Source organism: Caretta caretta, chromosome 18 (genome assembly GCF_965140235.1).
Source record: "Caretta caretta isolate rCarCar2 chromosome 18, rCarCar1.hap1, whole genome shotgun sequence".
Taxonomy (NCBI): Eukaryota; Metazoa; Chordata; order Testudines; family Cheloniidae; genus Caretta; species Caretta caretta.
In genome coordinates, this window is record NC_134223.1 from 679105 (window position 1) to 822329 (window position 143225).

General features: G+C 49.9%; 1 protein-coding gene across 7 annotated transcripts; it reads right to left on the reverse strand.

Moving 5' to 3' along the window:
* Positions 1-4801: 4801 nt before the first annotated feature.
* ECE1 (endothelin converting enzyme 1) lies at positions 4802-119062 on the reverse strand. Of its 7 annotated transcripts, none has more exons than XR_007353344.2 (19): positions 71380-71922; positions 49715-49856; positions 48661-48873; positions 36553-36677; positions 33950-34096; positions 33688-33753; positions 32540-32731; positions 28194-28336; positions 25797-25911; positions 23544-23654; positions 22266-22364; positions 20885-20962; positions 16921-17024; positions 14621-14731; positions 13151-13218; positions 11814-12004; positions 10482-10577; positions 8387-8713; positions 4802-5468 (listed from the first exon to the last, which is right to left on the reverse strand). XR_007353344.2 is itself a non-coding variant. In XM_048825435.2 (19 exons), the coding sequence occupies exons 1-19, from the start codon at positions 118892-118894 to the stop codon at positions 8537-8539; spliced, it is 2268 nt and encodes a 755-aa protein (XP_048681392.1). In that variant the 5' UTR covers positions 118895-119062; the 3' UTR covers positions 4802-8536. The 7 variants fall into 7 exon arrangements, 5 of the variants coding, with proteins under 5 accessions (XP_048681392.1, XP_048681393.1, XP_048681391.1 ...); XR_007353343.2 differs by having other exon boundaries at positions 7633-8713; XM_048825435.2 differs by adding an exon at positions 118892-119062 and having other exon boundaries at positions 4802-8713; positions 71380-71466.
* Between the last annotated feature and the right edge of the window lie 24163 nt (positions 119063-143225).

Genomic DNA, 143225 nt, shown 5'->3' on the forward strand with positions numbered 1-143225 from the left:
TTCTTTTTGCGAATACAGACTAACACGGCTGTTACTCTGAAACATGTAAATCACAGGCAGTGACTCATTCCTCTATAGAAAGAAGGGCTCCATCTGGCAGCAAATTTACGTACAATGAATAATTTGAGCAACTATGCAGGTAGGCGTAGCTATTCCTGAAAGAGTCCACGTGCGGACAAGCCCTCTTACTGATGTTGCTTATTCCTGTATGGGAAGGAGAATAAGTTGTACTGGTATAAGGCAGCTTTATACCAGTATAACTGTATCCACACATGGGATTGTACTGGTATAACTATATGAAATCGCTTCCCTAGCCAACATAGTTATACTAGTACAAAATCTGTCTGGGCCAGCCTAAGACAATCTCTTTGAAGTCATGCAGGAGGGTTTAACCCTATATCTTCTCTTATTTTTCATTGGCAGCAATGGATCTACAGTATTTTACACTAGCTGAGGATCTGGCCCACTGTGTGTAGCAACTATGGCTAGGATACGAAGTCTGAGGAACTTATTTTGAAAGCCATTTAGTTCGACCTTTTAGAAAGGTCGTGTGTGAAAGAGGGTTGTAGTTCTAGGTCCCTGGCTCCTGGTATTGACTTACCGCAGGACTTCCTTCACCAATAGCTAGAGTTAACAAAAGGACTCCAGCCTCTCTCCCTACAGGCTAATGGTACCCTACATTATTCCTTCAGCAGTGAGCTATTTCTACCCACAGTGCCAGGGTAAAAAGAATGGCATTTGGGGAGAAAATTAGGGTCAGGCTTTCCAATGTCACTGAAGGTTAGAGCAGGTGATCACGATGGATAGGTTAAACAAGGCTTTCATGAAGTAGTAGATGGTCAGTTTATTGTCCTTGGAAACTTCTGTTACCGATGGACTATAGCAAAAAAGAGGTGTCTGGGAAAAGAACTAAGTTCTAATAAGGGGCATGGGAGTGTCTATTTGCTTTGAAATAAAAAAACAGTAAGAAAGTAAAGAACCCAAATAGCACTCACTAGTGCAGAACAGCCAGCACGTGTTCATCACTAACAGCCCTGGCCATGTTTGGGCAGCTCAGGAGATGCCGCACTAAGAGCAGCTTTCCCTCTGCCTTACCTGAGGCCCAGCATGAGTTCTGTCTACCATCGACTTGGGGCAGCGAGCCCTTGGCTCCAGAATTCACTTCCATCGGTTGAAGAGAGACCACATTTGTTGATTAGTAATGCTCCTCTTTTCTGAGCCAATCCATGGACAAATGATTGGAGGGGGAGAACTGGGTGCATGTAAAGGAGACAGGGATGATGTTTGTTACATTCCTTAGCTGTGTTACCCAGGGTTTTCAGAACCCAAAGCAGTGGTAACTTAACTGTTTCACTCCAGGCAGTGTCAGGAATAAATCAGTGGGAACACAGCGCTTCTGGCTGATGAAAAATTGTTACAAGTAAGCAAGCTCTTACCTAAAAACTACAATTTATTAGATTTAAGCACACTAGAACATAAGCAATAGGTTCAGAACACCCCAAATCATTACCTAGAATTTGAGATGGTGTTGAGTAGTTCACAGCAGGGCCGCGATGGCCGGTCACTTCCCTGCTGGGGAGTATGGTTTCAGAAAAGTCTCTCAGGATCCTTTCAGAGAACTGCTCCAAAGTACACTCTATTGTCTAGCCTTTTTATAATTAATTTTTACAAAACATACAGCTCATAAGGACACATCATAATGTCATCACCTCTCCTGACTTCAATAAACTACTTATCAACAAACATTCCTAACAATAAGAACGGGGAGTACTTGTGGCACCTTAGAGACTAACAAATTTATTTGGGCATAAGCTTTCGTGGGCGAAAACCCACTTCATCAGATGCATGGAGTGGAAAATAAAGTAGGAAGATTTTTTATATATATACACACACACACACAGAACATGAAAAGATGGGGGTTGCCATACCAACTCTAATGAGACAAATCCATTAAGGTGGTCTATTATCAGCAGGAGAAAAAAACTTTTGTCGTGATAATCAGGGTGGCCCATTTCAAACAGTTGACAGGAAGGTGTGAGTAACAGTAGAGGAAAAAATTAGCACAGGGAAATAGTTCACAAAACTATTTCCCCATGGTTCCCCCTCTACTGTTACACCTTCTTTTAACATCACTGTTAAAAACCTGTGCCTTATTTCTAAGTGTTTCCTAAGCTAGATCAGAAAGCAGCTCTTTCAGAAAGGCCAGTCTGGATTTGAAGACATCAAGAGATGGCAAATCCATCATTTACCTTTGGCATTGGTTCCAATCACCATCACTGTTAAAAACCCGTGACTTATTTCTAAGTGTTTCCAAAGCTAGACCAAACCAAGATCAAGCCTGTCTTGTGCCATAATAAGGCCTGTTCCCTAAACATTCCCTGTGCAGGAATTTGCACACTTAAGTTTATTGTCTTAAAGGAGCCCTGCAAAAGATTTTTAAAAAGCTGGGTTTGTGCCTCTTTAATGGATAAAGGGGTGGTGTCAAATAAAAGATAAGGGATGTGTAGGTGAGGGCTTTGCTTGTTTTTTGTTATGTTAGAAATACCACCTTTGGACTGCACTTTGCTGAAGGGGTCTCTGAGGGTGTGTCTGGCAAACCCTGATACCTCAGGCCATGTCTACATTGGGGTTTAGCACTGGTCTAGAAATAGACTGTAGCATACCCCCCTTTCCCCGCAACACTGGTGCAAGTTACTATTCATACTAGTGCAGCACATTTATGCTAGGGATTAGCAACATCCTGGAGTCTGCCTGCACCCTGCCAGTTAAGAGAAAATGGTTAAGGAATGCTTTAGAGGGGGATTTTTTAAAAAAAGTGTTATTGGGACTATTTTTGTATCCTTCCACCAAGGGCCATATTTACATGATTTACAACTGTTAGGAAAATCTGCAGGAGCTACAGGGTGGAGGCTCAGCTCCCAGAATATTGGACTACAGAAAGGCGCTGGTACTGTGCTGAGAGGGATCCATAAAAGCCTGCTAATGAAAGCCAGTAACAAAAGCTTGAAGGCCCTTCTGGGGCTAGAAATGTGCTGGGTCCCCAGCAGGACACTGAGGACCTCCCCTTTCTGGAGCTAAGAAGATCTCAGTTCCTAGTTCTGTGAGGTCACCAGGTAACAGAGTCCAAAAGCCATGACAGTCTGGTTTCTATACAAGCCATTACTGGCCTGGGGTTGTTTGGCCTGACCTGGCTTTTGAGCAGGGGGGATTTGTGCGGGGGGGGGGGGCAGGAGGGAGGAGAAGAGGGAATTCCACGTAAGGAAAGTGGAACATTTTCGCAGGCAGGTCTTCAAGCAGCAGCAGCGGTTTTGCAGCTGCTCAGAGGTTTGGAATCTTCCAAGCATGAAAAATAAATGTGTTACTTGGCGAAAAACAAAAAAACTTCAAATCCAGACTCCAGCGAGAGACTGTTGAATTGGAATTCATTTGCAAATTGGTTACAATTAACTTAGGCTTGAATAGAGACTGGGAGTGGCTAAGTCATTATGCAAGGTAACCTATTTCCCCTTGTTTTTTCCTACCCCCCCCCCCCAGAAGTTCTCGTTAAACCCTGGATTTGTGCTGGAAATGGCCCACCTTGATTATCATACACATTGTAAGGAGAGTGATCACTTTAGATAAGCTAAAAGAAAAGGAGTACTTGTGGCACCTTAGAGACTAACCAATTTATTTGAGCATAAGCTTTCGTGAGCTACAGCTCACTTCATCGGATGCCTTTAGATAAGCTATTACCAGCAGGAGAGTGGGTTTGTGTGTGTTGGGGGGGGGAGAAAACCTGGATTTGTGCTGGTAATGTCCCAAGTTGATTATCATACACATTGTAAGGAAAGTGATCACTTTAGATAAGTTTCAAAGTAACAGCCCTGTTAGTCTGTATTCGCAAAAAGAAAAGGAGTACTTGTGGCACCTTAGAGACTAACCAATTTATTTGAGCATAAGCTTTCGTGAGCTACAGCTCACTTCATCGGATGCATACTGTGGAAAGTGTAGAAGATCTTTTTATACACACAAAGCATGAAAAAATACCTCCCCCCACCCCACTCTCCTGCTGGTAATAGCTTATCTAAAGTAATCACTCTCCTTACAATGTGTATGATAATCAACTTGGGACATTTCCAGCACAAATCCAGGTTCCCCCCCCCAAACCCACTCTCCTGTTGGTAATAGCTTATCTAAAGTGACCACTCTCCTTACAATGTGATAAGCTATTACCAGCAGGAGAGTGGGGTGGAGGGAGGTATTTTTTCATGCTTTGTGTGTATAAAAAGATCTTCTGCACTTTCCACAGTATGCATCCAATGAAGTGAGCTGTAGCTCACGAAAGCTCATGCTCAAATAAATTGGTTAGTCTCTAAGGTGCCACAAGTACTCCTTTTCTTTTTGCGAATACAGACTAACACGGCTGTTACTCTGAAACCATCATCATTGCTGTGTACCAGTATTAAATTGTTTGTTTAAAACTTATACTGTGTGTGTATATATACACAGCCTTTGTCTGGTGAAAAAAATTTCACTGGAACCTAACCTCCCCCCCATTTACATTAATTCTTATGGGGAAATTGGATTCACTTAACATCGTTTTGCTTAAAGTTGCATTTTTCAGGAACATAACTACAATGTTAAGCGAGGAATTACTGTATAAACCCATCTGCATGTTAGGCATGGGATCCCACTGATGTCCCATACAATACAAACCACACTGTCAATGCTTAGAACTGACTCACCTTGACCAACCAGGTGAGAAGGCCCTGGGGCCTGCAGGAATCAGAGCAGCAATAAAAGAGACAGACAAAGCCTCAAACCCAATAACAAGTATTTTATTTCAATTACAATAAGCGCCACAATGAATGTTGAAAAAACAGTTACAAAAAAATCCCTCCTTTAACATATAAATAGTAAAAATCCCTAAAAGTCCTTCCCTTTGTCTAAAGTAAGATGGTGCCCCTTGTTGGAGGAAAACAGACTGGAACCCGTTACTGTCAGCAGTTTCCTGTTAAAATCTAGGAGAGAATATTGAGCAGCCCACAGTCTCTATAGGCTCTTTCCAGGCCAGCTCCCTTGATGTCTTGGAAGCACAGACTGAAGGGACTGGCTTCCTTTGCTCAAATGGAGGCTGTGCTCTGAAAGCTCACAGTCCTGACCTCCCTGTTCCCTTTCAGCTCTTTGAGTTGACAGCACATCTTGAAGCGATCATCGGGTTCCTATACTCCAGTAACCCATCCCAGATTGGTTTAACTGTGAGACTAGACTGCCTGGGAGGAGCACACAGGGTTACATGACAGACAGCAGAAGAAATCATCCCAAGGCTGGCACTGGGTGAGATGCTAGGACTCTGCCTAACAAATCTGCTGTGTGAAAGGCCTCAAGCCACCTAGTGAGCCACAGAGCTCTCCCAGCACTGAGCCCCGCTCCGTGGGCTCACCTTGAGTAGTTTGCTTCGGAAAATCCTCCCTGCTCTGCACTGGAAGCTGTGAGGAAAGAAAGGGGCAGACATGGAAAAAAATTCCCCTAGCAATGCAGAAGAGCCACATGCAATGCTGGACAACTTATCTGGCCACGGTGCCCAAGCCCACAGGCTCACATGCAGAGAGCAGGTAGTGTTGTGGCAATCCTGTGGCTAGGAGACTGCCAGACAGGAATTTAACAGAAGCCCATGGGGTGGGCCTGAAACGAGGCCATGGCTTTTAGGGAAGAGACAGGAACACAGCAGGAGTTACTCTGCATTCATGATCTGAAATCTGGACAAATGCATTGCCTAGGAGCAGACGAGGCTCTTCATAGCTAAGCCTACTCTTGGTCGCTCATGGCCTATTTTCAGCACTGTGAAGCACCTGCCCCTCATGCTGAACGAAATGGGTACGGTGGGTTCTTGGTTCCTCTAACTATCAGGCCACAGGCTTCTAGGCTCATTAGGCATACTTGAAAGAAAACCTGCCCCACTTGCCCCAGCAAGACCATCAGATCTGTGCCTCTGCCCATCCAGAATGACTCTTCCAGCCCCTGCCAGATCTCCATTTAGAAGGGGGTGGGGACTAGCTCTTCCATCTCCCAGACAGCTGAGAGACATCCAGCCTCTACAGTCCTACAATGTGCTTAACCTTTCCCAGCTTGCAGGGCACTGGGGTTCTCTTGCATGTAGCAATGACTATGGCGAGCCTGGCTAATACCTGCAACACAGTAAGTAGGCCAACCTGTGACCCAGCCTTCTCAGTATCAGAATCAATTGAGGACTCCAGCTCCACAGTGCTCACACCAATGGCTACTTTCCAACGTCTTGCTTATGGGAAAGGAGGCATTTCAACTTGGAAGAATCCAAGGAAGCGGCAATGAATGGGACTGGATGGAAATAAGAAGAAAGGGAGCGAGATGAAGTAAGTCAGAGAGACTTGAACAAACTGTTTTCCCTGGGGGCCATGGCACCAAGAGCTCCCCCATCACCTTCCTTCCATAGCTCTTGGAGGTTTAATGCTTTTTGGATTCCCTTTTTCCCATTCAAGATTGGGATTTGTGCAGACTCTGAGCCCGGAAATGTGGGCTGAACTCCATGCTGGAGCAAACGTGCATATACTCAGGCTGTTGTGCCAGTCCAGAGGGACGAGGCTGCTTTCACAGCTGAAACTGAACATTTGTAAGGCCCTGGAAGGGCTCTAGGCTGGATTTGTCATTGGGCACTACCCAGGGTGGTGCATAGCCAACATCCACCCCTCTCTGAGGTTACTGATTCCCACCCTTTTTTCCTATGGATTGCCACTGTGCACAGAAGAGGTAAGACTGGCAGTCCACCAGGCAGTCGAGGGATGCGGGGGGAGAGGGGGGATTTTGTGGCTGGGATGGTAGAGGAATGCCCAAGGAACCACCACATTCCACATGATCTCCACCAGCCCAGGGACCATGGGGTCCTGTGGTTACAACTATGCCCTTATGGAGCTGCTCAGAGGGGATGCTAGCAGTATTGTTAAATAACTGGCCAGCTGTTTACACAGGAGAGAGGCCTCAGCTGTCATAGGACCGTGAGCTGTCTGAACAGAGCCGTTTCCCCAGCCTGCCAGCCAAACAGCAAAACCCAAGGAGACTTACATCTGTACCTGACCAAAGCTACACTGTGCAAGGCGGGTTTCAGCAGTAATAATGATGACATGCAGAAGGTTGGTCTATGCTTGGGCTGTTCTAAAGCAGTAAGACAAAGAGAGAGCTCATAATTTAATAATCTAGTGCAGCCGGCTGCCTTCCTCTCCCTTTGTATCCAGAAGTTAAAGATGGCCCAAGAAGGTTTAAAGTTACAATGCAGCTTTTACTATACCCAAGTACAGCTGCCTGGAGACAAGTTAGGTGGTGGTTGGGATCCCAGTGTATCCAAGTCACAGCGTGCTGCTCTTAGCTTGCTGCAGGGGGCAGGAGAAGAGAGAGGAAACACCTTGTCACCAACTCAAGACAGATGGAAAGTTTATAGAATGAATGAATCTCTCTTTGGTTTCCTGTTCTGAGAGACTTTTTGTAATGGACCTTGTACATCAGCAGAGCTTAATATTGCTTCCAAGACCTGCAAGCATTTGCCTGCAAATAAAGCTCTAGAGATATGTTCAGGGCCTGTCACCCAACGATAAGTGCATGCACCTCTTTCATGGCACTTACCCTCACCGTCTTCCACTGCTGCTCAATTCCAGCTAGCTACAGCTGGCTATTGCCGTCCTGGCTCTGAACAGACTCTTCCAACTGTGCACTGGACCAGTGTCCACAACGGACTAGAAGGGCAGTTCTTCAATCTTGTTAGCGACCCCAGGGGTTCAATAAGAATCCTGGTCTCCAGGGCTGCAAAGTTAATTTGTTGCCTCAGTGACACCCTTCGGTCTCCTGTGTTTCAGTGGAATGGTCTCTGCTGAAATTCTCATATCTAGTTGCACTACTTTTTAAAAAAAGTAATAAATATACTAATCCTTTTGCTTAAGAAAAAAAGGCTTTTAAATGCATTTTCCCTGAACTTTTCCAGTGTATTTCATAATGTTCAAAAATATTTTCCCAAAAATATATTTTAAAATATTTTACACACACACACACATATATATATATGTATATATATATATATATATATATATATATATATATATGCACATGTGTCTCTGGAGAGATTAGCGTATGTTGGACATATTTCGATACACAGTCAAACCAGTTATCACTTTCATCAGTGGGTCTCCCTTTATCAATTAGAAAAAGTCTTCAAGCCTGTGACAGGACAGGGGCTTAACTGTGTATGTGTAAATATGGGTCAAGGCATACAGACACATGCATATATACACACACCCTATGCAAGGTTTTAAAAAAAAAAGACATTTCACAAGTGAGTGAGATTAAGAAAGGTTTTCACAGTAGATAGAATCGCAGATGATACCTAGAGCTCAGGGATCCATTCCTGCTGAGAGTTTGACAGTTCGTTGAAAGAAGAAACTGCCCTTTGAGCAGAAAGCCTGGGAAATTCAATTCTTGATGAAGGAACAATAAACCAAAAGTTGGTTTCCACTATTTCCTGGTCCTTTTCTTTTCACCATACTTCACACTTCTTCTGGGGGTTCATAGGGGAGCCGGGAGGACAGTGGAAGTGCTCAGAGAACTCTTTGGAGTTGGAGATGGTACCAATGACGCGGAAACGTGATGGACTGTGGGGGTCAGTGATGAGTCCTTCGTGGGAGCTCTCCGGGGTGCGAACCGAACACCAGACCTGCAAATGCAAGGGAATAGGAGTTAGCTCAAGGGCTTCATTATAGCTGAAAAGTGTCTCTGTCCCAGCTATCATGACATATGGAAATCACAGATCTTCTTAAATAGGAGGAGTTTATTATAGGAAACAACAACTATTGATACAAACAAGTTTCCATGAAGCTTGAGTCCCAACTTGGTCTCCCTTGTTTACAAGCAACCACACACTGGATCCACACATTGCACACACATCTGGAGGATGAATAGTATATTGTAAGTAACCTTATCATTACACCAGCAAAGGGGCTTCACCCAGAGACTTCAGCAACCTGAAGTTGTTCTATCTGCAGGAGTGTATATCTTACTTTGCTGCAAAATGAGCATTATACTTGTCAAAATGCATCAAACAGCTGGCTTGTCGAGTCTGTTATCTTGCCTTTTACCAGATGCTTTATAGCAGGGGTGGCCAATCTGTGGCTCCGGAGCCACATGTGGCTCTTCAGAAGTTAATATGCGGCTCCTTGTCTAGGCATCGACTCCGGGGCTGGAGCTACCAGCGCCAACTTTCCATTGTGCCAAGGGGTGCTCACTGCTCAACCCCTGGCTCTGCCACGGGCCCTGCCCCCACTCCACCCCTTCCTACCCCCTCCTTTGTGCCTGCCATACCCTCACTCTTTCCCCTCTCCCCCGAGCCTCCTGCATGCCATGAAACAGCTGATTGGGAGGTGCGGGGAGGTAGGGGGAGGCACTGATCGGTGGGGCTGCCAGTGGGTGGGAGGCGCTGGGAGTGGGTGTGGGGGGAGTTGATGGGGGGCTGCTGATGTATTACTGTGGCTCTTTGGCAATGTACACTGGTAAATTCTGGCTTGTTTTCAGGCTCAGGTTGGCCACCCCTACTTTATAGGAAGGCAGGCTTTCCACACTGACTGTAATGCATCTCTCTCTTCACAATACATCAAGACTAATATTTGCTGCACTCCTCTGCCATTTGAGGGGTCAGGAATCAGGGCCTGCAGCACAGCCGTCTCTGGGCAACCTAATGAGTGCAGCTGACCTGTAGGAAATTGCTTAATTGGCTATGCCACCTGATTGACTGGAGAAGTCAGCAGATTGGCTCGTAAGCCTAACAGCAGCAGCAGTTCAGTGGTTGCTCAAAGCACTGGCCCATGACTGAGATAGCTCCTGCCTTCCCTGACTCCAGGTAATCCAGTTTTGACCCTCAGCTTTGGTTCCTGACTCCTGCTCTGACACTAAGCTCTGACCTCTGGTTCATGATTCCTACTGTGACCCTCGGTCTGATTGCGCACATCTCAGTCACTCATGTGGGGACTCAGTTCAGGAAAAGGAATGCCCTAGACCTTTGAAGGGGGTTTGGGAGGAGGTGAAGATGGGAGGGGCACTGCCACCCTACAATCATAGAATCATAGAATATAAGGGTTGGAAGGGACCCCAGAAGGTCATCTAGTCCAACCCCCTGCTCGAAGCAGGACCAATTCCCAGTTAAATCATCCCAGCCAGGGCTTTGTCAAGCCTGACCTTAAAAACCTCTAAGGAAGGAGATTCTACCACCTCCCTAGGTAACGCATTCCAGTGTTTCACCACCCTCTTAGTGAAAAAGTTTTTCCTAATATCCAATCTAAACCTCCCCCACTGCAGCTTGAGACCATACAAAGTGGAGTCTGCTGTAAATTGCATTCCTGCTAACCCAGCAGCTGGAGCCACTGCTATTCCCCAGCTCACACAGTGCACCTGGAGACAGAACAAAGGGTTGTGGGATGGCAGAGACTCACCTGGGCGAATCCCACAAAGAAGAGCTGGTTGTTGGAGAGGCCAAGTGTTGGCAAAGCCTCCTCATTCCCATTCTTCTTCACCCAATTTTGATAAGCCTGTAGGCAGGAGAGAACAGAGGCTAACCTGCATCAGTAGAAGTACATAGTGGATGGAGTTAGAGGATGAGAGACACTCCCACTGCCTTGTGGGGGTACAAAATGCTGGTCCAGCTAGCCATGGGGGCATTAACCCTTAATGGACTAAACCAGTCCAGTCTCCATGGCACATGCTGGCAGGGAGGGAAATGTCAGCATTGCAGGAGTCTCCCCTGTGCCCATTTTCCATTTGGTCACAGAAAGCCAGAGACAAATCTAAGACAGCCTTAGGGGCTGTGAAGGGAAGAGAAAGCACAAAATAAACCCACCACTAGAGCTGAGTAAATAATTGACTTTTGGTTCAGGGGCTGACATGAAAAATCTAAAACAAAAATCTTTTCGGGTTGAATGAAATGTATCATTGAACTCTAAAGAATTTCCCCCCTAAATTTTTTGTTGTGGCTAGTTTTTGGGGATTATTTACCTTTAAAAAAAATCTAGCTAAATTTCAACATGAAGCATCAGTCAAACTGCTTTGTTTAGAAAACGCTGAAATGAACCGATTTGACTCTTTCATTTGTTTTCAGCTGAAACTATTTGCCAAATCTGAACCAAATCTGTGAATAATTTTGGTTGACCCAAAACTGTATTTTTTGGCAAATAAATGATTAATCCAAAAAGTTTTTCCTAGCTGTACCCGTGACACCCAGGATTATGTCTGGCCTACAGGAAACAAATCAGAATGGGGATCCATTGAGGTAGTGTGACATGTCAGAGTTGCACAGGGAGAAACTTGTATCCAGTCAAGGCAGACTCATCACCTCCTACCACATTTGCTACATTTGCCATTGCCAATGGGAGGATCTGGAGAGGAGTTAAAGCCTCTTCCAGTTAAAATGGTCAGGTTCTTTCTTCCCCTGAATCTCCTTCAAAAGCCCTCTCCTGCACATCCACCCTCTATGGGCTGTAGATTGTCAGGTCTACAATTTCCTGGTCCAAGGACAGCAGATCCCAAATCCAAGAGTCACCTGAAGACTTATATATGGTCATGGCCCACCCCCTTCCACAGATAGGACAGTGCCTAGAAAAGGAGCTCAGAATTTTACACTTTCTTAGAGCAATTCACCTTGCCATCACTGTACTACCAGGAATCTCTCTCCAGCTATAGCATCAGGGGAAAGTCTAGGACTACAAAAGGATCCACACAGCCATGGCTACAAAGAGAGATATCAGACTGTGCCTGTACTAGACTCCTACCCGATACGCAGCTTTGAGGCCCCCATTGTCAGCAATGTTCTCTCCCAGCGTGTGTTTGCCATTCACTGCCTCGCCGTTCACAGTGTAGCTGCTGTACTGTTCCACCATGCACTCAGTCTGCTGCTTGAAGGCCTCCACAGAGGAGTTCTTCCACCAAGGCCGCAGATTTCCATCTTTATCATACTCCCGCCCTGCAGAGGAGCAGACCAAGTGAAACACTGGAACTAGAAGATACTTCATCTGAGACGGCCTTTGGCAGAACCAAGCCTGTGTGTGTGGTGGGGGTGTTGTTTGAGATTAGAGCACACAATCTGGGGGCTTGGAGATGCGGTGAGTATACTAGCAATAGCATGGCCTCTTCAGAGAGGAGAAGCGAGTTCTGAGACCTCCTGAACTTATTGATCGTTATTTTATTGCACCACCATAAATCCCACAGGAAGAGATTGCGAACAGCTCTCTGTCCAGTGCAACAGATCATCACAAAATGCTTTTGGCGTTAGTAAGACACGCTCTTGTACAGAGCGCAGGGTGCAAACAGCTGAGCCTGCATTCTGATCACTTGAATAATAATTAGTTCCCCAGTAGGAAGCTGATGGGGTAATTACGCAACCAGGCTGCCTGGCTGAACCAATTACCCTATCAGCCCTGGGCGATAAGTGGCGGTACAGCAAGGGGAAGGAAGGGGAGAGGGAGGAACAGGGCTAGTTGAGTCTTGCCAGACAGAGGTTCGGAACAAGGAGTCCTTGGTGACCCTCAGGCCCTGGTGAGAGGGCCAAAAGCCAGTTGAATATTGAAAACAGGCTGTTGCACAAGGACTGTTGTGAAATTGGTGCAGGAACACAAAATAAAAAGGCATGGTGAAGGCACAATCAAAGGAGTCAGTGTAGTTTCTGTGGGGAGAAGCTAGGAGAAGGGTCACACCCCATGACAGCCTGACTGTCCCATTTTAAGGCTTTCACCATTAATGAGCCACATGTAGGTTTCCTCATTCTGGCAGAAAAGCAGCAAAGAAAAATTCCTCTTGCCTTCTTTCAGCTAGTTAGATTTTTCCACCTCAGAGACTGGGCAGAGTCTCAGATGTCAAACATATTTAGTCATTCTGGGCCAGATCTGTACCTGGTGTAGCTCCATGCAGGTCACTGGAGTTACACGAGGGATGGCTCTGGCCCATTCTCACAAGATCCGCTTTGAGAAGGCTCTTTGATACAGGGGCCACCTGAGTTTAGTTTTGACTCCTGGCACTGGAAGCCTTTCAACAAAGAGGAGAACAGAGCTCCATCAGGAAGAGGAAGAGGGAGAGAAAGCAACAGGAAATAAGGTGTCTTCAGGTTGCCCACCTTGGTCATCAAAGGCATGAGTCAGCTCGTGGCCCACAACGACGCCAATGCCACCAAAGTTCAGTGCCCTGTGTGAGAAGGACAAAGAGCATTAGGATTCGTGCTTCACTAAGGCCATTGCCTACTAATGTCTGCACATAGGCCCTGTGACTCTACCCACCGGAGCATTAGGGTAGGGGAATTGGACTAGGAGGCGGCTTTCACTTGGACGATGAGCTGCTCCTCATTACCCCACTTTTTTGCTCTTCTTGCCTTGGTTTCCCCCGCGGACAGAAAGAGTCCTAAGGAGACACCGAGCCCCAGGCATGTTGAAATTGTTACATCTTTCTATTAACGCCAATTGCAAAATGAATCTGCTGCACTGCCAACCTCCATTAAACAGCTCTATGGTGTTTTCTGTAAATGACTGAAGTGCAGAGGGAAATCTGAACCTATTTTTAAAAAGTCCCCTTCATGTTCCACTGGGGGCAGCAGACAGTTCCAGCAATGGGACCTAGGAGAAGCTATGAAATCCGACGAAGTGGGTATGCATCCGACGAAGTGGTTATTCACCCATGAAAGCTTATGCTCTAATACGTCTGTTAGTCTATAAGGTGCCACAGGACTCTTTGCCACTTTTATGAAATATAGAGTTGATCACAGAGCCCCTCAGGCCGTTGGACACCCAGACACAAGGATAAATGTTCTGTGGCTTCTCTAGGCCCCAAATGAGCCACTTTGCAGCTAGCCAGGCATGTTTATTTCCATGATACCATTAGACACAAGACTGTATGAGCCCATAATGTTGCATGTCTAGCAGGTGCCAGCATAGAAGAACTAAGAAAGTGAAGGTGTGGCCTCATCCAGACTGGGAATCTCTGGGGATGGTGCCTTTCCTCAATTTTGCTGGGTTTCCCTCCATCTTGCACAGACCTGTCACTAGGCCACCTTCTATTGGTCTGTCCTACTGTTCTATTGGACCTGGCCAGAGAGATGCCTTACCTGTTAATGGGGAGGGCGGCACAAGACGGGGAGGGGTCAAAAATGGTTGCGAATCCCTCACTGTCTCCTTAGGCAAGAGGCCTGACAAAAGGGGGAACCTTAGACTAACTCGGGGGGAAAGATCCAGATCCTGTGCTGAAAGAGCACACATCCACCAATGTCCCTGGCAAAGCTGGCAGCTCTTTGTGCACTGGCATCAAGATCCACGGAGTCTCCTAGCACAAGTCTGGCAGAGCCAGTGCAATCTCTCTGAGCCCCAGCATTCCTCCCCTGGCTGTTTTCTAGCCCCCAGCTCAGGAAAGGACTCTCTTTAGCTACTGATGATTGCAGACCAGGATACAGAGGTGTGTGAGGCACCCACCACCTTCCAACTGGGCTGCTGCCAACAGAGTCCCCACTCCCCATCCCCCTCCAGCTTAGGGAGGAGGGTGGAGTGGGGGAAGAACACTGGGAGAGGGGGGCAGCAGATGAGCAAGAGGATGTTCATACTTGGGGGAGGTGCGGGTGTAGAAAGGAGCCTGCAGGATCCCGGCTGGGAACACAATCTCATTCTTGGTGGGGGAGTAGTAGGCGTTCACTGTTGGAGGGGTCATACTCCACCTGCAGGAGACAAAGGGGATTCTCATTACAGCCAGGCTGGAAGGTGCATACCCCTCTCATGTTGGGAGATTGGCACAAGGCACAGGTATTTCCTGGCCTCCCCCACAGTTCCCTGAAGCTTCCTAGGATACCTAGCAACTACAGGAACATATATGGCAATCAGGGCCATGGGCAAGGACTGCAGGATTCACTGTCGCAGACCAAGGAACAGGTCAGAGACAAAGAACCACCGAGTCTTCAGCCAATGAAGAAAGCTGCAAAAATACGGATGCCTGAAGAAAGTGTAATACTCCTACTGTCCACGAGAGGGAACCAGAGCACTAAAGTATTTTGACCAGATGGGGATACAGATGTCAGCCAGTCACATAACACACACCTCCCTCCTAGTATAACTCTTGGGTGGGGAGGTCTGAGCAGGGAGTTCCTTGTTGGGCAGGCTTGTTGCATCATCTCTCCCAGGTCCTTGCCTGCTCACTTCTTTTGAGAAAACAGGAAAGATATTTACAAAAGACTGTAAAGCTTCTGGAGCAGGCACAGTCTTTGTTCTACATTTGTACAGCACCTAGCACAATGCCTGGGGTTCCTAGGTGCTCCCAAAATACAAATAAATTAATAATAATTATTCCTGCACTCTCCCTGCTCTCAATGCTATCTCCAACAAACATGGAGGGGAGATATGCATGTGTCTGTAGGTTAGGGTTGGTTGAGTATGCTGGTTTTGCTGAGGAAATAGGGTTTTAACTGTATTATGCAGCTCAGAGATTTTGTAAAGACTATGTAGGCACAAGGTGAAGAGAAGGTTACTCACCTTGTGCACTAACTGAGGTTCTTCGAGATGTGTGTCCCTGTGGGTGCTCCACTTCAGAGGGCAGTGTGTCCCGGGGCTCTCAATCGGAGATTTTGTCAGCAGTGTCTGGTTGGGGTGCGAGTGCGCAGTAACTGTCTCATGGCGGCACTGATGCCTCTTCTGGCACGCACATGCCCTGACCCCCCCCCTCAGTTCCTGCTCTACCGTGGAGTTGATTCTTACTCCAAAGCAGATGGGAGGATGGTGGGTAGCGGAGCACCCACAGGGACACACATCTCGAAGAACCTCAGTCATTGCACAAGGTGAGTAACCTTCTCTTCTTCATCCAGTGGCGTCCCTGTGGGTGCTCCACTTCAGGTGAATGTAGAGCAGTGCCCTCACGTGGATGGAAGGGGCTTCGGAGTTGATTGTGTAGCTACTGCTAGGACTGTGCAGCCTAATTTAGCATCTGCTCTCGAGCTAAGCATGATTGCGTAATGGTCGGTGACAGTGTGTTCGAACGCCCACATAGCTGCTCTGAATACGTCAAGGACGAGCATGTTGTGCAGGAATGCTTCCAACCTGATATTCTATGATTCTATGAAAAACCATCTACTTCAATCCAAGCTTAAACTAACTATTAACAATATAAGTACTATCCTAAATATCTAATCTAATCTAAATCTAAGTTTTTTGCTATAGGTAGGGACACTGCTAACGGACTCCATCTAAAGCCAAGGATGGCGTCAGCACCACCACAAGACAGCTACTGTGCACGTGCGCCCCAACCAGACACTGCTAACAAAATCTCCGATGGCCGGTGCCGGGACGCACTGCCCCTGAAGTGGAGCACCCACAGGGACACCACTTGATGAAGAAGAGAGACCTCAGCTGAGTTCCCAAGGCTCTAATGGATGTAAATCAGACCTTAGCATTATGCTTGATTTTTGCGGTCTGGAGAAGAGAGGTATTCTAGAGGCTGCTCAGAGCTCTGTGCACCATTGGGGTGAGGAGCAGTTTGTGAGTAGTATCAATAGCAGCCCATGGGAGAGCAGAAGTACTCCTAGGTGTTCCAGTTAGCAAACGGACCAGCTATACACGTGTTCTGAGCACAATCACTGAAACTACGGAAAGGGATGGATTTTTGTTTAGCTATCAGCAGTTCTGGAACTGGATGCCGTAGAGATTTTAGTCCCTAGATCAATGCGCTGTAGCATCATTATGGAAGAAGCCAAACCTAGTTACTGGTCAGACGGTGGCTGAGTTACACAGCACTGGGTCCCCAGGTTGTGTAAATGTGTTGAAACTAATTGTATAATCTAGGGCCTAGAGTATGTCCCCACGTCTCAGAGGAGACTCCCCCAACCCCTAGCAGGGAAAGGCAGGGCAGGGGAGGACTTACTGGTCCCGATTTGGAGGTTTCCGTAGTTGGTCAGCGGCCACTTGGGCAGAGAAGTTATAAAATTGCATGACGTTCTCGAAGTAGAGACTGGAGACAGCTTCATACTGCAAAACCCAAACCCATCAGTCCTGGAGAGAGAGCCACCAGTGTGACCCGAGACCAGTATCCCCCGCTGTTACTGTCTGCACCCTGCAGCTGTCTGGCTAGGGGCTCATACAGTGCCCATCACTACAGTATCTGAGTGCATCGCAGAGTGGCATCTGTACCTTGCACACAGGTCTCAAAGGTTTGCAATGGGCAGCTGTTCTTCTGTCTCTAGGCATCTAACATACAGTGTCCCTCAGGGCTCAGTCTCACCCCGTTCGTAGGAATGCTGTCATTTGGCCATAGGACAGCACGAGGACACACTGCAGACTCCAGGGCTGTCCATAGACAGATAACACCCAGCTCCACTCTCTTCCCAGCAAGCCCTGACCAAAGAGTTCGCTCATGGACTGTGGGGACGACCTAGATCAGTAGTTCTCAACCTATTTATATGCGGCCCAGAAAGTGTTAGCTGGGCTGCAGGTTGAGAAACACTGTGCCCCCCACCCATAAACCCCTATGCTCAGTGCCCTCAGACCCCTCCACAGAATGAGCCAGGAGTGGAGAACTGGGTAGGGGGCAGGGATCCTGACCCTGGCGCGTGGTGACCATGACCCCCGCTGTGGGAGTGGGTGGGGGGCTGCTAGGACCCTGACCACTGGACCCCACCATTGGGGGTGTGTGTGTGTGGCAGCCAGCTGCCTGGACCCTGAGCCCCGCCGTTCAGCAAAGGGGCTGGGAGTGCGGACCCCTGAGCCTGCCACGTGGAAGGGGAGCCAGCAGCCCGCTGGGTGGGAGGAGAGCCAGGAGTCTTGACCCTGAGCCCCACTGCGCGGCAGTGGAGTTGGGAGTCTGAGCCCCATTGCAGGGGGCTGGGTGGCAGCCCGGCTGCCCAGGCCCTGAGTCCCAATGCGGGCGGAGAGAGGAGGGGAGGCAGCCAGGACCCTGACCTGGACCCTGCTAGGACCCTGTGCCGTGCCATGCAGGGTTGGCAGAGCAGCCCAGCTGGGAGCTGGCAACCCGGAGCCGCTGCCTGGCAGGACAGCTGGGACCTGGCAGCCAGGAGCCTGCTAGTAGCCTGGAGCTCACAGCACACAGCCTTTAGCACACAGCTGAGCTGGGCCGCAGCTGTGTGCTAATTGGATCGCGGTTTGAGAACCGCTGACCTAGAGAGATGTGTCACAGCTTGCTCAGCCCCAACCCAAATAAGACTGAGATGCTGCTTATCACGTCCAGAACTGGCTAGAACCACAGTGATTTCCAGTGACAGAGCTAAAAGGCAGGGAGGGGGCAATCGCCTTGTGGTGTGTGTGTGATGCCTTTCTACGAATATTATGCACTTGACAAAAGGTGGATGACATGAATTTTCATACAGGGCTGGGGAACGAACCCACCCTGCACTCATCTGGCCGGGGCAGCTTCTGTCACCTTGGGCTGGGCCCAGCTCCCAGCTCCAGGCGCTGTGACATGGCTCATCGAGCTGCTTGGCACTGCGACCCTGGAACCAGGTTGCAATGCCACTCACTCAGATTTGGCCCAGCCTCCCGCCCATCATTACAGAGGTGTGGCTGGGCCAAACCTGAACGGTGCTGCACCCCCTTGCACCAGGTCGCAGCGCCAGGAGTGGGGAGCTGGGTCCAGTCCCAAGGGACTGAAGCTGCAGGTAGGGTTGCCAACTTTTTATTGGCAGAAAAACAAACACCCTTGCCCCACGCCCTGCCCCGCCCCTTCTCTGAGGCCATGCCCCCCGCTCACTCCATCTCCCCTCCCTCAGTCGCTTGCTCTCCCCCAACCTCACTCACTCGCTCATTTTCACCGGCTGGGGCAGGGTGTGAGAAGGGTGAGAGCTCCGGCTACGGACTATGGGGTGGGACTGGGGATGAGGGGTTTGGGGTGCAAGAGGGGGCTCCAGGCTAGGGCATGGGATTGGGGTGCAGGAGGGGGTGATGGCTTCGGCTGGGGGTGCAGACTCTAGGGTGGGGCCAGAGATGAGGGGATGCAGGAGAGGGCTCCAGGCTGGGGCAGTGGGTTGGGTGTGGGAGGGGGTATGGGCTCTGGGCTGGGGCTAGTAATGAAGGGTTCAGAGTGCGGGAGGGGGATACGGACTGGGGCAGGGGGGGTGAGGAGTCCGGTTGGGGGTTGGGCTCTGGGGTGGTGCTGGGGTTTGGGATGCAGGAGGGGGTTTGGGGTGTGGACTCCGGGCAGTGCTTACCTCAGGTGGCTCCCGGAAAGCTGCCAGCATCTTCCTCTGGCTCCTAGGCAGAGGTACGACCATGTGGCTCTGGGCGCTGCAGGCGCCGCCCCCTCAGCTCCCATTGGCTGTGATTCCTGGCCAATGGGAGCTGCTGAACTGGTGCTGGGAGTGGGAGCAACGCGCAGAGCCCTCATGGCTATCCCTCTGCCTAGGAGCCAGAGAAAGATGCTGGCAGCTTCCCAGGAGTTGAGCAGAGCCAGGTAGGGAGCCAGCCTGCTCTGCCAACCGGACTTTCAATGGCCCAGTCAGCAGTGCTGACCAGAGCTGCCAGGGTCCCTTTTCGACCAGATGTTCTGGTCGAAAACTGGACAGTTGGCAAGCTTAGCTGCAGGATTGGCTCACTCCCCAGCTGCACCCCTGCCGGGGCCTCCCTCCACAGTGGGCTGGGATTAGTGTGGTGGGCTGGGGCAGAGGATGCAGCTGTGGATGGCTGGTGCCCCCGCAGCGGGGCCAGGAGGAGGAGGCGGGAGTGCACCCATTGACTAGGGAGGCTGCATCTGCCGCTCAGTCCACTGGATGGCACTGTTTAGAAGGTGAACTGCGTGCATACCAGTCTGTTCAGTTTACTGTAAGTAGCGAGCTGCACTGTGGGTAGTTCTGTGAGATTTTTAGGCTTAGGCTGCTGCAGCTGAGAAAGCACCACGAGCTGTTGGCTGTGCAGCTCAGGCTTGTCAGAAAGGCAAAATGGTCAATTAACTTGTGTACTGGGGAACCAGGAGGTTCTTCTCAGGAGTGAGGATGGTTTTAAAAAACTAAAAGCCAATAGACATAACAAAGGTGTCATTGTCCTGTCTGGTGGAGCCTGCCAATGACCCATCAGCCCTTGGATTGCAAAATCTGGCTTCACCACTGGTGACTTCTACAGAAGGCATTATCCTGCCAGGCTCTCAGTTGCTCAGAATTCTCTCCAGGATACTCAGCTTATAGCAGTGACCAAAAATACCCAGCGTGCTACAGGTTTCCCTATCAGCCATGTAGCCAACCAACAATCCTTGTGCTGGTCACCTTGGGCTGGGCTGCTGCAATGCACTTTTACTGGGGTGGACACTGAACCCAGCATGTCACCACCCACATGCTGACTGCCAGTACTACCCTGGGTCGATTGCAAGCTCCTTGTGTATAGGCCACAATAAACAAGGACACAGCTGCACTCAGGAGAGCTGTTCCCACAGAACCCTGGAATGTGCTGCTGACAGAGAGGAGGTGGAGTCTCATGGCCTTCAGAATGGAGGTTAAGCTGCACCATTTCACAAAGGAGTTTCCCGGTTAACCAGGTGAGAAGTCCTCTCCACAGGGCACAGGAAGTGGAGAAGAGTTTCTCCTTTTAGAAGGAACCCAGTCTTAAATTCATCAAGTGCCCAGATACTGCAGTGATGGGGGTCATAAACACATGCAACAATAATAAGAGAGACTTTGGCAATATTAAGTTTCTTGGCCGCAGATCAATTGGTTTAGGACACATTTTGAATCATGGAGGTTTAATTTTGAGGCTGGTCTATTTGTAAGGGCTACTGTATCAGAATTTCACATGGGGCAGAAGTTTCCCCAGTGGATTCCTACAGTGGGGGGCAAGAGAGGAGCAGCAGAGGAAACTCAGACATGGCAGTGTGTAGCCAGTCAACTCACATCATGGAACACCTTGTCCAGCTCCTTGGGATCCAGGATAAACTTGGGGTAGCCAATCATGTCATAGATTGCATCTGCCTGGGTTGAAGTTGGAAAGAGAGAAGAGTAACTTATAAGGGTTGCACAAGGCTGTTCCTCTGATCTGTGCACATCCTGTGGGTTTCATAGAATCATAGAATCATAGAATATAAGGGTTGGAAGGGACCCCAGAAGGTCATCTAGTCCAACCCCCTGCTCAAAGCAGGACCAATTCCCAGTTAAATCATCCCAGCCAGGGCTTTGTCAAGCCTGACCTTAAAAACCTCTAAGGAAGGAGATTCTACCACCTCCCTAGGTAACGCATTCCAGTGTTTCACTACCCTCTTAGTGAAAAAGTTTTTCCTAATATCCAATCTAAACCTCCCCCACTGTAACTTGAGACCATTACTCCTCGTTCTGTCATCTGATACCATTGAGAACAGTCTAGAGCCATCCTCTTTGGAACCCCCTTTCAGGTAGTTGAAAACAGCTATCAAATCCCCCCTCATTCTTCTCTTCTGCAGGCTAAACAATCCCAGCTCCCTCAGCCTCTCCTCATAACTCATATGTTCCAGACCCCTAATCATTTTTGTTGCCCTTCGCTGGACTCTCTCCAATTTATCCACATCCTTCTTGAAGTGTGGGGCCCAAAACTGGACACAGTACTCCAGATGAGGCCTCACCAATGTCGAATAGAGGGGAACGATCACGTCCCTCGATCTGCTCGCTATGCCCCTACTTATACAGATTGGTTTGTTCAGGGTAGGTGGGGAAAGAGTCCAGCGTGACCACAGGGCTCTAATTCCAAGGGCTGTCATACATGGTAATCTCAAGGTCCTTACTTTCCATCCAGATCTGTGTCACTTCCCACAACTCACTTTTATTGCTGAAAATTATTTGCATCATATATGCAGGCTCCTGGAACCAAGGCCACGGAGAGGGGGGTTTACATGGATGGAAGGGATCCCACAGCATTTTTAACTTTCTTGCATGAATAATCGGTGTCCCCCTCATTTTGAGTCTTTTCTATGTGTCACCTACTGGAGCCTAGCCTTGTTAGGCAGAGAGGTCTACACACGTTTATGGGATCACAAATCTTGGGTTATTGGGATTTACAATTTACGGTGTTTAGACGATCATGGCCCTGGACCCCCGCAGGCTAGCAAGGCAACAGCCAAGGATGGGTAATAAATACTGAAAACAAATTAATGTGAGAGCTCCCCAGCTCTGAGGAGGCAAAAGGAAAATGCCAAGATCTGCTTGAAACCAGTTGGAATCTCATGGTGGAAATGCTAGGGGCTGTACAGAGCTCCCCCAAGGCACAGAGTGAGGGGAGACTGTGCCTTGCTTAAACACCACTAGCCTTCTCCTTGGCAGATTTCCTCGTCTCTTCATCCATCCACTGCAGAGTAGCCAGGCTTTCCTCAAAGGCAGTTTTAATCTCTGTAATCATTTCCTCGGCCTAGACAAAATAAGAGGTCTTGTGTCAGCTGGAAGCCCAAATATTTACCCTGCTCTACAGGATCAAAGACTAAGTAAAAGTCTCTTGAAATAGCTGTGGGGAGATAGAACAACCTCCACCAGACCCAGCTGTAGACAGGATGTGAAGGGCCCAGATGGTTGGGGTGCTGTCCAGAATTCACTCCTAAAAATATGACCTACTTTGAAACTGGTAGATTGCAACAATGAACTAGTGGCTTGGTTCTTGTTTGGGACCCACACGGAGAAGCAAACGCCCCCCACAGCAGAGCTGCTGCTGATGGGAGAATGCCGCTGCAGGAGACAAGAAGGTCAAGCTGGCCCAAGTGCCATTAGGCGCAATGGGGGCTGGTGTATGTGTGTGTTGGGCTCTGCCAAAAGAAGGACAAACGTAGGTCAGAAAAAGAAAGTGGGTTTTGATCATCTAGCCAGGAGGCTGTCAGGATGAGGGGAGTTAAGTAGGTCACTGAGAGCATAAGGGACATTATGGAGGGAGCCTTAAGTCTGCAGCCTCTCCAGCTTTGGTGAGATCTGCTCCTAGAGCATGGCCTGTAGCCCTGCAGCATGTAATGACAATCCGGCATGTCCATTTGGGACAATGTCCTCAGTCTGCTGCACTGGATAGTCTGGGGATGAGATAGATGGTCCCTTTCCAAACAGAAGAACTGCCAGTTCTCCCAAGAAATGGCATGGGTAGCAGTGGGTAGGGCACAGGATTAGGAGCCAGAGGATCTAGGTTCTGCTCCAGCTCTGCTGCTAACTCACTGTGTGACCTTGGACCAGTCATGTCCCTCTGTACCTCAGTTTCCCCATCTAGGAAATGGCAAGAGCTCCCTGTGAAGTGCTATAGAAATACTAGGGATTTCTCTTCTCCCCATTATACAGGTTTGGTGGTGGCAGTGGTTGGCAGCAGTTAGTTACTGGAGCTGTGACTGATTCGGGGCACAACACCAACCCTTTTCCTCCACCCCCAGACACAGATTTTCCAGAGGCATTTATGGGGTCCACACTGTGCTGTTGTTTGAAGCTTTAAACACCATGTTGGGGAGTTTCACTTTCACATGCAAGGTGACTGGAGAGACAGTAAATCCATCTGGCTCTAGAGTCACTCCTCACTGGCCTGTGAGCCAGCCCAGTAATCCAGTAGGAGGTGGGGACGTACTATTTTCTTGCTGTCCTCTGCAAACGTGGCTTTAACAAACATGGCTCCCAGCGCAAAGCCCAGGCTGTTGTCTGTGTCGCTGACGCAGAACTTCCAGCGTGGCAGACAGGTCTGTGGGGGCAGAAGAGCAATGATTAAACCAGTTACTCCTGCAGCCTGCCAGACACAGGTCTTGCAGAGAGGTCTCTGACACAGGGCTGGGAGCAGTGGGTTAAACAGGAGAGGGTGCTTTCAGTGCACCAGCTACGGAGCAGGAGCTGGGGGTCCTGCTTAGCCAAGCCAGGGAAGGAGAGGCACAGAAGGGGGGGCTCTGTGTGTGTGGGGGGATTGTGTGGGGACAGAAGGGCACTTGTGCGTGTGTGTGGGGAAAGAATACTGCTTAGCCAAGGCAGGAAGCCAGGCCCGCTGACAGCAATTCTGGGTCCCAGGGCAGAATAGTCAATGGGCCCCCTCGCACACACAAGCCGCGCCTGCGCGGACGGGGTCCACCTGAATTTTGGGTGGTGCCCAGAGAACTGCCAGCTCTGCTGATGGGTGCGCTCTTCCAGCATGGCCAGGGCTCCCACATGCCCACCCGGTAGGGCTGCCAACGGTCTAATCGTGCAAACCCAAAGACCATTGCCCCGCCCCCTGCCCCTTCCCTTCCCTGAGACCATGCTCTGGCCCACCCCTTCTCTGAGGCCCTGCCCCCAGCTCACTCCATCCCCCTCCCTCCGTCGCTCACTCTCCCCCATCCTCACTCACTTTCACCAGGCTGGGGCAGGGGGTTGGTGTGTGGGCTCTGGAAGGGAGTTGGGTGCAGGAGGGGGTGTGGGGTGCAGGCTCTAGACTGGGTCAGGGAGTGAGGGGGTTGGCGCTTACCTTGGGTGGCTCCCGAAAGCGACCGGCACACCCCTCTGGCAGCAGCTCCCAGGGGGTCCTCCGCGCACTGCTGCCTGCAGGCTCTGCCTCCACAGCTCCCATTGGCCGTGGTTCTCGGCCAATGGGAGCTGCAGCGTCGGCGCTCAGGGCGGGGGCAGCGTGCAGAGACCCCCCCTCCCCAGGGACATCAGCTACTTCTGGGAGCGGTGCGGAGTGAGGGTGGGTAGGAAGCAGGTTTAAATCGCTCGGGACCCTGGGCAATTGCCCCCTTTGCCCCCCACTGTCGGTGGGCCTGCAGGAAGCAGAGGGGATCTCGCCTCCCACTCTCCCTTACTTTAGCCATGAGAGTTTCAGAGAGACACTCCCATCACTCAAGCCTGCTAAGGCCTCTCTTTCGCGCCCCTGAGATGGTCATTTCTATGCCCTGCTGTCCCATTCCTTCCTCCCACCCTCCCACCATGGGACTGGGTGAGTGCCTGCCCCGCAGGACCACATGAGGCCCAGAGACTCCCCCGTCCTGCCATCTCCTTCCCCTCGAAGGTGCAGATAAAACCAGCCTCACGCCTTGTCCTTGTCCGAGTGCTTCAGAGGCTGCTCTTATCTCAGCATGATAAGAGCAGTCACCCAGGTGATCCTGGATGGATTTGCAGTTCAGCCAGGCAGGGCCAGACTGCAAAATAACTCCTCCCTCTTCCAGGCATCTGGTCCTAACCGCTTGCCTGGGAAGAAGTCAGGGCTCCAGGGACTGTGAGTGGGCTGGGAAGTCAGTTCACAGGCTGGTTGGAGGAGGGAGCGATCCTGCTTCACTCTTACAGTGGTATTCGGCAGCTCTGTGGTGCAACCTCCCCCACTTCACAAAGAGCTCAGTGCAGTGGGTGGGGACACTATATCTTTGGACAGCTGGATCCATTGTGAAACGACTGAGGTGGCCTCCGCCAGTCTTTAGTGAGGAGGCAGAGGGAAGGCAAGTGACTGCATGGGGCCAGGCACCCCACCCAAACTCTGCAACTCTTGGGCCAGCACTCTCTACAGCCAGCAGCAGGGAACTGCCCTGTGCCAGGCCTTCCCACAGTGGGGAAGAAATGGAGGAATTTCTGCCCTTTCCTCCATGCAAACAGCTTGCGGCCCGGCCAAATTAGAAGGGCAGCCCCACGTAAACGGAAAGCCCATGTCTCCTCCTACGTATGGATGAAGCTGTGGAGCACCTCCATCACCGTGGGAAGTGGGAGCCCTTTGGAGCGACCTGCTAGGCTGAAGGAGAGCAGCCTGGAAGATTTTAAGCTAGGAGGCACGGTGATTTGGGGGTGGGGACAGAAGACTGTCTTGGGTAGTGACGCATGTTTTGTTATGTAGTTTCTCTCCCATCTCCCCCTTGTTCCCCCACAGACTCGCCTTCTTGGTCCCATACATGACTTCCATGAACTTCTCCTCTGCATCCTGGAAACGCTGGTCCAGGAAGGAGCTGGTTTTTCTCACCAGGTTCCAGATCATGTAGCTGTTCAGAAGGCTTCAATGGAAGAGAGAATAAAAAGATTTTCTACAAAACATGGAAGTTCCCAACTATTCTATGGAGTCAAGTCCCCCCGACCTTTGTTGTTCTGCTCTACAAGGGGGTCAGCCATTTGGTCCCTGTGACAGGGTGCTGGGAATCAGCCACTGACCCACTAGCTCTCTGGTCACTGTTTAATCAGTCAGGCCCACTGCGAGGGCCTGATTAAGGAGAGGAGTTCCCCATTACCAGATCAGACTGGGGGAGAGAAGCTAATGAGCTAATTAGCCCATGAACAAGGAGACTGGATAAAAAACACAGGAAGGAAGTGCAAGGAGAGGAGAAGCAGAAGAAATAGCGGCTAGCAGGGCCTGACCAAGGGGAGTTCTCTGGAAGGAGGGACCAGTTCCCTGCCCCCAGCTTCTGGAGAAGGGGTTAGAAAGTTGAGATATGGTGTATAAAAGTGTGGAGATACTGCTTTGTATGGATGGAGGAATTAAAACACTGCAAATAAACTACACAGGGGTGTTTGCGAGGAAGAAGGTCTTTGCATCGGCAGTCAGATGTTTGGCTGCATGTGTGTTCTCTCTGTTTCAGAGGAACAGCCGTGTTAGTCTGTATTCGCAAAAAGAAAAGGAGTACTTGTGGCACCTTAGAGACTAACCAATTTATTTGAGCATGAGCTTTCGTGAGCTACAGCTCACTTCATCAGATGTTATACCGTGTAACATCTGATGAAGTGAGCTGTAGCTCACGAAAGCTCATGCTCAAATAAATTGGTTAGTCTCTAAGGTGCCACAAATACTCCTTTTCTTTTTGTTCTCTCTGTGTGCCATTCCACCTCTGCGCAGACAGATTCTGTGACCTTGCACGCAGACAGAGAGAGCTGGACATCTGCCCACAGCCTGGCTTTTGCTAACTTTGCTTTATATCAGCAAAGCTTGCCCACTACTTTAGTTCAGGCCTCATACCAGACCTCTTAAACAAGGGCTTATGTCTTAGGCTCTCTTTCTACTACAGCAAAAGAAAGAGGGTGGGAGCACTCGATGCCCTGGCACAGTATCTGGTGCCCTAAGGGGGGATTCTGCTCTGACTTACAGTGTCCCAAAGTGTTCCAAAACCTTTCCGGCCCCCCCTCCCCCAAACATGGCCTCCTGATGCAAACGGCACAGAACATTGGTAGCACTGTGCACGGCTGCACTTGGACTCCTGGGTTCCAAGGCCACCTCTGGCTGGCCAAGGCCTGGTCTACACTACCAAGTTAGGTCGACTCAGCTATGTGAAAAATCCACACCCATGAGCGACATAGTTAAGCCGACCCAAATCCTGGTGTAAACAGTGCTAGGCCAACGGAAGAGGTGAATTACTCATGCCAGTTGGAGAACCCCTGCTGCTGCTGTAGGTAGCGTCTACACTGAAGCACTACAGCGGTGTAGCTGTGTCACTGTAGCATTTCAAGTGTGGATAAACCCAGCATCCCTGAGGGAGTGGATAGGGTATGGCATGATACTTAAGGCTATGTCATAGAATCATAGAACATCAGGGTTGGAAGGGACCTTGGGAGGTCATCTAGTCCAAGCCCCTGCCCCAATATTTGCCCCAGATCCCTAAATGGCCCCCTCAAGGTTGAACTCACAACCCTGGGTTTAGCAGGCCAATGCTCAAACCACTGAGCTCTCCCTACCACTTATGTCAGCAAAACTTAAGTCACTCAGGGGGATGAATATTCCACCCCCACCGAGAGACATACATTATGCCGGCATAGCACTAGTGTGCACACTGCTATGTCAGCAGGAGAGCTTCTCTTGCCAACATAGCTACTGCTGCTCGTTGGGGGTGGATTAATTATGTCGATAGGAGAGCTCTCTCCCGTCGGCACCGAGCAGCTACACGGGAGACCTGAGAGCAGTGTAACTCTGTCACTGTAAACTCTCTAGTGTAGACACAGCCTAAGGCTACAGGAGAGCCTCTCCTGATGACATAGCTTCTGCAGCTTGCGGAGGGTTTTTTTAATGCCAACGGGAGAGAGCTCCCTGTTGGCATACAGCCTCTTCACAGACACGCTGCAGCTGTATTCGTACAGCTGGGCTGCTGCAGCACCATATGCATAGACATACCCCGAGGGGCACCTTGCTTTGTAAGCCCCCTCTGATGTGGGAGAGATGTGATTGGTGGAGAGGTTATTGCCATCTCTTGCAGGGTATAACAGTATCGTACCCTAAGTGTTTCTTGGTATGCGGACTGGATCCTGCACGATGTTTCCTATACCTGCATTGCCATTCAGAGGTAAGAGCTCTCACCATCTGTCCGTGGCTTGGATGAGGCTGGAGACCTGCTCCAAGTACTCTTTGGCATAGACCACCACTGGCTCGGATTCATTGAGTTCCACCGGGTAGAACACAGTGGTGAGGAAAGGCATCCAATTGATAGCTGGCGCCAGGTTCTGGAAGAGAGGCAGAGGTAAAGAACTATATATTGCCCACCCAATGAGACACAGCGCACAGGAGGCAGGGCTAAGTTACCTGGACAGACTGTTAGCCCAAGGGCCAGTCTGCAGGGCAGCTATGATCCCTGGCTATATGTGTCCTTTAAATACACCTTCACTCCAAAGGCATGAATTAAAGCACGTGTTTTACCTTTAGCTTCACTGATGTGTGTCTGAAGCCAGGCGTGTGAGGGAGGAAACAGCTGCTGTGTCAGGTCAACCATGGATGGATCTTATTTTGAGAACATGTCTTGCAGTTGGGGTCAGATGGACTAGGCTGCTCCAGGGTCTTTAGCTATGGTCCGAGGACTCCTCCAAGAGGAACCTGAACTGGTAGGCAGTTTCAGTGAGGAATAGACCATAGCTCGCTGCCACTGCATGCAAGATAGATGTTTTTATAACGGATTGCTGTTGTTCTAAATTACTGATGACTTAAATTGGTCTTGTATGTCCAGGCTCAGCCAGCTGCCTTCCCTTTTTATGCAGAGATGCAAGCTATTATCCCTCAAGAGTGAGGAAAACACGTCCCCCTCAATCTAATGTCAGACTGGAGAGAGGTTACCAGTGGAGTTCCTCAGGGATTGGTTTTGGGACCAATCTTATTTAATCTTTTTATTACTGACCTCGGCAAAAGTGGGAGTGTGCTAATAAAATCTGCAGATGATACAAAGCTGGGAGGTATTGCTAATTTAGAGAAGGACCGGGATATCATACAGGAGGATCTGGATGACTTTGTAAACTGGAGTAATAGTAATAGGATGAAATTTAATAGTGAGAAGTGTAAGGTCATGCATTTAGGGATTAATAACAAGAATTTTAGTTATAAGCTGGGGACGCATCAATTAGAAGTAACAGAGGAGGAGAAGGACCTTGATGTATTGGTTGACCACAGGATGACTATGAGCCATCAATGTGATATGGCTGTGAAAAAAGCTAATCCGGTCTTGGGATGCATCAGGCGAGGTATTTCCAGTAGAGATAAGGAGGTTTTAGTACTGTTATACAAGGCACTGGTGAGACCTCACCTGGAATACTGTGTGCAGTTCTGGTCTCCCATGTTTAAGAAGGATGAATTCAAACTGGAACAGGTACAGAGAAGGGCTACTCGGATGATCCGAGGAATGGAAAACCTGTCTTATGAAAGGAGACTCAAGGAGCTTGGCTTGTTTAGCCTAGCCCAAAGAAGGTTGAGGGGAGATATGATTGCTCTCTATAAATATATCAGAGGGATAAATACCGGAGAGGGAGAGGAATTATTTAAGCTCCGTACCAATGTGGACACAAGAACAAATGGATATAAACTGGCCATTGGGAAGTTTAGACTTGAAATTTGATGAAGGTTTCTAACCATCAGAGGAGTGAAGTTCTGGAATAGCCCTTCCAAGCGGTGCAGTGGGGGCAAAAGACCTATCTGGCTTCAAGATTAAACTCGATAAGTTTATGGAGGAGATAGTATGATGGGATAACATGATGTTGGCAATTAATTGATCTTTAACTATTCATGGTAAATAGGCCCAATGGCCTGTGATGGGATGTTAGATGGGGTGGGATCTGAGTTTCTACAGAGAATTCTTTCCTGGGTATCTGGCTGGTGAATCTTGCCCACAAGCTCAGGGTTCAGCTGATTGCCATATTTGGGGTCGGGAAGGAATTTTCCTTCAGGGCAGATTGGAAGAGGCCCTGGAGGTTTTTAGCCTTCCTCTGTAGCATGGGGCACGGGTCACTTGCTGGAGGATTCTCTGCTCCTTGACTTCTTTAAACCATGATTTGAGGACTTCAATGGCTCACACATAGGTGAGAGGTTTATTACAGGAGTGGGTGGGTGAGATTCTGTGGCCTGCATTGTGCAGGAGGTCAGACTAGATGATCATAATGGTCCCTTCTGACCTTAATATCTATGAATCTATAATGGGCTAATCAGAATTTGCAGTTGAGTTCCCTTGACAACTCCTGCTTCTAGAGGTTGAAGGGGACAGAATTATTTCCTGTCTTGACCTCTCAAAGGAAAAAAAAAAAGATGTAATAAATCCAGAATGGTGCAAATGGAGTGCTCAAAGTGGAAAGTGGAGTAAACTTATTCCCACTCCTCTAGGAATAACAACAATTGTAATGATGCCCCCAGCTGCACCATTAGTAGGGATTGAACCAGGGACCTCTTAATCTCAGCAATCAAGCCTCTACAACTTGAGTTAAAGGAGCATCTCTTTTAGCTCAACAGCAGACACATAAACTTTTAGAGTGGATGAGCCCCTGGCGGGGACAGAGTCACACTGTGTTAGTGAGGGCTGCAGAGCTCCTACACTCCTCTGTAGCATTTTTTGTCTGTTGATCTCAAAACATTTATAAAGGAAGGTCAGTATTATTATCTCACTTGTACAGATGGTGACACTGAGGCACAAAGGTCATGCAATGGGTCATTGACCACACTGGGAATGGAACTCAGGTCTCCTGTCTCCTTGGTCTCTGGGCCTCACTGTCTCTCAGAGCAGCTTGTGGCTGCTGGAGGAATCCCGACACCCTCACTTTTATGTACCCAGCTGTTAGTAACAAAAGCTTGAAACCAAATCTTGTATGCCGGTATACTTCTACTTCCCAGCAGATGCTGGCAGAGAGAAATAACATCTGCAAATGGGGATACTGACACTGACCTGTGAGGCTGCAAAGTGCTAGACAGTAATCCCACCTAGCTCCTAGCTCCCTTGGCGTGGGAGAGGTATGAAACCTGTAGTTTTACTGGAGAAGAGTGCCACGCCCAGCTTGGTGCATTCACTGTGTTGATACACAGCGTCTCATCAGGCTTTCAGGCGAAGGATTCAGGGACCCAGCAAATACCAGCCACCAAGAAGTTAGTCTTTGGATGCCATGGAGATGTTGATCGTCCAGCAGCACCCAATTATCACAGGTGATCCTTGTCACACATGTGCGCAAAACTGTGCAAACAGCTGCCTCTCAATTGAACCAGTGGCAGATGGCTGGGTTAACAGCAGAAACAGCACAAGGCAAGAGGCTATGTGTAAACAGTGTGCAATGCTGGCAGCATGTCACCAGGTCACCTGCTGCAGATCAGAGGAAAAATATGCCCACAGAGCAAGAGAGTCAAAGATGGAGTCATTCATCAGCCCAGAATAGCCAGACTGCAGCACATTCCAGCTATGGCTCCTACCCCACCCCCAGCACACTCCAGTACTGGGGACTGCATAGGGCCAGTCTCCTAGCCTTTCACCATCAGGGAACCTGCCACTTTGAAGACTTCAAACACAGGGGTGATTTGAGTGGAGTGCTGGTAAGAGACTACAGGTCTGGTCCTCTCGGCAGCAAGCTCAGATTCATTCTCCAAAGAGAGAATTCTACCAGGCGAAGTTTAGGCCTAGAGGAGCAGGAGCGAGGTAACAGCAGGCTCTCCAGAGTCATGGGGGTTTGATATATTTAGCCAGGCCCTCAGCATGGAGAGGCTTTGAGAGAAAACTCTTGCTGTTCACGCAGTAAAGCAGAGATCAGTTAGTTAGATCTTGATGGGGCAGCAGGGGTCGGGAGCAGCAGTCTGCTGGGCAATAGATCACAGCACCCTGGCCCAACATTTCAAACACAGGTGCCTACGGTTAGGTTTCCAAGTTCAACCTGAGCTTCCAGAACATGTTGCTTGGTTCCCAGAAGGGCTCAGTGCTTTTTTGTGAATTGAGGTGGGTTTTTTTTTTTTAAACTTTCTCAGCCTTGGGCATGAGCTGGGTCAGTGAGACCAGTGTGCTGACACCAGAGTCTCTGAAAAGTCTCAGATCCAGGGTTATGGGCTGACACCAGAGCATTGCTAGGCATGGGAAGGCAAGGAGGTGGTGGGCCTAGCAGTCACATTTGCTTCTGGACATAGACGGGTTCACACGAACATGATCTATAGGTTGGTTTCTGAACCATTATAGAAGAGAAGCTGTTAGTGTGGTTCCCGGCTTGCACGGTGCATGTTCTGCAGTGTTTCTCGCCCCAGCACAGTAGGAACACTTTGGTATTGGCAAAGCGTATCCCATTGCCAGTGGCAGGCTACCAGCATCAAGATCTAAATGTAGCTGGCCCCCCCCATTCCCCAGCGAAGCCCTTCCACCTCCACTACTGCCAAGGACCTGCCTCTGCCTCTCACACAGAGCGCGTGTGTGCCGCTGCGGCCTTCACCTTGAGCTCTCCGGCTGTCACTCTGTGGTAGATCACTTCCTCATCCCTACGCTTCTCCTGAGGGATGGTGATGTTGGCTAGTGCTGTCTCAAAGTCCAAGATCTGCTGCATCTGCTGCCGGGTGGCCTCCTCATCTGCCCCTCCCAGGAGCATGCCCAGCTGCACCATGTAATTCAGGTACCCAGTAAGTACCTAGACGCCCGGGAGAAGAAGATAAGGTGATTGGCCCTGCTGTTAGTTGCTGCTCCTGGCTGGGAATGAGAAATGAGGGAAAGGCCTGAATTCATTCCCCAGGGCTCAGCCTGAAACCAGTCACCTGTAGCAGCCCTGCTAGGACAGAGACAACAGGCCAGCTGGGTACTGAGCAATGGAGAGACTCTCTTCCCTGCCTATGTTTAATCTATTATCCACACCAGGCTAGAAATAAACCCTCCCTGCATAACTCCTGTCCCATCCCCCAGTTCCAGCTCCCGCTGAGATGACTCTTCTGGCTCAGAGGGCTACTTTTTGTCTCCTCCACAATGCATAGCTGCTAGCTTGTTTTCCTCTCCCTTTTAATTTAAGATCCACTAGTTCATGAGGATGGAGCATGGAGGTAGAGCAGCAGCCACAGTTAGGGAAGTTATATGGCTGAGCAGTGAGGTCGCCAGCCTGGGGTATAGTGAGCAGTTAGAATCCCGTCTCCTCTAAAATGCCAGCATTGTGTCCCATCTTGCCCCTGGAGCTGGCCACCCTCCACCCATGGGGAAGGATGGGTCACTGATGGTGGCTCCTGGGCAGAGAGTGAAGGTGAATAATATGCACAAATTTCAGAGTAGCAGCCGTGTTAGTCTGTATCCGCAAAAAGAACAGGAGGACTTGTGGCACCTTAGAGACTAACCAATTTATTTGAGCATAAGCTTTCGTGAGCTACAGCCCACTTGATTGGATGCATTCAGTGGAAATGAAGTGAGCTGTAGCTCATGAAAGCTTATGCTCAAATAAATTGGTTAGTCTCTAAGGTGCCACTGGTCCTCCCTTTCAATATGCACAAAGACTTTCTGGTGCTCAAACAGATGTATCTTGCAGAGCATAGGTGTTAAGTAGTCCTTAACTGCTATACTGAGTCCATGCTTCAAGGAAGACCATGAGAGGAGATGGACGCTTACCTTCTCGTTCTCCGTTTTGTTCAGGTAATAATCTCTGGAAGGTAACCCGAGTCCTGACTGGTCTACCTGAAAAATAAACAGAGCAGGAGTGAACAGGTGCACAGCATGGAGAAAGAGAAGAGTGTGGCTAAGGTACAAGCAAAACCCCTGTAGCCAAGTGACTTGGCTCTCACTACAGGGGGGCATTATTTCACCCCAGTGAAACAAGACCATGCAAAGTGAGGAAAGGACCCTCTCTCAGGAATGAGGCTGTTGCACTCACCTGGATGACGTTGCTGTTGGAGTTCTTGGAGTCAGCACTCACGTAGATGGAGAAGAAGGGTGAGGTGTGGTAGTGTGCCGTGACCTCCTGCAGGGTCTCGTTGAAGTTATCTTTGTCCCAGGGGCCCGTGATATTCCAGCCACCAAGCTGGGAAAGGAGAACCCCAGACAGATGGGTGAGACAGGGCCCTAGATGTGCAGAGGAGGGGTCTTGTTTCCTGTGAAGGAGATGGTGCAAGGGACTGGTTGCACCACCTAGAGCTGAGCAAAAAAAGGAGACAAACTCGTGGGAGCATGGATCGAACACTGACTGTCAACTGGATTTTTAGTGGCCAGATTGCTGCTTTCTGCCTTGAGGAGTCTATAGCCTGACACCTCTCCTGCTCCTGCCTTCCTATTCAAAGCAGCAGGTCTTGAAAAATGAACAAAGGTACAGTCTACATTTCTCCAAAGATGGGACATACTGAGGCAGTGCTTAAAGTGCTGTGGTCACGGACATGCGAAAACAATTCTGAATAGCCAGCCAGTTGCTGAGGGGTGCACGATGTCAGTAATGCCTGGGGACCCCTCCCTCTGATTAACTGCTTCCCTCCTTGCCTGCCTCCCAAGGAAGAGCAGCCAATCACAGCTGATTGAACCATGTCGAGCTCTTTCCTGCTCCCCCAACAGCTGACATTTGTTCTCATGGACGAGGATGGGGGTGCAAAAAGAGCCCAGCAGCTCAGGGCAGCTCCCCGCTTCTACCTCCATCCCTCCTGTGAACAACAGACTGGCTCCTCTGCTCCTGGCCCCCAAACTGCACCCAGCCTGGGAAGGGGCAAAGGGGGTGAAGAGCTGCTGGGGGAGCTGAGGTGAGGCTGTAGGGGACAACTGATGTAGAGGCAGAACTGATGGTGGGTCTGGAGGAGGCAGAATGGCTGTGGGGGCTGCAGAGCACAGGGTTGATTTGGGGCAAGGGGATGGGCAGATATTGATGATTGACCCCCTGGGTTTTTCAGACCACTTTAAGCACGGCAATCAGGTAGCCAGGGTCCAAAGTTTTTCTTGACTCTCAGTAGTTATGCAGGGTGAGATTTTCCAAAGCACTCTGCGTTGGCCATCAATGGTAGACCTCCCTTTCACTTTAATGGGAACAGAGCTAGAACAGTGCTGCTGCGTTTGAAAATCCACACTTGGGCATAGATGTTCTCAGAATCATATTATCTATTGAATTTAGAAGCCAACATTGTCACGTGGAAGGTTAATAAAGAAGCTGGATCTTGATTTAATGTAGCTCCTACAGAAAAGTGACATTCTGGGCATTTTTTACTGCCTCCTGCTTGCTCCACCACATAAGTTTGTCTCAGAGCAATGCTGATCTCACTGAGGTTTCAGATACTAACATTTAACTAGAAGAGAGTTTGCTAGATCAAGCCAGTGGGAGAAACATTTTCAAGCTTCCAAAGGGGGTTTTACAAAGCATATAAAGTACTGGCAAGTGACCTTTGAGCTAGTGGAAGGGAAGTTTGGGATGTTAAGGTGTACTGATTGGAAACTGGCAGTAATCTTTTGGTATTTGGTTAAATACAGAGTAACTTGGCATTTGTTTGATGGGCTGCCTTAGTGCCTTAGGCCATTTGGTCTTCATTGCATATTCGCCATCCAGTAATGGAAGCTTCATGGAGAGACCAGACCTCATTCAATCTCAGTTGCACAGCTGGCTTCTGGAGGCTCTGAAAGCAAGAGTGGAAGAACTACCGCACAGTGTGTATTGGACCCCATCCACATGCACAAGGTTTAGAGCTTTATTTGTACCCCTGGCCTGTAGGAGGTGCTGGAGCAGGAAGAGCTAGGCAACTAGGCAGGTAAGAGCAGCCTTTTCTTTCTAATTAGTGAAAGACACTCGCTCCCCTGCCCTGCCAGCTTTATGGATCGATGCCATCCGCAGACCACTCAGTACGGCACCCACTTCAGTTTTGCCAGGAAGAGTCCATGTCCTAGGTGGATACATGTCCTGTTGGACAGTGTCCTGAGGAGAAAGGTGGGGATGAGTCTCCCTCTTCAGACCCATTGCTGACTTGAACACTGAAGGTACTGGGTGAGATTTTCAAAGGCACAAATGGCAGCTAGGTGTCTAACTCCCACGGCCAGTCAATGCGAGATAGGCACCTAAGTGCCTTTGAAAATCTCCCTCACCATTTGCACCCTTGCATGGCTCAGCCTACCTGCTGTAACATCTACCAAAGCCATGGAAGATGCAAATATCCTGAACTGAGGTTACTCTAGGGTAGCCTTTTAGGAGGTGGTCTCCCCGAGGGTGGAATGGCCCACATAGGCCATCTGGACACTAGGAGTAGTCCATGCCCATGATACAGAGAGGTAAGACAGACATTCCCGTTCCAGGCCATTTACCCTGTACTGCACAATTATTAGAGATGCAAACTGACTGTCTTGCAGTTTACAACCAGAATGGGACTTAACAAGGAGATTCTGGCAGAGAGAGTGTCTGGGAGCCGCGGTGGGAACCTGCAGCGATGCCAGTCCCAGCCATCAGTGCTGTGGGAACTGGTGTATGAATGGTGGAACCCCCAGCCTCTTCAGGCACTTTGAGTGGAGAGGGATTACCTTCTCAATCAGCTCCATCAGTGGTTTGGCCTTCAGCTCCTCGATCTTGGTCTCGTTCATGCAGGACTGGTAATAGCGCTGGGCCTTGCGCTCGGCCTCGCTGGACATGTTTGATGTGGTGTTTTCTGTAAGACAAGCCAGGTATGGGGCTAGGAAGACTCCATCTGAGCCAGAGGAGGGATGCCGATGATTCCCGGTCACCCCAAGCATTGCTGTTTAGGAGGGACAGCCTGTACTTGGTAAGAAAAGCAGTGCTTAACTAGTAATGAAAGAGGAGCCGGGGCTCAAGCAATTTTTTTACATTCATAATGATCCAGCAAGCCCAGAGATGCTGGGGCTCTGAACTGCCAGGCCCAGAGGTTAGGGTTGCCAACTTTCTAATCACACAAAGCCGACCCCTGCCCTGCCCCTTCTCCAAGACCCTGCTCCCCCATCCATACCCCCCCCCCCATCACTCGCTCTCTCCCACCCTCACTCACTTTCACTGGGATGGGGGTTGCAGTGCGGGGAGAGGGGAGGTGAGGGCTCCAGCTGGGGGTGTGGAATCTGGAGTGGGGTTGGGGATGGGGGGTTTGGGGTGCAGGAAGTTGGGGTGCAGGAGGGGGGTGAGGGCTCTGGGATGGGGCTGGAGATGAGGGGCTTGGGTTGCAGGAGGGGGCTCAGGGCTGGGGCAGGGCGTTGGGGTGCGGGAGAGGGTGCAGGGTCCCGGGAAGCGGCCACCAGGTCCCTGCAGCCCCTATGTGCATGTGCAGCCAGGGAGGCTCCGTGTGCTGCCCTCGTGCCCACATGCGCCGCCCTCTCAGTTCCCATTGGTCACAGTTCCCGGCCAATGGGAGCTGTGGAGCTGGCACTGGGGCGGGGGCAGTGCGTGGAGCCTCCCTGGGCACTCATGCATGTAGGGGCCGTAAGGACCTGGCGGCCACTTCCGGGAGCTGTGTGGAGCTAGGGCAGGCAGGGAACCTGCCTTAGCCCCGGGCAAACCATTGCGCAGCGACTGGACTTTTAACTGCCTGGTCATCAGTGCTGACTGGAGCCGCCAGGTTCCCTTTTCAGCCAGGTGTTCTGGTCAAAAACCGGATGCCTGGCAACCCTACCAGAGAGGTGCCAGGACTATGAACTGCCAGGCCCAGAGCTGCCAGGGCTATGAACTGCCAGGCCCAGAGCTGCCAGGACTCAGCCCTGAACAAATTAAGCCCAGAAGAAAGGTAGCATCCCCACACTGTGTCTCTCTGAAGAGCTCTCCCAGATCAATGAAAGTATTTCCCTCTCCCTCAATATCCCCATTTATAGCTTTCAAGTGCTGGCAGGGCCACAGTTCTCCAGGAAGGCTCTCTGTTTTCCAAAGGTCATCTCTGATTTGGAGTCCCCAACCTTCCACCTCCTCCAGCTTCAGAGACTGATCCTTGAGAAACAATCCCCCATTGCTCCCATAGGCCTTGCCTACACTGAGCGTTTTTGAAGTCCCTCCACTCCCTTGCTCTAGCCCCAGTGGGAAACCCCCACTGCCTTATAATGATCATTCTGGGGGGAAACACCACGGGGGTAGATACTCAGGACTGCCAGCCAAAGTAACAGACCTCCTCTGCAGCCGGCAGTCCTATATGCTGTCCCCAGCAGTCCCTCCTGCTGAGACTGGGACTGGAGCAGCCAGATTAAACAGGGACTGGAGCAGCCAGATTAAACAACAGAGATTATTCCAATAACCCAGGATGAGAGGGAAACTGCTCCCATAAGCCTGTTCTCATCTCGGTTTCTAGGCAGCTAGTCACATACACAGCTGAAGCCCATACACTGCTGGGTGCAATTGTTTCCCTTATGGAACTCAGCATCCAGAGACGAGGAAGAGGTGGGGCAGCGAAGAGGGTGCTAGCCAGACAATAGGGCAGATGTAACCAAGTCAGGGAGTCCCCATCATTCAGCGGCTGGGCTTGGCACACATGCATCCCACATGCAACCCCAGCAGTACTTCCGGTGACTCCCTGGCCTGTAGACAGCAGTCTGCTAGGTGAGCCTCCCCTGCAAACACCAGTAGGGGCTGGGCTAAGGCCTGTATCAGCTGGAAGGTGCTTTTTGCATAACAGAGAGTGAGCAAGATGCTGCTTGTAAAGGGAGCAGCAAGAAATAGTTTAGAAGGCCCTTCTGGATGGTAACCTGCTGGCTCCGACAGAAGGGAGGGCAGAAGGACACCTGACACTGAAGTCACCACTTGTCTACTGGAGATGGAGATGCCCAGTGTTCAAATCTCTTAAAAGGCCCCCTCACTAGACTCATCCATAGAAAAGGCAATGTAGATGGCAATATCTTACACAGAAATAATACTGGGGTGACTTCCTACTCAATTACCTCTACGCTGGGCCCCAGCTCCAGATCTATCTAAACATGGCACTGCGGGCTGTTCTGGCATGATCCACCATGAGCTACGCAGCTGCACTGAAGAGGAACTCAAGTGTGATGTCCCCCTGAGAACTCCTATCAGCGTCAGAGGGGAGAACAGGTGACCTGTGATGGAAACCTGCTTGACTGGAGAGGGTGGGAGGAGAGCACTCTGACTGAGCAATGGGGAGTCACTTGGAAGGGTTCTATGGCTCCAGGGGTGAAATCCGCTCCCAATCGTGCTCTCCCTGGCAGAAGAGAGCACGGGAAAGTGGATTTCCCCAGCCTGTGCTAACCCTGCTACTCAGCACAGCAGGCAACGGTGTGAATCATGGATGTGCCGACGTGCGTTAAGCAATAGCTGCATCGGAGCCTGCTTACACTTAACACAAGCCTGGCCCTCACTGAAGAAGGCCTTCATCCGCTGGAGCTGGAAGAACAGGAGGCATGTGGCAGGTCTACAGAGGTGTGGGGCAGAGGGAGTTATCAAAGCTGTGACAGTGACAGATCTCTCCCTGAGGGTTGAGAAGGAAGTCAGGGAGACAGTAGCCGAACACTTGCACATCTGTGTGCTACAAAAGCCAAACACAACCCACTTGTGTGAGCTGGAGAAAGCCAGATCTGGGAAAGGCTCTCAGAGCCCAGGGAACGAAGTGCCTCCATTGCCATGGGAACCGTTCCCCAGCACCAGGCCCACGCCAGCTCCTTTGCCTGGGAAGTGGCAGTTGAGGGAGCAAAAGCTCCATGCGGGAGCTCTTTGTTGTGTTGTTTCATCTGCTACTGGAGATGCACCAGGGCATTTGAAGTTCAGCAATTCCAACCTGCCAAAATGGGGTGCTCATTTGTGTCTCTGGCTGCCTGGTCCCGTCTCCACACACTGCAGTGGCGGGGCTCGCCCTTTGGAGAAGCAAGACCAGGAAAGCAAAACAAAAGGAATCCACCAGGGAACATCCTTTGAATAATCCAACCTCTCAACTATGAAAGATTTTAAAATTAAATGGACAAAGCACTAGAACACACCCTACAGGGAACAATTTTGCAGTGGTCTTTCTGGACTGGATGGATGGCATGGCCCAATAGATGTTTGCTGTTTCTAGCTTCTACAATCTGTTAAGGTTCCCTCCCTAGAACTCCATCACTCTGTCAACCTAAATCCGACATCTGGGGGAAAAAAAACGCACAGGCAGGTCCTATTGAATACAGGACTGCAGCCTGCAAAGCAGTGATGCTGTCCACTATGATCTCTACATCCTTTTCAAACATCAGAACTTGAGATCCTACTGCAATGCTGTGGCAAAAAGCACTAATAGAATCCTTGCCTGTATCAACAACGCAGTGAGTCAGAGCTGGGAGGTAATTTTACCTCTCTATACAGCATTTGTGAGACCAATAATTGAATGCTGCATCCAGTTCTGGTGTCTACGTTTTAAAAAGGATATTGAAAAGTTGGGAGAGGATATAGAGCAGAACCACAAAAATGATTAGAAAGCTGGATACAATGCCTTACAGGGAGAGATGGAAGGAGCTCCATCTGTTTAGCTTATCAAAAAGAAGTGACTAGGTATGAACAGCTTCACAAGAAGAAAACACCAGCAACGAAGGGCTTTTTAATCTAGCGGAGAAAGGCAGAACAAGAACAAATGACTGTAAATTAAATCCAGACATATTCAAATAAGAAATAAGGCACACACATTTAACAAGAAGGGTGATTAACCACTAGAACCAACTCCCAAGGGGAGTGGTGGATTCTCCAATTTAAATCTACAAATCAAGACTGGATCCATTCTGGGAGATGCTTTAGTCAAACCCAAATTATTACTCATTACAGGGGCAACTGAGTGGAATTCTCTGGCTTGTGTGATGCAGGAAGTCAGACTAGCTGATCTAATGGTCCCTTCTGGCCTGAAATCTATGAAAATAACTCCACTGGCCATAGTGCAGGCAGCCCACAAGAAAGGCTGATGTAAGACAGAGTCCATTTAGCTTCAAATTCTTTTAGAAATTGCCTCACACCCACCCTTCCTAAGGTAGGACAGACAATCAGCAATGAGGACAGTTAGGGGTGGGGGAGAAAATGTATCAAAAAGGATATGAACAACGGAGAATGTAAATGATTTAAATGCCCCCCAGCCCTCCTTTCAGGCAAAGAGGAGATTTTTTGTGTTGTAACTAAGTGAAGCATTTAGTTTAAGAACTAATCTAGAAAATAAAGATAGTGAGAACAAGAAGGCTGTAGAGCAGTACTGTCAAGGTTCCTTCCCCACTCTGAACTCTAGGGTACAGATGTGGGGACCTCCATGAAGGACCCCCTAAGCTTATTCTTACCAGCTTAAGTTAAAACTTCCCCAAGGTACAAACTTTTACCTTTTGTCCTTGGACCTTATGCTGCCACCACCAAAGTGTTACACCAAGAACAGGGAAAGAGCCCACTTGGAGACGTCTTTCCCTGCAAAATCCCCCAAGCCCTACACCCCCTTTCCTGGGGAAGGCTTGATAAAAATCCTCACCGATTTGCATAGGTGAACACAGACCCAAACCCTTGGATCTTAAGAACAATGAAAAAGCAATCAGGTTCTTAACAGAAGAATTTTAATTAAAGACAAGGTAAAAGAATCACCTCTGTAATCAGGATGGTAAATACCTTACAGGGTAATCAGATTCAAAACATAGAGAAGCCCTCTAGGCAAAACCTTAAGTTACAAAAAGACACAAAAACAGGAATATATATTCCATTCAGCACAGCTTATTTACCAGCCATTTAAACAAAACAGAAATCTAATGCAATCTAACTAAATTACTTACTAAGTTCTAAGACTCCATTCCTTTTCTGTTCCCGGCAAAAGCATCACACATGGACAGACCCTCCCCCCCAGATTTTAAAGTATCTTGTCTCCTCACTGGTCATTTTGGTCAGGTGCCAGTGAGGTTATTTTAGTTTCTTAACCCTTTACAGGTAAAAGGACTTTGCCTCTGGCCAGGAGGGATTTTATAGCACTGTATACAGAAAGGTGGTTACCCTTCCCTTTATATTTATGACAAATATAAATAATAATAATGATTAACAACTATAATAACAGAATCCTCACCCTGTAAGGCTATGTTTACTTGCAATATATGATTCAGTCACTAGATGGCTCTGTGTGATGCAAAATGTTTCAAACAGGGAGCAAAAGGCAGTGGTAAATAACAGAGATCAAGCTGGAACCCATCAATAAATGCATCCCATCTAAGATGAATTGTGGCTACATTCTATATATTCTTAGGGCTCTATCCAGCAGAGAAGAACTCACATCGCTTTGTGCATGCCACAGCCTGTAACAGTCATGGAATCAGTGGGTTTGTATGTATGGATACAACAAAAATAAAACCAAATAGAATAAACTGCTGTGGATTACTGGAACTCTGTGGGAATGGAGTAACCCCATGCTCCTACCTTCCCTCTTTGGGAAGGAGTTGCCTTCCGCAACCTAGCTAAACTTTGAGATGCTCGTTTGAGCTGTGCAGCACCTGCCCCCTGTAGGCACCAGGCATGGCTAGTAGCCTCAGCTGGGATGGATTTCTTAGTGGCTAATCCCAGTGACAGAAGACTGACAATTAGGTTCCCAAGCTAGCTCTGCCTTCCTGCTGCCTATTCTGAACTGGTTTCCTTGCTACCTAAAATTTACCCTCAAGCCACCCCGATGGTCCCAGTCATAACAGTTTGTGATCTGGGGGGCATTTCTTGCCAAGCCTGCAGAAGCTATGGAACACAGACTGTGTAGGTCTAGAGCAGCAGTTTTGGGACAGCAATGGGAGTCTTGTCTCCAGCACATGTGTTTGTTATTAGCACTGACGGTTTCATTTAACATTAGCAGGTTGGATTTCTCCGATGGCTGCAACCGCCCTGAAATGTTATAACTAATGTTTTGCTCTGTTGTGTAACTGAATTTTGTTTTAAATTAGAGAACTGCAGTGATTACACAAACCCCAGATGCAACCTGGAACCTGCCTGCATGTTTTTACTATCTCAGGTCCCCTTAAATTAAAAAAACAATCCTATGCAGAACTGCTCTGCTTGATGCTATATCCCTTTTCAGTCCACTTGGTATGTGGCATATCCACTGTGACCCTGACACTAAGTGCAAAATGTACCATGCAGTCTGCAATGGATCAGAGACGAGAGGAACACAGACCTGTACCACATCTCTCCAATGAAGCAAGAACTTCCTCACTATCCTCCTACAGATAATTATCGTCAGAACCAGCCTGGTTCTTTGAGTCAATAGCATTGATAAGGACCCATTTGTTTGCTCAAAGTCTGCACAAACACTGCCCTGAGGGCTGCAGCTGTACAGATGCAATTTTCCCACTTCTCCTTTCACATGCTGAGAGCATGCAGAGATCAGCATGGATCTATGATAAAGCCCATGGAAGCCATCAGCACCCAGCTGCAGGTAGCTCTCTTGTGTCTGGTTGAAAGTCACTTCCCTGTTTTTCTTTGGCAGCCTTACTCTTAGCACAACCCCTTGGCTCAGAAAGCTGCACCTGGCAAGGAGGAGTTGTACAGATTAGAAATCAACAGCAAAGTCATGGGCAGTCACAAAGGCTTGACTTTCTCTGCTGGTGGGACCTTTAAGCCAGCTCAGGTTCATGCCAGGTAGAGCCACACTATGTGGATACATGCCACCAAAAGCCAGCACTCCATATCCCCCAGCCCCAATAGGGCTTGGCTGCAAATGTAACCTCATGATTGGTTAGACATTAGGAAAAACTGTCAGGGTGATTAAGCACTGGAATAAATTGCCCAGGGAGGTTCTGGAATCTGGAGATTTTTAAGAGCAGGCTGGACAAACACCTGTCAGGGATGGTCTAGATAATACTTAGTCCTGCCATGAGGCAGGGCACTGGACCAGATTACCTCTCAAGGTCACTTCCAGTTCTACAATTCTATGATGGGAGCCTAGAATGGAGGCTATTCTTTGGGACAGATGCCAGCTTTGCTGTCACCAGGGGCAACAGAGATGAACCTCTTCTCTCCTCGAGCCAATTGTACTGCCTCAGCAGGGACATGTGTTTCTTGCATATAGTCACTGTGGTTTGTACTCATTAACCCAGTGGTTCTCAACCAGGGATACACGTATCCCTGGGGTATGCAGAACCCTTCCAGGGGGTACATAAACTCAACTAGATATCTGCCTAGTTTTACAACAGGATACGTAAAAACCACTAGGGAAGTCAGGAAAAACTAAAATGTCATACAGACAATGACTTGTTTATACTGCTCTATGTACTATACACTGAAATATAGGTATAATATTTATACTCCAATTGATTTCTTTGATAATTATATGGTAAAAATGAGAAAGTCAGCAATTTTTCAGTAATAGTGTACTGAGACACTTTTATATTTTATGTCTGATTTTTAAACAAGTAGTTTTTAAGTGAGGTGAAACTTGGGATATGCAAGACAAAGCAGACTCCTGAAAGGGGTACAATAGACTGGAAAGGTTAAGAGCCACTGCATTAACCCACCCATTAATTCACGGGGCTGGCTAGACTAAGCTTGTGCAGCTCACTGCTGAGATTTTGTGCTTGTTTAGTCGTTTATTATAACATCCCCTGTCCGCACCTAACCTTCCTCTCTGCATTTCCCTTAGGAATTCCCCATCTCCCTCTCACTGCAAGTTATCCCTATCCTTGGGCAAGAAGTTTTCATCATAGAAAGAGGGGGATGCTGCAAAGCCCACTCTGTTCCAGAATCAGAGAAATGAGGGCTACAGGGAAGCATGAATTACTCTTTCCTGTCCACTACCCACTTTATTAACGGGGTCAAGATTCTGCTCTTGGTCAAACTGGCTAGCGAGTCACTCTGGGGAAGCTTGCAGGGAGTTTTAGAGCAGGAGGAGAGAACATTTGAGCAAGACCACTTCTGGGTTTGCTGCTGCAAGTGATAAAAGTTCCTCTACTATAATGTGGACCTTGTGACCATGTCTGCAGGATCCATGCTAGGCTGGAGGTCCCAGGAGGAAGGCAGAGTTATCATTCTCAGTCTGCAGAGACATGTAAGAGAGGCCCTTTCCGCAGCCAAAAACCTGGCAGCAATTCTCCTCCATTCTCCAAGCCACCTCTGTGGACTGGTGGAGCGAGTGAGGCTGTTGCAAAAAGGGCTGTAGGACAGGAGTAACTCCCAACTGAGCACAGGAGAAACTCTACTCCTGACACCGACAGCACCTTCTCTGCAGGAGATGTGCTGGGGCAAGCCAAAGTAGGGTGCAGGTGGCCAGAGAAAAGGGGAGACGGCCAGAGTGGATTTGTGCCCTGTCGTTCTATGCTCCTACAAAGAAAGCTGCATGGGGTATTGAAGTAGCAGCACAAGTTGGGGCAGCCCCAGGGCCACATGACCTGTCCCCAAATCCTGTATAGGGGAGACACAAGCAGCCTCCCCTCTGAACCTGCACCAGCATCAGCCATAGTGAGCACTGGGCGTTAGCCTGAAGAGACTCTAGTTTTATATGCTGGGAGTTCAATCCAAGATACCTGACTACGGGAGAGGGATAGCTCAGTGGTTTGAGCATTGGCCTGTTAAACCCAGGGTTGTGAGCTCAATCCTTGAGGGGGCCATTTGGGATTTGGGGCAAAAATTGGGGATTGGTCCTGCTTTGAGCAGGGGGTTGGACTAGATGACCTCCTGAGGTGCCTTCCAACCCTGGTATTCTAGTGATTCTAATGACTAGCCTGTGCTGGGGGCAGGTCCTGTCTCAGACTAGCTCAATAAGCAAAACACGGTTTGATATTAGGGTTTGCAAATAATGATTGAGGGAGGGAAAGTCCAGAGTTAGTGATTTTCCTAGATGTCCAAGGAGCAAGTGTCTCAGCCATGAGGGCCCTGCAGCCATTGCTACCTTCTCAGCTACCCCAGCAAAACTGAGTCTGTATCACTGTGTAGTAAAGTTGCCTGCTAGAGCTGAATGTGGGACCTGAAGTGGGGCAGAACCGCAGCTGTGTCTCAGAACTGCAGGCCTCACACCCCACCTACGTGCCCACATGAAAATGGGTTTGTGGCTGGTCAGCTGGGGCAAACCCATCAAACACTGGACTCTTGTGTGTGTGTGTGTGAGCACAAGCTAGGCCTGGAATCCAGAGAGGAGCCCTAGAATGCTCCACAACAGGGGCTCAGGCTAACGGAGAGTGGGCTTCCTACCGGGCCACTGAATTTCAACACTGCTTCGGGTAAGAGACAATGAACTCCGTCCTGGCCAGATACCAAGGGGCTTCCTTAGCCAGGAGTGTCTGGAATCAAGGACAGAAGATCCTGGCCTGGATTGTTATTCCCCTCAAAACAAGTTGGCAATTCCACATTTGGCTCCCGCCTGGGTTAATGAAACAAAGAGGCTCTCTCCGCAGTGAGGGGGCGGGGCCTCAAACTCACTCTGCAAACTCTCCTCTACCCTAGACAAAGCAATGAACACGAAAGACAAAAATTCTGGGGGCGTAAAGAAAAATAAACACTGGAAAGATCTGGTTTCCTGGCTGAGCCCACAGACGCCACATCTGAGCTGCTGGATCACATCCTGCCCTGGCTGGAACTGGCACCGGAGAGAGGCTAACCCCTCTGCAGGCTGCTGGCACACAGCACGTGGCGAGCACTCCCTTAGTGTGCAGACAGGGAGGTGCCCCAGTTCCAAGGGTTAGATCAGAGGACAAAGCCCTGGCAGAATTACAGAGAGCTGCACAGGGGGAGCGCCATGTTTTATGGGATCCTCCATAGCCCCTTGCTCTTCAACACTCCGATCAGGGGGCTGGAGGATGCTCCCCTGCAGATTGGCACCCCCACTGCTTCAGAGTTTCTTCCACCAGCACAGGATTCTCAGTTCCTCAGAGACACTCCCATCTCTCTCTTGGGCAACTTGTTTCACTCACCCAGGTTCACAACAGACAGGACTTTTCTACTCAGTAAGGGCAATCTCTCTCATCACACCATATCCTCAGCGCTGCAGTGTGCAAAGCCACTCATGCTGGATCCACTTAGTTTAAAAGAGTGAGGGCTGGCAGTTGAGCTTTCTTAGTGAGGGGTCCACAGGTCTGAAATAGCTTGGATATTTGGATCTTCAGGGCATGCTGCACAGTGCATCTATACTATATCTATGCCTCCAGGAACCTTGGGACATGTTGCAAACTTCTGTGCTGGGTGGGTTAGATCTGTGGGGGGCGGCGGGCAGGGGAGAGGAAGCTGTGTATTTTCTAAAAGATTCAGATCTCTTGGGTCTCGGTGTCAGGGGGAAGACAGTATACTGCTGGTTAATTTTAATTTTGTTATGTGTCAGGGCACCTAGTTCTTTGAATAGGGGATACTTTTATTATTATTATGGATAAGCTTTTGTCATGGTAAAATTAGGCAAAATTCACTGATCAGCCATGGTAAAAATGTACAAAAATCAGGATATCATCAGAGCAACCAAAAATCTCCGCTGAGCGTGGAGGCATTGACACTGACTGACCTACAGGCGAGATGGCCCGCCGAGGTGAGTCAGAGGGCGGAGGTGGTGCTCCCTCCCTGAGCCCCACTGCCAGGGGCTGAGACTGAAGAACTCACGGACATCTGTTAAAGTCATGGAATCTGTGACCTCTGTGACCAAATCATAGAATATTAGGATTGGAGGAGACTTCAGGAGATCATCTAGTCCAATCCCCTGCTCACAGCAGGACCAACACCAACTAAATCATATCAGGAGGGCTCTGTCAAGCCGGGCCTTAAAAACCTCTAAGGATGGAGATTCTACCACCTCCCTAGGTAACCCATTCCAGTGCTTCGCCACCCTTCTAGTGAAATAGTGTTTCCTAATATCTAACCTAAACCTCCCTCACTACAACTTGAGACCACTGCTCCTTGTTCTGTCATCTGCCACCACTGAGAACAGCCGACCTGCATCGTCTTTGGAACCCCCCTTCAGGAAGTTGAAGGCTGCTATCAAATCCCCCCTCAGTCTTCTCTTCTGCAGACTAAATAACCACAGTTCCCTCAGCCTCTCCTTGTAAGTCATGTGCCCCAGACCCCTAATAATTTTTGTTGCCCTCTGCTGGACTCTCTTCAATTTGTCCACATCTCTTCTGTAGTGGGGGGACCAAAACTGGACACCATACTCCAGGTGTGGCCTCACCAGTGCTGAATAGAGGGGAATAATCACTTCTCTCGATCTGCTGGCAACGCTCCTACTAATGTCCTTAATTATTGTGGAAACCCAGCAGGAGCAAAAACCCAAGCCACTGCCCTCTTGTCAACTGGCAGATAGCATCGCAATCATCCTCCCCTAACCCCCCACTTTTTGGAAGTAAAAGATCCAGGAGCCATTTGAATGCAAGGCAGAGTTTGCTTCTGGCAAAGTTAGCACTGGGAAATGATGCTGCAGGGCTGGTCCCACCCAGCTGCAGAACATGCACTTTCGAGAGGTGGGAAGAGATTGTTTGGCAGCGCTTGCTTGGTTCCAGGCCCATCTTACAGCATGGGAGAGCACTACCCAGATACTACAGTTCTCTTGAGGCAATGTTGTAACCTTCACCTCTTTCAGAAGGAGTAGGATCTTTATTGGGACCAGCCTATCCAGGTTCATGGAGATGGCAAGTCAGCACCCCAAGAGTCACAAGGAAGGATCAGCCGAGGGGCATCGCCCCAGTCCCTGGATTCCTGCTGCTTTTCCGCTTCTGCTTGTGAATGGCCACCTTGCCTCACGGGTGGTACATAAGAAGACAGACACTCACCTAGAAGGTGCTTCATGATGGCCTGGTTGTGCTCCCAGAGGTTGTTGAAGGTGCCCCAGCGCGAGTGGCCATCGGGCACGGGGTTTCCCTTCATCCACCCACCACAGGCATATTTGAAGAAATCCTCGCAGGGGCTCACTGTCCGGTCCAAAGAGCTCAGGATGGAGCTGGTCACGGAGATGCAGGCTTCCGTCAGACATGACTTGGACGGCCCTGGAAGGGAAGGGGCAGAACATCAGACCACAAGTCACCCTGGAGGCATCCAAAGTTTGTCCTGCTGCCTTGGGTTGAAAACAGAGTTCGCTGGAAAGGCTTCGGCATCAAGGTGGGGCAGAGTCTGAGACAAACCCAATGGGACAAGACACTTCCGGTGTCTAGGCACATGTACAATTGGACCTTTTGGCTACTTCTCTTGGCAAGTGAGTCTTATTCCTCATTTCCTCCCTCCTTTAGTTAGGGTCTCAGATCCCTTAAAAAAAGGGAGTCGGGGCTCCCAAACTATCGTACAGCAGCTCACTGAAGGGGCAAGCAATGCAGGATGACAGGGCTTAAAGTCCCTCTTATTTTACCATGGTGCCACTTCCCACCAATGCCAGGGACAATCTGGCTGACTAGAGCCAGGGGAACGTTGTCCCTAAATTCACATGGGTGGAAGAGTTCACAAGTTCTTTACACATCTTGAACTAGGTCTGCAAAGCAGCCTTTATTTCCCTCTGTCCCACCCAGAGGAGTGCAGTGCTAGTCAAAGAGTTGCCTGATGCCCCAGAGAACAGAATCCTCCTTCCAGCCATATTTGTCAGCATCTCTCAGCCCTGCCCCAGAAAGGCCCTTGCTGCAGGGGAAGGTGTTTTAGCCTTCATCCCCATTTCAAATCCGAGGCCTCTGAGTCTTATAGCAAGGATGCCGATTGTTGCAATGGATTTTGTGATCTGACCTGCCCATGAGGAGCTCAGCTGTAACCCCTGGCTCACTTCTGTAGCAGCTGCCATCAGTGCTCTTCACACAGTCACCCGACAGCTACCATACATAGATCTTATGCAAATGAAGGACTTACTATCTCTGTACTGGAATCCCAGGGCTAAGACACAGGCCAAGAGGCTGAGTGCTAGAACCACGATCAGGACCAGGAGACGCTTCTCAATGTGAGTGCGTTCTGTCCAGCAACTCCTGCTGTTCCCAGAGCCACGGAAATTTACCTAGGAAGGGAAAAGGAAGAATCAGTCCAATTACTCTCCCACACCGATGACAGGAATGTCTACACCTTCCCACGAGGTCAATATCCCTTGAACTGGGGCTACCAAGAAAAACATCCCCCCTCATATTTTTCTGTTTCTATAGAATTGTATTTTAGGTGATACTGTTCAGATCCTGCCCCCCCCAGAAGACGTGCCAGTGATGGAAGGTAACTGGGGTAGTTTATTTAAAATAGTCTGAAAACTCATCGCTTATTTCTAATGCCACAGGAACTGTGCTACATGCAGACAGTGCTGCACTGAGATTGCTATGAACAAGTCTCTATCAGGTCAGCAAAGCTCCAGATTCTTTGGGGAGTGTTGATAGAAGGAGGGGGAAGAGCCCATGTAAAGCTTAGGAACTCGAAAGAACTCTGCACTAACCAGAAATCCTAACAGGAAGGGAGGCACAATCAGAGGAAATGCACCCAGAACACTGGAAATTGGAATATTTCAAGACGTTGGCAAGTCTAGAGCCATCATCACCTGTTCCCAGTCAGACATGTGTTTGGGTAGTTTTCATCAGCTGGGTGAGGAGGAGCTTGGCTGGCACTTGGAAACTTCAGACCCAGCTCCCTTGCCCAGCAGGTGCTCCAAGCCAGAGATGGATGCACTTGTGTGTTTTGTTACCTCCATGCTGTTACCTAAACATTTCCATTTGACTGGAAGTCAGATAAAGGAAACACTGGAGAATAGGATGCACAGGATGGCTTTGCAGAGCTCCCTGCTGGTTCATGAGTAACTGATTAGGCAAATCCCTTTACTTCAATGCAATGGAAGGCTTTATCCTAATGTGGGCCACATAAGACTATAGGGACAGGGTATTTATGGTGCTGCAGCACTGAATAAAAAATCCTGGAGCCCAGAGATGGAAGAGACCTATTAGGGCAACAGTGTTCCCAGGCAGTACTGTTCCCTATAGTACTTCTTCTGTTGTCACCCCTAGTCCGGGGGGAAGGTTGATCTAGTGGCTTGATGCTCAAGACATGGGTTCAATTCCTACTGCTTAATACATTTGCAAAAAAATATCCAGAGTGAGTAAATCCAGGGTTTTGATTTCACACCAGTGCAAACTATTTCCACGTCGCCCGCCCGGGACTGAGCTCTGCTGGTGGGCGTAGGGGTAGTGCCATAGGGATCACTACAGCTCTGCTAACGTACGCCAGCTGAGGAGCTGACCCACCGAGCTTAACTGTGGAACAGAGTTTTTTTTAAAAATCCCCTGTTGATTTTCTTGACAGTACCACCTACCCCAGAGGGGAAGGATGATCCAGCGATCAGAGTGCTGGCCGGGGGGGGGGGGGGGGGGGGCAGGTTCAACTCCCTGTTTTGTCACAGGCTTTCTGTGTCACCTTGGCTAAATCATTTAGGCCAGGGCATGTCTACACTACGTGCAAAGGTGACCTCTTAACTCAGATGAGCTAACTGGGGTTAAAATACACACTAACCTGGCAGCTGGAGTTCGATCTCAGGCTGCCCTATAGGTTTTAACTGGAGCTGCTAACACACATTAAAAGCAGAGATGCTGCATCTTCACTGCTATTTTAACCTGAGCTGGCTAACCCGTTAATAACATACCTTTTTTTTTTGGTGTAGACGTGCCCTTAGTCTCTCTGTGCCTCCATTTCCCATTTGTACAATGGGGATAATAGTCCTGCCCACACAGGTGTGGGAGGATAAATAAAAGGTGGCGAGATGCACAGATGCTGTGGTAACAGAGGCCATAGAGGCATCTAAAACAGGCACTGAGAGTAATTGTCTTGGGCTGTCATTTCCTATGCATGACTGTGTTGGGGGAAATATAGGCTTATTCTCTGGGGCTCCCCTTGGATTGGCCACCCCTCAAACAGGCACATCAGTGGGGCTCTGGTCCATCTGCTCCTAAAGCCCAGTTTCAGGCGGTTTGCCTCTTTAAGAGACGCCCCTGCCTCTCCTCCAGCAGCTGAGACCTGCCACACCTGCACAACTGTGGCCCAGCTGCCCAGCTTGGGTGTGGGAAATCTGCTCCTCCAGGGCCCTGCCTCTCCATGCCAGTAGCCACTGCACCATCACTATGCCAGCTGGCACCCCTCCAGACAGTTCGGGGTGGGAAGCACCTAGGGCAGCGAAATACCGTCTAGTGGGCTTAACATTTGCCCTGCCCTGCAACATCTACCCAAGGTGGCAACTCTGGCAGCACCCTCCAGCTGCAGAAACCATCAGGAGGCAACAGGAAATGCAGGTGAGGCAGTAGCTGCTCTGACACAGAGAGGACCCGTTTCCTCTGGCCGTTGAAGGAGCAGTGTTTGCAAGACCTGAGGACTGCAGCCCAGCGGGGAGCAAAGGGGCTTTCCCTGGGGAAGGGAAGGCTGAGTCTTCAGTGTTTAAGGTCAGAAGGAACCACCACATCATCTAGTCTGACCTCCTGCATGTCACCACCAGCCATCTTACACCCAGCCCAACCACGGGAATCAGATCCCTGTATTACAGCCCTGCAGGCTGCTCAAACACACGGCTCTCCTTGGGCTTGTCGGTCTGAATCAAGTCTGTTGACCACTCAGTGAGTCTGAGACAGACTCTCCTGGCCCGCCGGAGGAAAGGCAAGGCCTCAATATGAACGGAGGGAGGGAGGGAGGCAGGCAGGGGAGAAGAGAATGGCATTCCCTTGGAATTGACCCAGTCCATGTTGGACTCAGAGCAACAAGACTGTTGATGGTTTTGAGTAGGGAGGTTTATTGCCAAGTTGTCTGTTTGCTCCAGCTAAGGCCACCTGGCTCCTGACCAATGGCACCTTTGCTTTAGCACTAGACCAAGCGACAACACACTGCATTTGTGAGAGCAGGAATGGGTTACAGACTACGCTTCCCATCCCACAAGCTGGGTCTGAAGTCACTGTCTTAAGCAAGGCATGGAAATAACAGATCTCAGTCCTAGAGGACTACATCCTGTGAGGCAACCTCATAGGTTTGCTAACACAGCACAGAGAGCTGCAAAGGAACTGGCTCAATCACAATTCTGACTTGCCCCTTAAGTACGACAAAGGTTGTTGCAGAAAAGGTCGATATCCCTAGCTATGCATGAGGTGCTTGTGCAGAATGATAGAATCATAGAAAATTAGGGTTAGAAGAGACCTCAGGAGGTCATCTAGTGCAACCCCCTGCTCAAAATAGGACCAACACCAACTAAATCATCCCAGCCAAGGCTTTGTCAAACCAGGCCTTAAAAACCTCTAAGGAAGGAGATTCCACCATCTCCCTAGATAACCCATTCCAGTGCTTCACCACCCTCCTAGTGAAATAGTGTTTCCTAATATCCAACCCCCACCGCAAGTTGAGACCATTGCTCCTTGTTCTGCCATCTGCCAACACTGAGAATAGCCTAGCTCCATCCTCTTTGGAAGCCCTCTTCAGGTAGTTGAAGGCTGCCCCTCATTCTTCTCTTCTGCACACTAAATAACCCCAGTTCCCTCAGCCTCTCCTTGTAAGTCATGTGCCCCAGCCCCCTAATAATTTTCATTGCCCTCCACTGGACTCTCTCCAATTTGTCCACATCCCTTCTGTACTGGACACAAAGAGCCAGAAAGGGAAGCCAAACAATCAAGCTTCATGGCTCAAGCTGGGTAAAATGCAACAATAGCCGACAGTGTAAATGGTGAAAAAGCATGTTAGTGGTTGAATCCCAAGAGCGTTCAGTTCTGACCTGACTCTGTTCCCATTTGGCAAGTCTTCCATTGACTTCAGGGGAATGCTGAGCACTCTTGAGGTCCTGACTCAGGTTTTGGAAGCTGAAAATTTCACTCCAAGGTGAAAAGAACAGGAGTACTTGTGGCACCTTAGAGACTAACAAATTTATTTGAGCATAAGCTTTCATGGGCTACAGCCCACTTCATCAGATTCATGCAGTGGAAAATACAGTAGGAAGATTAGGACACAATCATAGGGCCTAATCACATCAGCCACACTATCAGAGGCTCGTTCACCTGCACATCTACCAATGTGATATACGCCATCATGTGCCAGCAATGCCCCTCTGTCATGTACATTGGCCAAACCGGACAGTCTCTACGTAAAAGAATCAATGGACACAAATCAGATGCCAAGAATCATAACATTCATAAACCAGTCAGAGAACACTTCAATCTCTCTGGTCACTCGATTACAGACCTAAAAGTCGCAATATTTCAACAAAAAAAACTTCAAAACCAGACTCCAAAGAGAGACTGCTGAATTGGAATTAATTTGCAAACTGGATACAATTAGCTTAGGCTTGAATAGAGACTGGGAGTGGATGGGTCATTACACAAAGTAAAACTATTTCCCCATGTTCCCCCTTCCTCCCCGCTCCCCACCCCGTTCCTCAGATGTTCTTGTCAACGGCTGGAAATGGCCCATCTTGATTACCACTACAAAAGGGTTTTTTTCTCTCCTGCTGGTAATAGCTCACCTTAACTGACCACTCTCATTATAGTGTGCATGGTAACACCCACTGTTTCATGTTCTCTGTGTATATAAAATTGTCCTACTGTATTTTCCACAGCATGCATCCGATGAGGTGGGCTGTAGCCCACGAAAGCTTATGCTCAAATAAATTTGTTAGTCTCTAAGGCACCACAAGTATTCCTGTTCTTTTTGCGGATACAGACTAACATGGCTGCTACTCAGACTCCAAGGTGAGTTTAGTAGTAAGGAGAAGGGCATCCTCTAGCAAATATGGCTCCCCCAGGGTCCCTCTGAGAACTTTGCTATCTCAAATATTTCAGGATGCATCCAACATGGAGGCATTTGTTGCAACGCCATCGTTAGGGTTGAGCACAGTTTTGCACTTGAAGCAGGAATTCAATCTCTGTGCGGTGTATTCTCCCCCAGCATAGAGCACTTAGGCCTGGCCCACACTACAAAATTAGGTTGACCCAGCTGCATTGCTCAGGGGCGTGAAAAATCCAACCCCCTGAGCAACATAGTTAAGCCGACCTAACCTCCGGTGTAGACAGCGCTAGGTTGAGAGAAAAAATTTTCAGTCCACATAGCTACTGCCTCTCGGGGAGGTGGATTAACTACAGCGACGGGAGACGCCCTCCCGTTAGCATAGGCAGCAGCCTCCTCTACACTGAAGCGCTGGCACTGTGGAGCTGTGGCGTTTCAGGTGTAGACAGGCTCTGACTCTGAGCACAGAATGAGTCTGGTAATGAGTCAGAGCTAAATAAACAAACTGAGTCCTACAAGAAATTTAGCATCTCACAGCTTCTTATGGGACGGGCACAGGTAATTCACCTCTCCAAGAGGCGATAGCTAGGTGGATGGAAGAGTTCTTCTGTAAATCTAGCACTGTCTACACATAGCCTTAGGTCAGCTTAACTCTGTTGGTCAGGGGCATGGATTTTTCACACCTCTGAGCGACATCGCCGGGCCAACCTAATTTTCTAGAATAGGCCAGCCCTGCAGCAGTCTTCTTTGTCCCAAGTGATCTTAACAATGGATTAGTACAGACACTTCAAGCTTTCCATATAATTAAACTAAATTCAAACCTTGCGCATAGGCTATATTGTAAGAAATTAGGTTGCAATTAAGCTATTTAACTATTGTATCTAATTCTTCTGATTATGTAGTCTCCAGACAGGCTTAAGTGGTGCCACTGTGATAGAGGTAACTGAGCCAATCACCCCCTTTCCTCTCCAGCTAATTTGCATCCAATAAACCCTATTGGTTGTAATGACTCTCTGGTGTGGTGACAGGACATGTGTCAGGAGTTCTTACTGGTAGATATTTTGGCCTCACTGTCACTGCTCTTTTAAGGATTGTGGCAGTACACTTTACTGGGCACAGGTGTCTGCCTCAGATCTACTGGGAATTGAGTCAGCACTGCCAGGGAAACTGAGGCAGGAGTGTAGCAGGAGCCCTTAAAGCACAAAGCCAATGGGACTCAGAGACTGGGCTTGCCCTGACCCCTCTTCACATAGCACCAGCCTCACTAACACAGACCATCAGTCACTGGCAAATTAAGGACCAAATTCCCAAGTATATTCCGGTTGGGGTGTTGCTCTGGCTAGGTAGGGGTAAACCCCAGTAAACTGGCTAGTGTGTGCTGGCTACTCAGTACTGCTTTTGTGCACTGCTGAATCTGCCCTTAGTTCTATCATTTAAAAACTATTAAGGTTGGCAGTATGTAATGTTAGTCGATCAGAAATGGCACATGGCAGACCTCCTGTTGGTTTTCTGTTCAGTGTTAATGTATGACATTTTTAATAATAATAATAATAATAAAAAAGGAAATTCCCAGGCCACAAAACCCAAGAACTACGTTAAGATGGGATGAAGGCTGAGTGTGTGCATTCTATGTAGTGTATTCACATTGTCAGTTCTTTTTGTTCTGTATTTGTACTAGCGTGACCAGACAGCAAGTGTGAAAAATCGGGACGGGGTGGGGGTGGGGGGGTAATGGGTCCCTATATAAGAAAAAGCCTTGAATATTGGGACTGTCCCCATAAAATCGGGACATCTGGTCACCCTAATTTGTACAGCTCCAAGCCCCATGGAGTCCTGGTCTGTGGCTGGGGCTGCTAAGCGCCACCGCAACACAATAACTAATTGAGTGTATGTATCAGTAACTGAAGGGTAAAACACATTACAGGGATGTTATAAGTAACTCAACTCAAGCTAAAGAAAATCTTAATTAAAGCTACACTTAAAAGAAATCTAAACTCAACTTTCATTCAGGATTTCTAATGCTTGTTGTTAGCATAATTACACAATCCCTCTAACATTTTTACCCTAAATTGATGTACAGTCAAATTTAACTCCACCGTGTGTGTGTGTGTGGCTAGTCTCTGCAGCCATGCAGTGCTGCGTGTAGGAGTTAGGAATGGAGAATTGCTGCACTGGAACAGAGCAGTGTCCAGTCTCCACCTGTGGATAAGGTTATTGATCACCTTAGCATTTTGCATACCAAGTGACACAAGGATTGTAACCACAGCCCTGCAAGAGGCTCCCCCCCCCCCCCCAACAGATTTTGACCACCAAGGAAGAGACATTACAAGCAAAAAAAAGTTTGAGGCACACCAACTCCTGCATCATTTAATCAAAGCAGCCATGTGATTTTATTGTGGCAAGCCCTGTCCTCCTTTCCCTCTCCACCTCCTCTCTTAGCTTGGACTGAGAGCCCATCAGGGCAGGGGCCCTTGTAAAATGCCATGCATGTTCATGGTACTGGAATATGCTGGCTTTTTGCCAAGTGTCTGAGGCGCTGGACTCCAGCCAGATCTGATTATTCCAAGAGAAGAATATCTTCCTGTTGTTCAGCTAAGAGTTGGGAGAGGACAGGGAAGGAAGCAGGTGAAAGATATGCAAGTTCTCTGGAAAACTGGCCTTTAGCTGCAGAGCCCCTTACTCAGAGCAGAGTTAGAGGCATGTTGTATCTTTGATGTGCATTAGTGTGTCTCCTCAGTTAGATAGGACATTCCCTTTCCAGTCAGACAGGAGCTGGCCACAGGTGAAATATCTTTGCACTGACCTATTGTACAGCTGAGCTCCTGCTAAGCAGTCAGGCCATTGTCCTCTGCAGTCTGCATGCCTCAGAGATGCAGCAAGGAATAAACTTCAGAGTGTGGACAACAAAAGTTATGCACCTCTGACTCAGCACTGTCTCGCAGTTGATGTGCACAGCACAGATACTGTAGATAACAGTAGCAAGACACCCAAGGTTACAGCTCCTGGCAGCAGATGAACATCAGCTCGCTTTCTGCCCTGGAGCCTGGCAGCTGCAGAAATTCACTGGCACAATGGGATGTTTAAGTCCCTACACAGTCCCTTTTCAAAGAGTTTCTCCATTCTTCATTGTTTTGGAGGAACTAGACCGAGATTAGAGTAATCTCCTTTCAGGAAGGGGTAAAGATTAAGATGCAGCAATATCTGCATGGCCCACCCCCACCTATTAACAGGAACAAACTCTGCAGGCAAGGGCCTGAGATGGTGCATGGGAACAAGGGAGCTGCATTCAGAGGGATGGGCAGGAGAAAACGTCAGACAACACTAGTACCCAAGGAGCAGTGCCAGCCACTGATGAGGGTGAAGGGTCAGAGAAACACCGCTGAAGCAGAACACAACAGAGGCCAATAAAAGGTAACAGGAACAGCCACACATAATGCACCAGTGAAACCTAGCACAATAATAGCAAGAAGCACAGCGATGCCATTGTAGACTGCAATCTCAACAGAGATTACACAAGCTATGCAAGGCCTGGTTAACCCTCGGCCAGAGACTGAGATGCCCAAGTGCTACAGGAAGTGTCATTGGCTGCCATCTTGGCTGACACACCAGGATTGAACCAGGGACCTCCAGAATTAGAGGCCTAAATGTCTACAGTTTGAGCTAAAAGGCCAGGCTCTAGGGACTGTAATAGACTCTGAACCTCTGAGGATCAGGCATGGGTGGGAAGGGGGACATGGCAGACTCTTCTCCTGGAGCTAGTGCTCACCTAGGGCCCCTCACAGTGCTAGGGGATGCTGTACTGCAGGAGGGCTCTCACAAGACATGTGAAAAGTGAGGCACTGGCTCATTTATTTTCAGTGAACACTTCTACTATTGGAACACTCAAAGGCCTCAGTCAGGATCAAGGCCCCATTGTGCTCCGTGCTGTACAGAGAGACAAATACAATTCTTGTTGTGGAGGGCTTACAATCTTGAGGATCAGATATTAACTCTGGTATCATGGACTAATTACAAATGGGAAGTTACCAGCGCTGGGCTATTTGCTGGAAAAATGTTGCCAATTAATTGAGCCTCTTCCCCATTCGCAGGTAACTTGCAAGCAGACCAATTTTTACAAGTTTTTGTTCAATTGACACTTTACAGGAATATACTGGAGCTCAGCCTGTGTGGACAGAAAAATATTTGCTGCTGATTATCTGTAGGGCATGAAGTCTCATTAGGTTATTTCTTCTCTCTGTCTGAATGACAAACTAATGGAAGGGATGTGGGGAGAAATCCAAGATGGTGGCACTTACAGCTTTTGTTCTGTCTCTGTACAGCCCCTAGCACTATGGAATCCTGGGCCATGACTGGGGCTCCTCAGTGATACGATAATACAAGCAGGAAATAATTACAATCTCTGGTGCAAACACATTTGAGGATATTCAGGAGACTTAATCTTTCTTTGGTTGTTTGCAAGAAAGTCTAAAGTGCCAACAAGGATTGTGTATACAGTTAACATTACTGATCCAGATTTCCGGCTGGCTTCGGTGGAGCTGTGCCAGTTTACACTTGATGGGGATCTGGACCAGTGTTTTTATTTAAAAAACATTCACACCTTTTTGTTGTATTTGTCAAGTGCTAGTAACTTTCTGCCAGTTTAAATTCTCCCACTGGAAGTTTCTGTTGGATACAGAATACTTTTCCTCCTGTTCTAAGTAATGCTATGCTAAGTTTGATGACTGCTGCGTTCCACTCCAGAGGTGGGTGCCCTTTTGGATGAAGATATTTCTGCATTGTGTGGATGTTAAAAAAATGTGAAGAAAATTTTGCCATGGACTTGGATGAGAGCAGGATTGGATTTTACAGGCTGGAAAATACTTTGGGATGCAAAGAGCTACCTAAAAACAAGATCAAGAGAAGAGCTGACAAGGCATCCCAGGGTATGTCTACACTGGAATAAAAGACCCGCAGCACAGCCGCGGCTGGCCTGGGTCAGTCAACCCCCTCTTCTCATGGGATCCTGGAGCCCAGGCTCTAACCTGAGCCCGAATGTCTGCACAGCAATTTTACGGCCCTGCAGCCTGAGCTCTGCACGCACAAGTCAGCTGACCCAGGCCAGCACAGGTGTTTAATTGCAGCATAAATGCACCCACAGAGGCTAAGGAATTCCTTTCCCTTGTACTACTAGCACTTTCCTTGTTTTAGTATTCCAGTTCTCTTCCACTATCTCCTTTGATAGGATGGGTCATTTTTAAAAGTGGCAAATAGTTGTCCCCAGGCATTGTAACCTGGCCACATCTGTTCTGAATCAGAGAAAAATTTACTATTATATTCCTTGGAATATTATTATATTGCTTAAAGTACTACAGGGGGGTTGGGAGCATCTGGTTATCTGCAGTTCTTACAGAGTCCAGCTGTGCAGGTCTCTCACACGGCGTGCTCAGTTGCTCCTGATTGTCACTAATTAGTGCTGTATTTTCACGGTGCTAGTAGTTACATCCTCTTTAACTGGAAGTTAGTAGTACATGAAAATGCTCTGTAGTCTCTGCCACCATTATGTGCCGACTGAATTGAGTTACTGCACAGGTAAGTGGCCCAGAATAGTGTTGTAGAAACCAGGCAAGGTACTAACAAACTTCAACAGAACTTTATTTTTAAAGTGGAAACCTCTTTACCAAGCTGCTGCTGCAACCTTGGTAGCTCTCACTCCCCTCCCTCCCCACTTCCTGTTCCTGTCCTTTCAGACTCCCAATAGCCAGTGCTCCCAGTTCTAATAACTACAAGCAGCATCTAAACACCACATTCCCTCCTCTCTTAAGAAACTCTCCCAATTAAAATAAACATTGTTCTAACACAGGAACAAATATGAAACAAGACACTATATTGTTGGCAGAAATATTATACTGAAAACACTGTAGATACTACATAACATAGTCTCTAGTCCAGACAGGTGGTTGTCTGGGTCGGACAGGCTGTCTCTCAAGCCCCGGTTCCAGTGCAATGTCTTGTTGTGTTGATACTATGGTGAAGTCACCCAATGCAGACTGGGTATTGGCATAATCTCCTCTTGGTGCATAGGCAGGTGCAAGATAAAAAGCATTCCATACCTGCCCATCAGAAAGTCGATAGGTGTAAGGTCCCTTCTTCTCCATGATTTTAAGAGGAGCTGTGAATTTATGGTCCCCTTCGTGTAAAATTCCACATTTTCATATTCTAATGAAGAAACTGCACTCAAACTTTGGTTTCTTAGCACCCCACCGCTTGTCTGTGAAAGCCTTATACTTTGCTTGGTTCTGTTCAACTGTTTTTCTCACATCATCCTCGGTTGAGGCATCAGGTCGTGCCTTTAACAATCCAGCAACGTTCAGTTTAGTATTCATCTGTTTCCCATGCAGTAACTCTCCGGGTGATCTTTGCGTTGTGGCATGTCGTGTAGCCCAGTATGCTTGCAAGAAATCAGTAGTGAAGGTTATCCACAATCGCCCTTCCAGTTTAGCCATTTGCAAACTCTCTTTCAAACTTCTGTTAAACCATTCGATTTCCCCATCGGCTTGAGGGAAATATAGGGATGACCTTCTGTGTAAAATGTTCCCCTCTGCTAGAAAAGTTTCAAACTCCAGGGAAGTAATTTGACTACCATTATCTGAAACCAGTTTTTGAGGTTACCTTCCCTGCTAAAAACTGAAGAGAGGAACTTAATTACTGTAGCAAAAGAGATTTGCAATGTAAACGCTACCTCGGGCCATTTACTGAAATAGTCTATTGAAGTGATGGCATAACGGCAGTCAATTGGAGCAGTATGAAAGGGTCCTTACAATGTCAATTGCCACTTTTCCCCATGCAGATTCAGGAAGAGGAACAGGCTGTAATGGAGGGATACATGTCACTGCTGTCTTATCATGCATTTGGCAAGTGACATGGGATTTTATGAGTGCTTCAGTTTGAGAGTCCATCCCTGGCCACCAATACAGATCCTGTAGTCGTTGTTTGGTTCTGACAATTCCTTGATGAGTATCGTGTGCAAGGTGTGAGTTTTGACTGTAATTCTTCTGGCACAAGGAGCCGTTGTGTATCTCATAGCACACAGCCATCAAGCAAAGAAAGTTTGTCCCAAACTCTAAAATAAGGCAGCAAAACTTGGTCAAGATTTTTAGGGTTACTGGGCCAGCTCTTTGTCAGAAATTCCCGTAGTTTTTGTTGAACTGGACATGCAGAACAAGCAGCTTGAAATTGTTCTTTTGTAACTGCAGTGAGAGCGTTGTAATAAGTGTAACCACTACACCCTCATCCTCCGGTGGACCATCTGGTGAAGGCAAAGGCAGGTGAGAAAGGCAATCGGTGACCACATTTTGGTTTCCAGGCTTATATTCCAGTTCATAATTGAAAGAGAGTAGTCTTGCAGACCACCTAGCAATACGATATCCTACTCTTCCCAGTCCTTTCATGGTGAGCAACATAGTCAAAGGGCTGTGGTCTGTGCGCAACTTGAACGTGCGGCCCCCACAGGTAAGTTATCCATTTTTCCGTAGCCCAGACACAAGCAAGTGCTTCTTTTTCGACTGTAAAATATTTCCTCTCAGCATTACTTAGTGTCCTTGAAGCAAACGCAACAGTCCTCTCTGTGTTGTCCTCATGAAGTTGTGTGAGGACAGCCCCAAGTCCACAATCAGAAGCATCAGTAGTTACAATTGTTGGCAATGCAGGACTGAATAGTGCAAGTACTAGACTATCCAATCAAGTATTTCACCGTTTCGAAACTAGCTTGTTCATCTGTTATCCACGCTAACGTTGAACTTCTCCATAGTAATTCTCGTAACGGTTCAATGAAAGAAACATAATTGGGAATGAATTTTGCATACCAGGAAGTAAGACCCAAGAAAGAACGTAAAGTTTGCAAATCTGTTGGAGGAGGAGCATTTAAAATTGCCAGGATATGATCTGGATCAGGTTTTAGTCCAGCCTGTGAAATTGTATGCCCCAAAAAGGAGAGCTCAGTTTGTCTAAATTTGCATTTGGACCTATTGAGCTTGAGACCTGCTTTGCTGATGCAGTTTAGTACAGACTGCAGGTTATTGTCATGCTCCTCAGAAGTATTTCCAAACACGATAATATCATCCAGATAGCACTGAACTCCATGTTGATTCTTCAGAATCAATGACATCATTGTTTGGAAGGCACCTGGGGCAGATGCGAGACCGTATGGAACATGTTTAAAACGAAATAGTCCCTCATGTGTAATAAATGCTGTGAGGTCTCCGCTATCTTCATGCAACATAACCTGGTAGTATGCTGTCATAAATATAAAGGGAAGGGAAAGCACCTTTCTGTATACAGTGCTATAAAATCCTCTTACCTGTAAAGGGTTAAGAAACTCAAGTAACCTAGCTGGCACCTGACCAATAAGGAGACAAGATACTTTCAAATCTGGGGGTGGGCGGGGAGAAGGCTTTGTCTGTCTATCTGTGTGATGCCTCTGCCCGGGGACAGATCAAGAAAGCAAGCAATTCAACTCCTATAGTGTTAGTAAGTAATCCAGCTATAAAATGTGTTAGATTTTGCTTTTGTTTTTGACTTGTGAAATTCGCTATACTGGAGGGAATGTGCATTCCTGTTTTTGTGTCTTTTTGTAACTTAAGGTTTTGCCTAGAGGGATTCTCTACGTTTTGAATCTGACTGCCTGTGAGATTATCTTCCATTCTAATTTCACAGAGGTGCTTCTTTTACCTTTTTTCTGTCTAAAAAAGTTCTCGTTCTTTTAAGAGCCTGACTGATCTCTCTATGATCCTAAGACCCAGGGATTTGGATCTGTGAATCACTTTGTAATCAGTTGGTTAGGATATTATTCTCAAGCCTCTGCAGGAAAGGGGGTGTAAGGCTTGGGGGAATAGGAACTCCAAGTGGTCCTTTCCCTGATTCTTTGTTAAATCACTTGGTGGTGGCAGCGTACCCCCAAAGGACAAAAAGTTTGTGCCTTGGGGAAGTTTAACCCTCAGCTGGTAGAAATAAGTTTAGGGGGTCTTTCATGCGGGTACCCACATCTGTACCCTAGAGTTCAGAGTGGGGAGGGAACCCTGACATATGTGCTCTGCAAATCAAGAGTAGAAAACATCTTTGCTCCACGGAGTTCTGCAAATACTTTTTCTATGTGAGGAAGAGGATGGCTATCAATCACAATAGCTTTATTTGGCTCCCTTAAGTCCACACAAAGGTGAATACCTCCACCCTTCTTCTGCGTCACTACTGTAGGTGAAACCCATTCTGAGGAGTAAATCTCTTCAATAATGTCCTTTTGAACAAGTTTTCTAAGTTCCTCTGAAACAGCTTCCCTGACTGAAAATGGTAAGCGCCGTAACTTCTGTCATACAGGCATCACATTATTGCACATTTTAACTTTATACAGAAACCCATAAGCACAGCCGAGTCTCTCCTCAACCTGGTGTTGGGTCCCAGCTGAAACTGGTGTGTATGCCACAAGAGTGCTTTGCTGAGGAAGATCAATTCGTCCATTAACTACCCTGCCATTTAAAGAAGCCAATAAATCTCTGCCAAGGATAGGAGTGCCTTTGTGGACAATGTAGAACTCTGCAGTGACACAGCAATCACCAAAAGTAACTATTGGTGGCAGGCAGCCATGTACTGGAATATGGTTTTTCAAATAGCACACCAAGTGAAGTTTGGGTTCAGTAAGAGGCACATCTTTAAAGTAATGCAAATAGATGGAATCAGGTCGTATAGATACTGCTGAGCCAGTGTACAACATTAGCTAACTAGAGTGTGATTTGCCTGAGGGTATGGCGGAAATGTTTACAGTGCACTTTATTTGTTCTGGAATATGTGCAGCAGTGATTTTGTCCACGCTCAGCACAGTAACATCTGGTATTGTAACTGCATGCACCTGTTGATTGAACTGGCTGCCGCGACATACTTTAGCAAAATGCCCAATCTTTTTGCAATGACTGCACTGAGCTACTTTTGGCTGACATCCTGTGTAGCTTGCAAGGTGTTGTGGGGATCCACAGTGAAAGCATGCTTTTACTGTATTTTGAATTTGCTGATCTGGTCAATTTTCCTCTTGTAATCGTTTGTCTGCAGCGATAGTGAACTTTTCTGCAAAAGGAGTCACAGCCTGGACTCTGCCTCCTATATCCATGCTCATTATTTTGGCTTCAGCTGTAGCTGACTCAATCTGAGTAGCAATGGTTACACTAGAAGAAGCAATAAGTTGTGGTTCTAGAAGTAAACTTTCTCTTACAAAATCTCATCTGTCATATTCCCAAAGTCACAAGTTACCATCAGACTCCTCAGGGAAGTAATATACTGCATTATAGTCTCTCCTGTTTTCTGCTCACGCTGGCAAAATCTGTAGCGATTAGCTACCACATTCACTTTTGGCACAAAGAAGTTCTTTAATGCAGTGAGTGCAGTCTCATATTTATCATCTGCAAGGGGAAAAGTGTAAAATATGCGCTGCCCTTCTGCTCCAAGGCAGTGGATTAGCAGAACACGCTTTCTTTCTTCAGAAATCTCTATAGCACTGATTGCAAGCAGAAAAGTCTCAAACATATGGATCCAGGCAGTAAAAGTAACTGGAGGCTCACCTGGGCTTTGCAGAAAGGGTGCAGGTGGGTTCAGAGGCAGAAGATCCATCCTCATCACCAAAATGTTGTAGCAACCAGGCAAGGTACTAACAAACTTCAACAGGACTTTATTTTTCAAGTGGAAACTTCTTTACCAAGAAGCTGCTGCACCCTTGGTAGCTCTCATTCCACCTCTTCAACTGCCCCCGCCCCCTGCTTCCTGTTTCCTGTCCTTTCAGACTCCCAACAGCCAGTGCTCCCAGTTCTAATAATTACAAGCAGCATCTAAACACCACAAATAGGCAATCAAACCAGTATGTCCACAACATAATGTTTATGCTGCAGCTAATGTAAACCTTTGGCATAGATTTGAATAAAGCTGTTTCCAGCAGATCTGCCTTCAACTAGCTCCTAAAGACAGACTTTATGGCTGTTTAGATGCAGGAACCCTGTCACACCCAAGCTTGTAAGGCACAATACAGTTTAAGATGATTTACTGTGTGGAGACTGAGCAATTTTTCCATACCATGTTGAACTCCTGGAACTGACAGAAATTCCTGCCTTTTACCATCTGCACACATCAGAAGGGAGACAAGTTGTGACTGTCTCTCGACTGAGCCTGAAGCTTAACTTAGAGATGCTGTTTTACATACTCAGAGGCAGCGATTCTTAACTTCACACAGAACCAGCATGGTCTTTTTGAGGCTTGATTGCCACAGTACCTCTGAATTAGTTGGTCCCTGTGAAATGTTGGCTCCAGATCCTTGGTAAGTGGTTCTGATCCAAACTCCGAGGGATCACACTAGCTACCGAGAATGACTGGAGGCATCCTGGGGTAGCTTGTGCATGCGGCTGCAGGGAAATTAGAACCTTAACTTATTAATTTTATTCCTACCTGTGTACCATTAATTCAGACAAAGGATGGTTCTGAGTGTTGCTGCACTCACTCTGGGAACACGTGCCTCCTCTGTGCACCAGAATCTGCACACACTTGTGTATACAACATTTTTCTAAGCAGCATGCAACTCCTTGGCAATAGGCCCAGCCCAGTGCGGCTCTCCTAAAGACGGATAGGTCTATTTCTCTAAGTGCCTTCTGAAAAAATGATCTCTTCCCTGATAACATCCTCCATTCTTGACAGGCTAGAACACACACAGGGCAGCCCCAAAGCCAGTCCCTTCCAGCTGTTTAACAGCATGCACCACTCCAACACATCCACTTTGAATGAAGAAGAATCCTGCGTCCAGCTGACCCTACCGAGGAAAACTGAGGCTGGCTGTATGAAATGGCTGCAGTTAGAACGGGCTGGGGCACTGAGAGGAAGGATGACCCAATGATTTGGGTGCTAGTTTAGTTCCTGCTCAGCCCTAGATTTTCTGTGTGACCTTCTGTGACATTATCTGATTAAAATATGACCACACAGATCATTGTTGCAACCACTGTTATATATTTGCAACAAATCTTGTACAAAATGTGGCATGTAAAATGTCTATGAAAAGGTTATTGGCTGGTTATGATTACGCTATTGGTTATGAATATTGGCTCTATACCTGGATTTCAAATGTTTGCTCCTGGGGTAATGCCCACAAGGTAGTTAGCCAGCACATCTTTGAGGGACTATTCAAATTAAGTAGCTCATCAAGAAACACTTAACGGACAACGGACCATGTGAGATGCCCATCTACACTGAATGGACTGTCCCGCAAAGATGCTTTTTGAGGTATAGGTAATGGCTTCTGCAGTGTCCAGACCTTCATGCGTGGATATGTGACTTGCCCATGTGACTCCAAACACTATCTTGTCACCTGTAATTTTCCACTAGTGTGCTGAGGGCTTTGTTTGAAACAATGGGTTCCCTCCACATGGCAGGAGATATAAAAGTCCGTGGAAACCCCTCCATTTTGCCTCTTTTCTGCTCCAGCCTCTGGACTATGAATTTATACTAAGGGGGCATTCTAACCACTGGACTGAGGACCTTCCAATGATTTAGAAGCAGCCAGAGACTTGACTTAAGCCAGCAGTTTATCCAATCACTGCTACAAGCCTGAACCAAGAACTTTGCAGTTATTGTATGTATTTGATTCCTTTAACCAGTTTTAACTCTCACCTTTCTTTCTTTCTATGAATAAACTTTTAGATTTTAGCTACTAAAGGATTGGCATCAGCGTGATTTTGGGGTAAGATCTAAGTTATATATTAACCTGTGTGTGTGGCTGGCCCTTTGGGATCAGGAGAACCTTTTATTTGATGAGACAGGTTGAAAAGAACCACTCCCTTTAAATCCAGTGGTGGTGATATAAGAACTGGAATAATGAAACTGCTTTTGTGATTTCTTGTTAGCCCATGTGGTGAAACAGAAGTTTACTTTTGTTGCTGACTTGGTATATTTTATGGAAGAAATAACCACCAATCTTGGAGTTTATCTGCCCTATTTCTCAGTAGTTTGTCCTGAATTTGGCATCCTCAGTTGTGATCCCCTGAGGCATGGTTACACCTTAGCTCTCTGTATTGCCCTACCTCACAGGGGTGTGCGAGGTGTGACAAAGTTCCAAGCCTGTATTGGTGGGTTCTGTACTTCCGGGTGGATTCAGTGACCTCAGAAATTCACTAAGGCTCCAATGTGACCTTTCTTTCACAGTGTAATGGCAAGAGTCACAGCCTATTGACAGGTTTCAGAGTAGCAGCTGTGTTAGTCTGTATCCGCAAAAAGAAAAGGAGGACTTGTGGCACCTTAGAGACTAACAAATTTATTTGAGCATAAGCTTTCGTGAGCTACAGCTCACTTCATCAGATGCATTCAGTGGAAAATACACTGGGGAGATTTATATACGCAAAGAACATGAAACAATGGGTTTTACCATACACACTGTAACGAGAGCGATCAGGTAAGGTGAGCTATTACCAGCAGGAGAGCGGGGGGGAAAAAGCATTTTGTAGTGATAATCAAGGTGGGCCATTTCCAGCAGTTGACAAGAACGTCTTTCCACTGAATGCATCCGATGAAGTGAGCTGTAGCTCACGAAAGCTTATGCTCAAATAAATTTGTTAGTCTCTAAAGTGCCTCAAATCCTCCTTTTCTTTTTACAGCCAATTGAGTTACTTTCATCACAGGCCAGTATGGGAGTTGGGAAGGGGAAATACCCCACAGTCTTTGTTGCTCCGTAGAGCTCAGAAGGCACAGTTTGGACCTCCTGACTGGACCGAGTCCTGCTTCCCTTCTCCAGGGGATCTCTGCAGAGCATGGGGCGGGGCTGGGGAAGAACCCGGGTCCACCCTCTATTCCGGGTTCCAGCCCAGGGACCCTAATAGTAGCAGCTGTTGGTGGATTTCCCTTCACCACTGCAGCTGCTTTGATTTCCTGGGCCACTTCCCCTGTGGTCCCCTTTTCCTAGCTTCACCCTCACCTCCAGCTCCTTTCACCTAGACTCCCCCAAAGGGGCTGGAAAGGAGAGCTTTTAAGCGATATGAGTGAGACCTTGCTTGGTTCCAGCTGTCTCCATTACCTAACAGCCTTAACTGACACTTTGCCAATTAATTGGGGTCAGGTGCTGGCATTAGCCAAACGACCTTAACTGGTTAATTGGCATCAGGTGTCTTGACTAGCCTGCAGTAGCCTTTGTTCAGCTATCCAGGGGACAGGGACCTGCTCATTCTGAGGCTGATATAGCTGCCTTCTACTACTCTCTTATCCTTCTGGTCTGAGTTTCTCACAGAGGATAAACATATTCAAGACTGGGAGGTGCTCTGATACTACAGTGGAGGGAGTCATAAATCCCTTTGATAGACAGGGCTGACACCTGCAAGAAGGACCATGGTCAGAATTGGTCCTCCAGCATCACAGCACCCTTGTACCGGCTACAGCATCAGTTCAGGACTGACGCAGAGCCCTGCACACTGAATCACCACAGCACTTCCTGCAGCACCCGGACTCTGCTGGACTCAGAAATGCTGCACTAGCTCCTGGCATCAGCCAGGGTTCTGTAAGTGTCACACTTGCAGCTCAACTCAGACCTGTATTGTCTGTTCACTACTCCTTTGGCTGAAGGAGATTCAGGGCTTGGAGTGAAGAGGGGTAGTGTATCGAGTGGTGGAGTTCAGCAAAATCCCATCGGGCCCAGCCTGGGAAACAGGGCAGATGTAAGAGGGGTTTGTTTGACAGTTTCAGACCTTGGTATGCAGTTGCTGACTCCATTTATTTCAAGGGATCAGGAAGGTCAGCGAGGACAGCATCACAGGGCAAGCTAAAAGGGAGACCGTACTGGGTTCACTCAGGCAAACACAGGACTTTTTCCTTCTTTGGAAAGTTCCTTTAGACCTGTAACAGGTCATTAGCATTAATGCCTTGTTTTCACAACTTTTCAGGCCAGAAGGGACTGATATGATCGTCTAGTCTAACCTCCTGCAGAGCCCAGGCTGTAGAATGTCACCGAGTGATTCTGTGTTGTACTGTGACCTGTGGTTGGGCTAGAGTATCTCTATAGTAACAACATCCAGCCATGAGTCAAAGTCTCCCAGTGCCAGAGGATTTACCGCATCCCTTGGCAAGTTATTGCTGATGGTTAATTACCTTCACTGTTAAAAATTTACATCTGATTTCAGTGTGAACTTTGCTGGCTTCTACTTTTAGTCACTGGATATTAGTATGCCTTTCTCTGTGTGGTTAGAGAGCCCTCCAGCATCAGAAACCTCCTTCCTGCCTTGGTGCCTGTAGACAGTGATCAGGCAGGATGAAACTATATTTACTGTGGGGCTAATCTCGTCCTTCCATTAGCCAGGGACCCAGCAGATGGTGTGGAGTTAACTGAGGGTAGGTGGGACAGCTCAGGAGGGCGAGCAGGCACGAAGCACACACTCTGCTGCTCATCTCACCATGGACTAGGCTCTGCTCTGCCCCTCACTGCACATCAGCTGGGCTGCACCAGGCACCTGTCAGGACAAAGCTTCAGCCCTAGGGGGTGTGTATTGTGCACAGAGAGGGCAGACCGATAAGAGTTTCTAGGAGTTCTCACATCACCACTCCTCTGGCTTGCCTGCCTCACAGCCTCTCCCTAGGGGGCCTGGCAGGGCAGCCCTATTTGTGACACCAGACATTGGTGGAGTCACACCCAGGCTAGAGTTAGCCCCCAAGTGTTTGTGTTGAAGTCACTGTGTCTAAGGCTCCCGACTGCTGACAGACACAGCCCTGGGACAATGGGGCTGTGCTGGAGGTGATTGCTTAGGATGGAGAATTCAAGAGAATATCTGTCAGGGCAAATCCCAAAAGCAAAAACTGCCCGTTGAAAGGTTTCAGAGTAGCAGCCGTATTAGTCTGTATTCGTAAACTTAAAAAACAGACTCCAATGAGAGACTGCTGAATTGGAATTAATTTGCAAACTGGATACAATTAGCTTAGGCTTGAATAGAGACTGGGAGTGGATGGGTCATTACACAAAGTAAAACTATTTCCCCATGTTTCCCCCCCCCCGTTCCTCAGACGTTCTTGTCAACTGCTGGAAATGGCCCACCTTGATTATCACTACAAAAGCTCCCCTGCCCCACTCTCCTGCTGGTAATAGCTCACCTTTCCTGATCACTCTGGTTACAGTGTGTATGGTAACACCCATTGTTTCATGTTCTCTATGTATATAAATCTCCCCACTGTATTTTCCACTGAATGCATCCGATGAAGTGAGCTGTAGCTCACAAAAGCTTATGCTCCAATAAATTTGTTAGTCTCTAAGGTGCCACAAGTACTCCTTTTCTTTTTGCCTGTTGAAAGTGTTACTGGTTCAGACATTTCCTGGGCTCAGATTCAGTGAGTCCCCGCATGTCTCTAGCCTGGGCTATCTCAGGTACAGAGCTCTAACCCACCTGACCAGGTCTCTGCGGAGCAGAAGACCAGGCTCCGCCTGCAGCCAAGTCTAAACAGACAGGCACTTTCCCTAGCTGTGCTGCAACCCTGGGAGAGCAGGCCAGGTGCATGCACAGTCAGGAAGCAGCCTCGATAGAGAAGCACCTACTCCTGAGTGTGGGGTGAATGGGGCTTCCATGGTCACAAGGCAGAGGGGAACAGAGGGCCCATTCTGACTTGCTACATCACTGGAGGAGAGAGTTCCTTTCTATCAGCAAGGCACAAGTTCCCTACACATCCCCCTTGCTCACGGTATGGTGGCAGGACAATCACTGGGGGAGAGAGAGGGCTGTGTTTGGAATGACCTTACAGTCACATTGCTTGCAAAGTGGAGTATCACGGACTGGATAGCCTACCTGGATTCCATTAGGGTAAACTTCCCCTTCCCCGATTGAGTCCATCAGATCTTCCTCATCCAGCGTCGCCCGCTTGTAGGTGGACATCTGAAACGTCAAATGGAGAACAGATTCTCTTAGCATCTCCATGGCAAGGAACATTTAAAGGCATCAGCCAGACAGACACTGCTTTGTGAACAGGGCAACTCAGACATCAGCTCAGCCCTTGCAGGCTGGATCTTCATCTCCTGTGATCTTTGCTCAGACTAAGAAGCTGGTGATTCCAGAGCCATCTGTCCAAGTGTTACCAGGTAAGTCTCTGAACAAGGTTAATCAGGGCAACCTCCCCTTTCTCCCTGGATCAGCTCCACAGATCCTTCCAAGAGAGTCGAAGTGGAATGGCACCTGAGGCAGCAAGAGAGGCTTTGGCTGGGACATCTGCCCAGCCAGGTTGTAAATCCTCCTTTGTGCTGAATCCAAGTGACTGAGATATAAAGTTATTGAACAATTATAATCTGAAGAAATTATAGAAAAGAAAAGAAATCTGAAAAAAAAGGCACGAGAAAGGCAGCCCACCCACAGGCCAAACCACCCGCCCCCATGTCTCCTCTGAAGCCTTCCTCTGAGCCTTAAGTAAACTTTCTCTTTCAATGGGAAGAAAGACTCCTGTGCAGAGAGGGGCTGCCGAGCTCAGCCTGGGAACATCAGACATGCACGTTTCAAAACACAGAATCAGGGAGCAAGTCAGAGAACAGGAAGTAAAATAAAGTCTGCCTGCGTTTGTAAAGCTGCATTCCACAGCAGGAGCCAACGGATTGTTCAAAACTTTCAGAGGCCAGCCTCCTTTCCTCATTGTTGGCTCCACCGGGCCTCAACTCCATCTCTATCCTGCCTTATCCTTCCTGCTAATCTAACACACCAGAGCTGCTCTCCAGTGAGGAGAACAAGGGACAGGCAGAGGGGATGGTCAGAGAAGCAGATGGTTCTTGCAGCCATCATCATCCAAATGATATACCAAGAAATAATCATTTCATTCACATGCTGTACCTTTCCATGTAGTCAAATGTGCTGAGTGTGCCATGCCAGCCTGGAGCTTGCACCTGTGCCTAGGGTGACCAGATGTCCTAGCTGGCTCGATTGTCCCAGCTTTGAGGGACCACCCCCAGAGGGTCTGAAACTGGGGCAAAGCACTGGATTCCACTGAACCAGCCAGGAGGGCATCCTTCCACTTCTGCCCAACTTCTCCAACTCCACCACTACTGCCTACCTTCCCGGCAAGGTTTGCAACTGTTGTCTACCAAATCTAGCTGCTACCCAAGCAGCATCCAGTCCACTAGCCAAGCCACCCCTGCCTTTGCCCCAAGCCTTCCTAAATGCAGTAAGGTGTGCCCTGTCTTCAGCTTTAGAGGTCAAATCCTGGTGCCCTAATCTAGGCTCCCTCATTTAAATTCTTGCCCCATATAGTCCCCATCCATACATCTATTTAGAGGCCTCCAGACTGTTGCAGTCTCTGAATGGCTCTAAGTTGGCCCTGCCAGAATTAGCAATGTGTTCAGCCCCAAACCCTGGATCTGAGCATATTCAGTATCTAGGCTTTACAGTTCAGGTTTATCTCTAGCCTGACCCCCCCTTTTGAGGGGACATGAAATGCATCATGACTGAGGTCACAGCAAGCAAGGGGCAGGCAAGCCAGCAACTTATTACTGGATGCTTATTGTGGGAAATCAGGGTATGAACCACAGGGTATGTGGAATGACTAGGATGGGATCTCTTGTAAGGACACCACAACCTCAGTTCAGGTTTAGGAGCCTGCACAGGAATTTGTGGAAACTGAGTCCCTGTGCACAAGGGCAGAGCACAGTCGTTTCACTCCAACAAAATGCCATGCAAAACTCTAGAGTCCTGAGTGAGGTCTTTGGGTTTGTTCAGGCTCCAGGCATGACTGAGAGGCCTGAGTGCATGAACCATGGGAGACAAAGGGTGCCGTATGCCTTCTTTGCATTCCTCCTACGTGGGCCTATCTACAGGTCAGCACAGCCTCAAGCATATGTTAGAGCAGCCCTGAGGCTGCTCCAATTTAGCTCTGCTTCCCCAAGAACCAGACAATATCTGTAGCACTGTGTGTTCTGCCCATGCCTCCTTCTCACCCTTGGCCTGCCCCAAAGGTGCCCCTTATGCTAGAGCCTGGAACAAGGGCAGATCTATGGCAGTGGGAGAGTCCCCTTGGAGGATGTTTCCAGCCCCTTTACTCCACCAGAGCCATGAAAAGAGGCCTTAGCAGGATCAGGAATCTGCCTCAGAGGGTGCAAGGAAAAAACCCAGCTCCCTCCAGAAGGCCCCAAGGCCATGTGCTGAAACCCCCACTGGCCTGCCCCCCGCTACCCCAGGTTGTATTTCCACACAAGTCTAATTGAAAGTCTGATTCCCTCTACAGTGTTCTCACCTCTTCCCCCCATGCAGATACTCAGGGTGAAGTTGCTCAGGCCCCAGAGCACGGGTGGGGAAGGGGAGATTGTGCTCCACAGCAGCACAGAAGGCCTGAGTCTCCACTGCCCATAGGTAAGTATTCCATCTGCTTGGGCCAAAGGAGGGTGAAATGCTACCTTCCAATTTGTTATGGTTTCACCTGCCGTTTGGCCAGCTGTCTCCAGGAGCTGTAAGGCACAGGTCAGTCGAACTCACTGACCCCTCCCGGCCCTCGACCCATGGCCCTGGCAACACAGGTGTGTTGGCACTAGACTGCCAAGTAGGGTTGCCAACAGTCTAATGGCACAATCCCAAATATCCTTGTTCCACCCCCTGCCCTGCCCCTTCCCTGACACCCCTCCCCGTTCACTCAAACCCCCCTCCCTCCATCATTCACTCCCCCGCACCCTCACTCGCTTTCACCAGGCTCAGGCAGGAGGTTGGGGTGCAGGCTCTGGGAGGAAGTTTGGGTGCGGGAGGGGGTGAGGGAGTTTGGGTGCGGGCTCTGGGCTGGGAGCGGGTGAGGAGTGCAGGCCGTGGCTGGGCGGCACTTGCTTTTGGGATCCACCCAAGGTAACCAGCACATCCCTCTGGCAGCAGCTCCTAGGCAGGGGGCCAAGGGGTCTTCGCACGCTGCTGCCCCTGCCTGCAGGCAATGCCCCTGCAATGGGAGCTATGGAATCGGTGCTCAGGGCGAAGCAGCACACGGAGACCCCCTGCCCCCCAGGGGCTGCAGAGACGTGCCAGCAGCTTGTGGGCGCGGCAAGGAGCCAAGGCAAGTAGGGAGCCTGCCTTAGCCCCGCTGTGCTGCTGGACTGTTAACGCCTAAAATCTCCCGGTTTGGCTGCAATAGCCTCTGGGAGATAGAGCATGATTTCAGGAGACTCCTGGTGAAACCGGGAGAGCTGGCAACCCTACTGCCAAACCAGCGCACTGTTCCACTCGCCTTGTGCTGCAGCAATGCCACAAACACCCAAGCTCCAAGACTCTCCTCAGCCTGTAAAGCCCTATTACCGCTGGGGAACTGAAATACATTTCCCCAGTGCAGGAAGGAATCACAGCCAATTGCACAAACAGTGCTACTGAGATACAGCTCTAGCAGCTAAGGGGTTAACCAAGAAATCTAGTCTGACAACAATCTACTGGTCATGTTTTGAAACACTTCTTCCTCCCTTTCCACATGTCCCACAAACACTCCCCTTCTATATTAAACAGAACATTCAAACACAAGCCCTGCCACAGCTGACCTTGCTCATTCTTTCTAACAAGCAGCTGCTGCCACTTAGCCTCTTGAAATATCCTGCAGGATACTGCACCTGGATTTTAATTCCTCAGTCAGGGACTGGTGCTCTCCCAACAGCATTCCGCATTCAAAACACTGATAAACAGAGGCCCCTGCAAGGTCACATACATTTATGAATTGGCTAATACCAATCTAGAGTAATATACTCCTACATTTCAACTGTGTCAGTTACAACTGTGAAGTTAATTGAATCCACCTATCTGAAACTCTGTGAATACTACCAGAATCAGGGTATAGGAGGGAAATGTTTAGAGATCAAAGGAAAACACAGCTGGAAATGAAGCTGGGGATATTCCAGGTTTCTGATTTACGATACAAGAATGTTTCAGGGTAAGCAGGCCAAACCCACCAAACAGCATGATGGAATCATCTGGACTGTGGGCGCTTCTTGCTGCCACAGATCCGAAGTCTGCAAGCTGGCCTATGAGGGCTGACTCTTACGGACCTCCAGTGAAGTCAAGAGGGGTCAGCCCTCGGCAGAGCTTGCAGAACTGGAGCTATAGAGGGGAAATCCTCAACTAGCTGCTTTGAATTGCAGAGTTGAATCAGAAGGCATCAGTTACACGCTCCTGACTCTTGAATACATCTTTGCACCCTGTTTCAGCATTCAAATACTGTCTCTGAAATGGAGTGAGCCGATCACTTAGAACAAACAGTGTGTGATGGAGTGTGCCGGCCTTCTCTGCTCCCTGCTGGAGGCATTGCTGCCCTGACACACCCACCCAAAGGAGGAGTGTCACCTGGGAAAGAGGAGTGGGCAGTGAGGTTAGATCACCGAGCATCATCATCTAGACAAGCCACGCAGGGTAGAAAGGCTACAGCAGCACAGCTGCAGGAGGGGTTCCGGGCTGCGGCTGAGGGGTTTGGGATGCAGGAGGGAGCTCTGGACTGGGATTGAGCGGTTTGGCGTGCAGGAGGGGGCTCTCGGCTGGAGTAGGGGGTTGGTCTGCGGGGTGGTGTGAGGGCTCTGACTGCGGGTGCAGGCTCTGGGTGGGGTTGGGGATGAGGGGTTTGGGATGCAGGAAGGTTCTCTGGGCTGGGATTGAGGGGTTTGGCGTGCAGGAGGGGGCTCTGGGCTGGAGCAGGGGGTTGGTCTGCGGGGTGGTGTGAGGGCTCTGACTGCGGGTGCAGGCTCTGGGTGGGGTTGGGGAGGAGGGGTTTGGGATGCAGGAAGGTTCTCTGGGCTGGGATTGAGCGGTTTGGCGTGCAGGAGGGGGATCAGGGCTGGGGCAGGGGGTTGGAGTGTGGGAGGGTGAGGGCTCCAGATAGAGGTGCAGGTTCTGGTGTGGGGCTGGGGATGAAGGGTTTGGGGTGTAGGAGGGTACTCAGGGCTGAGATCAAGGGGTTCGGAGGGGGATCAGGGCTGGGACAGGGGATTGGGATATAGGGATGGTCTGGCTGGGGGTGTGGGCTCTGGGGTGAGGATTTGGGGTGCAGGAGGGGGCTCTGGGCTGGGACCGGGGTTTGGGGGGCTGGAGGGAGCTCCGGGCTGGGACTGAGGGGTTTGCAGGGTGGGAGGAGGATATGGGCTGGGGCACAGGGTTGGGGTGCAGGGGGGTGAGGGCTCCAGCTGGGGGTGCAGGCTCTGGGGTAGGGCTGGGGATGAGGGGTTTGGGGTGCAGGAGGACACTCCAGGCTGGTGCTGGTGCTTGGGGCAGGGGCAGTGCACGGAGTTCCTGGCTGCCCCTACGCATAGGAGCCGGAGTGGGGATATGCCCCTGCTTCTGGGAGCCGTGCAGAGCCACGGCAGGTAGGGAGCCTGCCTTAGCCTCGCTGCGCTGCTAACCGGACTTTATACGGCCCGGTCAGCAGGATTCACCAGAACCCTCAGGGTTGGTTGAAAACCAGATGCTTGGCACCCTAGAGCTGCGTGAAGCTGGGACAGGAGAGGAGGGGCCTGGGGCCTTCAGTTAAACCATGTGGCAAGCTGTTTATTTGGTCGTGGCTGCCATTTTTTAATTGAGTTTCAATTAATTGTTACTGGACTCGAAGGGGCTCCCTGCTCAGGACACCTTGCTCCTGGGCAGCTTTGACACAGTGCTTCTCTTCCATGCTACCTTTCATCCAGTTTTACAGATAGGGAAACTGAAGCATGGAGGCTAAGTGACTCGCTGGAGGTCACAGATTGGGGCCCTGGCCCACTCCCATTGAAGTCAGGGTAGGTTTTGTCACCAAATTTCGTAGGAGCAGTTTGGGGTCATAAATCAATGTCAAAGCCAGGGTTAGGACCTAGGTTTCCCAGCCCTATGTGCTAAAGACCCCAAATGGCTGCCTCTGTCTTTATTGCTTAGAGCTCCATTTCAGTATTGGGTCTTTGTGTAGCCACAGAGGAACCACTGGAATTATAATGATATGACTTTAAATTATGGACGGAAGAGGAAGGCTGTTCTTGGGGTTAATACATGGGGCTCAGGAGATCCAAGTCTCTACCACATGCTCTCTGTATGATCTTGGACAAGTCACTTAGTCTCTCTGGGGCCCAGTTCCCCATCGGTGAAATGGTAGTAATGAAACTTTCTGTCTCCCACCCTCAGCCTACATTGTCTGTTCAGACTGTAAGCACTGCAGGCAGGGACTGTCTCTGTTCTGTGTCTGTACAGCACCTAGCACAACGGGGTACCAATCCACGGCTGGGGCTCCTAGGCACTGCCAAAATACTTAGGCACGGTGCTTAGCACAACAGGCCCCATCTCAGCAGGCACTTCTGCAATATTGCTTCCAAATCATGATCTTGCAGGTAGCTAAAATTCCTGGCATTTAATCAAGAGTGACATTTGCATGTTGGCATGAAATGAGTAGTGCTGTGAGGAATGACCTACATAGATACCACAAGCTAGCTAGCCTGTAGCTGAGGAGTTCGAACCCAGATGCAGTATACATACATTGCCAGTAGCTATTTACTGAGGTGGAACTGAATCAATTATAGGGAACTACGAGAGAGATTAGAGGCATGTATGTAAAATTATTAAGGGTTTGTCTTTCTGGGGCAACTGACTGGAAGAAGTGGTATAATTCGAACACTATGGCTATGCCAGTACAAACCCCCCGTGGACACTCTATTCTGGAATAAAAGTGAATTTTTATGTAGTTAAGATGAGTAATTATGCCAGAATAAAGTGTCTTTTATTCGGCTATACCAGTGTAGCTATATGCTATGCCACTGTGGTTCCACCACTACGTTTCCCTGCACATACAAGCCCTACATCTGAATGAAATAAGCGTTGCCAGCAGATCGAGGGAAGTGATTATTCCCCACCTATTCGGCACTGGTGAGGCCACATCTGAAGTACTGAGTCCAGTTTTGGGCCCCCCCCACCACAGGAACCCGAGTTTCTAATCTGCCAGTGGATGCTCCCTGCCCAGCTCTGCCCAGGCCCTGACCCCACTCCACCCCTTCCCCCAATGCCCCACCCCACCTGCTTCTTTCCACCCCTGTCCCTCCTCTTCCTGCCCTCGCCTTGCCTCTTCCCCGCCCAGTTCCATCCCCTCCCCTGAGTGCGCTGTGCCCTCGCTCCTCCCCTCTTCCCCCAGCACCTCCTGACGTGAAACAGCTGATCCATGGTAGGTGGCAGCGCTGGGAGGTAGGGGGAGATGCTGATCAGTAGGAGCCACTGGCAGGCAGGAGATGCTGAGAGGAGGGCTGCTGGTGGATGCTCAGCACCCGCCATTTTTTTCCCCATGGGTGCTCTAGCCCTGGAGCACCCACGGAGTCGGAACCTCTGCCCCTCCCCCCCCACAGAAAGGATGTGGATAAATTGGAGAGAGTCCAGCGGAGGGCAACAAAAATGATCAGGGGGCTGGGGCACATGACTTACGAGGAGAGGCTGAGAGAACTGGGCTTGTTTAGTCTCCAGAAGAGAAGAGTGGGGGTGGGATTTGATAGCTGCTTTCAACTACCTGAAGGGAGGTTCAAAAGAGGATGGAGCTCGGCTGTTCTCAGTGGTGACAGATGACAGAACAAGGAGCAATGGTCTCAGGTTGCAGTGTGGGAGGTCTGGGTTGGATATTAGGAAACATTATTTCACTAGGAGGGTGGTGAAGCCCTGGAATGGGTTCCCTAGGGAGATGGTGGAATCTCCATCCTTAGAGGTTTTTAAGGCCTGGTTTGACAAAGCCCTGGCTGGGCTGATTTAGTTGGTGTTGGTCCTGCTTTGAGTAGGGGGTTGCACTAGATGACCTCATGAGATCTCTTCCAACCCTAATCTTCTATGATTCTATGAAATCACTGGGGTTTTTAAAGCCTAAAAGGCTGTTTCTTTCATAGTAGGGAATCCTTGTGCTTTTGGGAGGGCTTGGAGTTAAGCATTAACAATGGTCTCTGCATAGGCTGCTGTCTGGAAAGTAGCACCCACTCAACATCTAGGAGGAATTCCCTGTCAGCCATGTGCTAGAATGGATCCATTAGATCAGATGGAGCCAATGGAACTTTCATGATGAAATTAAATATATGCTGAACAGTCACAGCCCTTTTCATGTGCCCTTGGGGTCACTTCCGTTCTCCGGTTGGGGACACGAGGGTATTTTGGGGTTGTTCCCTTCTGGGTAGTGCAAACAGGCGGGGTTGGCTGGATTCATCCCTGTGTGAGTGCTGGGATGGGGAGAAAGGGAGAGGCTCAAACTGCCTTCTTTTCTGGGGCTGCTGGAGCAAGTTTGGCCCCCAGCAAAGGCTGCGGCAACCCCCTCCCACGAAAAAAAAGTTGTGCTCCTGTTTCAAAGGGACTCTGCAGGGGTGGAGAATTGTCAGGGTGGCCGATATGTCCTAGTTACACCCCATCCTGCTCCTTTTCGCTCCAGCTCGCTCTCTACAACCAGGGCTTCTGAGGAGGGAGCATAGGATCAGCTCTGCCCTGGGCAAAGAGGCCTCGTGGGACAGGGTTATTCCTGGGGAGGGGGGGCAGGAGCTTTACCCTCCTGAACCATGATAATTGGGTCCTAGTGTCCTATCTTCACTGTGAATTCTCACTCAGTTACAACAGGCTAAGCCTCCCACATGGCTATATCATCATTCCATACCATCGACTGAGCTATGGGGTAACAGAGTGGTACAGCCCGGCAGCTGGATAGGGCCTACTCTTTGCTTCCCAGCTCCGTGAGGAGTCTCTCACACTTGTGCCAAGTACTCCCCATAGCAAGCTCTTTGGGGCACAGGCTGTCTTTTTGTTCTGGGTTTGTACCAAGCCCAGTGCAATGGGGTCTTGATCCATGATTGTGGCTCCTTGGTGCTACCACAATACAAGTCAATTATTATTACTAATAGGAATGGGAGCATTTCCTCACTTTGCACAGATGTCAATGACAATGCAAGGTGAGGGCAGTGAAGACTCTGGCTGGTTCAGGATCCTTGCTCTGAGGAGCATACGGTCATAGATGGTGCAAGTCAAATGAGACATGATCTGTAGCACACTCCCAGCCTTAGGCCAAAATCTGCAGAAGTGCCCAATGATTTTGTGGGCATTGATTTTTGAGAGCCCCATGGGAGATGCTATAGGCTTTATGTCTAGAGGTGCTGAACACCTACAGCTCCTGTTGGCTTTCATCAGAAATGCTGCTTCCCAGCCCCTCTGAAAAGCTGGGTCCAAGAGGGGCTTACATTAAGCCCTCATAACACAAGGCATCCCAAATCAGTGGCCACTTTTGGTCCCCAGGAGTGCACTGTTGTGTCTCTTACTCCAGGATCCAGTCACTAACCATGCATATTACACCCCAGCTTGGCACTCTGCAACTGAAGTTATGTTGGGCCCATTGTAGCTGGGGCCAAATTGGGAGAGACGCTGTTGACTCCATCAACCAAAATATCTTCAGGCTGATGTGAGATTCCCCTGAGCATCTACCCAGAAAATTACAATTGGAGAAAGTCAGAGATGGGAAGATCTGGTCATCAATTTGCCCTTCTCCCGACACTTTTCCAGCCACTACATTTATCTAAGCATGATGTCCTCTCCAATTCTTTGGCATAACTGATGAAAAAGCAAATATGACCCCTCCAACCCTGCTGTAGCTCAATCAGAGGACCTGTTTCTTCTCTCTTCCAAGGCAATTAATCCCTCTTTCCTGCACTCTGCCTTGCAGCCATTTGTGATCCCCGCCCTCGAGAGAGAGCAAGCGGAAACCTCTCCCATTCTGACAGGTTTCAGAGTAGCAGCTGTGTTAGTCTGTATCTGCACAAAGAAAAGGAGGACTTGTGGCCCCTTAGAGACTAACACATTTATTTGAGCGTAAGCTTTCGTGAGCTACAGCTCACTTCATCAGATGCATCAAAGCTTATGCTTATGCTCAAATAAATTGGTTAGTCTCTAAAGTGCCAAAAAAACAACCCTGACACTTCTACAAAGCTGTTTTTTCCTTGGAGTGGCAGAAAGGCACTTTCCATTACAAACAGAAACCTAATGCTCGGTTTCCCCTCCATCTGCATAACGGTTGAGAGAGGCAATTCAGTTCAGCTACATTATTTTATCGTCAGTGCCTATTGGAATCTTGAGGCACATCTCCAGCAGAACTGCTAAACAGGACAGTTGTAGCAAAGAGGCTCAGCGAAGCCCTTTCGCCCACACTCAAAAAATCAACCAGCTACATTCTGCCTCCTCCATACACAGCCAATAGCATGGTCTGCTGGACAGGGCACGGGATGGGGCCTCAGAGACTTAGCTCCTAAATGGCTCTGCCAATAACCTACTGTGTGACCTTGGACAAGTCAATTCGTGCCTTCATTTCCCATTTGCCCAGGGATGGGCAAACTTTTTGGCCCAAGGCCCACATCTGGGTGGGGAAATTGCATGCAGGGCCACGAATGTAGGGCTGGGGCAGGGGTTGGGGTGTGGGAGGGAGTGCAGGAAGGGGCTCAGGGCAAGGGGTTGGGGTGGAGGAGGAGGTGCGGAGTGCAGGAGGGGACTCAGGGCACAGGGTTGGGTGCAGAAGGGTGTGGGGTGCAGGAGGGGGCTCAAGGCCGGCGGTTAGGGTGCAGGAGGAGGTGCAGAGTGCAGGAGGGGACTCAAGGCCAGGGTGCAGGAGGAGGTGCAGAGTGCAGGAGGGGGCTCAGGGCATGGGGTTGGGTGCAGCAGGGGGCTCAAGGGAGGGAGTTAGGGAGCTCAGGGCAGAGGGTTGGGGTGCAGCAGGGGGTTAGGAGGCTTAGGGCAGGGGGTTGGGATGCAGGAGGGGTTCGGGGTGTAGGCTCTGGGCTGTAGCTGCTTACCTCGAGCGGCTCCGGGGTGGCAGAGGCGTGCAGCGGGGCTAAGGCAGGCTCCCTCCCTGCCTGCCCTGGCCCTGTGCCACTCCCAGAAGTGGCCAGCATTTCCAGCAGTGGCTCCTGGGGGTGGGTGGGGCAGGCAGCTCCACCACACGCTACGCTTGCCTGCTGGTACCATCCTGGAAGCTGCCATTGGCCGTGGTTCCCTGTTCCTGGCCAATGGGAGCTACGGGGGGCGGTGCCTGCAGGTGAGAGCAACGCATGGAGCCCCTGCTCCCCCTCACTCCCAGGGGCTGCAGGCATGTGGTGTCAGCCACTTCCGGGAGTGGCATGGGGCCAGAGCAGGTAGCCCCATGTGGCTTAATCAACCTTGTGGGGCTTGTGATGACCCCACATAGGTACCCGTGGCCAGTTAAGATGAATGGCATAAAGACCATTGCATTGGTGGACTCCAGGACTGCCATCACGCTGGTGTCAGGGAAACCAGTGGAATAGGACCAGCTGTCTCGGGCCAAACACACAGGGATAACCTGTGTACATGGCACTGTCAACTACTATCCGACCATCCCTGTACAAATTGAAGTTCAGGGGAGTACCATGAGGGTGACGGTGGGGATGGTCCCTAAACTCCCATATCCAGTCCTCATAGGATGAGACTTCCCAGGGTTTGGGAATCTACTTTCGGTGGGTGAGTCCGAGGAGGGTAATGACCCCAGGAGTGATACTGTGGCCCCAGTATGTAGCCCTCTCCCATTTTTCTCTGAATTTGCCCAGGACTTGTTCTCTGCAACTGGGAAGCCCTGGAAAACTAGGCGAGAAAGGTGGGCGGACAAAAGGTTGGGAACTAGGCTCTTGGCTAGGAACCACTAGGCTGTGCTCATAGGGAGGCAATCTCATCCCGCGGGCAGGGGGGCAACTCAGGTTGAAGATGAGCGAGAAGCTGGACCCAGTTCTACTGATTCCAACCCTGGAGAGGAAACAGAAATAGGTCCCCTTGATTTAGAGCATATTGGGCCCTCATTTAGAAATTCTGGGCAACACCAAGCCAATGATCCGCTGAATGGGGTTCCAGTGGAGGGGAAACACAAAGACCCAGGGCCATACTTCGTGATAAGAAGGGACCTATTATAAAGAGTAGTCCAAATACAAGAGCAAGAAGTGGAGCAGCAGCGCTGTGCTTGTTGTGCACCAGAGAGCAGTGTTGGACGTAGCTCACAGCCATTTGTTTGGAGGACATCTAGGGATAGAAAAAACCCTTGACTGAATCCTACGAAGGTTCTTTTGGCCAAGAGTTTATATGGAGGTCTGACGATATTGTGCCTCCTGCCCAGAATGCTAATTACACGGCCTATGACCACACTTAAGGGCTCCTCTAGTACCTCAGCCAATTACTGAAGTCCCATTTGAGAGGATGGCCACAGACCTGATAGGCCATCAGTGTGTGCTCGTTGTTCTGAACTATGTCACCCGTACATAACACGATGTCCAAGACTACAGCGAAGGAATTAATTCAAATTTTCTCTAGAGTAGGGATACCCACAGAGATCTTAATGGATCAAGGAACCCTCATCATCTCAAAATTGATGAAGGACCCCCTTCATGTGATGCTCCACATACAGGCCCTATGAACGTCAGTCTACCATGCACAGACTGACGGCCTCGTTGAACACTTTAATAGGACACTGAAGAACATAAGAAAAGTGGTGAGCCGGGAAGGGAAGAATTGGGATACCTTTCTACCTTACCTGATGTTTGCCATAAGGTAAGTTCCCCAAATGTCCACGGGGTTCTCCCCCTTTGAGCTGCTATTCGGTCACCATCCCCACGGCATACTGGACATTGCCAAGGAGGACAAGAACAGCCTACTCAGGGGAGAAACATCATTGAACATGTGATGCAGATGCAGGACAGGATAGCCCAAGTCACTCCCATCGTGCAGGAACACATGGAGAAAGCACAAGAGGCTCAAGAGACCTATTACAATGGCTGAGCAAAGGTGTGATCGGGTAATGGTGCTGGTGCCCACAGCTGAAAGCAAGCTCCTGGCCAGATGGCAGGGGCCATAGGAAGTAATTGAAGCCACTGGGGAGGTAGACTATAAGGTATGACAGCCTGATCGCCAGAAGCTGGAGCAGTTCTACCATGTCAACCTGTTAAACCCTGGCAGGACGGAGGAGCTCATGTGGTCACCCTAGAGACACCATCCTTAGAAAATAAACCACAGGGGCAAGTGAGAATATCCCCTGAATTGACCCCTGAACAACTGGCAGAAGCCACCAATATAACTGAACGAAATCATGATGTGTTCTTGGAGAAACCAGGCAGAACCACTGAAGCTCATCATCATATCATCATGGACCCCAGAGTAAAGGTCAATGTTAAGCCATACTGGATCCCAGAGGCGAAAAGAGGCGATCAAGACCGAAGTTAAGAGGATGCTGGAGCTAGTAGTCATTGCGGAGTCCCATACTCAGTGATCCAGTCCAATCGTTCTGGTACCTAAGCTGATGGCACCATGAGATTCTGCAATGATTTCCGGAAATTAAATGAGGTGTCCCAGTTTGATGCCTCTCTCATACCTCGGATAGACAAGCTAATCCACCATTGGGAAAAGCACGATTCCTGTCCACCCTGGACCTGACCAAAGGTTATTGGCAAACTCCTCTGGCCAAGGAAGCCAAGGAAAAGACTGTCCTTTTTTTAAATGAGAAGGATTGTACCAATATACTGTCCTCCCTTTTGGATTACACGGGGCTCCTGCAACCTTCCAGCGGCTCATGGATAAGCTGTTATGTCCACATGCCAAGCATGCAGCTGCTTACCTCGATGATGTAGTCATACATAGCCCAGACTGGGAGAAGCACCTAGAAAAGGCGGAAGCAGTACTGGATACCCTGAGGGATGCGGGTCTCACTGCAAATCCCTCCAAATGTGCAATAGCGCTAGTTGAAGCCAAATACCTCGGATACATCATGGGAAGGGGTGTAGCGAAGCCCCAACTGACTAAATTAGAAGCAATACAAAGTTGGCCCCGACCAATGTGGAAGAAACAGGTCAGAGCTTGTCTGGGGATAGTAGGACGATTCATTCCCCACTTTGCTACCAGAGCATACCCGTTGACGGACCTGATAAAAGCCCGAGGCCCAGACATAGTGAAATGGACCAGCGCAGCTGAAGAAGCCTTTACAGATCTGAGGACTGCCCTCTATAGTAATCCAGTACTAGTAGCGTCAGACTTTGAAAAAGAGTTTTTACTACAACTGGATGCCTCCGAGGTCAGATTGGGAGCCGTACTTTCTCAAATGCTAGGAGAGGAAGAACATCCAATCCTATTCCTTAGTAGGAAACTCCTGCCCAGAGAAAAAGGTATGCCGTGGTAGAGAAGGAATGCCTTGCTGTAAAGTGGGCCATGGAAACCCTACGCTACTACCTACTCGGATGGAGATTTACCCTCATTACTGACCATGCCTCCCTAAAATGGACGCACCGGAACAAGGAATGAAATGCAAGGGTAACAAGATGGTTCCTGTCGTTGCAGCCCTTCCACTTCCGAGTGCAACACAGAGCAAGGATCAAGCCTGGCAGTGATGATGGTCTATCAAGGGTACATTGTTTCTTATCCCAAGTAGTCCAACCCCATGGTGTTAAGCGGGGGGAGGGATATGTGACAAAGTCAGGCCAGACGGCTGCAGGAGGGTCTGGGAAAACACGTATGTTAGCCCTAGACTGCTAAAGGCCCTTTTTCCTACAAGCTGGGAAGGGGTTACTTCAGTCAATTAGGGACACCTGAGTTAAGGGCTGCCTGAAACCTGTTAAAACCTCTCTCCTGGTGAGAGACAGCGTGGGAGAGGACAAACGGCTGCAAGGCTGGAGGCAGCAGGGAGATAGGCTTCTCCAGAGAGAGAAACTGCGCTCCTCCCCACCGGGGAAACACCCAAAACCCGATGAAGTGAGCTGTAGCTCATGAAAGCTTATGCTCAAATAAATCGGTTAGTCTCTAAGGTGCCACAAGTCCTCCTATTCTTTTTGCGAATACAGACTAACACGGCTGCTACTCTGAAACCCAAAACCCAGTGCCTGTTTAGGGGAAGGACTGACACCCCGGGGCCAGCGACAGGACAACACCTGCCCCCGTGAGGAGGCCAGGGAAAGGTATTCCCCTTTTGTTTCAGTGCATTATAGACTTTTCCCCTTTGTTTGGCAGAGGAGCACTCCTCAGGCCTGCCCTGAGGCCTACCGGGCAGGCTCTGAGAAACGAACTCCGAAGAGGAAAGACAGACACGCTCCAGAGTGGGGGGCTGATTTACCCCAGGCCCTGTCCCTGCCAGAGGAGGGGGAGCTAAGTCCAGCAAGGCAGAAGGGGTGCCTAGACCATCCTCATCGACGTCACGGTCTCCCTTGAGAACAGGATGCCGGCCTTCCGTGAATCCCGAGCTTGTAAGCTGGAAAAATACGCCCCCCTGGCCGACACCCTGAGAGCGAAGGGCTACGAGGTGCAGATGGACACCCTTATCATCGAAGCCCTGGGAGCTTGGGACCCCTGCAACGAGCATGTGCTGCAGACCTGTGGGATCGGTCGATGCTACGCATGGCTCATAGAATCATAGAATATCAGGGTTGGAAGGGACCTCAGGAGGTCATCTAGTCCAACCCCCTGCTCAAAGCTGGACCAATCCCCAACTAAATCATCCCAGCCAGGGCTTTGTCAAGCCTGACCTTAAAAACCTCAAAGGAAGGAGATTCCACCACCTCCCCAGGTAACGCATTCCAGTGTTTCACCACCCTCCTAGTGAAAAAGTTTTTCCTAATATCCAACCTAAACCTCCCCCACTGTAACTTGAGACCAATACTCCTTGTTCTGTCATCAGCTACCACTGAGAACAGTCTAGATCCATCCTCTTTGGAACCCCCTTTCAGGTAGTTGAAAGCAGCTATCAAATCCCCCCTCATTCTTCTCTTCTGCAGACTAAACAATCCCAGTTCCCTCAGCCTCTCCTCATAAGTCATGTGTTCCGGTCCCCTAAACATTTTTGTTGCCCTCCGCTGGACTCTTTCCAATTTTTCCACATCCTTCTTGTAGTGTGGGGCCCAAAAGTGGACACAGTACTCCAGATGAGGCCTCACCAATGTCGAATAGACGGCAACGATCACGTTCCTCGATCTGCTGGCAATGCCCCTATATATACAGCCCAAAATGCCATTGGCCTTCTTGGCAACAAGGGCACACTGCTGACTCATATCCAGCTTCTCGTCCACTGTAACCCTTAGGTCCTTTTCTGCAGAACTGCTGCCAAGCCATTCGGTCCCTATTCTGTAGCTGTGCATGGGATTCTTCCGTCCTAAGTGCAGGACTCTGCACTTGTCCTTGTTGAACCTCATCAGATTTCTTTTGACCCAATCCTCTAATTTGTCTGGGGCCCTCTGTATCCTATCCCTACCCTCCAGCGTATCTTCCTCTCCTCCCAGTTTAGGGTCATCTGCAAACTTGCTGAGGGTGCAATCCACACCATTCTCCAGATCATTTATGAAGATACTGAACAAAACCGGCCCGAGGACCGACCCTTGGGGCACTCCACTTGATACCGGCTGCCAACTAGACATGGAGCCATTGATCACTACCCGTTGAGCCCAACAATCTAGCCAACTTTCTATCCACCTTATAGTCCATTTAACCAGCCCATACTTCTTTAACTTGCTGGCAAGAATACTGTGGGAGACCATATCAAAAGCTTTGCTAAGTTCAAGGAACAACACGTCCACTGCTTTCCCTTCATCCACAGAGCAAACAAAAATGTTTAGAGGACTGGAACACATGACTTATGAGGAGAGGCTGAGGGAACTGGGATTGTTTAGTCTACGGAAGAGAAGAATGAGGGGGGATTTGATAGCTGCTTTCAACTACCTGAAAGGGAGTTCCAAAGAGGATGGATCTAGACTGTTCTCAGAAGCAGCAGATGACAGAACGAGGAGTAATGGTCTCAAGTTGCAGTGGGGGAGATTTAGGTTGGATATTAGGAAAAACTTTTTCACTAGGAGGGTGGTGAAACACTGGAATGCGTTACTTAGGGAGGTGGTGGAATCTCCTTCCTTTGAGGTTTTTAAGGTCAGGCTTGACAAAGCCCTGGCTGGGATGATTTAGTTGGGGATCGGTCCTGCTTTGAGCAGGGGGTTGGACTAGATGACCTCCTAAGGTCCCTTCCAACCCTGATATTCTATGATTTTATGATTCTAACTGAAACCATAAACTCACTGAACATTAAATCCCACCAAATGAGGGTAAATCCATCCTCATCATCATTATACTCCACACCTGTACATAGCCATTATATGAACAACATACCCTCGTATTTCAATGTCTGTACTTTGACAGGTTAACCTTTTACCCCCAATCGGCGAGACTGCAGATTATTTATTCCTTACACCATCTGATCCTAAACCGAACTTTTGCACCCCTTGATAATCTGTACCTTATTCCCTGATAACCAGAAACTTCTACGCTTAAACTCTGTACCATTTTTTTTAACATCATCTTAATAAAATTATTAAATCTGTTAACACACACACACACATCTGTATGCATCATGTTTTGGTTCTATCAACAACGTAAGTCCAGACTCTGTTAGCAGGCAGGCCCCGAAGACAGTAGCTTTGCTTGTGTAGATGGACTCTGACTCAGCGACTGGTCACATCCCCTCAGCCAGGCAACACAATAGCAGGAACCTCTATTTCAGAATTCTTGAGGAATGACAATTGAAATCTACGTGTGCTGAAAACCCACACATTCCAAAGATCTCGAGTCTCGGGGCCAGTTTCCTGTAGACTTGCTGTGTGCTCCAGGATATATTGTATGGAAGCAAATGAAATGAAAGCTAAGTTCTGTGTTCCGTGTTGCAGAATCCCTTCCGCATGTCCAGTAAATCACTGCACTTCTGAGTCTGGAGGGAGACTGAAACAACATAGCCAATACAGTGCCGGATCTCAATGCACAGATAAGGCCTAATTATGATATGGCATAAACACAGTTAACCTCTTCGCCTCTGATCATTGGGGCAGACTGTATGGTCAGTTTCCAAAGGACATTCACTGTCTGATCTGAATAGAAGAACAACATGCATTTTATCTCCATTTCCAACACCAATATAGGTCTCCCATCCAAACCTAAGCCATACCAAAACCCACTTAGCCAATGAGGACAGACACCAAATGGGGGTGGAGAGTGAAAAGGACTAGAAGCACCTCTCCAAGCAGAGTTTTGAAGAGCACTGGCTGCTCCTTTCCAGACAGGCAGGTTTATTCAGGCTTAAGATGGCAGACAGCGTAGTCTAATGGCTAGGGCATGGGACCTAGAGTTGAGGAACCTGGGTGCTGGTCCCAGCTCAGCCACTGACTTCCTGGGTGATCTTGGACACGTGGCGTCCTCTCCCATCCTGTGCGTGTCTTGCCAATTTAGACTGTAAACTGTCAGGACAAGGGCTGTTTCTGCAGCAGCCAGCAAAATGGGGTCTTGTTTGTGTGCCTCAGGTGCTACTGTAGTAAAAAGGAGGGAAACCTCTTCGGCAGGAGCTAACTTCTCATTCTAAGTAAGGGTCCCTATGTCCTTCGCAGTACATCACAAGTAATGCAGCAGAAACCCCTGAATGATGTAGCAGTGATCAGTCCTATAAAACCAAGGACTAAGATACACGTTCTACTGGCTCCTTATCAACTAACACAGCTTTAGAGCACTCCTGAACCAGCACTGACCTCTGTCCCAGGTCTTGTACAATCAGTACTGCAGTCCTTTCTCCCTCCTTTGTCATTTATTCATTTTATATTAGATGAGTTTTATATTGCCACTATATTTTCAAAAAGAAAAGGAGTACTTGTGGCACCTTAGAGACTAACCAATTTATCTGAGCATGAACTTTCGTGAGCTACAGCTCGTAGCTCACGAAAGCTCATGCTCAAATAAATTGGTTAGTCTCTAAGGTGCCACAAGTACTCCTTTTCTTTTTGCGAATACAGACTAACATGGCTGTTCCTCTGAAACCTGTCACTATATTTTCAATGTGCTGGGGATTTTTGTACTGGCAACACAACTGCATGGTCCAAGTCCTCGGGAGGGAGTTAAAGGGATTGGGAGCTGGGCAGAAGGCATTTGAGGGATTTGTTCTGGGGGAAGGGATTCAATTCCTCTTTCCTTTTCAGCTTTGGAGCAGGAGTGGAAGTAGGGGCTTTGATCTTCGGGTTTAGTGGGCAGGTGGCAGACAGTGGTGGTGTCCTGTGACATACAGGAACTCACTGATTATCTGGTCCCCACTTGATAGATCCTGCTCTGTATACTGCCACTCCTCTCATCTGCCTCATCCCCAATTTACCTCTGTCCCTCACAAACCTGCCATCCTCATTCCTAGGCTGTGAATTATTGACAAGAGAAATGCTGACTCAGGGGAGCCGGGGTTACAGAATGGAATCTCAATAGACAAGTGAGCTCCCCAAGTTAACCTCCCTGCAAGTTCCAATTTCTAAAGATGGGCAAGTTCAGAGTAAGAACCCTTTCCTCTTTAGAGCACACATGTCACTAGAGGATGCAGCATCTCAGCTCTCTGGATAACAGCTCAGATGTGGTTCTCAAACTTCATTGTACCACGACCGCTTCTGACAACAAAAATTACTACATGACCCCAGGAGGAGGGACTGAAGCATGAGCCTGCCCAGGCCCTGACATTTTAGGCAGGGGTGAGGCAGGGGACGGAAACCAAAGTTCAAGCCCCACCACCCCAGATGGCCCAACAGGGGGACCAAAGCTACAACCCAAGGGCTTTAGCCACAGGCAGGGGGCCTGCAAGCTGAACCCCATCACCTAGGGCTGAAGCTGAAGCATGAGCCCTGCCACCCAGGGCTGAAGCCCTGGGGCTTGGACTTCAGCCCCAGCCCTGGGTGGTGGGGCTCACGCTTCGGGCTTGGGCTCTGGGCGGTGGGGTTTGGGTCCTGGCCCCAAGCGGTGGGGCTCGGGCTTTGGCTTAGGCCCTGGAACCCAGCAAGTCTAACACCAGCCCTGGCGACCCCATTAAAATGTCCCGACCCACAGTTTGAGAGCCCCTGGATTAGATGATCATAAAGATCCTTTCTGGCCTGGATCTATGACAGCAAGCGACGTGGTTTAGGATCCTCCAGAATGGTTGACACATCTCCTGTTCGTCTCACTACACACGGATGTCATGGCTGCAAAAGAGGAATTATCTGTGACTGCAGAATTTTTAAAATTCTGAAGCCTGAGCAAGGAAATATAGAAATTGGAGTTTGGGTGGATAGGCAGATGGGTGCATGGGGATAGAGGAAGAGAGATACAGATACAGATAGAACATATATGATGCAGACAAGAGAGCTAGGCAACTAAAGATCAAAAAAAAAGGAAAGAGAATCTGCCCCACTGGGGTCTCGATCGCTGATACTCTGTGACTCCTCCACGAATTTCCAGTAGAAGATACAGCTGAAGTGGCACCAACTCTCTAGCCTGTTGGCGCTTGGGATCTGTGAATCATTGCCTCAGCCAGCCAGCTACCTGGGGACTTTGCCAGCTCCCCGCCTCAAGTTCTCTGAAGTGGAAAAGTGAGTGGGTATTTGTCATCCATTAATTCAAACTAGCCCTGTCAGCAGCTGTTGCAAGAGACAGAAGCAATTATGCTGGTCGAAGGGTCATGCAGCGAACAGCGCCGGGGAGGGATGTGCTGCTGTCACATCGCTGGGCCTACTTGCGACTCCTACAAGTGAGCTTTCATAACCAGCCTACAAAATAATTAGCATTCTTGGCTCTGGATTCTGCTTTGTTACATTCTGTTACATATTATTATTATTCCTTTGTGCCCTGCATCTTTTGGCTCCTGTTCAGCTACACAATTGCACAATTAATAATTGGGACAATACTTCCAGATAATGAAAGACATCAGAGACCTGTTTTTAATTAGCCAGAGGCATGCATGCTATTGCGTGCCTATATTTGTATATGTATTTCTCCCCACAAGCCATGCCAGGTGACTTCATATGCAAATGGCCAATTAGGTGCCCTTGTGCAATGCACAACCATGGGAGGTGGGTGTGCAGTCGCAGGAAGCATGCAGGTATTATTTCCTCCAAACCTTGGGCCATTTTCTTTAAAAGTTTGCCTCCCGGGGACTTGAATTTAAACAAACTAGGGAATTGTATTTCTGAGCCACCAACTCAGAAACAAGCTGCAACAGCAGCTGTCAGCAACTGTTTTATTTCAGAATCTAAATACATAATTCATTTAGTTTAACTGGCCGTAGAAAGGTGAGGAAACAAACAGCTGGTCTGACAACTGACCCCTTGCATTCCTGACACTGAAGAGATGAGCTCCATCACAAACTGACAAAGTTCCCTCTGTTCTGTGAAAGCAGGGGTGCCACATATACAGCACAAAGAGGACTGCAGCTTCCCATCCTCCGCAACTACAGGGCAAGGCGGGCAAGGATGACTTACTGTAGTGCGAGTTCAGATGGAGCCCAGCTAGGTCTTCCATGCCAAGCTGAAATACATGTTGAGCAGAGACCTTGCTGTTTGAATACACTAGGTAATACACTCCATCGCTAGCTGAAGAACATTGTATGTTATATCTCCAGGGAGAAAATAATCTACCAAAATGCAACAACATGTAGATAATACCACAAAACTTTCTACAACATCCTGTTCTCTATTAAATTAAATTAATAAGCTTAGTCTATAAACATAAATGAACCTTTCTCAAATCCTGCGATGTCAAATCACACCAGCCTCAGTGGAGCCAGGACTAACACAATAATAGTTATACTTAAGGCTATGATTGTCACGGAGGTCACAGAACTCACGGAATCCATGATTTCCAGAGACCTCCATGACTTCAGCCCGCGACAGTTGGGAGCTGCAGGGACTCCCTCTCTCCCCCAGAACTCCAAGCCACTGCAGGTGGCGGGGGGATCCCAGAGCTTCCAGCGGGGGTACCCTGCAGCTCCAGGCTGCCATGGGCAGCGGGGCCCCTGGAGCTCTGAGCTATGAATAGACCCCAGAGCTCCCAGCCACCACAGGCTGTGGGGAACCCTGGAACTGCGAACCCCCATGGTTGGTGGGGCCTCCAGAGCTACGAGCAGGGGCCCCGCAGCTGCCCACCTGCCAGAGGTATGGGGACTCGGCAGCTCCCCATTTTGTCACACATATTTTTAGTAAAAGTCACAGACAAGTCACTGGCAATAAAGAAAAAATCATGGAAGCCTGTGACTTGTCCATGACTTTTACTAAAAATATCCATGACAATCTTAGCCTTAGTTATACTGCTATTTTTACATTATGCTTTTTAATCAGTAGGTCTCAAAGCCCTTTACAAAAGACATCAGTAGCATTATCGCACATTACAGATTGGGAAACTGAAGCACAGAGATGCTATCTGACTTGTTCAACACATAGCAGGCTAGTGGAGAAGAAACTAAGGTTTCCCCGAGTCCTAGGCTAGTGCACTATTCACTAGGCAATACCGCCTTCCTAGAGCTCTGCTTCTTCCAGTATTAAACATGCAGGACTTTAATGGTTTTACTCAAGATCTCTCCCTGCTGATAGTTCTAGTAGCAAGTCTCTTATGTGTCTTATGGCCCGGCAACACAAGAGACTATTAAAGACTAAAGGTTTGTTTACAACTGAACTGCTTAACTTTAAAAAATAAAAAAGACTTCTAATTTATTTTCTCTTCCTATTGATCTTCTGCATCCAATAAAATAACTCACATATGCAGAGTTCAGCAGCAACATGAGTGCATTAATGTTATTGAATTTGCAGACACACATGCATGTAAAACCAATCAATACAAATGAGGTTTAAAAAAAGAAAATCAACGGCAGGATTTAGTCGCTGGTCAGTCCTGCCAACAAGCCGTTTCGTGCCGTTAGCAAGGGAGATTTAAGCACCTGATGTATTTGCAAATGACTGCAGGTACAGTGGTCAGTCTCCTGGTCAGTTACTAAACACCAGGCATCACAGACTTCAGTGACCAGTGCAATAGCTGCAGACTGCACCTTACAGGGCACACATGCAGCAGTTTCATTTACATCAACGGCTGAACTAGCCTGTGACCCAGAAGCTGTGGAAACTATTTCATGGATTGCGGATGGGCGAGTGGAATCAAATTTGACAAGCAACTTCCAAGTGAAGGCATTGAGCGCACTGCCCGGCAGGTTGAAGGCCAGTGAGATGATCACCAGTTCTGGGTAACAGGCAAACACTCAGCAACCCAGACTGCTCAAGTGTGGCTCCTGGACATACCTTTCCATCCATCAACCAGGTGAACTCCCACGTGTCACAGAAGGGGCTCTCCCTTTCCCCAAAGCTTGGTGCTGCATCCCTTCCACTTCTACTTTCCGACAGGGATAAGAGATGGGCCAAACAACTTGGATATCATAGGTGGGGAGTACTCAGCGCTGGATCGCCTCTGCTCCCATTGAAATCAATGCAAATGTTCACATAGTGGAAGAAGAGCTAGGGCAATAGTGAGCACTTCTGACAATCCCAACCTCACTGTAACAGATTTATTTGCCCAGACAAACTCTTTAAGCCCAAACATTGGCTAACATTTCTGCCTATAGCCATGCACGATCAGGCTCAGACTGCAAGCTCAGGGGGGCCTTGATGCTCAGTGCATGGACCAGAGCCTTCCAAAAATAACCCAAGTGGATACAGAAAGAGGTGGTAATTCATAGGTAATCCTAGGGTTGCCAGATGTCCGGTTTTTGACCGGAACACCTAGTCGAAAAGGGACCCGTGTGGCTTCGGTCAGCACTGCTGACTGAGCCGTTAAAAGTCTGGTCAGCAGCGCAGTGGGGTTAAGTGAGGCTCCCTGCCTGCTGTGGCTCCACGCAGCTCCTGGAAGCAGCGGCATGTCCCCTCTCTGGCCCCTACAGCTCCGATTGGCCGGGAACCACAGCCAATGGGAGCTGCGGGGGCGGCATCTGTGGATGGGGCAGTGCGCAGAGCTGCTTGGCTGTGCCTCCACATAGGAGCTGGAGGGGGGACATAGCTCAAGCAGTTCCCAGAAGCAGTGGCAAGTGCCACCCAGAGTCTGCACCCCGATCCCATCCCTTGTCCCAACCCCCTGCTGTGATCCACCTCCCACCCTCCAAATGCTTCAATCCCAAACCGGAGCACCCTCCTGCACCCCAAACCCCTAATCTCCAACCCCACCCCAGAGGCAGCACCCCCAGTCAGAGCCCTCACATCTAAAACCCCTGCCCCAGCCCTGATCCTCTTCCTGCCCTCCGGACCTCTTGGTCTCAGCCCAGAGTACACTCCTACACCCCAAACCCCTCATCCCCAGCCCCACTCTAAAGCCCGCACCCTTGGCTGGACCCCTCAGCCTCCACTGCACCCTCCTGAGCCAGCCCAGTGAAAGTGAGCGAGTGACAGAGGGAGGAGGGATGGAGTGAGTAGGGACAGGGCCTCAGAGAAGGGGTGGGACAGGGCCTTGGAGGAGGGGCAGGGCAGCGGGCGGGGCAAGGGTGTTCGGTTTTGTGCGAGTAGAAAGTTGGCACCGTAGGCGATTCTCTTGCCTGTTTCAGCATCGAACCAATGCCCAGCATGCTAGCAGAGGTTGTGTTGCTGCAGGAGCTATCTTCTGGATGAGTAGGTTTGAGATGAGGTCTGTAAGAATGTGCCTTTTTACGGCTGTCGAAGAAGCGACTGAGAGCCGCCCATTTTGCTGAAGCAAAAACAAAAGGCCCCATTTGCAGCAAAGGTACAGCTGCATGAAACTGGGTGGTGTCAAGTCTGCACCGTGTTTGTTGAATCATCTCTGTCTTTTTCTGGTTTCAATTAATGCCCGCTGGCATTTGTGTTCAAATTAACCCCAAAACTTCAAGCAATAACAACTCTGCAGAGGAGCTTGAGGAAAGTTCCCCATGAAGGCAATGGGGAAAGAGCACACTGTAAGGATATCTGCACTTTGAGCTGGAGATGTCATTTCAACTCAGGTACACATAAACTTGCTAGCTTTGATCAATGCACTAAAAACAGAAGTGCAGCTACAGTGTTATGGGTGGCAGCATAGGCTAGTATGACCCTGCACCCGAGGTACTTCCTCGGGCTATTACCTTCCCTGCCGCAGTGGCTACACTGATATTTTTAGTGCTCTGACTCAGACTTTAAGGCCAGAAGTGGTTCAGGACTATTAAGAAAAGCTGGACGTGCACAAGTCCATGGGGCCGGATGCGCTGCATCCGAGAGTGCAGAAGGAGTTGGCAGATGTGATTGCAGAGCCATTGGCCGTTACCTTTGAAAACTCTTGGTGATCGGTGCAAGTCCCGGACGACTGGAAAAAGGCTAATGTAGTGCCCATCTTTAAAAAAGGGAAGGAGGAGGATCCTGGGAACTACAGGCCAGTCAGCCTCACCTCAGTCCCTGGAAAAATCATGGAGCAAATCCTCAAGGAATCAATTCTGAAGCACTCAGAGGAGAGGAAAGTGATCAGGAACAGACAGCATGGATTCACCAAGGACAAGTCATGCCTGACTAATCTAATTGCCTTCTGTGACGAGATAACTGGCTCTGTGGATGAAGGGAAAGCAGTGGACGTGTTGTTCCTTGAATTTAGCAAAGCTTTTGACACGGCCTCCCACAGTATTCCTGCCAGCAAGCTGAAGAAGTTTGGGCTGGTTAAATGGACTATAAGGTGGATAGAAAACTGGCTAGGTTGTCGGGCTCAACGGGTAGTGATCAATGGTTCCATGTCTAGTTGGCAGCCGGTATCAAGAGGAGTGCCCCAAGGGTCGGTCCTGGGGACGGTTTTGTTCAATATCTTCATTAATGATCCGGAGGATGGTGTGGATTGCACCCTCAGCAAGTTTGCAGATGACCCTAAACTGGGAGGAGAGGTAGATACACTGGAGGGTAGGGATAGGATACAGAGGGCCCTAGACAAATTAGAGGACTGGGCCAAAAGAAATCTGATGAGGTTCAACAAGGACAAGTGCAGAGTCCTGCACTTAGGACGGAAGAATCCCATGCACAGCTACAGACTAGGGACCGAATGGCTCAGCAGCAGTTCTGCAGAAAAGAATGTAAGGGTTACAGTGGATGAGAAGCTGGATATGAGTCAACAGTGTGCCCTTGTTGCCAAGAAGCCCAATGACATTTTGGGATGTATAAGTAGGGGCATTGCCAGCAGATCAAGGGACATGATCGTTCCCCTCTATTTGATAACTGCTTTCAACTACCTGAAAGGGGGTTCCAAAGAGAATGGATCTAGACTGTTCTCAGTGGTAGGGGATGACAGAACAAGGAGTAATGGTCTCAAGTTGCAGTGGGGGAGGTTTAGGTTGGATATTAGGAAAAACTTTTTCACTAGGAGGGTGGTGAAACACTGGAATGCGTTACCTAGGGACGTGGTGGAATCTCCTTCCTTAGAAGTTTTTAAGGTCAGGCTTGACAAGCCCTGGCTGGGATGATTTAGTTGGGGATTGGTCCTGCTTTGAGCAGGGGGTTGGACTAGATGACCTTCTGAGGTCCCTTCCAACCCTGATATTCTATGATTCTATGACCATCATGATCATCTAGTCTGACTCCTGCATAGAACCCCATCTACCCACCTCTGTAACAGACCCATAACCTCTGGCTGAGTTACTGAAATCCTCAAACCATGATTTAAAGACTTCAAGTTATAGAGAATTCCCCATTTACAATAGTTTATGGTGATCAGTTAGACCCTGAGCATGTGGGCAAGACCCACCAGCCAGACACCTGGGAAAGAATTCTCTCTAGTAACTTAGTGCCCTCCTCACCTAGTGTCCCATCTCCAGCTGTTGGAGACATTTGCTAATAGCAGTTATGGATGGGCCATATGCCATTGTAGGCAAGCTCATCATACTGTCCCCTCCATAAGCTTACCAAGTTCAGCCTTGAAACAAATTAGGTTTTTTGACCTTATTATTCCCCCTAGGAAGGCTGTTCCAGACCCTCACTCCTCTGATGGTTAGAAACCTTCATTTAATTTCAAGCCTAAGCTTCTTGATGACCAGTTTATAACCATTTGTTCTTGTGCCAACACTGGCCCTTAACTTAAATAACTCCTCTCCTTCCTTGGTGTTTATCCCTCTGATGTATTCATGGAAAGCAATTCTCTCCTCAGCCTTCGTTTGTTAGGCTAAAACAAGCCGAGCTCCTTAAGCCTCCTTAGTATGGTAGGTTTCTCCATTCCTCTGATCTTCCTAATAGCGCTTCTCTGCCCCTGTTCCAGTTTGAATTCATGTTTCTTAAACATGGAAGACCTGCACTGCAAACAGCATTCCAGATGAGGTCTCACCAGATATCAAAATGGTAATAATACGTCCCTATCGCTACTGGAAATACCTCTCCTGATGCAAGCTAGGACTGCATTAGCCTATTTCACAGCTGCATCACATTGGTGGCTCATAGTTATCCTATGATTGATACACCCAGGTCTTTCTCCTCCTCTGTCATTTTCAACTGATATGTCCCCAGCTTATAACAAAAATTCTTGTTGTTAGTCCCTAAGAGCATGACCTCGTACTTTGCACTATTAAATTTCATCCCATTTCTATTACTCCAGTTTTCAAGGTCATCCAGATCTTCTTATTTGATATTCTGGTCCTCCTCCGTATTGGCTATACGTACCAACTGTGTGTCATTTGCAAATCTTATTAGCATGCTCCCACTTTTTGTGCCACGGTCATTAATAAAAATGTTAAATAAGATTGGTCCCAAGACTGATCTTTGAGGAACTCCACTAGTAACTTGCCTTCAGCCTGACAGTTCACCTTTTAGTATGACCCATTGCAGTCTTACCTTTAACCAGTTCTTTACTCACCTATTAATCCCCATCTTCTCCAGTTTAACTAATAATTTCTCATGTGCAACTCTATCAAATGATTTACTGAAATCCAGATAGATTATACCTACTGCATTTCCTCTGTCACGAAAATCAGTTCTCTTCTCAAAAAAAGAGATCAGATTGGCCTGGCACGATCTACCTTTTGTAAAACCATGATGTATTTTATCCCAGGTATAGGTATTTTATTTACTCTCTCACAATACCTTGCATATAACTGAGGTCAAACTAACAGGCCAGCAGTTTCCTGGATCACTTTTCTTCACCATTCTTAAATATAGGCACTATATTTGCAATTCTCCAGTCATAGGGTACAACCCCCAAGCTTACAGGTTCATTAAAAATCCTTGCTATTGGGCTTGCAATTTCATGTTCCAGTCCAAGCAAGCTGTTTGAGTTTCGTTTCCACCTCCAATGTGGTAATTCTACTCCCATATTGTCATTTCCATTAACCACCTGCCAGTGTCCTTAAGCTCCTCACTTATGGGCAAGGATAGCTCAGTGGTTTGAGCATTGGCCTGCTAAAACCCAGGGTTGTGAGTTCAATCCTTGAGCAGGGGGTTGGACTAGATGACCTCCTGAGGTCGCGTCCAACCCTGGTATTCTATGATGATACCCCTATTAAAAACTGAGGCAAAATATTTGTTAAGGTGTTGGGCCAGGCCTAGATTATCTTTAATCTCCATCCCATCCTCAATGCATAGCAGTCCCACTTCTTCTTTCCATGTTTTCTTTTCATTTATACGGCTGAGGAACCTTTTACTCTCGTTTTTAATCTCCTGTGCAAGTTCCAGCTCTGCTTGGCTTTTGGAAGTTCTCACTTTTTCCGTACACTTTCTGAATGCAAGAGGTAGCTTTCTTTGCTGATCCATTCCTTGTAGGCTTTCTGCGTTCTTAAAATAACCTCTGAGATGCTTGTTCATCCAGTTTGGGCTGCAACCCTTCCCTACGAATTGTTTGCCCTTGCTTGGGATATCGGGTTCAGGTATTTTTTGTAACTTTGATTTAAAGTAATTCCAAGCCTCCCATACATTCAGATCCATAGCATTTGTCCTCGCGTCTGTATCTGGGATGTTAAAGTCTCCCATAATCACACAATTCCTGGTAGTGTTTATTTCATTAAAATATTAAAGAGGTCTCTATCCATATCCAAATCAGATCCTGGGGGTCTATAGCAGATCCCAAGCACTATCTCTGTGGAGCCTCTGTTACCATTCTTCCCCAAACTGAATTTTATCCAAATAGATTCCATTGTATCCATTCCATCATTTCCTTAGTCCACCGTGCCTTTAATATACAATGCTACTCCACCACCCTTACCTTTACTTCTGTCCTTCCTGATCAGCACATACCCTTCAATACCTTTGCCTGCGTCATGACTACTGTTCCACCAGGTTTCTGTTATCCCTGTTATATCGGGTTTCACTTCCTGCACCAGGAGTTTTAAGTTCTAGTTCCTCTGTTTTGTTACCCAGGCTCTTTGCACTGTTGAACAGACAACTTCATTCTTTCTGCTTGGCCTTACCCAGATTCCTCACCTGATTAGGTACAGTTATTTTACTGCCAGTATCGCCTACCTGACCGTTCCTGTCAAGTGATCTTGGGATTTTCTCCTACCTCTGTTGTTCCTTTCGCCATTGCTGTAACCCCTCTCACTTGATTTTCCTCCTCCTCAGTATCAGGATCAGGCATGGAGATTACATGAGCATCTTCCAACCATCTCCCCCAAATTCCTAGTTTAAAGCTCTTTTAAATTAGCTGTACCAGCCTCCACCACAGCCTCCCTACTTAGGTGGAGTCCATCCCAAGAGAGCAGCCCTCTGTCTGTGAATACCTCCCTGGGGTCAACATCCCAAAGCCCTCCTTGTAGCACCACTGCCTGAGCCATCTAATGATTATCATAATCTTGTCCTGCCTTCGTTCCCTCTTCTAGGGGCAGGCAGAATCCCACTGACGATCACCTGAGCCTCCATTTCTTTAAGCATCTTCCCAAGCCTGGCATAGTTTCCCTTGATGTGTCCCAGCGAGAATTTAGCAGTATCATTTGTTCCCACATGAAGGACAATCAGTTGATTCTTTCCTGCTCCCTTTAGGTTCCTTTTCAGTCTCAGGTTCACATCTCATATCTTAGCTCCTGGCAGACAGCACACCTTTCTGTTCTCCAGATCAGCTCTGGGTTTCACGCCTGACTGTTTTTCTTAGTAGGGAGTCTCCAATCATGTAGATTTTCCTGGTGTTGGTGTGATTCTCCAGCCTTCCCTCTTCTCTTCTCAGCAAGTTAAAGAAGTATGGGCTGGATGAATGGACTATAAGGTGGATAGAAATCTAGCTACATCAATGGCTCCATGTCTAGTTGGCAGTCGGTATCAAGCGGAGTGCCTCAAGGGTCGGTCCTGGGCCAGTTTTGTTCAACATAGAATCATAGAATATCAGGGTTGGAAGGGACCCCAGAAGGTCATCTAGTCCAACCCCCTGCTCGAAGCAGGACCAATTCCCAGTTAAATCATCCCAGCCAGGGCTTTGTCAAGCCTGACCTTAAAAACCTCTAAGGAAGGAGATTCTACCACCTCCCTAGGTAACGCATTCCAGTGTTTCACCACCCTCTTAGTGAAAAAGTTTTTCCTAATATCCAATCTAAACCTCCCCCACTGCAACTTGAGACCATTACTCCTCGTTCTGTCATCTGCTACCATTGAGAACAGTCTAGAGCCATCCTCTTTGGAACCCCCTTTCAGGTAGTTGAAAGCAGCTATCAAATCCCCCCTCATTCTTCTCTTCTGCAGGCTAAACAATCCCAGCTCCCTCAGTGTCTCCTCATAACTCATGTGTTCCAGTCCCCTAATCATTTTTGTTGCCCTTCGCTGGACTCTCTCCAATTTATCCACATCCTTCTTGAAGTGTGGGGCCCAAAACTGGACACAGTACTCCAGATGAGGCCTCACCAATGTCGAATAGAGGGGAACGATCACGTCCCTCGATCTGCTCGCTATGCCCCTACTTATACATCCCAAAATGCCATTGGCCTTCTTGGCAACAAGGGCACACTGCTGACTCATATCCAGCTTCTCGTCCACTGTCACCCCTAGGTCCTTTTCCGCAGAACTGCTGCCTAGCCATTCGGTCCCTAGTCTGTAGCTGTGCATTGGGTTCTTCCGTCCTAAGTGCAGGACCCTGCACTTATCCTTATTGAACCTCATCAGATTTCTTTTGGCCCAATCCTCCAATTTGTCTAGGTCCCTCTGTATCCTATCCCTCCCCTCCAGCGTATCTACCACTCCTCCCAGTTTAGTATCATCCGCAAATTTGCTGAGAGTGCAATCCACACCATCCTCCAGATCATTTATGAAGATATTGAACAAAACCGGCCCCAGGACCGACCCTTGGGGTACTCCACTTGATACCGGCTGCCAACTAGATATGGAGCCATTGATCACTACCCGTTGAGCCCGACAATCTAGCCAGCTTTCTACCCACCTTATAGTGCATTCATCCAGCCCATACTTCCTTAACTTGCTGACAAGAATACTTTGGGAGACCGTGTCAAAAGCTTTGCTAAAGTCAAGAAACAATACATCCACTGATTTCCCTTCATCCACAGAACCAGTAATCTCATCATAGAAGGCGATTAGATTAGTCAGGCATGACCTTCCCTTGGTGAATCCATGCTGGCTGTTCCTGATCACTTTCCTCTCATGCAAGTGCTTCAGGATTGATTCTTTGAGGACCTGCTCCATGATTTTTCCAGGGACTGAAGTGAGGCTGACTGGCCTGTAGTTCCCAGGATCCTCCTTCTTCCCTTTTTTAAAGATTGGCACTACATTAGCCTTTTTCCAGTCATCCGGGACTTCCCCGGTTCACCACGAGTTTTCAAAGATAATGGCCAATGGCTCTGCAATCACATCCGCCAATTCCTTCAGCACTCTCGGATGCAACTCGTCCGGCCCCATGGACTTGTGCACGTCCAGCTTTTCTAAATAGTCCCTAACCACCTCTATCTCCACAGAGGGCTGGCCATCTCTTCCCCATTTTGTGATGCCCAGCGTAGCAGTCTGGGAGCTGACCTTGTTCGTGAAAACAGAGGCAAAAAAAGCATTGAGTACATTAGCTTTTTCCACATCCTCTGTCACTAGTTTGCCTCCCTCATTCAGTAAGGGGCCCACACATTCCTTAGCTTTCTTCTTGTTGCCAACATACCTGAAGAAACCCTTCTTGTTACTCTTGACATCTCTGGCTAGCTGCAGCTCCAGGTGCGATTTGGCCCTCCTGATAACATTCCTACATGCCCGAGCAATATTTTTATACTCTTCCCTGGTCATATGTCCAACCTTCCACTTCTTGTAAGCTTCTTGACCCAATTTGCTTTACAGGGCATCCCTGTATTGTAATCCCTGCACCGTTGTATTCCTACTGTGATGTTTGCAACATTTCCCTGTGGGCTGGTTTCCTTTCTCATCCATCATCTTAACGACCCTCCTGGGAGGATGTGTCATGTCCCTTTAAATCTGTGCCAGGGAGCTGGGCATGACAGCAGCACAAGGCCCCAGATCCATTTAGCCTCCTCACATCCCTTTACTTCAGTGGAAATTAGGAGCCTACATACCTTTGTGGATCTGGGCCAGGATGACTATCCCCTTTAGGAGGGGGCAGGGTTCAGTGCAGCTGACTGATTACCTGCTGTCCAACTGGGCTTCAGGGAAGGCGCCTGGACCTTATAAAAGGGGAAGCAGCTGCAGACGGGGATTTGCAGATGCCTGCAAGCATAGCAGGGAGCAAGAAGGCTCCTAAGTCAACAGGGGGAAGACACCAATGGCCTGTGGAAAGGCCAAATTCCAGGCAAGAGGTGATGGGAGATCGACTGTCAGGGAGGAGGGACTGAGCTAGGCCCTGATGAAAAAGGAGTGAAGGCTGTAGTTTGAGTTCTCTTTTGAAAGACGCTGTGCAGGACTTAATAATTGGATCCCAGAAGGGGAGTGTTTTGAATATCTGGACTGTGTGGCCCCGAGTAAAGGGGAAACTAAGGTAGGCCCCAGCAGAGCCACATTAGCCTGAAGGTGGCGCTACAGGGCATGCATGCCCTTTGATAGAAAGGTTCTAAGCTCTCCAGGGAAGCAGAGCGAAGGACAGAGCGGCTTAGGGCTAATACTGTTTTCCTTATTCTAACAGAGTTCCTAGTTCAGTGATAGAAGAAAGCAGCTCTTCATGTGATTCTTTACCATTGTCCTGGCATAGATGTAAGAAGCAGGGGACATACTCTCCCAGATCCAGATTCCCCTCCCCTGGCACAAGGGGCAGGAGATGCCTTGAACTTTGCCTTGTGGAGCTTCCTGATCATCACTTCATGGAGCAATGGGGAGAGCTGCTCCCCTTGCAGGCCCCTAAGCTAGCAGATCTCCTGCTGGGCTGTAAGGAGAGCACATGCCACCTTCCCCATAGTAACCCTTCCTCTGCCACTGGCAGACACTCTCTCCTGGAGGGGAGGCTGTGGCTGCTAATGCCTCTTGAGGCAGCAAATCCAGTTTCTTGCCGGAAATCAGTAAGGTGTAAAGGGGAGCAAAGTCCAAGAGCAGTCACTACCAGAGCCATCCCTAGGGTACGGCGAATCAGGGCAACCGCTCTGGGCCCCACTGGCCAGCGCGACTGGCTGGTGTGCATGGGCGGTGCGTGAACCCAGCCCCACCCCTTCTGCATGTCCCAGAACCCATGGCCCCCCACCACTGCCACTGGCCCCCGCCCCAGGCTGGCTAGTGCCCGCACCCCCACCCCCCAAGTGCCAGAAGGGAGAGCGGCATGGCCCAGCCCCCTGGAGCCCAGCGGCACTGCTGAAGCAGGCCCCTGGGGTGGCAGAGTGCGGACAGGGCCACACCTGGCTGTCTGGAGAAGCACTGCCTCCCTCAGCCTCTCTTATCCGCCGCCCAGCAGGGTCGGTTCCAGAAGTGACGGATTCGTCACTTCTGCCCCAGGCTCCGCCCCCAGGAATGGCCCTGGTCACTGCCCCTCCCAGAAAGAGAGGGAGTTGAGAAGTAGGGCTAGACCCAGGGTCTCCAACTCCCAGCTGGCTACCCTAACTACTGGACTACAGTGTCAGGCTGACATTCACTCGCTTTGGCCCAGTAATTAGTTAAACATTTAGTCACAGTGGAAGAATCATTGGGCCAGAGAGAGGGAGAATGGGTCTGTAGTCAGTCACTAGGGCACCCACCTAGGGGGCAGCAGACCCTGGGTCCAGGCCCCCGGTCCAATTGCTCATTCATTATTTATCCAGAGTGGGACAGCTTCAGCAGGAGAGAGTGAGGGAGCCCCACAGCAGAATATCCCAGAACCCAGTAGTTCTGAGCTTGCACCTGAGAGGAGTGGGAGACCTCTATTCAAACGCCTTCTCTCCCTCAGACAGAACGGGGAACTGAACCCGAGGCTCCCACATTTCCTTCCTTAGAAGTTTTCAAGGTCAGGCTTGACAAAGCCCTGGCTGAGATGATTTAGTTGGGGATCGGTCCTGCTTTGAGCAGGGGGTTGGACTAGATGACCTCCTGAGGTCCCTTCCAACCCCGATATTCTATGATTCTATGATATGAAATCAGTCTTTGGAAATAGTTATTTAATGTAGCTCCAATTCTCTCTTCCCCTTCGGGTTTCCTTTGAAATATTGAAAGGCCAAAGGGGAGCAGCTTCCCTACCACAGGCTCTCTGCTGCTCTGTGGCATCAGAGGGGGGCAGAACAGAGGACTGCAGCGAGAGGTCAGGCTAAAGAATGACGAGGTCACAGTCCTTGCTCCCAGGCAAAGGCTCCAAAGAAGAATTCAGTGGCTGCATAACAAAGCTAGCCAAAAAAGAATCACGCAAACAGGCCCACAAGCTATAGGACGTTCATTGGCAGATCATGCTTACAGAAGGAAGTTCTTCTTTTAAGCAATTTCAGGATGCTAAAGGAAGGGACCGTGCCCTAGACCAGGGGGGTGACATTTTCATAGAAAGGACCACATCTTAAAGAGAGAATGTCCTGTGTCTCCCTTATCTGTTATCATCAGTGGGGCCTAGTTCCCCTTCTGTTTGAGGTAGCCTGGCCCTGTTTCCCTCCTGTTTACTGTTGCACAATATCCTTGTCTGATGGCAGTAATTGACAACATGGAAGAGTAAAGTAAGGAGATATTTTTAGCTTCTCTTAATGCAATTTAGCAGGTGGAAAAAAGGAAGGAACCATGTGGCAGCCAGCTCTCCACAGACCACCGAGTGCCGCAGACCACAGTTTGAGAACTGCTGTGATAGGAAAGAAGAGCAATCAGTCTAAGACACATTGCTTTCCACTTAATGACAGGTTTCAGAGTAGCAGCCGTGTTAGTCTGTATTTGCAAAAAGAAAAGGAGTACTTGTGGCCCCTTAGAGATAAATTGGTTAGTCTCTAAGGTGCCACTAGTACTCCTTTTCTTTTTTCCAGTTCACGACATTCTGCAGAATAAGATCCACCCTGCAGTTTCAGCTGGATACAGTCCCCTTTGTTTTCGTTCCTAACAGTGGACTATTCGCTGCCATGCCGGGCCCCAGAGGAGGCTGCCTTTCAGCAGTACATGAAGCGGCTTATTAGTGTCTTTCCTTTCCTGGAAGAGCTGCCGTTTCACAGAGTAGCAATTCGTGGGTAAATGGTTTTTGGTGTGCATTGGGTTTCTTTAGGACAAGTGGAACTACAGAAATCCAAGATTACTACTCCCATTGTCATCACTCCCAAATTATAAAACCATCCCATTCCAGTACTGGGGAGCCCTAGCCTAAAGCCAATGGGACAAATTCATCCCAGATGTAACTGCACTGACTTCACTAGAATAACATCAAGGATAAGCCACCTTGGAGCCACTTTTACAGGCTCTGAGCCTTGGTTTACACTACAAACTTATGTCTGTATAACCACATTGCTCAGGGGTTTGAACAAGCAATGCAGTTATACCGACCTAACTTCCGGTGTACACAGTACTATGTTAACAGAGGGCTTCTCCCATCTACATAGCTACCGCTTCTGGGAGAGATGGCGTACCTCTGCTGGTGAGAGAAGCCCCCTTGACTCTCATAGATCTACGCTTTAATGTCCACTCTGCTAGAGAATCTGCCTGCCATAGCGGGACACCTTGGACATGCAGTCATTACAAGGGGAGCTGCCTTTGTTTAATTCTGCTCAGAGGACTCTTACGCACCAGAGCATGTTAAAACTGGGCAGCCGTTTTTCTGGTTGTTTCCACTGCAGTTGTGGATACATGCAGATAAGCTCACGCTTTCTCAAAGGGCTGCTTCCCCTTTCTCCTGTGGGGGAGTTACACTTCTGCCTTTCTGATGCTGGGCTGTTAGTCTGCAAGTAGCATCTCAAAAGACCACCATTGTACAGTGTCACTGGAACTATGGGAAGTGAGAAGCCACAGCTGACGCACACTGAACACATGGCTTCAGCAATTAGTGAATGGGGTGAAAACTAAGGCAAAGACAGGCTGGGCATTTCCTTGAGGTTTAAAAATACCCTTCCTAAAGGGCTAATCCTGCTCTTCCTCCTGCAGTGTCCAGACCTGCCCCGGAACCCAAGTGGTCCATTTTGCCTGCTCATCCATCTGGCTCCAAGGAGTTCTGGTATCTCTCTGCATTGGCATTTGTTACACACTCACCGCTGTGTTATCAGAGCACCAAACTGGGCTTATGCATCCCAAGCACAAGTACCCCAGAATGAGCCATTTCATTAAAGCACCCCATTGAATAAATGACACTGACTAGGTCCCTCAAATGCCACTTTTGGGGGACACCTAAAAGAAAGTGACCAACGCACCCATCTGGAAGGAGACCCCCTAGCGATGCCTTCCCTGATGGAAGACCGATCAACAGGTTCTTACAGATACCTGTACACTCCCACTGACTTCACTGGCAGCACGAATTGGCCCTAAATCCCTGTTCTAAATCTGCCCAGAGCAGCTGGCTGCCTGTTGGATGATCCCTCCCAAAGCAAGTCTTGATCCATTTCCTAGCCCCTGGTGGTGTCATGTGCCTTAGCATCAGATCCCATAATCCTCACATGTGCAAAACTCCCATTGACCAGCTTCATTCCCATCCTTCCCACATTCCATTATTATTAACTCGGTTTATTTTGGTGGTGTCTAGGGACCAACCAAAGCCAGGGCGCCGTTGTTCTAGGCACTGCACAAACCTGCCCTGAAGAGTTCACTATCTCCATAGACGAGGCAGGCAAAGGGCAGGGGAAAGGGGTGGACATACAAGCAGTGACATAGCCCAGCACATGCCATTCAGTGACAGGGAGATTTGCCAGCAAGAGGGATGTGTGTGCTCAGCCCCATCCTTCCAATCAGATGATAATCCCACCATATAACTGCACCATGGAGTCTCAGCAAATGAAACCAACCAGACTGGACAATGCCAGGCCCCCTGGAAGAAACCCCTTTCACCAGACAGAAGCAACTACACTGCTAACCCAGCGTCCCCTAGGCACCAGACCCTCTTCCCCAGACGATTTTTTTAAAAGGTTAAAAACAAGAACAATTCCGTGAAGTCAGAAGCTGACTTACCTCTTGCCAATTCAGCCTGGTGGCAGCGGCAACGGCCTGGGATGATTCTTTTAGATGGAAAAGAGTCCCAGGAGACTCTTTAAAAGAACTCTCGTCGAATACTGGGGGAAGCACCAGACCTCAGAGGACTGTGCAGCTTGTATATGCGAGCCCCTGCTGAAGCTTGTGTTAACAGAGCCCAGCCCACACACTGTCAAGGTGCAGCTGCGTGAGAGCGTACGCACGAGAGGTTCCCTTTCACTGAATCACTTCCTCTGCTAATGATTGCCTGATATCCTCTGAAGCAGAGAGAGGATGCTGGGGGTTGGGCTGTCGAGATTGCACTTGTTTGTAAATGTTCTTCCCTTTTGGATGGTTCTGTGCATGTTACACAGGAGCTGTGTCTGTGAGAACCCAGTACAGAGCTCAGAGCCTTCAGCACCTGGCAGGATCTCATTCTCCAGGGTGCGAAGTAAACAATATGCACTTTCCAGCTGTCTGAACAATCATACTGTAAAGTGGACTTTAAAGTGGATCCAGTGGCTAGAGTGTGCTTGGGCTTTCAGAAAGCCTTTGACAAGTGGAGTTCCCTCACCAAAGGTTCTTATGCAAAATAAGTTGTCATGGGATAAGAACGCAGGTCCTCATGGACCAATAACTGGTTAAAAGATAGAAAACAAAGGGTAGGAATAAATGGTTAGTTTTCAGTGGAGAAAAATAAATAGTGGGATCACTCCAAGGCTCTATGCTATTCAACATAGTCATAAATTATCTGGAAAAAGGGTGGCAAAATTTGCAGATGATACAAAATTACTGAAAATAGTTAAGCCCAAAGCTAACTGTGAAGAGTTACAAAGGGATCTCACTGAACTAGGTGACTGAGCAACCAAATGGCAGATGAAATTCAATGAATCAATTAAAACAGATCATTTTAAAAGGCCAGGCAGCACAACGGCTAAGGCGGCTTCCCGCCTGTTCCGCTTCTGGAAGTGGCCAGCATGTCCCTGCAGCCCCTGGGGGGAACACGGGGAGGGACACGTCTCCACATGCTACCCCCGCCCTGAGCTGTGGCCAATGGGAGCTGTGGTGTGGTGCCTGCAGACAGCAGCGCATGGTGACCCCTCCGGCCCCGTCCAGGAGCTGCTGCCAGAGGGGCGTGTGGGTTGCTTTCGGGAGCCACCCGAGGTACGCACTGTACCCCTCACTCTCTCCCACACCCCAAACCCTGCCCCAGCCCAGACCCTGCGTGCAAACTCCCTCCTAGAGCCTGACACCCACACCCCCTCCTGCACCCCAAGCCCCCAACCCAGAGCTTGCGCCCGAACTCCCTCCCAGAGCCCGACCCCTCCCCCCTCCCAAACTCCCTCCCAGAGCCTTAGGCAGGTGGGGAGGGAGGCGGGACTTGGACCTGTTCTGGGCACCACCAACAATTACACAAACCTGCTACCCCTGAACACAGTCAACCAGTGGAACTCATTGCCAGGGGATGTTGTGAAGGCCAAAAGTATAACTAGGTTAAAAAAAAAAGAATTAGATAAGTTCATGGAGGTTAGGTCCATCAATGGCTCTAGTGATACAATCCCATGCTCCGGGTGTCCCTAAACCGCTAGTTGCCAGAAGCTGATACTGGACAACAGGGGATGGATCACTTGATAACTGCCCTGTTCTGTTCATTCCCTCTGAAGCACCTGGCACTGACCATTGTTGGAAGACAGGACACGGGACTAGATGGGCCATTGGTTTTTCCCAGTATAGCCGTTCTTACGTAAGGGGAAGAAATGGATTGTGCCACTTTTTGCTTCTTTATGGCATATAAAAGCTCCTTGGAAGACTGAAACAAACCAATTGTTTGTTTTTTGGTCTCCATGAAGAAAATGGAAAATCAGGTCTTGTTTAGCCTAGAAGAATCTGTGGTGGCTAGAGAACTAGTGAAATATGTTGTTTTGTTCATATCTATTTAACTCCAATGTCTAATTAACACATAGGATAAATTCCGTATCTGCCATTGTTATTTGCAATGGTGTTGTAGCCATGTTTCTCCCAGGATAGGAGAGATACAAAGTGGGTGAGGTAACTTTTGTTATTGGACAAGCTTCTGTTGGTGAAAGAGACAAACTTTTGAGCTCCACAAAGCTCTTCTACAGGTCTGGAAAAGGTAACCCAGTGTATCACAGCTAAATACAAGGTGGGAGACATTGTTAAGCATCAGGGTTCAGAGTAGCAGTCATGTTAGTCTGTATCTGCAAAAAGAAAAGGAGTACTTGTGGCACCTTATAAACTAAAATTTATTTGAGCATAAGCTTTCGTGGGCTACAGCTCACTTCATCGGATGCATACAATGGAAAATACAGTAGGACGATTTTAAATACACAGAGAACATGAAACAATGGGTGTTACCATTCACACTATAACGAGAGTGGTCAGTTAAGGTGAGCTATTATCAGCAGGAGAGAAAAAAACCTTTTGTAGTGATAATCAAGATGGGCCATTTCCAGCAGTTGACAAGAACATGTGAGGAACAGTGTGTGTGTGTGTGTGTGGGGGGGGGGAATAAACATGGGGAAATAGTTTTACTTTGTGTAATGACACATCCACTCCTAGTCTTTATTCAAGCCTAATTTAATGGTGTCCAGTTTGCAAATTAATTCCAATTCAGCAGTCTCTCATTGGAGTCTGTTTTTGAAGTTGTCGTTTTTCCCCCCCTTCTCTCCTGCTGGTAATAGCTCACCTTACCTGATCACTCTCGTTACAGTGTGTATGGTAACACCCATTGTTTCATGTTCTCTGTGTATATAAAATCTCCCCACTGTATTTTCCACTGCATTCATCCGATGAAGTGGGCTGTAGCTCACGAAAGCTTATGCTCAAATAAATTTGTTAGTCTCTAAGGTGCCACAAGTACTCCTGTTCTTTTTGAGGAGTCTGGTTGTCGCAGTTTGCCTTGTTATGAAGGAGGTCAGGCTAGCTGATCACAGTGGTCCCTTCTGGCCTCAGAACTATGGAGTTTTGGGTCCCCATGCCCAACCTGAGACCATGAAAAGCTGGCCCCTTTAACATATCTTGACTTCAATGAGCGTTAGGAGCCTAAAGACCTCCGAAGATCTGAGCCTTGGGCTGTGTCTCCAGAAACCCCACAGAACTTCTGCTCAGATTCCAGTCAGATTCACCAGCCTGGGCCTCTCCTCTGAAGTTTCCCCGAGAGCTGTGTAGAGCATGGAGTGGCTAAAAGCAGAGGGAAATGCTGACCTTGTGGTGTTTACACATTGTTATTTCTCCTACCACCTTCTCCTCCTGGCTAGAGCACTGCGATCTTGGCACACCTTTGGCTGCCTGCAGCGCCCACATGTTTACAATCATGTGTATGTAGCAAGTGTATGAGGTGGATCCAAAACATTCCCTGGAGCAGGTGATGAGCAAATGATTCCATTCTTAAAAACAGCAAGACATGTGGGAGCTGGTTCGTTCAGCAAACCCAGGATTTCTAAAACACAGAGCATGCGGCATACGGTCATCCTAGACCAGTACTCTGCCACGCTTTCAAGGCCAGAGCCTGCTCTCAGTTACACAGTAGAAAATCTGGAGTGACTCTGCCAAAGCCTATGGAGTTATTCTGAATCCAACCCCATATGGGAGTCAGCAAGGAAGAATGGTCTGGTAAGTTAAAGCACTGGAGTCCAGCTTGGATTTCAGACTCTCTGCAAGACATGAGGCAAGTCACTTAACATCTCTGGGCCTCAGTTCTTCAGCTGTAAATGGGGATCACAATATCCTTTTCTCCCACCCCTTTGGCTTGTCTATTTATAGTCCACGAGCTCTTCAGGGCAGGGGCTGCCTCACTCTGGGTTTGTGACCCGCCCCCCCGCCACACACACACACACACAAAATGGAACCCTGATCTTTAGTTGGGACCTCTAGGTGCTGCTGAGATACAAATAAGATTCTGCCCTTGGTGTGCTGGAAACCAGTGCAGAATGGGGGGGTATTAGAGTCTGATTCTGCTATCAGCTCTAAACCTGCACTGGTGCAAAGTGGTTGATAAAGGCCCTATCAGCGTGCAACCACCATTGATTTCCATGAAGTTACTCCTGATTTACAAGGACATAAATGGGAAGAAAAATCAACCCTGTGACTTTGCATTCATTCATTTTTAACTATGCAGCACTTTCCCTGGTTTTGCAGCTATACATCAAATTCCAAAGTCATTCTACTTCCCTCTCCCATCTTGGGATCCTACATCCAAATACCACAATTATGTGGGTGTTTGTGCATGCGGCCACACTTTCACTTCTCCTCCCAACCTCAGTTTACTCATCTGTACGAGTTTGTGGGGCACATGCATTGTGGGGCTCAAATTATTAATGTTTGAAGAGCACTTTGAGAGCCACTAATGAAAGAGGATAAATAGAGGGCTATTACTGTACTGTAATAACAATGTAAAGCAAATACCACCTTGATTTCTTTAGTGCCCAAAACTATTCTTGGTTTATAGATTTGTGCCTTTAGTCTTCCGTTTGTTCTAGGCTCTGGTAGCCTTGGCTTAATCATCTCTTCTTCCTATCTCATGAACCTCCCAAATCTTCTACCCCAAATCTTTTCTAACCCCACACTTGCCCTTCCTCCTAGCCATTCACTTCTTTTTAAAATTTAACTAGAGCCCATCCTTTTCCCTTTTGCTTACCATTAGCCCTGCATTAACAAAGGAAGCTATATTTAAATGAAAGTACTGCACTGAACTCCTCTCTCCTTTAGTGGGCTTGCTCTGGCTGAGCAAAGAACTGATAAGTAATCCAGGATAGGGAGGAGTGGAAGGAAAATGAATTATGTGAGGCTGTCATGCACTAGGGAAACATGTTTGTGGCACCCCAACTGGAGTGGGGTGCTCAGACCTGCTTAAGTGTGCGCCTATGTTGCCTCTTAGTGGCTGCAATCCACAGTCTATATACCTTAATATTACCACCACTCAAATAAAATCTCCTTTAGCATAAGTGCTAGAGCAGCGATTCTCAAACTGGGGTTCAGGACCCCTCAGGGGGTCGAGAAGTTATTACATGGGGGGTCGTGAGCTGTCAGCCTCCACCCCAAACCCTGCTTTGCCTCCAGCATTTATAATGGTGATAAATATATTTAAAAGCATTTTTAATTTTAAGGGGGGGGGTGTCACACTCCATGGCTTGCTATGTGAAAGGGGCCACCAGTACAAAAGTTTGAGAACCACTGTGCTAGACGTTTGTGCTCTGGAAGAAAAGCCTCTGAGTTCTATGTATGCTGCTGTATATGACCCAGTTAGCTAGTGAGCAGTGTCTGTTGTTTGAAACTACTGATTTAGTAAAGGAATGGACTATGGACCAAGTTAAGCAAGTATGAACTAGAAAAGGGGTCTCAAACACGTGGCCCAGGCGCCGACTCCACCGGCAGCCAAGCTCCCCTTACCCCTCCCTGCCCGAGGGTGCCACGTCCCTGCTCCTCTGCCTACCTCCCAGCGCTTCCTGCCACCACACAGCTGTTTGGTAGTGCTCAGGACTTTCCAGGAGGGAGGGGGAGGAGTGGGGACACGGGCGTGCTCAGGGGAGGAGGTGGAGAAGAGGCGGGGCCGGGGCGGGGATTCATGGACTAGATGAGCAGTCAGAGGTATGAAGTTCAACATGTACGATTCTTTGCTGTGAGTAGTTGGGAAGAATGTTTGTTAAAAGTGGCAACATATTTTGTATGAATAGTTACTTTAAAAAGTTCCTGCCATTACAGCTATGTTGATAGACTGTTACTGTAGATCATCATCAGTGTTACTGACCACATAATAAAATATAAACACCTGTAACTATTCCTTAAAACCCCTCTTCACATTACAGTTTTAAAAAAGTTAATACATTGACTTTTAATAGCATACTATATTACTCTTCATTTTTTAACTATACTTTTATATCGTTGTATGAAAAGGTGTCAGTGATGCAGCCCTCGGGCCAATGTACTAGTCCTCATGTGGCCCTCATGGTGATTTGAGTTCGAGATCCCTGAACTAGAAGATCAAAGGCCAAGAACAAACATTTGTGCTGGACAACATTCCATGGGAGGGTCTATGTGAGCAGAGAAAGCCCAGTCCCCATCCCATGAGAGAGTAACCGATGTCACAGGACCAGCGGGCCTGCTTCTCACCCCGCGTCAGTTAGTCCATTGATTTCAGAGGAGCCGCTCTGCACTTGCACCAGGGAAGTGAAAGCAAACTCAGGCCCCGAGCATCCAAGTTTCTTTCTCTACTTAGAACTGGGGTGGGAGGCTGCAGGCAATTAAAACATAGTTCCAGTTAGCTTTTTAAAGTCCTACAGCCCTGGCTGTTTTGCCAAACACAGAGTCCTAAAAAGTCTGATAATCTCCATGGCTCCCCATTTGTGGGGGCCCTGTCACACGTCAGCCCAGCTTATGAAACAATGTGCAAATGTCATTTATTGGGAGTTTGCTGATGTTGGAACAGCCTGTTCCGCCCTGGTTCTGCTGGGAAACATGAGCAATTTAATTATCAACTGGAAACATGGGCCTGAGGAAGCCAGGAAGCCCAGCCGACCCCACCCCCATCTTCCAAATGAGCCATTAGGGCCCTGGCTTTCTCATCCTCCCAATGCTTGTTCAATCGGCCTGGATTGTTGCATTGGGAAGCTTATTCCAACTAAGCCACTTAAATGCTTCAGCTTCCTTAGAGATGGGGGACAAATATTGCTTTCTCTTGTACCCACTACATTCCTGCTGAGCTACCAGCAGAAGCTTGGATCTTAAAAGATCGTCATCTCCCCAACATAGTGGAAGAGGGAGTGTGGTCCAGTGGTTAGAATGGGCAATGGGTGAGTCAGGACTCCTGGGTTCCATTCTTGGCACTGTCACCGAGTCGCTGCGTGAACTTTGGCAAGTCACTTAACTGCTCAGTGCCTCAGTTTACTCATCTGTACGAGTTGGGGGGGGAGAGAAGTGTGTTGTGAGGCTTAAATTATGTTAGAAGAGCACTTTGAGAGCCACTGATGAAAGATCAATAAATAGGGGACTATTATTGTACTGTAATAACAGGGTAAAGCAAATACCACCTTGATTTCTTTAGTGCCCCAAACTATTCTTGGTTTATAGATTTCGGCGTTTAGTCTTCTGTTTGATCTAGGCTCTGGTAGCCTTGGCTTAATCATCTCTTCTTCCTACCTCATGAACCTCCCAAATCTTCTCTCCCAAAGGGCCCAGAGTGGTGTGACTCTTTAGTGAGCTACGACTCACCCTCTAGTCCCTGCCCCATTTGAGTTGCCATCTGCTGAACCTTTCCATCAACACAAGCACTGTCAACCATTAAGCTAACGGGATTCAGAACAATGTAGTGACTTCCAGTTGCCCTCAGTTAACGTAGCCCTTCTGCAGGGTGCAGATCATCCCCCACCACAACCCAGGGTGGGTTATTTGTTCAGATCAAACAGCTGCTGACAGATTCACAGTCTTGGCTATCAAAATCCCCATTGCTTAATGTTAAATGTTTGTAGCTTAGAAGGGCTATCAAGGGGTGTGTCAACAAACTGCATCACCAACAGCCTGTTTATTCCTTTGGGGCTCACTGCTGGGCGCCTCCCATCAGTCTCTGCTGTTTTCACTTTACACATCTCCTCTGTCCCAGCCAGATAATTTGGATAAGGAGCTTCTCTGCTTGCATATTACAGAGGCACTCAGATGTTTCAGTGATGAGGGCTATGAAAACCTACACTCAAAACCTGCTTTAAAAGGGCTAAAACCTGAGATCCTGACACAGTTCCTGACTAGGCCAGACTCCTATCAACATCAGATAGAGCTGTGCTTGAGTAAACAACATCGCACCTGTAACACAGACTGAACCTGGGGACCTCGGAATCTAAAAGCATGAGCCTCTGCTAACTACCGCTGCAGCAGACTTATCAACCTCTCCATGGGACCCAGCCACCACTTGACAGCGAAGGAAAGTTTCAGTGCAGTTTAGGCTACACACTGCAAGCCTCATGCTTGGAGTGAAATTCACACTTACAAGAAAATTGTTCCGGGGGGGGGGGGGGGTAGGAATACCTTTGCTCTCAGAAGCCTTCAGTGTACCACAGACCCCTCTATTGGGTACGCTAATGTAGTATGTGCTGTTTCAACTTATGTTCACTGCCTCTTGTTAATTCCTCCCCAATGTCCGATTAGTTAGGTCCTATCCCTTTAGTGATTCTTGTTCTGTTCCATGGCGCACACACACATGGAGAAGTTAGATAAAACATAGAATACTCTTACTAGAAGGTTGTAACATAACACTACTGTATTTCTTACAATTCAGAAGAACAACCACCAAGAACCCAAAACACAGGGAGAGAAAAAACAGACTGCTCCCTAAGGGACCACAGCACAACTCATCCCACTTTTCAGGCTTTTTTCAGACTGACTGTTGCAGTGCTCCCAGACACTTCTCCACAGAGTCACCTAGCCTACAAACAGGACCAGAACCTCACCCCCATCCCGCCTCCCCGCATTCTTAAAGCGATAGCTTTCTATGCCAACACAGACCTCAATATACCATAATGCTGTAACTAGTTACATGTCTAGGTATTTCCCGCTCTTCTCTGATTCATGGCCTCAGCCTCCTTCCACGCAGACTGTGGCTCCTCAGCTTAGTCCCCTGCTGACCTCTTTCCAGTTTTAAGGTCAGCATGGTTGCCAAATGCTGCTGCTGAACATGCGCTCCCTAGCTGAGAGCTTCTGGGTGGGCTGCACTGAGTTCAGGTCTGGGTGAGATGAGGCAGCCATCCAGCCCCTGTTCTGGAAGGTTGATGGCTTTGTGTGTGTCCCTCTCCTTAATCCAAGGCACTAAGATTTTGCATTTTCCTATCATCTCTGTGCTCACAGGCAGCCTCACAGCACTGACTTTACTCTCAGGGCTCTGATTCGGCCTGCTCTGGGCTCAGTGTAAAACCTGAGACAGATTCCTTGAAGGGCAGAATCCTCAGTGTTTATTCCAAAGTCCTGCTCAGGAATCTGGAACAGAGAAGTCCAGCCAAGACATTACAAGTGGCTATAACATGGAGAGTGGAGTTTATGGTGGGATACATGGGAAGGTCCTAGATGATGGAGAGCACCTCCGTGCAAAACATGGGCTGTTCAGGCTCCCAAGTGGCACAGATATTGGCCAGACGACGTCTCTTAAGATATTCCTAATGCACCCCTCACCATGCTATCTGGACACCCCATCAGGTTGCCTTAGCAGTCACTTTCTCTTCATTCCCTCCTGTTCCCAAACGGGGCCACTGCTAGATGTCACCTCGCCCCAGATCCCACTTGCTACTTTGGACCCGCCACTGCCTGAAGTTTCTTGGCCTCTAGATGTTCCTACCACATGGGAATCTGCCCGTGCTCGGTTAGCCTTTAAGGTGCCACGGGACTCCTTGTTGTTTTTGTGGCTACAGATAAACACGGCTGCACCCTGATGCGTGTCCATGCTCTGTCACCGGCTCCCAGCCACCCCTGCACACTCCCCCCCCGACAGACCCACGCCGCTCCTGCGGAGGCACAGAATTACCTCAGCCCTGTCGCGCCTGTTCCCGGACGCCCTCGCCCTCCTCCCCTCCGGCCTCCCACACAGCCCATCAGTCCCCACACCCCGGCGCCCCCTCCGGCCTCCCACACGGCCCATCAGTCCCCACACCCCGGCGCCCCCTCCGGCCTCCCACACGGCCCATCAGTCCCCACACCCCGGCGCCCCCTCCGGCCTCCCACACGGCCCATCAGTCCCCACACCCCGGCGCCCCCTCCGGCCTCCCACACGGCCCATCAGTCCCCACACCCCGGCGCCCCCTCCGGCCTCCCACACGGCCCATCAGTCCCCACACCCCGGCGCCCCCTCCGGCCTCCCACACGGCCCATCAGTCCCCACACCCCGGCGCCCCCTCCGGCCTCCCACACGGCCCATCAGTCCCCACACCCCGGCGCCCCCTCCGGCCTCCCACACGGCCCCATCAATCCCCACACCCCGGCGCCCCCTCCGGCCTCCCACACGGCCCCATCAGTCCCCACACCCCGGCGCCCCCTCCGGCCTCCCACACGGCCCCATCAATCCCCACACCCCGGCGCCCCCTCCGGCCTCCCTGGCCCGTCACACGGCGCTGCGAGCGTCCGCAGCCCAGCGGCCCGAGCCCGGGGTCAATGCCCGCAACCGCCCGCGAGCCGCCACTCACCATGTCGAGCCTGCAGCCGCTCTCTTCCCGGCAGCGGGGGGCGACCCCGGCTCGGGGCTCCGCACTGGCCGGGCTCGGGGCTGGGGTCTGGGCTCGGGCTGGCCGGGGTCCGGGCTCGGGGCTCCGCACTGGCCGGGGGCGGGGTCGGGGCGGGCTCTGGGCTGGGGCGGGCTCCGGGCTCCGCACTGGCCGGGGGCGGGTCGGGCTCTGGGGGCGGGCGGAGCGGGGCGGGGCTGGCCGGGGTCCGGGCTCGGGGCTCCGCACTGGCCGGGGTCGGGGTCGGGGTCGGGGCGGGCTCTGGGGGCGGTCGGGGCGGGCTCCGCACTGGCCGGGGTCCGGGGTCGGGGCGGGGTCGGGGCGGGCTCTGGGCTGGGGCGGGCTCGGGGCTCCGCACTGGCCGGGGTCGGGGCGGGCTCTGGGGTCGGGCGGGGCGGGGCGGAGCGGGGCGGGGCTCCGCACTGGCCGGGGTCGGGGTCGGGCCGGGCTCTGGGGGCGGGCGGGGCGGGGCTGGCCGGGGTCCGGGCTCCGCACTGGCCGGGGTCGGGGTCGGGGTCGGGGCGGGCTCTGGGCTGGGGCGGGGCGGGGCGGAGCGGGGCGGGGCTGGCCGGGGTCCGGGCTCGGGGCTCCGCACTGGTCGGGGTCGGGGTCGGGGCGGGCTCGGGGCTCCGCACTGCCCGGGGTCGGGGCGGGCTCTGGGCTGGGGCGGGGCTGCCCGGGGTCGGGGCGGGCTCTGGGGGCGGGCGGGGCGGGGCGGGGCTGGCCGGGGTCCGGGCTCCGCACTGGCCGGGGTCGGGGTCGGGGTCGGGGCGGGCTCTGGGCTGGGGCGGGCTCCGGGCTCCGCACTGGCCGGGGTCGGGGTCGGGGCGGGGCTGCCCGGGGTCGGGGCGGGCTCCGGGCTCCGCACTGGCCGGGGCGAGCGCTCGGCGCGGTCCCCTTCGGGCGCAGGAGCTCGGCCCGCCGGGGAGGCGGCGGCGCTGGCCAATAGGGCCGCTGCCGAGGGCGGTACCTGGGCGGAGCAGCCAATCAGGCAGCGGGGGGTTGGGCTTCCTGCCTCGGGCTTCTCGCTGCCGACGCTGCCCGGCTGAGGCCGGAGGTGGGCGCCTGCTCCCGGGTCAGGGCGGCCGGGGGCCCCGAGGGGAGCAGCCCCGCCCCGCCCCCGGGCCCCGCCCCCTCCCTCCGGTGCTCGCTCTGCCCCACCTCACTGTCGGGAGGGGTGCGGGAGGGGGGCAGGGGCAGGCTCTGGGAGGGAGTTTGGGTGCGGGAGGGGGCAGGGGCAGGGGGTTGGGGCGCGGGGGGGGTTCAAGGTGCAGGCTCTGGGAGGGAGTTTGGGTGCGGGCAGGGGCAGGGGGTTGGGGCGCGGGGGGGGGCAGGGGCAGGCTCTGGGAGGGAGTTTGGGTGCGGGAGGGGGCAGGGGCAGGGGGTTGGGGCGCGGGGGGGGTTCAAGGTGCAGGCTCTGGGAGGGAGTTTGGGTGCGGGCAGGGGCAGGGGGTTGGGGCGTGGGGGGGGTTCAAGGTGCAGGCTCTGGGAGGGAGTTTGGGTGCGGGCAGGGGCAGGGGGTTGGGGCGCGGGGGGGGTTCAAGGTGCAGGCTCTGGGAGGGAGTTTGGGTGCGGGAGGGGGCTGGGGCAGGTGGTTGGGGTGCGGGAGGGGGGCAGGTGCAGGCTCTGGGAGGGAGTTTGGGTGCGGGAGGGGGCAGGGGCAGGGGGTTGGGGCGCGGGAGGGGGGCAGGGGCAGGCTCTGGGAGGGAGTTTGGGTGCGGGAGGGGGCAGGGGGTTGGGGCGCGGGGGGGGTTCAAGGTGCAGGCTCTGGGAGGGAGTTTGGGTGCGGGAGGGGGCTGGGGCAGGTGGTTGGGGCGCGGGGGGGGTTCAAGGTGCAGGCTCTGGGAGGGAGTTTGGGTGCGGGAGGGGGCAGGGGCAGGTGGTTGGGGCGCGGGAGGGGGGCAGGGGCAGGCTCTGGGAGGGAGTTTGGGTGCGGGAGGGGGCAGGGGGTTGGGGCGCGGGGGGGGTTCAAGGTGCAGGCTCTGGGAGGAGTTTGGGTGCGGGAGGAGGCTGGGGTTGGGGCGTGGCAGGGGCAGGCTCTGGGAGGGAGTTTGGGTGCGGGAGGGGGCTGGGGCAGGGGGTTGGGGCGCGGGAGGGGGGCAGGGGCAGGCTCTGGGAGGAGTTTGTGTGTGGGAGGGGGCTGGGGCAGGGGGTTGGGGTGCGGGAGGGGGTTCAAGGTGCAGGCTCTGGGAAGGAGTTTGGGTGTGGGAGGAGGCAGGGGCAGGGGGTTGGTGTGCGGGAGGGGGGCAGGGGGTTGGGGCGTGGCAGGGGCAGGCTCTGGGAGGGAATTTGGGTGCGGGAGGGGGCTGGGGCAGGGGGTTGGGGTGCGGGAGGGGGTTCAAGGTGCAGGCTCTGGGAGGGGGCTGGGGCAGGGGGTTGGGGCGCGGGAGGGGGGCAGGGGCAGGCTCTGGGAGGGAGTTTGGGTGCAGGAGAGCACTCACAGCTGGGAGTTGGGGTACAGGAGGGGGCTGTGGCAGCAGGTTGGGGTGCAGGCTCTGGCCGGGCAGTGCTTATCTTGGGTAGCTCCCAGAAGCGGAGGCAAGGTCTGGCAGCAGCTCCTAGGTTCACGGGCTGCTAGGCAGCTCTGCACACTTCCCCTGCCTCCAGGCACCACCCCACAGCTCCCATTGGCCATGATTCCCCATTCCCAGCCAATGGGAGCTGTGGAGTTGGCACTCAGGGCGGGGACAGTGCGTAGAGACCCCCTGGTGGCCCTGCACCTCGGGGCCGCTGTTGGACATGCTAGCCACTTCCGGCAGCAGCACGGAGCCAGGGCAGGTAGGGAGCCTGCCTTAGCCCTCCTGCGCCACTGGACTTTTAGCAGCCACAATCTCCTGGATTGCCTTCAGTAGCCTCCGGGAGATCAAGCCCAATTCTGGGAGACTCCTGGCCAAACTGGGAGGGTTGGCACCCCTACCTCCGGCTGGGGGTATGGGTTCTGGGGTGGGGCCAGGGATGAGGGGTTTTTGGATGCAGGAGAAGGCTCAGGGCTGGGGTTGGGGTGCAGGAGGGGGTTGGGGTCTGGGGTCCTGTCGGCGCTTACCATGACTCCGAGGAAGTGACCACCAGGTCCTTGCGGCCCGTAGGCACAGGGATAGCCAGGGAGGTTCCATGCGCTGCCCTCACGCCCCCAGGTGCCACCCACACAGCTCCCATTGGTCGTGGTTCCCTGCCAATGGGAGCTGTGCAGCCGGTGCTCAGGGCGATGGCAGCGCGTGGAGCCTCCCTTGCCACCCATGCGCCTAGGGGCTGCACAGACCTGGTGGCTGCTTCTGGGAGCTGTGTGAAGCTGGGGCAGGCAGGGAGCCTGCCTGAGCCATGGGCCCCTGCTGCGCTGCTGACCGGATTTTAACGGCCCGGTCGGCAGTGCTGGCCGGAGCCACCAGTCTTCCTTCTTCGACTGGGCGTTCCGGTCAAAAACCAGATGCCTGCAACCCTACCCTGGATCAGAGCCACACATGGAGACAGTGCTGGCGCTGCTGGAAAATTCACCCAGTGGCATGAGAGGGGGTGCTGAGAGCCATTGAACCACGCTGTAACCCCTCTATGTGATGGAGCCCACTTCAAGCCATGGGGTGCTCCTGCACCCCTAGTTCCAGCACCCCGCCTGTGCCTAGGGCTTGGCCTCACCTGTCGGCCTGATTCCCTTTGACTTTGTGCCTTGGGTCCCTGTTTACACCTCGGGAGGGGCTGGCTCGTCCCCGGTCCCCAAAGGCCGCACAGTCAGGCCCAGAGTCTCTTCCCAGTCATAGCTTTATTTTCCAAACAGGCGAATGGCATAAAACAATTCCTGAGCCCCCCTGGGCTACAGCTCCCCCAGGGGCTCTTCTTTGCCTCTCTTGGCACCCCCTGCCTCGGGGCCTTTGGTAGGGTTCTTCCTTGTCCTGAACGCAAAGCAGACTTTTCGCTGAACAGCGGCTCCCAGGGCTTGCTGCCTTGAGACTTTCCCTCCAGCTGATTTTGATTGCCTCCCTTCCCAGGGGACTCAGACTTACCCCTGCTCCTCCTTCCTTACCCATAGCCTGGATTTTTATGGAAAACAGCTATCTCCGCCTCACCCACATCGAATTCATGACCAGGGCTGGCTGGCTACCCTGTTCTACACCCATACATAGCAGGTGAAATGCCACCACTCGTGTGAGCAGAGCCCTGCTCGGAGAACATTTCCCATGCCCTTTGCATGGATCTCAGTGGTGGTGCAGGGCAAGGCAACCAAGAATCTGGGTCATTGTGTCTTCAAACCTGACAAGCTCCTCTGTATTTGGACCCCACACCTCACTTGCCACCAGGTGCTTGTCTGTCCTGTTCTGGTCAGGCCTCTTTCTGTACTTCGCTGGGACACTGCATGTTGTCATGGAAGAACTCTCGCTTCATGGCAGCTTGATAGCACTCGTTGGTGTATTCTTACATTTTTGTGCTCCATACAATTTAACAAAGCTTTCCCCCTGACAAACAGCCCCTTTCCATGATAGAACATTAACAGAGCAAAGATTGGAGACTAGTTTTTAACAAAATGGACCAATTGTTACCATTTTTGCAGCATGGAAAATTGTTTGTGGAGGGAAGTGCCCTCAAGAACCCTTTAGAGTTTCAAGGAGCTCATCCCCAACCTTTGGATGGGGCCAGCTGTCTGGATAATTTAAGAGAAACAATTCTGTAAACACTGATATGTAACTTTTACTCCTTAAAAATTAGCCATAATTTGCCTTAAAAGCAAAGGCAGAAAATCAGAAACAATCCATGCCAGAAAACGGAAATCCTAGCGATCCCCAGATTCTTGATACATTGACCATGGCGATGCTCAAATGCTTTATTGTGCCAATAACAACTATAGTGCTGAGCTCTTATGTGGGTCTGTTTGGCCATAGATCGCTCAGCGCCTGATCCAGCAAAGAGCTGAGACCTCTCAAAGCCCAGTGACCTCAGTGCCCTATATAAATAGGTATTGTTACCATTCCCATTTTTCAGATCAGGAAAGTGAGGGTCAGTGAGGACTTTGACGGGGTTGGGTCCCAAGATGTCCCAGCTCATATAGCAAGTCAGATAGAGACCCAGGAATTGAACCCAGGTCCCTGGATTTCTAGTGCTGCACCTGGTCCAAACTACATCCCAACACAACTGAAAATGAGGAATCTGCCCAAGGGAGTGTCATGCTTGTTATTGCAAAGCCAATGGCTAGACACCTCGATCCTTCCACAGGACAACCACTAAGTGGGACAGTCTGAGACCCCAGGCTGATGGCTGGCCACTGTTCAGGCTCAGGGAAGGAGAGGACTTTCCAAGATTGAGAAACTCTATTGGGATAGCCAGCTATGCCTGGGGGAGCCAAGTCACCTCCTGTTTCCACTGCACTCAGCGGTCTCCCCTTGTGAGATGGCTCATGCTTCATTGCTGCTTCCCACCCCATTTGTACTGGGGTAATAGGGTGCAGCACCTTATGGCAATTCAGTGTAGTGCGTTTTAGCTTCACTGATCAGGAGGATGTGATGACTTTTTTTAAACTGGACTCTGTGCCATACAGCGGCCATTATGCCAGGGGCTGGATTGTTTCCTTGGTCACAGGAGGTGCATCAGGAGTTGACCTTGGTGTGAGAGCAGAACGAGGGCTATATCTACCTCCAGTGTCTCTGAGCACCTCACAGCTTTCAATGTATTCACCCTCACCACACCCAGGGCCGGCCTTAGGGAAATGGCGCCTTGGGCAAATGCGTATTTTGGCACCTTCTTTGAGTTTGTGAACAGCAGTGTGCGGCCCAGGGCGGGGACCAGCTCCTGGCCCCAGAGCCTGGCCGAGCTGCAGAGGGAGCCTTGACTCCCCCGGCCATACAGCCCCGACCGCCTAGCAGAAGGAGAGCGGGTGTGCAGCCACCGCCCATGCCTGCAGGAAGGGGGAACCCTGGGGCTGGCCTGCTGGCTCTGCAGGGGCGAGCCCTACTGTCTTCCCTTCCTCACTAGGCTGGCAGCTCTGAGCGGCATCATCTGCCCCCTGCCTGGCCAGGGGCTCCAGTCCTGGGCTAACCGGCACTCACCGCCACTCTGGTGGCCCAGGTCAGCTAGCTTGCAGCACTTAGACAACACCCCGCTAACCACAGCGCCCTGGGCAGTTGCCCATGTCACCCACCATCAGACTGGCCCTGACCACACCCCTATGAGACAGGGAAGGGCTATTATCCCCTGATGGGGAACCAAGGCACAGGGAGTCTAAGTCATTTGCCCAAGCTCACACAAGAAGTCTGTGGCAGAGCAGGGAATTGAACCCAGTACTCCTGTGTCCCAGGCTAGTACTCTAACCACTGTTAGGGCACTTTCCTTATGTTATGTGTCTCCCCAATATTTTCTTCTGTCTGTGCTTTCTCCTTTGCCATTTTGTTTACAGAGGCGATGTGCACGCTGTGCTCTCTCCTGACGATTGTACTCTGTCCTTTAGTTGGTTGGTTTCCCTTAATCTAAAATAAAAGCAGTTTAGACTGGAAGTATCTGATTGCTCACTGTGCATGGAGAAAAAAAAAAGAAATGATCTGGAGGATGGTGTGGATTGCACCCTCAGCAAGTGTGCAGATGACACTAAACTGGGAGGAGAGGTAGATATGCTGGAGGGTAGGGATAGGATACAGAGGGACCTAGACAAAGGAGTCCAGGAGAGCTGGCTGTATTTCAAGGAATCCTTGTTGAGGTTACAGGGACAAACCATCCCGATGAGTCGAAAGAATAGTAAATATGGCAGGCGACCAGCTTGGCTTAATGGTGAAATCCTAGCGGATCTTAAACATAAAAAAGAGGCTTACAAGAAGTGGAAGGTTGGACATATGACCAGGGAAGAGTATAAAAATATTGCTCGGGCATGTAGGAATGATATCAGGAGGGCCAAATCGCACCTAGAGCTGCAGCTAGCCAGAGATGTCAAGAGTAACAAGAAGGGTTTCTTCAGGTATGTTGGCAACAAGAAGAAAGCCAAGGAAAGTGTGGGCCCCTTACTGAATGAGGGAGGCAACCTAGTGACAGAGGATGTGGAAAAAGCTAATGTACTCAATGCTTTTTTTGCCTCTGTTTTCACTAACAAGGTCAGCTCCCAGACTGCTGCGCTGGGCATCGCAAAATGGGGAAGAGATGGCCAGCCCTCTGTGGAGATAGAGGTGGTTAGGGACTATTTAGAAAAGCTGGACGTGCACAAGTCCATGGGACCGGACGAGTTGCATCCGAGAGTGCTGAAGGAATTGGCGGCTGTGATTGCAGAGCCATTGGCCATTATCTTTGAAAACTCGTGGCGAACGGGGGAAGTCCCGGATGACTGGAAAAAGGCTAATGTAGTGCCAATCTTTAAAAAAGGGAAGAAGGAGGATCCTGGGAACTACAGGCCAGTCAGCCTCACCTCAGTCCCTGGAAAAATCATGGAGCAGGTCCTCAAAGAATCAATCCTGAAGCACTTGCATGAGAGGAAAGTGATCAGGAATAGCCAGCATGGATTCACCAAGGGAAGGTCATGCCTGACTAATCTAATCGCCTTTTATGATGAGATTACTGGTTCTGTGGATGAAGGGAAAGCAGTGGATGTATTGTTTCTTGACTTTAGCAAAGCTTTTGACACGGTCTCCCATAGTATTCTTGTCAGCAAGTTAAGGAAGTATGGGCTGGAAGAATGCACTATAAGGTGGGTAGAAAGCTGGCTAGATTGTCGGGCTCAACGGGTAGTTATCAATGGCTCCATGTCTAGTTGGCAGCCGGTATCAAGTGGAGTGCCCCAGGGGTCGGTCCTGGGGCCGGTTTTGTTCAATATCTTCATAAATGATCTGGAGGATGGTGTGGATTGCACTCTCAGCAAATTTGCGGATGATACTAAACTGGGAGGAGTGGTAGATACGCTGGAGGGGAGGGATAGGATACAGAAGGACCTAGACAAATTGGAGGATTGGGCCAAAAGAAATCTGATGAGGTTCAATAAGGATAAGTGCAGGGTCCTGCACTTAGGATGGAAGAAGCCAATGCACAGCTACAGACTAGGGACCGAATGGCTAGGCAGCAGTTCTGCGGAAAAGGACCTGGGGTGACAGTGGACGAGAAGCTGGATATGAGTCAGCAGTGTGCCCTTGTTGCCAAGAAGGCCAATGGCATTTTGGGATGTATAAGTAGGGGCATAGCGAGCAGATCGAGGGACGTGATCGTTCCCCTCTATTCGACATTGGTGAGGCCTCATCTGGAGTACTGTGTCCAGTTTTGGGCCCCACACTTCAAGAAGGATGTGGATAAATTGGAGAGAGTCCAGCGAAGGGCAACAAAAATGATTAGGGGTCTGGAACACATGAGTTATGAGGAGAGGCTGAGGGAGCTGGGATTGTTTAGCCTGCAGAAGAGAAGAATGAGGGGGGATTTGATAGCTGCTTTCAACTACCTGAAAGGGGGTTCCAAAGAGGATGGCTCTAGACTGTTCTCAATGGTAGCAGATGACAGAACGAGGAGTAATGGTCTCAAGCTGCAGTGGGGGAGGTTTAGATTGAATATTAGGAAAAACTTTTTCACTAAGAGGGTGGTGAAACACTGGAATGCGTTACCTTGGGAGGTGGTAGAATCTCCTTCCTTAGAGGTTTTTAAGGTCAGGCTTGACAAAACCCTGGCTGGGATGATTTAACTGGGAATTGGTCCTGCTTCGAGCAGGGGGTTGGACTAGATGACCTTCTGGGGTCCCTTCCAACCCTTATATTCTATGATTCTATGAAATTAGAGGATTGGGCCAAAAGAAATCTGATGAGGTTCAACAAGGACAAGTGCAGAGTCCTGCATTTAGGACTGAAGTAGGGTAACCAGATGTCCAGATTTTATAGGGACAGTCCTGATTTTGGGGGGCTTTGTCTTATATAGGTGCCTATTACCCCCACCCTCTCTCCTGATTTTTCACACTTGCTGACTGGTCACCCTAGATGGAAGAATCCCATGCACTGCTACAGACTAGGGACCGAATGGCTCAGCAGCAGTTCTGCAGAAAAGGATCTAGGGGTTACAGTGGACGAGAAGCTGGATATGAGTCAGCAGTGTGCCTTTGTTGCCAAGAAGGTCAATGGCATTTTGGGATGTATATGTAGGGGCATTGCCAGCAGATCGAGGGATGTGATCGTTCCCCTCTATTCGGCATTGGTGAGGGCTCATCTGGAATACTTCGTCCAGTTTTGGGCCCCACACTACAAGAAGGATGTGGAAAAATTGGAAAGCATCCAGCGGAGGGCAACAAAAATGAGTAGGGGGCTGGAACACATGACTTATGAGGAAAGGCTGAGGGAACTGGGATTATTTAGTCTGGAGAAGGGGAAAACTACAGTGACCTGGCAGAGGGCCAAACCATGATGAGGAAGCAGTCGAGTCCTGAAAGAGAGAAACAGAGAGAGAGGCAGAGTGAGCACCTGCAGGAACAGGCCTCAGACTGGCACAGGTTATCCCCAGCCATGGCTACAAGGACGTGCTCATAGAGTGAGGAGAGCACCCCAGGACACTCTCCTAATAGAGATCCACACCTCAAAACTCATACTTGCTCAGATCAATGGGCTCTGCAGCATGCCTGAAAGGCCAAGAAAGCAAGTGGATTCCAAAGTCATGGGCCTTTCATAGAGAATGCCCTGCTGGCAGCTCCCTCTTGTTTCGACTGAATCCCTGGGAACCACGAAGATGTGGAGAGAGAGGCATTTTTTAGGTAGGCAGTTCCCGGGCCATTTAATTTATGACTTTTGTAGCCCACTGCTAACACCCTGAACTCCAGCCACCAGTGCAGAGCCCAGAGTCTGTGTTCTTTGCCTTGGTGATATCTTGTGGTAGTGAGTTCTACAGGTTAACTTGCATCATGTATATTATGTGTTCAAGGCAAGAGACTTCACTTAACAAGCAAGCTGCCACATCCTGCACCTTCCCGCTGCAGCTCCCAAGCTGTTCCAAGGTGCAGCCCGTTGTGCCATGCACTGCCATCAAGATACGGATCCAGTGCTTAATTTGTAATGAAAGAGGCCCTGGAGCTCTAGCAATATTTTTACTTTTATAACGGACGTGGCAAGCCCAGAGGTGCTGGGGTGCAGCCCTGGCAAGCCCTGCACAAATTAAGCCCTGTATGGATCCTGGCAGCAAAGTCCCTGTATCTGAGAGAGGTAGCTATGAACTTCTCACCACATGCAGGTGAAACGTAAGCCCAGCCTGGTCCCTGCTCCTCTGGTCATCCAGAAACATACTAAACTGGGAGGAGTGGTAGATACGCTGGAGGGCAGGGATAGGATACAGAGGGACCTAGACAAATTGGAGGATTGGGCCAAAAGAAATCTGATGAGGTTCAATAAGGATAAGTGCAGGGTCCTGCACTTAGGACAGAAGAACCCAATGCACAGCTACAGACTAGGGACCAATGGCTAGGCAGGCAGCAGTTCTGCGGAAAAGGACCTAGGGGTGACAGTGGACGAGAAGCTGGATATGAGTCAGCAGTGTGCCCTTGCTGCCAAGAAGGCCAATGGCATTTTGGGATGTATAAGTAGGGGCATAGCGAGCAGATCGAGGGACGTGATCGTCCCCCTCTATTCGACATTGGTGAGGCCTCATCTGGAGTACTGTGTCCAGTTTTGGGCCCCACACTACAAGAAGGGTGTGGATAAATTGGAAAGAGTCCAGCGAAGGGCAACAAAAATGATTAGGGGTCTGGAACACATGACTTATGAGGAGAGGCTGAGGGAACTGGGATTGTTTAGTCTGCAGAAGAGAAGAATGAGGGGGGATTTGATAGCTGCTTTCAACTACCTGAGAGGTGGTTCCAGAGAGGATGGTTCTAGACTATTCTCAGTGGTAGAAGAGGACAGGACAAGGAGTAATGGTCTCAAGTTGCAGTGGGGGAGGTTTAGATTGGATATTAGGAAAAACTTTTTCACTAGGAGGGTGGTGAAACACTGGAATGCGTTACCTAGGGAGATGGTAGAATCTCCTTCCTTAGAAGTTTTTAAGGTCAGGCTTGACAAAGCCCTGGCTGGGATGATTTAATTGGGGATTGGTCCTGCTTTTGAGCAGGAGGTTGGACTAGATGACCTCCTGAGGTCCCTTCCAACCCTGATATTCTATGATTCTATGAAACAGCCAGGAGGCTCCCAGTGTATTCACACACCCTGCACCTGATGGCTAATGCTTCTTTACTCCATAGCTTCTCTCTCGTAACCAACTTGATTCTAAACAGTGAACGTGAGAGCTGACTCCCTGAGTAACAGGAAGAAAACTGTCCAGTGCCTAGAAAGGGAGTGTAACCTCTCTCTCTGGCCAGGGTAAAGGCACATGGGACAGCCTCGATGCTAGCTGTATTCAAAGAGAGATGGGCATGTTCTGCTCCCAGTTAGTGCAAGAGAGACTTAGGACTGCCGAGTAACAGGTCCTATCTCATTAGCTCTGCTGGAGCCTGCCTGAAGGCCCACAGTCTGTGCCATCAAGGCATCAGGCTCATCACGAGCTGGGCAAAATCTGCCTTTCCTGGCCTTCTCAGGGGATGCTTCCGGCTTTCCTGGGCACAGTCCGCTCCCCAAGCTGCTGGGGAGCCAAGGCAGTACAGTGCAAACAGGCATATCACAGCAGCTCCCTGCCTGATGGGCTCTCCCACCATCCTGTAGCATCTCATGCGAGCAGTCCCTGCAGGATCCTTCCCAGACAGCTTCTGTTTCCCTGGTTTGTCCTGAGCAGCACTGGGCCCGTAAGGGCTGTATTGGCCCAATGAGGTGTGAGCTAGGCTCCCCAGCAGGCAAGGCCTGTGCACCTCAGAGAGGCTGTGGCATGTGCTCCGCGTGGGGGGACTTTGTACTCAGTGTAGCCCTCAGGAGTGTGGGTGGTTGGGGGTCTAGCAGCATTTTCTCCTGGTCCCAGCACGGGTTGGGACAGTCTCAATGGGGCATGGGCTCAACCCCGTCACTCCTTCCACCCTTCTCCCAGTGCAGGCGCCCACCCTGGCCCACTATAATTTTGACCTCACATGGCTTTCCTAGTTCACCTGGCCCTTTGCTGGGCACACAGCAGCAGAAGCTCAAAGAGGCTCCTCTAATGCCCAGGGCTGTCATGGACAAGACAGAAGAGGCCAGTTTTCCTGGCTTCTCTTCTCCAGACAGGAAAGGGGAGCAGGGACTGGGCTGGGAGAGTTGTACTCTTCTCTGAAGTTGCGGGCATGCCTATAAGAGGGAGCCAAAGAGCGCAGGGCACCGACGGCCAGCTGCAGGCAGTGCTTGCTCTCCTAGCAGGCAGGCATGTAAGGTGAGGCAGTGGAAAATCAAATTAAGAGCCTGACGTTGCTGTGTGTGCATTAGCCAGGGATGGGCCCAGGGATTTTGCCTGCCACTGGAGTTCAGAGCTTGTCTGAGGTTTGATGAGCTCTGGCTGACATGAGTCAACAGTGTGCCCTTGTTGCCAAGAAGGCTAGTGGCATTTTGGGCTGTATAAGTAGGGGCATTGCCAGCAGATCGAGAGACGTGATCATTCCCCTCTATTCGGCATTGGTGAGGCCTCATCTGGAGTACTGTGTCCAGTTTTGGGCCCCACACTACAAGAAGGATGTGAAAAAATTGGAAAGCGTCCAGCGGAGGGCAACAAAAATGATTAGGGGGCTGGAGCACATGAGGTGAATCTAAGGGAACTGGGATTATTTAGTCTGCAGAAGAGAAGAGTCTGCAGAAATGAGGGGGGATTTGATAGTTGCTTTCAACTACCTGAAAGGGGGTTCCAAAGAGGATGGATCTAGACTGTTCTGCAGATGACAGAACGAGGAGTAATGGTCTCAGGTTGCAGTGGGGGAGGTCTAGGTTGGATATTAGGAAAAACTTTTTCACTAGGAGGGTGGTGAAACACTGGAATGCGTTACCTAGGGAGGTGGTGGAATCTCCTTCCTTAGAGGTTTTTAAGACCCGGCTTGACAAAGCCCTGGCTGGGATGATTTAGTTGGGGATCGGTCCTGCTTTGAGCAGGGGGTTGGACTAGATGACCTCCTGAGGTCCCTTCCAACCCTGGTATTCTATGATTCTATGATCTCTCTCTTCCTGCACTATCCCTTGTGCTCTCCTCAGCCGTTTGCATTTGGGGTATGGGGGGGCTGGAACTGTAACAGCCACCACCCGCAACAGGAAAGCGGGACCTAGATCCCTGGTCCTTTGGATCTAAAACTAAAGGCCTCTACTACTAGAACTGGAGAAGAAACTCTGGGTGGTGGGGCCCCCTTTCCTCTCTGCAAGCCCATCCCCTAGAACACTATTGCTCCCTCCTTTGAGCATATAAAGCCAGTACATTACAATAATCCCAGCCCAAGTAGAGGCAGAAATTTGGAGTCACAGCCAGGTTTTATGCAAACTCCTGCCCAGTTTTCCAGACTCCACCTTGTCCACCTTGTTCACCTCATCGCTGGCCAGCATGGGGAAAAAAGAGTAAGAACAATCCTCGCAGTCTCTGCTGATCCACCATGTGGGTCGGGGAACAGCCTAGAGACCTTCACCTCCGGTGGACCCTCCTGTGTGGGATCAGGAGTTGGGAGGTTTGGGGGGAACCCGGGATCTCCTTCTACCCCAGGTTCCAGCTCAGGACTCTGTGGAATGCAGCCTCCTGGAACAGCTCTGTGACAGCTACAACTCCCTGGGCTACTTCCCCATGGCCTCCTCCCAACACCTTCTTTATCCTCAGTAAAGGACCTTCCTCCTGATGTCTGTTAATGCTTGTACTCCTCAGTCCTCCAGCAGCATGTCCTCTCACTCCCAGCTCCTTACACACTCCTCACTAACTGGAGTGAGAGCCTTTTTAAACCCAGGTGCCCTGATTAGCCTGCCTTAATTGATTCTAGCAGCTTCTTGATTGGCTGCAGGTGTTCTAATCAGCCTGTCTGCCTTAATTGTTTCCAGAAAGTTCCTGATTGTTCTGGAACCTTCCTGTTACCTTACCCAGGGAAAAGGGACTTACTTAACCTGGGGCTAATATATCTGCCTTCGATCACTCTCCTGTGACTGTGGAGCCTATTTCCAATCCTCCATCCTTCACACATCTGGGCAGAGTTCCTCTGGGCGGTGTCTACCGACTCCCTTGATGCCTTTGAGGAGAAGTGGGCACTGTCTGGGGTTCTCTGCTCGGTGACCCCGTCCGGTTCCCTCCGTCTGACCCTTTGATTGAGGGTAAGAGCGAGAGACGCCAGCCCCAGCCGTCGCCGCTGGGGATACCATCATTCCTGTCATCTAGGAGGGGTCCTATAATACATGGGTGTCTACCCCCCCCTCCCTAAACCGCCCACCCCGCAGCCGTGCCCATCTTACCGGGCACTCTCAGGAGAGGGAGGATCGGTGACACTGGGCGCGGCACTAGGTAACTCGAGGGGGTGGAAGACCACGAGTGTCGAGGAAGCCCCCCCGCTCTAGGCCACCAGGTAACTCAGGAGGGTGGAAGACCACGAGTGTCGAGGAAGCCCCCCCGCTCTGGGCCCAGGCTAGCCTGAACACTTCTCCCTCCTGAAAGCTGCTGTGTTGTACCTTCTGATTGCGTTGTTTTGTTGCATAGTTGTTTTGTTTCTTTGGTAATTCTGTAAGCGTTACCAATAAACTTTCTTTCTGTTTCAAAAAACAAAACAAAACAAAAAAAAAACCTTCCTGTTACCTTACCCAGGGAAAAGGGACTTACTTAACCTGGGGCTAATATATCTGCCTTTGATCACTCTCCTGTGACTAGAAAAGGAGTACTTGTGGCACCTTAGAGACTAACCAATTTATTTGAGCATGAGCTTTCGTGAGCTACAGCTCACTTCATGGAGCCTATTTCCAATCCTCCATCCTTCACACATCTGGGCAGAGTTCCTCTGGGCGGTGTCTACCGACTCCCTTGATGCCTTTGAGGAGAAGTGGGCACTGTCTGGGGTTCTCTGCTCGGTGACCCCGTCCGGTTCCCTCCGTCTGACCCTTTGATTGAGGGTAAGAGCGAGAGACGCCAGCCCCAGCCGTCGCCGCTGGGGATACCATCATTCCTGTCATCTAGGAGGGGTCCTATAATACATGGGTGTCTACCCCCCCCCTCCCTAAACCGCCCACCCCGCAGCCGTGCCCATCTTACCGGGCACTCTCAGGAGAGGGAGGATCGGTGACACTGGGCGCGGCACTAGGTAACTCGAGGGGGTGGAAGACCACGAGTGTCGAGGAAGCCCCCCCGCTCTAGGCCACCAGGTAACTCAGGAGGGTGGAAGACCACGAGTGTCGAGGAAGCCCCCCCGCTCTGGGCCTGGGCTAACCTGAACACCTCTCCCTCCTGAAAGCTGTTGTGTTATACCTTCTGATTGCGTTGTTTTGTTGCTAAGTTTTTCTTTATTCTTTTGTACTCCCTGTAACTGTTACGAATAAATTTCTTTTCTGTTTTAATAAAAAAAAAAAAAAAAAAAAAAAAAAAAACCTTCCTGTTACCTTACCCAGGGAAAAGGGACTTACTTAACCTGGGGCTAATATATCTGCCTTCGATCACTCTCCTGTGACTGTGGAGCCTATTTCCAATCCTCCATCCTTCACACATCTGGGCAGAGTTCCTCTGGGCGGTGTCTACCGACTCCCTTGATGCCTTTGAGGAGAAGTGGGCACTGTCTGGGGTTCTCTGCTCGGTGACCCCGTCCGGTTCCCTCCGTCTGACCCTTTGATTGAGGGTAAGAGCGAGAGACGCCAGCCCCAGCCGTCGCCGCTGGGGATACCATCATTCCTGTCATCTAGGAGGGGTCCTATAATACATGGGTGTCTACCTCCCCCACCCCTAAACCGCCCACCCCGCAGCCGTGCCCATCTTACCGGGCACTCTCAGGAGAGGGAGGATCGGTGACACTGGGCGCGGCACTAGGTAACTCGAGGGGGTGGAAGACCACGAGTGTCGAGGAAGCCCCCCCGCTCTAGGCCACCAGGTAACTCAGGAGGGTGGAAGACCACGAGTGTCGAGGAAGCCCCCCCGCTCTAGGCCACTAGGTAACTCAGGAGGGTGGAAGACCACGAGTGTCGAGGAAGCCCCCCCGCTCTGGGCCCAGGCTAGCCTGAACACTTCTCCCTCCTGAAAGCTGCCGTGTTATACCTTCTGTTTGCGTTGTTTTGTTGCATAGTTGTTTTGTTTCCTTTGGTAATTCTGTAAGTGTTACCAATAAACTTTCTTTCTGTTTAAAAAAAAAACAAAAAAAAAAACCTTCCTGTTACCTTACGCAGGGAAAAGGGACTTACTTAACCTGGGGCTAATATATCTGCCTTCGATCACTCTCCTGTGACTGTGGGGCCTATTTCCAATACTCCATCCTTCACACATCTGGGCAGAGTTCCTCTGGGCGGTGTCTACCGACTCCCTTGACGCCTTTGAGGAGAAGTGGGCACTGTCTGGGGTTCTCTGCTTGGTGTCCCCATCTGGTTCCCTTCGTTTGACCCTTTGACCACACTTTTGTCCCTGTTATTTCATTAGTTGTCCCCAGGATTTATTTGGTGTCCAGGTCTTGTGGATCCCCCTTTTAGGCTGGGGGGGAACCTTTAGCAGTGGGCGAGGCTTCGCCCTCTCACTTCCCAGATCCCAATAGGATCACTCTCCTGTAGCCATCTGGCCCGACCCTGTCACAATATTAAATATTTTGTTTTGGTTGTAAGCACTGAGGGCTGTGTTTCCAGAACCCTCTTAGCTTATGCCGGGAACGTGTTGATGCAAAACGCAGAATCTGGTTGCTTTATGGGTAAAGTGCCAAATCAGGAGATCTGGGTGGGTTCCCAGCTCTGCTCTGAATGCCTTTTGTGACCGTGGGAAAATTGCGTAGGCCGGGATTATCAAATGAGCGAGCAGGTTGGGTGCTGAGTCCTTTGAAAATCTGTCCCATTGTGAGCTGCTGGGTGTCGAGCACACTGCAGAGCTAGGGCTTGTCATAGTGCCTGTAAATGGGAACAGAAGACTTAAACATTGTCTCTGAGCTCTTGGAAACCTTTTCTCCATAATATCGCTGAGCCTCAGCTCAATGGGGCTACTACAGCTTCCCTTTTCTGACCTCTTGGCTGCTTAGCTTTTCAGCTCATAGGGGCAGAGATTGTCTCTCACTGTCTGTTTGTGCAGTGCCTAGCACAACGGAGCCCTGACTTTCAATGGGGCTTGACAATCAATACCAATATGATGATAATAGAATAATAATATGATAAATAACAATGACTTAGATTCTCAGCTCTGTGATGCAGGATCTGTCTTCCTTCTGTTTTACAGTGCCTGGCACAGTGCAGCCTTGCTCTGTGGCCTGGGTCCCTAGGTGTTACTGCACTAAGGAATAACAATTAATAGTTGTGGGCCCAGTCAATCTTACTCCAGCAGGCACATCGCTAATAACACCATCCCATTATGGTGGCACAAAGCCCCCAGCCCTGCTTATGGTAGGCTGGCAATCCTGGCCTGACTGTATTTCCTGAGACTAAGTGCACAAAGCAAGAGGGAGAAAGTGCAATCCATGCTTGTGAACTCTAGAGGGTGCTTAGAGGAGAGCGGAGAGGAATAAGGAGTGGGAAAGTTGTGGTTAATAGCTGGCCTGAATCAGGAACCTCGTTTAATCATCCTGCATTTTTGACCCTTGCAGCTGCAGAAAAGCAGGTTTATTTCTAGATGAAACCTCCCATTACTGGCCCTGGGCCCCGTGTTGTCAGTGTCACCAGTTCTGCTCTGGCTGCAGAGAGCAGTGACTCCCGTCAGCAGGGGACACAGAGGTGCCCTGACCTCCAATGCAGATGGAAGTGTGTTTGCAGCGCGTTGTGCTCCTGTCCTTCTGCACTGGCTGGCGTGGTTGGGGAGCTACAGGGAGAACCTGCAGCCCAGAGCCTTTGGGGAGGTGATGTCCAGGTGGTGCGTGGGCCAAGGGATTGTGCAGCTGCTCCTGCCCCCAGGGGTGCTGCTCAGAGAGGCTCAAACATCTTGGTGACCTTGGGCTGACCCTTTGGAGCACTGGGGCTGCCTCACCTCCAGCAGTGATTCCACAGGGGTAGAGCCCCGCTCTTGGCAGCCAAGTGCAGCGTCTGTGAAAGCGCGACCCTGTTGCAAGGCACAAGGTTCTGGATGGAGCCCGGGGGCTGGATTCACTGGGCAAGGCTGCCGTCTGCTGCCAACAAACTGTATTTCCAATCAACTGCAGTAATGGGGCGGAGGTGGGAGAAGTCCATCTAGAGTGGTACCCAGCCTCCTGCAGCCTGACCTCAGAGCACTGGGGGAGCTGGGCCAGTAGCTTGACCCCTGCAGCCTGACCTCAGAGCACCGGGGGAGCTGGGCCAGTAGCTTGACCCCTGCAGCCTGACATCAGAGCACTGTGGCCCATCCAGTTTGACATCCTGCCCCAGCCCCCTAGATTCAGACCACTGGCGAACGCATTGTGGTACCCAGCTGCAGCAGCGGCTGGAAACTCCAGAACAAGATGGTGTCCTCGCCTTCTCCCTCGCACATACTAGGACGTTTAACAAACAATAACGCCCCATTTAAAAGGCATTTGACTGTGAAGGGATTTGTTGCTGGGGACAAAAAGAACGAGGAGTCCTTGTGGCACCTTAGAGACTAACAAATTTATTTAGGCATAAGCTTTCGTGGTGTAAAATCCACTTCATCAGAGGCATGGAGTGGAAAATACAGTAGGAAGATATATATATATATATATACACAGAGAACATGAAAAGATGGGGGTTGCCATACCAACTCTAATGGGACGTGTCCTAACATCACGCTTTGGGCAAACACATCAAAACTGCGAGGCAGAGCCCTTGGCCTTGGCATTCGCTAGCACCTGGAATCAAGACGAACAGTGAAGCTGGAGCACAGCCCTGTGCCCTGCAGCGTCTCTGAGGTGCATGCAGCAGCTTGACGTGAGGCACCAGAGAGTGAGAAGATGCTCTGGGGTCTGGAGGCCTGGCCTCACCAGTGCATGAGCTGGGGAGTTTGGGCTCAGCTGTCATTCGGCACCAGAGAAAGTGGCTGAATTGTCCAACAAGTTCCATGTGCTGGTCCTTTCAAAGCTCTCTGGTTAGGGCACTAGGCTAGGGCATGAGAGACTCAAGCTCCCTGCTCTGCCAGTTTCCCGGAGTGACCTTGGGCAAGTCCCTTAGCTTCTGTGGGTCTCAGTTCCCATGTTCCAGGGTGGATCACAGCCCTGCCTCTGGGGGGAGGTGGAGGTGAGGATAGATGCACTAAAGATGGTGATGGGTGCCCTATAAGTACATTGTGTAGACAGGCTATTTGGCTATGGAAGGGCTGGACACCCCAGCACTAGCTGGGAAGTTCCCAGGACTTTCTGGGTCCTATTCACCCCTGACCTCGGTGGTGTTTACACCAGCGATGGCCCTGTCTCTGGCTGTGATTTGAATAGTGTTTGCAAGGGTCTCAGCTTGGCATCACAACCCCCTGGGGTTGCACAAGTAGATGCAAGGAAACTGTGGTCACTCTGCCCTTCCTACATAGAAGGGGAGCCCAACTAGATGGGAGGGGGACCCTGGCTGCAGCTCTGGGTTCTAGGCTGTCAGGCCTGCTTGTTGGAGTGGTGGCTGAAGCCGAATGTAGGGTTGGGACTGGGTGGAGGGCACTGCTGAAAGCAGGGTCTGGGAATAGGCCGTGGGCCGGATCAGGATCAGAGTCAGAGTCTGGAAACAGGCTGAAGGTTGAAGCTGGGTTGGAGTCAGTCCAAAAGTCTGGGGGTCAGGAGGCGATATCAGGTAGGGCACAGACAAGACTGATGCAGACTGGAAGAAAGTTTGGGCAGGAAAGGACAGACCGAGAGTGGCTGGCAGCCTAGTGAGGCAGCAGGAGGGCTCTTAGCTGAGTGGGGCAGTTGCACAGACTAACTTGCAGCTCTGGCTTGGAGGTTAAAATACCTGGGCCCTGGAGTCATGTGACTTGGGCCCTGCCCAGGGACAGGCTGCTTCAGCAAGGCTGAGGGTTGTCACTGCAGGCTGTGGGTGGGTCACTGCGCCTAGTGTCGCATTGCGGGAACAGGTACCCTTCCATCCACTTCTAATGGCCCTTCCCCTCAGCCTAAGGGGAGGAGCTACCAGATCCTGGTGTCAGCTAAGCACAGGGGACAACTAATGACAAAAGAGGACCAGGAGTGAGATCACAGGTTTGAAAGCAGGGAACCACAGGGAGACACTGAGCAAAGAACCCCAGACAGTGCCCACTGCTCCTCGAAGGCGTCTAGGGAGCCAGTGGATGTGGCCAGAGGAACTCTGTCCGGAGAGATGAATTCAGGAGGGACCTGAAGTAGGCCCTGTACCCTCCTGGTGCATCATAGAATATCAGGGTTGGAAGGGACCTCAGGAGGTTCTAGTCCAACCCCCTGCTCAAAGCAGGACCAATCCGCAACTAAATCATCCCAGCCAGGGCTTTGTCAAGCCTGACCTTGAAAACCTCAAAGGAAGGAGATTCCACCACCTCCCCAGGTAACGCATTCCAGTGTTTCACCACCCTCCTAGTGAAAAAGTTTTTCCCTAATATCCAACCTAAACCTCCCCCACTGCAACTTGAGACCATTACTCCTTGTTCTGTCATCTGCTACCACTGAGAACAGTCTAGATCCATCCTCTTTGGAACCCCCTTTCAGGTAGTTGAAAGCAGCTATCAAATCCCCCCTCATTCTTCTCTTCTGCAGGCTAAACAATCCCAGTTCCCTCAGCCTCTCCTCATAAGTCATGTGTTCCAGACCCCTAATCATTTTTGTTGCCCTCTGCTGGACTCTTTCCAATTTTTCCATATCCTTCTTATAGTGTGGGGCCCAAAACTGGACACAGTACTCCAGATGAGGCCTCACCAATGTCGAATAGAGGGCAACGATCACGTCCCTCGATCTGCTGGCAGTGCTCCTACTTATACATCCCAAAATGCCATTGGCCTTCTTGGCAACAAGGGCACACTGTTGACTCATGTCCAGCTTCTCATCCACTGTAACCCCTAGGTCCTTTTCTGCAGAACTGCTGCCGAGCCATTCGGTCCCTAGTCTGTAGCGGTGCATGGGATTCTTCCGTCCTGAGTGCAGGACTCTGCACTTGCCCTTGTTGAACCTCATCAGATTTCTTTTGGCCCAGTCCTCTAATTTGTCTAGGTCCCTCTGTATCCTATCCCTACCCTCCAATGTATCTACCTCTCCTCCCAGTTTAGTGTCATCTGCAATCTTGCTGAGGGTGCAATCCACACCATCCTCTAGATCATTAATGAAGATATTGAACAAAACTGTCCCCAGTACCGACCCTTGGGGCACTCCGCTTGATACCGGCTGCCAACTAGACATGGAGCTGTTGATCACTACCCATTGAGCCCGATGATCTAGCCAGCTTTCTATCCACCTTATAGTCCATTCATCCAGCCCATACTTCTTTCACTTGCTGGCAAGAATACTGTGGGAGATCGTATCAAAAGCTTTGCTAAAGTCAAGGAATAACACATCCACTGCTTTCCCCTCATCCACAGAGCCAGTTATCTTGTCATAGAAGGCAAGTAGATTATTCAGGCATGACTTGCCCTTGGTGAATCCATGCTGACTGTTCCTGATCACTTTCCTCTCCTCTAATTGCTTCAGAATTGATTCTTTGAAGACCTGCTCCATGATTTTTTCCAGGGACTGAGGTGAGGTTGACTGGCCTGTAGTTCCCCAGATCCTTCTTCTTCCCTTTTTTAAAGATGGGCACTACATGAGCCTTTTTCCAGTCGTCCGGGACCTTTCCCCCGATCGCCATGAGTTTTCAAAGTTAATGGCCAATGGCTCTGCAATCACATCCACCAACTCCTTTAGCACTCTCGGATGCAGCGCATCAAGCCCCATGGACTTGTGCTCGTCCAACTTTTCTAAATAGTCCCGAACCACTTCTTTCTCCACAGAGGGCTGGTCACCTCCTCCCCATGCTGTGCTGCCCAGTGCAGTAATCTGGGAGCTGACCTTGTTTGTGAAGACAGAGGCAAAAAAAGCATTGAGTACATTAGCTTTTTCCACATCCTCTGTCACTAGGTTGCCTCCCTCATTCAGTAAGGGGTCCACACTTTCCTTGGCTTTCTTCTTGTTGCTATCATACCTGAAGAAACCCTTCTTGTTACTCTTAACATCTCTTGTTAGCTGCAACTCCAGGTGTGATTTGGTCTTCCTGATTTCACTCCTGCATCCCCGAGCAATATTTTTATACTCCTCCCTGGTCATTTGTCCAAATTTCCACTTCTTGTAAGCTTCTTTTTTGTGTTTAAGATCAGCAAGGATTTCACTGTTCAGGCAAGCTGGTCGCCTGCCATATTTACAATTCTTTCTACACATCGGGATGGTTTGTTCCTGTAACCTCAATAAGGATTCTTTAAAAATAGAGCCAGCTCTCCTGGACTCCTTTCCCCCTCATGTTGTTCTCCCAGGGGATCCTGCCCATCAGTTCCCTGACGGAGTCACAGTCTGCTTTTCTGAAGTCCAGGGTCCTTCTTCTGCTGCTCTCCTTTCTTCCTTGTATCAGGATCCTGAACTCAACCCTCTCATGGTCACTGCTGCCCAGGCTCCCATCCACTTTTGCTTCCCCTACTAATTCTTCCTGGTTTGTGAGCAGCAGGTCAAGAAGAGCTCTGCCCCTAGTTGGTTCCTCCAGCACTTGCACCAGGAAATTGTCCCCTACCCTTTCCAAAAACTTCCCGGATTGTCTGTGCACCGCTGTATTGCTCTCCCAGCAGATATCAGGGTGATTGAAGTCTCCCATGAGAACAAGGGCCTGCGATCTAGTAACTTCTGTGAGTTGCCGGAATAAAGCCTCGTCCACCTCATCCCCCTGGTCCAGTGGTCTCTAGCAGACTCCCACCACGACATCACCCTTGTTGCTCACGCTTCTAAACTTAATCCAGAGACTCTCAGGTTTTTCTGCAGTTTCATACCGGAGCTCTGAGCAGTCATACTGCTCCCTTACATACAGTGCAACTCCCCCACCTTTTCTGCCCTGCCTGAACAGTTTATATCCATCCATGACAGTACTCCAGTCATGTGAGTTATCCCACCAAGTCTCTGTTATTCCAATCACATCATAATTCCTTGACTGTGCCAGGACTTCCAGTTCTCCCTGCTTGTTTCCAAGGCTTCGTGCATTTGTGTATAGGCACTTGAGATAACTCGCTGATCATCCCTCTTTCTCAGTATGAGGCAGGAGCCCTCCCCTCTCGTGCTCTCCTGCTCGCGCTTCCTCCTGGTATCCCACTTCCCCACTTACCTCAGGGCTTTGGTCTCCTTCCCCCGATGAACCTAATTTAAAGCCCTGCTCACTAGGTTAGCTAGCCTGCTTGCGATGGTGCTCTTCCCTCTCTCTGCCTAGCAATTCTTCTTCTTGGAACACCATCCCATGGTCAAAGAATCCAAAGCCTTCTCTCCAACACCACCTGCGGAGCCATTCATTGACTTCCACGATTCGACGGTCTCTGCCCCGGCCTTTTCCTTCCACGGGGAGGATGGACGAGAACACCACTTGCGCCTCAAACTCCTTTATCCTTCTTCTCAGAGCCACGGAGTCCACAGTGATCCACTCAAGGTCGTTCTTGGCAGTATCATTGGTGCCCATGTGGAGAAGCAGGAAGGGGTAGCGATCTGAGGGCTTGATGAACCTCGGCAGTCTCTCTGTCACATCATGAATCCTAGCTCCTGGCAAACAGCAGACTTCTCGGTTTTCCCGGTTGGGGCAGCAGATAGATGACTCAGTCCCCCTAAGGAGGGACTCCCCGACGACCACCACCCGCCTCCTTCTCTTGGGAAGGGGGAGGGATAGCTCAGTGGTTTGAGCATTGGCCTGCTAAACCCAGGGTTGTGAGTTCAATCCTTGAGGGGGCCATTTGGGATCTGGGGCAAAAATTGGGGATTGGTCCTGCTTTGAGCAGGGGGTTGGACTAGATGACCTCCTGAGGTCCCTTCCAACCCTGATATTCTATGATATTCTAACCCCCATCCCTAGGACAGTGCATCTCATGCCTTCCAATTGGTGGAGCCTTCTTCTGCTCCCTTCCCTCCGATGTATCATCTAGTCCACTCTCCGCATTAGTACTTGTGGAGAGAACATGAAAACAGTTGCATCCCCGGCCATTAGGCCAGAGTTCTTGACCCAGCTGACCCTGGCAGAGCAGGTGAGCCACTGTAGCTGAGTGAGCAGTCTGGTCTGGCTGCAGGTTTGCCTCACACCCTGGGAAAAGGGTGGCGGCGGGGGAAGAGGCATGGCTTGGAAGAGGTAAGAGACAGCCTTAGTCCATATGGTTCTCTCTGGGGAGCCCTGCTATAAAAACCCCTGATGGCCAGCAGAGGGCAGCAGCTGTCCAGCCAGGGAGGAATGTACCCCTGCAATTC

Bases quoted from the DNA above. Each gene is read 5' to 3' on its own strand.
- ECE1 (XM_048825434.2), bottom strand. From the start codon at position 71,520: ATGTTCCTTGCCATGGAGATGCTAAGAGAATCTGTTCTCCATTTGACG. The intron at 32,732-33,687 runs GTAAGCGTCCAT...CCGGGCGTCTAG, and splicing joins ACAAAACGGAGAACGAGAAG to GTACTTACTGGGTACCTGAA. The intron at 23,655-25,796 runs GCGAGTCTGTGG...CTGCCCCCACAG, and splicing joins TCATGTATGGGACCAAGAAG to ACCTGTCTGCCACGCTGGAA.